We start from the raw sequence: 144,179 nt of genomic DNA on the forward strand, positions 1-144,179 counted from the left end.
ATTCGTAGCGTGCCTAGTAGAGCACTTTATGACCAGCAATACCAGCAGCAAGCCAATCAGCCAACTCTTCAAAACACACTGATTCATATACCGGCTCATGGCCACAACGACCCACTACTCGACAATTCGTCAGTCGCACCAATCGTCTCACTACACCGTTTAGACAACTGACAGTACAACTGCCGAACTAACCAATTGCGGAATACTGTCAGCTAGGCGAATGTACGTACACCCATAGCAGTACAACCCCCGCATCGCACCCAACGTCCTTGTTACCCATACAATGTTGACGCAACGATAGAAGCAATTTTCAAATTTACCGCCAAACAGCACTCGACTGAGCTGTGCGAACACTGTACTCATGGAACCCAAGCAAAATTTGTATGGAAATACTCAAGAAACCCTCTAGTCGCGTCGTTTCCGATTTGGATTTTGTTTGTGGAAATTTCAAATTAATTTCAAAAAATAAAAGACTTTTTTCTTGATATGGTGATATAACTTTCGAATAAATGGAAATAAGAGTTTTAGCGCGAAAAATCGCCAAAGTTATAGTAAGCATTTATACATGCATTATGCGGCCCCATCAATGGTGAACACATCAACTTTGCTGTGAAGCAGACGGTTTCAGTCGCAAACGGACGCTCAACGAGTACACATCTCGGTGGTTGAAAATACCCAGAAAACCAAACGTTCTTAATATTATATAGCAAAATAATATAGAAGCAGCAGCAGCAACAGCTAAAGTCACAGCTCACATCAACTACCTAAGCGCTTTTTCTGTTGAAAACTGCCAGCCATCCAGCCTGCCCGATTGATTGTATAGTTAACCGGCACAGCGTGCACATTTGTGTAGCAAACAAGAAAATAATAAAGTATCTATCATCTACTTACCTATAGCTAGCTAGTAGTGAGCCGCCTGCTTGCCTACCCGCTTTCGCATTAGAGCGATAGAGAAGACAAGCGTTATTCGCTATTTAGTTTATTGTCTTCGTCCTCGTTGTTGGACCGAAGTTTTTTTGGTCTCATCTGTACGCCTTCGGTCGGCTACGAATGGTTGGTTGGTGTTGTTGTGACCCACTGTAGATACAGATAGAGATACATTTACGTATAAAGTATCTGCGCAACAACCAACGAGCAACGAGCAGAACAACTAATAACTAACAACTCAGCACAGAACGAACATTGAAATAACATTCAGAAGTTAAATACACATCGCATTGGGCAGTCTGAAACAGTGTGTCTGTGTGGTTCGTAGTGAGAGGATCTTCATCGCTATTTGTGCGTGTCTCGTGTTAAAGCAAATTAAATAAATTTGTAAAATTACAATTAAAACAAAAGTACCGTGAACGCAGTTATATAATTTATAAAAAAAGTAAAATATATTTACTAATTTAACAAAATACAGAACAAATCAAATAAAATGTCAGCAGCCACAGAACAAAATAATGGCGATGTCGCCGTTGAGAAAGTTGCCGTTGATGCGGCAGCAGCCGTGAAGGAGGATCTCAAAAAGCCTGTCGTCGATGAAACAGTAGCGGCTGCTGATAATGGCACAGCGTCAAAGGGTGGTGCCGATGAGGAGGAATCTCCTGATGCCGCCAATGAAGCCGCCGCACCCGTCAAGGAGCATGTGAAAGGAACAAAACGGCCTGCCGAAGTAAGTATTATAAACATTAAAGCAAACTGTAGAAATCAATTAAGCAAGTTAGTTCACATTCAGGGTGCAAAAGGACAAAAATATTATAAGAGCAACGCAACACAACGCAAAAGTTACTTCTAGATTGAAATGCCTGCTTATTAGTAATATTTCCTCCAGAAAAAAAAAGAAGTGATTAGTGCTGAGGGGAAGCTGTATTTTTTTTTTACCGCGACAACGCGTCGTAAACTAGGCTATATATGTATGTAAGTGTGTGCGTCAGGTGCCGATAGACACATGTACAGAGATGTCAAAATGTTTAGTAGACAAGAAGTAAATGATAAGCGGGGTGTAGGGAGGGGGGGCGAGGAGAGAGAGTGAGAGAGGATTGCTCAGTTTTGACAAGACTTTGACAGTAGGGCTACAAATGCTTTTCGCGCCTGATTATTTCTTGTGCACTTTTTGTGGAGCAACCGCTACATAAACAAAACGATATTGAAACACAAACAGCCAGTAAATACTTCCATAGGTGACAAATTATTTGCAAAGTACGTTTTGTAGTACAGTCGTTACGCTAAAGTGTATATTCTCCTGTGAGAAAAAATATCGATTGTTATAAGGTTAAATATATTCATGTCTCCCACACTGTTTCACCGAACTCACATAAATTCGTTTAGGAAATATATTTTTCATTGATGGCCATCAGGAATTTTGGAAATATAAAGATTAACTAGACAAAAGCTTCCTTACAGCCAATATTACACAGAGTTTTTTCAGTCTCCCAATTTGTACGATTTACGTTCCGACGCTGTACTTTACCAACACTATTCTTGTGCGTTGTTAGTGGCTCATTCACTAAATATGGCATATTTTAAATATCAGTCTTTGAGATTTGCAATTAAGAAGCGAATATATTTATGCTAAACATACAACAGCAAAAACATCTCACTTAGCTTAATAAAGCACACTCATTTCAGTATTCACACTATGTATGTATGTGCGTAATGAGTTGCATAAAATGTTTCGAAAGAAGCTTCTGGAAATAAAGGCAAAAATGTGGAGAGGCAAAATATTGTCGTGTCAGGTGACGGTTATGCATATAGATTTTCGGTGGCTGAATGGTAAAAAAAAAATAAAATAAAATGGATGCAATCCTGGAACTACCTATATATGTATTTTCAGGCGCGCGCATTGTGGAAACAGTGCCATTCTCACACGCGTGGTTCGCGCTCCTCATTATATTACTGCTCTTCAATTCTATTTCCTCTCACTGCCAGTTGATTCTCTCGTCTATTGTCAATAGCACGCTTTGCGTATTTATACAACTGCTCCCTGCGTTCCTGTTTCGGTAGCGTTAAAATACTTGGGTGCTATGTTTTTTCGTCCACAAGCAGAACGATTTATGTGTTTTAGTTAGTTAGCGGTCGAACGATGGTCATTAGGGGGTTTGTTGTAGCCTTCGTTGGAGGAGGATCTGGAAACAGGGTATTAAATTTGTCGACATATAAATTCGGTTTAATTTTCTCAACAAGCGATCAATTATTTATTTAGCTCCAGAGAATAGGGGCAGCACTCTGTCCTTTTCAAAATATGCGTTCCAGAAAGTCCTTTTAGTTAATGGTGATTTGAGGCATCTCCAAACATGTATAGTATAATTACAATCAGTCATCAACGAAAATAAATGAAATCTTTTTCATGTAGTCAAACAAAGTAAATAGCACTATCGGAGCTACAAATGTTAACAAATGATTTGACTGCTTCTCGAATTTGTATTAGCCCATATACACATATGTAAATACGTAGTAGGCATTTCAGAAAAGAGAGAAGATAAGTTTTAACGTGAAGTCCAAAAAAATGGGCCTTATTGTTAAGCCTCTGATACTCATTTATTATTGCTTACGTACATACATATAAGGGCAAGTGTGTGTTATTTACTGTATAAAAGCAGTAACATCTCAAGAGTATTGGCGTGTGATAAGGCAGCAAGAAGAGATAGTGGCGCTTAGCTTAGCGCATGGTTTGCCCAAGCGAAAATCAATAATATCTTTATATTGACGAGCAGGTTGCAGAGCGCCCACCAAACCTCCACCAGCTCGTACATTCATATACTCACTCTTGTCTCTATTCACATGCACACAAACGCGCGCAAACGCAACATTTGGCACCCTTTTTACCCCACACATTTTTTTTTTTTGCTTGTTGCTTAAAATTTTTTTTCTTTCTTCTTCGTTTACACTGCTCAAATGATAGGTGCGGGCGCTTACGTTAGCCTAGATGGGATGCTCTTACAGCAATTAATCTACTTATGTATTAACATTCGTATGTGCATGAATTTATTTCCAGTGCAGTGCGTGTAGGTGTGGAGGCGGCGTGCAAGTAGGCTATATTTGACAGCAAAGCACTTAGTAAAGCTTACGCTTCTTAGGTGTTCTCTCACTTCGGTAAAAGAGCTCATGAAAATCTCTGCATTTACTTAAGTCACTAATTGAATGAACGTATTACTGATCAATCAAATGCAACACTGCATTTCTGGATATTTAAACCAATAGGTAGAGACACGTCGGTTGGCACAATGTCTTTTTATATGAGCTTTTATCGGCCTCGTGCTGAACAACTTGTTTTTCTATTAACTTCTGTAGCGTAGTAGTAGATGCTTTGCATTCTGAAGCTTGGCGTTCTCATGGGGATTGTATTGTGATCAGCAAAAAATGCGCGCGCAGCTTCTGTCACGTGCATCCGGATTCGCAATTATGTATTTGTATATTTCTATTTATTCTCTATTGTTGTAATATTTTCCACCTCTCTTCGATTTGGTTATTTTGTCGTATATGTATGTATCCTTTTGCCACACACTAAATTTATTTTGTAGTCAAAAATGTAGAAATTTGTATTGAATTGCAGCCAAATTTTTATAAAGCTTTAAATAATAATCAAATATAAGAATACTGTTTGGTTTGGCCGTTTTTTTCTTATTGATTTCTTAACCTTTATTACACTCTAAACACTTGCTTGTTTTGCGGAAAAGGTTTGTCAGCGTGGAAGCAAAAGATGGGGATGGTAGTGAATATTTTATTTGCCGCTGTCCGATTTTCGCCAGAATAAAATGATATATTTTTGAGTGGGATGTATTGAGAATGCAGAAGCTTTATTTCTTTTTCTCATAACAAACTGCTGAGGTTAATGAGAGAGTATTGGAAGTTTGCAGTGGAGTAATGGATTCTCATCACAGCTGTCTATGCTTATTCTTTAATTACTCTATCTAGGCCTTAAGTGCAACGGGTAATATTGCACGAGTGCCTGAAAATTCCGGCCATCCACAATTGCATTTAATTTCATACCACGTCATTCTTTATCGGTCTTGTCCCTTTCAGTAGCTTTAGAGGAACTGATGGAAAAAATGTAATTCATATATCTTATTCACCTAAAAACTCGAATATATATCATTACGAAGTGATTGCGTCCATAGTAATATAGTAAGCGACAAACCGTTTGAGAACCACTGTTCTTGTCAATGCGATTTTATGGAACCTGGTTAAACAGATACACTTAATGTGTATATGTGTGTGTGTGCATTAGTGCGGTTGTTTGCCGGCCGGTGAATCGCGGCGCGCGGAGTTTTACCGATTATGTCTCTTCTTACTTTCGTTGAAAATTTCAATATTGTCATTAAAACAGTTTTTGCGAACGATTTTAAAGTGTATTTTTTGAGACCCTTTATGCTTTTCGAGATTTCCAGAACATGGAATAAAATTATTTCATCCTATAGGTTTGCTTTTTTAGTTATAGATTATAGAAAAGTGAACCCACTCAACCTTTCTATGACATCGTCCCAATTTTTTTTTGATTTGCTTTTGATAAATATGATCTAGCTTTTTTTATACACTTAACCGTGCTTCCTTTTAAGTGCTCTTTTATTATTTGCTGAGTACATATGGCTTTGCTCTCTTGCTCTCTAGCTCTCTATTTGACCACACTTGTAAAGATACACTTGTTTACTAAAAGCCAAAAGCGAGTACATTCTTAAGCTGCTCGAGCGCGCGAGCGCGGAGAGACAGCAGCATTAAAAAATGTGGAAAATACAAACAAATGTAAGAAGATATACAAATGGCATTCCATTCAAAATAAAAACAAACCTGTTATATACAAAAGTCAAGTATTTACACTCTCCGTAAGTCAGTTGTCCTTTTCGCACATGCAAAAGATATTGTTTGTGTATGTTGTTGTCGTTGCTCCGTTTGAATAAATAGTACGCGTGCTTTTTTTTTGTTTTTTATTTTTATTTATTCACCTTTGGAGAGCTCGTCTGCTGCTGGCTGTGGTTGGTTGTTATTAACGCTTTGTGAACCTTTTGATTGTTGACTGGCAAGCTTTTGTACTTTTCTCTTTGTGTTACATTTTAATGCCAAAATGTCTTTCAACTGTAAAAATATTTTCCATATATGTACTATGTATGCTGCTGTTCGAGACGTAATCGTAAAAATGTGAGCATACCATCGATGGAAATGAACTAATGAATCATTAATTATTTTCGAACAATAAGCTGAAATTAGTCGTACACAAATAGCATAGGAAAATGATTATAGTGTAGATAGGAAAGTTATAGATACGATGTTAGGAACTTTATAAGTATAGGTAGTCGTGCTGGTGTATGCTTAATAAATATCGCAATTAACAAGTGATACATGGGGCTTACACGTATTATACTATAGTACTTAAATAAGTTCTAATGCTTTTCATTTATAACTTTCATAAATGGATCGTAACTTACATACTACATATATGTAGGTGAAATTAAAAGTACATATTCTACATAGAAATTATTGTGGATAACGATATACATATGTATATCAATAGCGCCTATAAATTTCACAGCTCAACAGCATTTTTATATAAATTTACATTCGAGTTATATTTATAGAAGACAATAAGCCAAACAAGCTTAGAATATAAGATTAATTCTAAAAAAATTACTAGTGACAGCGCATAATCTCTTTTTACCCGCCATAAACTCAACTTTACACATTCCTTCCTTTATTTTTTGCATGTATGTATGTGTGCACACACAGATTTTTGAAACTAGATTCCTACTTTTACCAACTCCATTGATAAAACGGAAACAGGTTTACGCGCTCTTTCAAGGTCATATTTCCATACTCTCTGTATTTTAATTGAGCAATTTTTGCTCCAGCAAAAATTTGTGCTAAAAAATATGTGACAAAATAATTCTAGAAATCAATGAAGACTAATTCATACCGCCAAAATCGAGTATGAAGTTATTGGATTCTAAAGGTCAAACGCGTACTCTTATGTAGTGTAGCTGCACTCGCTCACCTTTTCTCTTTCTCTCCCGGCTATATATAATATAAATATGTACTCTTAGCTCAACCAAACACGTATTTTTTAATTTGTGCTTGAGTAGACATTTTAGTAGCATTTGTACAGTTGGAAACCATCGTGATCGGCCCGTTTTTCTTACCATAATCAGCATTCACGTTTTTCCCCAACAACGAAAACAATGCTTGTAAGCTATTTCATAGCTTGTGTTTTCTTTCAATGGTATTTTGTAATTGTGCCAGCACTTTTACGACGTACTGTGCAATACAATTATCGCTATCATACATCTGTGTGCTCTAAACGCATGAAAAACATCGATTATGTACACCGGCATATAAAGCAAATTATAGCTTTTCTTCTCTTTCATTTTCCGCTAGCGCACTGTCGCCCCCTTTTTGGCTTCGTCCGGCTACCTTGCGACAATTTGCGTTCATTGTACTCGTCATTTTTTTTTATGTATGTCTTTAACAGTTTTTCAGTTGATACTTCCCTTTTTGTGGGTTATTCTACTTTTAGTTTATGTTATTTGGTTTTATTTTTCCTGCCGATTTCCCTTTGCTGAGAGAGCAACAACAACAGAATGTTTTCTCCCTCATAACTTTCGTGGTCCGAAGTGAAGCGAATTCGCTTGTATAATATTTTTGTGTGAGCTTCGTATTTCGCCGCCATTACTGGGTACCCACGCTGGTCTAATGTACACTGTACTAAAAACAAACTAATGTTGAAATGCATGGCTCCCAGAGAAAGATGTATCTGTTAGGTACAGCAATTGCGGCATATTCATACTTGCACACTCTCAACTTCTCTATTTCTCTTTTGAGGTCGGTAAATAACATGCAATAAATTTCAAAAGTAAGCAAGAATAACATGCTATCGTTACAAAGCAGCTGCTGCATATAACGAACATATGCATGCTTTTGAAATGGCATATCATACCGCTCGGTATGCTTACGTTTACCTTTGTTTGCTTCCATACTTCGTTATTTCCGAAGCTAGCAGATTGCCGCCTGCACTGTTGTATTGACGCTGTAGTTATAGCAGATGGCCGCCGCCGACACCGACACCACGGCTGCCGCTATCGCCTCACATCACGTCAAGTACAGTTTACTTCAGCAGCTGGCGGTCTGTTGTGAGCGATAGCGTAACTTTGCTTGCTGGCTTGCCGAACGCGTCCGTCAGCCGCATATGGCCTATGTGTGCGTGTCGGGTGCTTGTCGTTTGCCCGGTAACGTTCAAAACAAAAAGCGATCAATCCACAGTTGTATTTAGAAGTAAATATGTCGTCATCGGATGATGAAGTTTTATTACTTGCAACTATTGCAGTTTTGTTAAAAAAAAGAAAAAAAGAGATAAAAAAAAGTGTGGATGAAAAGCCTGTACGCAAAACCTAAAAAGTTTACTCATGAGCATCTTTTAAGTGAATTAAAATTATCATATAAAGACGAATATAAAAATTGTATACGAATGGACTCGGAAACATTTGAAGAGCTTTTGGGCATGTGTTATATTAAAAAATCGCAATAAGTCATGTTTTTAATTATAACTGATGTTTTTCGGGTTCATAACTTTATTATTATTAAATTACTTATGTATATCAGTTTTAGATAATTTCATTTACATATACATTTTTAAATTTTTTGCTTATTTATGTACATATTTCATACGGATTGTGCTTATTTTTAGTATATGTAGGTGTTTACGAGTAATATACTATGCTCAATGCTAAATACAACCCTGCTGTTTTGTCCATCAGACTCCGACACGATCAAAAAAGTAAGCGTCAAACGAAAATATCAAAAATTTTTGATTGTCATCAAGCATCGTACGTGTAGCCGACAACAAGTATGTGTGACACGACGACACCCGACTGCACTAACACACACAAAGCGCAGTCAAGCATGCTGGATGGTCACCAGGGGCTAATATAGTCAGCACATTTTTGCTTTCAATTCAGTTACTTATTCTGGAGGGGTGACGTTTTTCGTTCGTTTTGACGAGCCACCATTGCCGACTGCTTTCCTGCAGCTGCTCGAATGGGAACAGTTTACAATGGCGGCAGTGGTGACGGCTACGGTTGGGAATATTACTCAACTCATAACTCAAGAGTCCTCTACTATAGTGTCGCAGAGTTTGAGCGTGATCTGTCAATTAGCTTGTTTTTGGCATTTAATTATATCAGTCAACCGCAGGTGTGCTCTGCGAATTTCATTATGGATAAAAATATCGAACAAATTACATGACATTTACCATGATTACTTTATAATAAATCAGTAGAACCATCAATGCCTTTCAATTTGTAGAAGAAATTAAATAGATCACCTCTCCCTTGCATAAAAAAAAAACAAAAAATAAAAAATAATGGCGATATATTCGCCATATATAGTAATTTATATTTTAAGGCTATTTTTGAAAACATTCTAAGCAGAAAAAAGTTTTTCATCTATGTAGTTGTTTTCTAATTTTCGTTTTAATAAATCGCAGCTCTCGTCCTAATCTGTCTAATTATAATTTTCTTTGCCATATTTCTGTCTGCTATTATGCAGACGTGTTTTTTTTTTAATTAACTACTAAACTAAAAAATATACGTATATATATTTACAATAAAATATTAAATTTTTGCATTTTTTTTCTACTCTTAACAGGCAAAATCCGCCGAATCAAAGAAGGCCAAAAAAGAAAAGGCCGCTGATGCTGACTCAGAGGATGATGAAATTATAGAAGAGGTCATTGAGGGAGATAGCGATATTGATAGTGATGAATATGATCTCCCCTACGATGGATTCGAGGAGGAGGAACCCGAGTGTGACGGTATGTATTTAAAAAAATAATATAAATGTATTTAAAAGTATAAGGAAAAAATTATTTTTTCACACCTAAAACAAGGAGCTCAATTTCGCTCGATTCCTTTACATTTTAAAGTTACAACTAAAAATAGCATATTCTTGAGCAAAACAACAAATTAAGTTTTATTTGTAGAAGAAGTGTGTAAAAAAGGGAACAAAAAATTATCATTTGGAGCAACCCCCCACCTCTACAAGGTTATCGACATGTCCAATCCACAAAGTGTTTGCTTAAATGTTGTCTTTGCTCACAAGGTTTGAAATCGACCACATTTTCAAAGATAATTTTAATTTTTGTCACACAACTGTCAAAAAAGTCATTAGTCCACGATTAGTCCAAACTCTGTACAGTCTACTTAAGTCGTTAGTCGGGTTTTGACTTAAAATTCATTGCTGCTATTATTTGTTTCCTTTTTCCAATATTTTAAAGTTAAATTTTTAATAATTTTAATTTTAAAGTTAAATTTTCAATAATTTTAATTTAAAAGTTAAATTTTTAATAATTTTAATTCAAAAGTTAAATTTTCAATAATATTAATTTAAAAATTAAATTTTTAATAATTTTAATTTAAAAGTTAAATTTTTAATAATTTTAATTTTAAAGTTAAATTTTCAATAATTTTAATTTAAAAGTTAAATTTTCAATCATTTTAATTAAAAAGTTAAATTTTTAATAATTTTAATTTAAAAATTAAATTTTTAATAATTTTAATTAAAAAGTTAAATTTTTAATAATTTTAATTCAAAAGTTAAATTTTTAATGATTTTAATTTAAAAGTTAAATTTTTAATAACTCCTCTAAATATACATATTTTTAGATAAAATTTTTGAAATAGCTATAAGCTATTAATACTTTTGAATCTAAAAACTTCGTATGGTGACTTAACTGACCTTTGCATTCGTTTTTTATTAAAAAATTAATATATTGTGATAGAGGTGTATAGATTTTTCATAAAATTATATGAAAGTTCCAAGTTGTACGCACATCAAAACTTTATTCTGTTAATATAGAAAATTTTGCTATCTTTTCAACAAAGTTAAATTATTTCTTCTTTCCCTATCTATTGCAGATGATGACGACGATAACGACGATGGATCCGGCTCTGACGATCAGGCGTAATAATAATGTAGTAGTCAAAAACCATTTAAATTAAAAAAAAATCATAAAAATGCAAGAAAACTTAAAAACAGTAAAACAAACAAAAAATGTAATAACACAAAACAAACAAACATGATGAGAAGAAAAGAAGTATATAATTATTATGTTAAGAAATACTTTTTTATTTCTTATTTTATTTTAATTGTATTATGTGTAATTTTTTTTATAAAAAAATAAGAGATATGACGATGATCAACAAAAAGGCAAAAAACCCACAAACTGCATAATTTTTTCCTTTACTCTTAAGTCATACGTATATTATCATTTAAATATATATATACATACATATATAAATATATAAACAACTTAAGCGTAATGATGAAAAGATGAGTTAAATAAAAATTAAATAATAATACACAAATAATAAAATAACAATAATAATGAGATGAAAATGATGAACACAAATTACAACAATAGCAATTAGAAACGTTACAATTGAGTAAAAAATACAAAAACATGAAAAGTATTTAAATAAAAGAAAATTATGTGAAAAAATTTAAAAATTTTGAAGAAATTATTTTCTTGGCGCTTAATATTTTGTTTATCGAAAATTTGAGCACTGATTGGTAGAAGAAGGGTAGCATAGAAAATTAAAATGTTTCCAGCTGCGTAACAGCGATTGGGTCTTTGTATATGTATTGCTACAATGTTCTACTTTACATGAAGATTCGACAACAACAAAAATAACAATTGATTTATTAACTACACTTCTTGAGTTGTATATTATGCTCGCATCTTTATTCATACGAATTAAAATGGTTTTAAATTACTTTGAAAACAACTTGAAACAAAGTTACGATTTACAAAGTATTTGAAACCCATTTTAATCCTATTATGAATTTAGGGGTAAATTCAAAACTGGTAAGTGTTTAAGTAGCGTAGTATTTATAGCCTTCGGCCTTGCATTAATTGTTTTATAGAATTTTGATTCTATACTACTGTAATACTCAACAAACTGCATGCATGCAAACCTAGTTCAACCCAATCCAAAGAGCTTGTACTCGTATGATGGATCCTTGTAAGGTTGAAGTAATACAGCTCTTATTGACAAAAATGTGTAAATTTATTTTTACAATCATCAAGAGAAAATATACATATATATTTATTTATAATAAAAAAAATATATATATAAATTATGGAGCTAATTTTATATATTTTCCAATACATTTGCATGTACATATTGTATTCTATACCAAAGACTAAAAAGTTTATCGCATTCCTCTCAACACAGTATTATTTAAGTGATTTAAATGCCAAAAAATATAGCTGGGCTAAATGCATTTGAAACCAAAAGTATACAAAGATTTTTATGTACACCGAATATAACCATAAACGTTAGTAGAGGAGAAAAAACCTACATAAAATCCAGATATACACCTACATACATCTGTATGTATATATATGTTTACACATACATATGCATATGTTCATATATGTATATATGTATGTACATATGTATACATTAGCAAAAATCGAAGTTACTTAAGTTGAATTTATGTTATCAGAATGAGAAAATTAGCCGAAGGACTCGCGCACACACACATCTACTTTATGGGAATATTATGACCAATTTGCTAACCTGTAATAGCGCTAGTGTACGAACACTAGCATACAATACATTCATATTTATGCATTCAAGTAAATGCAAATTCTTTATAAAAGATATAATCCTGCATGCATCAATAAAGGGCAACGAGTATTGCTGCGTTTTCTATGAAAGTAAAAATAGTGGAAATAATGACGATTTAAAATAATACAACTTATTGTGAATACTTTGAGAACAAATCTTTCCTAATAAAATATTCGGAAACAATTCCGAATTTGTTTTTGTTACATATAAAAATTTATGTAAATGATTTGTTCACATGAAATTCGGGATAAGGTGGATATCCGTGGACGTCTGACAAAGCAACACTCAAGTCGACTTAGCAGAGTTCCAATGCGATTTTGAGCTATCTAACATTAAAAGAACAATAAAAGTTATGAAAGGGACAATTTTTTATATTGGTTGTATAATAAGCCACAAAAGTTTTTCTCATACTTCATAATATTTTTTTTACGGATTATATAGAGGCCTTCGAGCAAATGAACAAATTAACAATTCTGCCCTTTATGTTTTGTCATCATTTCAAAATTGTTTCGTATTTCGACGCTAATTCTCAATATGTGAAATGTAACGAAAAAAAAACCGACAATGTCAATAGTGTACACAAAAATAACATCTTATTGCTGACATGTTTTTTATTGAACAAGAATTAGAAATTAATAAAATAATAATTTCAGGGAAAAGGCAAAAGGAAAGGATATGTTTCTTGTTTTGAAGGTGGAATCGTGGATAAGAAACATTTGTCAGAAAACAAAATAACGTTATGTACTAAGAGATAAACCATGTAAACCACTGAAAAGTGTGCTTGCATACATTCATACCTACACCACATACTCACAACGAAAAGCATACCCCTATAAAAAAATTCGTTATATCAACCAATATTACATAAAAATATCTATGTACAAATACGTATGTATAACATTAAAATTATACCAATTTCAACTATGTATACTTCAGAGCAAACCTGTATTCGTATATATGTATATTTAAATATGCAATACATGCATACATGCGAAACGATATGGTAATATCTTGTACAGAACATAAATTTTAATGTCGCTTGGTAAAGCAAGTAAAATAATATATAAATCAAGCGAATAAACGCACGAAAGGAATGGAAGAACAAACAACCCTCGATTAACCGTAAGAACGTATGTAGGTGTATATGTAAACGAAAATACACAATCGTATTTGCATGTGTGGACAAGGGTGTGGTGTGGTAAATTACAAATAAAATTGTTAGTAAGATGTACCAATCCCACTCTCCCTACTCTCTCACCGCCCACTAGTCACACCAAACGGAAATGACAAAAATACAAACAAAACAAAAAATCACCAAACGATAGAAGTATATCGAAAATTTATGTCGACTAGCAATCGATATACACACAAGCTGAAATATGAAGTAAATACAACAATAAATACATGTATGTATTGAATGTGTGAGTATTTACATCCTTCTTATATTTGCATTGAAAGTATTTACTTTTTCAGACGTCTGTTAAATATTTTTATCGAAAGAGAGAACTAAATAGCATTCATTAAGAGAACAACTGCATTTCCAGAAGGTCTAAGTTTTACTTGTACGAATAAATGTTGTAAGCGAAGAATTAAAAACAAAACAACAAAAAAAAAAAAAAAACGTAGCACTAAGTACATGCATTTTAATCTGTTGAAAAAATATAAAAATATATGAAAAACAAAACGAGTATTAAAGACATTTGCATACTATTACTATGAAAGTTAATAAGCAAACAGTAACGAATTAATATTAGAAATAAAAGGAACCTTTTGAATTTTTTCTTCAATGAAAAATTCAACAGTTTTAAAAATAAAATATTTCATTGCAACAATTTTATAATCTAAGCATTTTTGTAATATACACGATGACTACGAAGTTATTTGTAAATAATGCAAAATATTGTAGACCAAGTTATATTTATGTATGTACATAAAGGTGCATATGCAAGTATATTCAGAAATGAGTATCTTACTTACCCAGCAAAAAGTTTTTAATAGAAATACAAATGAAATAAAATTTATTAATAAATTGGCATTACACATGCCGAATGGTGGTTTGTCTTACTAGGAACTGCAGCCGGTTGAGAGTAAAAAAAATGCAAATAAATTAAATTGGATTAAATGAGATGAAAAGAAATAAAGCTTGCAAATAAATTAAATTAAAACACATTACCTAATGTTATACTACTACATAAATATTCATGCCAAATATTGTGTGCTTCCTTCTCTTGTGAAATGAATACCAGTATTTGCAAACTAAAGGAGTGTCTAATCTCCGGCGGGACCAAACTTGTACACCCGAAACATATTTTGATAAAATCTTTTTGGGAGTGGGAGGTGTCAACTTCATATAAGAGTTGCCAACGTAGATACAAATCCCCATAACTAAAGAAATTCTAATTTATGCTGCATTACTTTTATGCAAATTTTTTGATGCCTATTAGTTGGTTAGTTAATGTCTGTTAGAATGTTAGTTATTAATATGATAAAACTAAGGTAGAACCGCTGAGAACGATTTTTAGCCTTTTTGACGTTTGCAAACCACTCTCTTTCCATTGCTTATTTTAGTTTTTTTTCTTACAAATAAATTTGAAGTCAAAAGTATTTTAAAAAAAATTTAATTCTTCCAAGGCGAATCTATTAAAGGAGGTATCGGTAAATCAGCTGACTGGTTTTTTTTTCGCCGTGTCCATGTGGCTGTCAACCCAGAATGAGACAAGGCGAATACATTCTTTGTTTTCTACTTTGACAATCAAACGTATGAAAATATTGTTGCTGGTCTCGTGCCACCACCTTTAATGAATGCCCCTTGAATTCTTCTATACCCGTAAAAGGGTGAAAAAATTCCAATAAAAGCATGCTTGTAGATATTTGGATTTTAGTACTTAAGTTTTAATTTAAAACGGGCATCTTTAATTGCATAAATAATTGAAAGCTTTCGTTTTCCTCACCTTTACTCCAAAGTATGGAGGTTCAAGGGAATCCAAGTGTAGTACAATGGACTTAATTAATGTCTGAGTGCTGCACTTGCTAATTGTCCAGAGACAAAAAAAAAAAAACGAAAAGATGGTGGATCAAATATTCACCGCGACAAAGAACCTAACCCGCGAATTACGGCAATAGAGCTTCTAAGCGCTTGCCTTTAAGTACCGTCAAATTCTTGGTCACTTCTTCACTCCTGTGCATTTATTTTAAAATTTATTTTTGTAAATGTCTGGAACATTTTATGAGATAATTTTTTTATTAGAATAGGTATTTGTGCATCCTTTATAATTGCAAGCCATTGTATTGTATTTTTTATTCTTTCGGGAATACCGTACATATAGTAGAATAGAATAGTTGAAGGCTTGTACTGTGGCCTGAAGACCTTTGTAGGGAGCACACAACGCTATTTGTTTAAACCCAGTTTCCTAAATAAGCCTAAGTTGGACTGGGAGTACGCTTCTTTCTTTTGCCCGTATGTCTATTCCTTCTTCTTGCTATGGCATTGCATTCGAGTTTCCGGAGATTGATCGTAAAACGACGGGATTTGGTGGACAGCAGCGTAATCTGAGGTGACCTGTGAGAATCGCACTGAGCATTCTCAGTTTGTCCTTAGAGAGGTTTGTGTGATGCCTGAATCTCTTTTGATTGTACCCTCCCTATAAGGATTTAGCCTGGCGTAGCCCCCTTGTTTGCTGCCAGCTTATATGACTTCGTTTTTAGGCTTGTCCGCGATGGTATATTGTCGCTTGCGAATAGTGAGTCAATAGCCTTTCTAGTCAGCCTCCTCATTTCCGGGTATTTCAAAATGTCCTGGGACCCATATAAACATGACGCGGTTATGAACTCCTAACTGGGCAGGCTTTCGATTCAGTTAGCTACTTCACGCTACTAGATGACATGCAGTCGAAACTCCCGCCGGGGCTGAAGGGGTGGTCCGCGAATTATATAAGTGGTCGGCAAACGTCATTTCGAAACCGAAACTCAAAACAGAGGAGGATAAAGCAAGGCGTTCCGCAGGGTGGTGTCTTATCACCTCCCCCAGCCACCAGAGGAAGTCTCCCTGGTCTTCTATGCTGACGATTGTTTGATAATGACGTCTGTGCTCCAAAGTAACCTCTCTAACCTTTCTCGCTTTTTCATTGAGAGGAATCTCAAGCTTTCCACCACTAACACCACGGAATCTCCAACTTTACACCACAAAATCCACGGCAACCCTCTTTACCACCTGGACAAAGGAGGTCAAACTACAGCTTAAGGTCAAAGTCGATGACACAGCAATAATGACAGTAAAGAACCCCAAAATTTTGGGAGTTACCTTCGATTGTTTGCTCTCTTTTTCTGCGCACACAACCGCAATTGCCACTTAAGTCCAAAATCGCAACAAGGTTCTCAAATCGCTTACCGGGAGTACTTGGGGCAAAGATGAAGAAATGTTGCTGACGACATTTAAAGCAATCGGCCGGCCGGTTCTGAACTATGCTGCGCCCTCCGGTCGCCTGGAAAGAGTTACTCGCACTGGATTAAGCTTCAGACATGCCAAAATACGCAATCAGGACAGCCACGGGATGCCTCCTGATGTCGCCCCTACAACATCTACACCATGAGACACAATAAAATGCTCAGCAAACATTTTCTGCTTGGGTGCTACAGAAGGTTTCACCCCCGTAGACACTGCTAGAACCTGGGCTGCCTCCCAGTCATGCCAGGAGGCAGCTCTTCAACTATTATTCAACTATAATGACGAGATCCAGGATATAAAGAACTTACAACTACTGGAGCGGACAGACGCTAAATGGCATTCATCACCACTTACCACATTCCTAAACTCCCGACCTCTAAATGCCGTCATCAGAGTCCAAATACCACATATTGCAGATGAAGAGCTTCAGCTACAAGGAGAGACCCGCGAAATTTTGACACAATTAGCAAACTAAACTCCTACCTACCACGAATCGACCCCGACACACGCAACATATGTCCCGCATGCGTAGGCACTCCGCACGATACTAACCACCATTTCACATATCCCATCAAACCTACTCACCGAATACCCCTCTCCCTCTGGACTCAACCTGCCGAAACAGCACGTTTCCTGAGCCTACCGTTAGATGAGCTAGACGAAGGCGGTCGGTAACTACATTGCATTATATAACAAAAACAACAGCAACCAGTTTGGACCTACGGTGTACAATTTTGGGGATGCGCTTGCCAAAAGCAAATCACCTCTATCCCACATCTCCAAAACAAAATCTTAATAAAAATTAAAAAATCTATAGAAGGTGATGATATGGTATAATCAAGTGTTTCCACGTATCTTTTGTAAACGTTGCAATATCAATGACCCCTCTTATCACATCTCTATTTCGCGCAATGAAATTAGGGTTTTTGGTGTAATCTTTGGTTCAAAGTTCACTTTCGTTAGTCATATTAATTTTATTATAACTAAGTTGCGTGCCAAGCTTCCTTTTGTTAGGCGTCACAGCTCAAATTTCACTGACGCTCAGTATTTTGTACATTGCATTCGTTCGTTTGAGGCTTAAATATGCTGTTGTTGTTGTTGTAGCAGTATCTTTGCCCTGTCAGTGTAGTGTAATCACCGGTCGTCTTCGTCTAGCTCATCTAACGGTAGGCCCAGGAAACTGGCTGTTTCGACGGGTTGGGTCCAGAGGGAGAGAGGTGTTAGATGAGTGGGTTTGATGGGGCATGTGTCTAGTATGTCGCGGTAAGCAAGGCACCCCGCTTAAATATGCTTATTTTATTGGGTGTGCCAAATACTAGGTTGTGCTGGTTATCTACATGAGAAGATTTTCATTAAAATTCCCACTAGATCCCTTCGATGCTCAGAGTTTTTCTACGTAGGGCTTTATAGGGCTCGTATACTCATAATGCTTCTACTACCAGAGCCATTGGTTTTGTCGCGATTGATTTTTCAGTTCCAAAAATCGCTTCACGGAGTTTCTCTAGTAAAGTAGTTTAGGTTAAGCTTTCTCTTACTTTCTCTTACTCTTACTAACATCTGAAATATGTACATACATACATACATCCTTGCTTATAAGAATTTTTTATATTTGATTCATTATATGTATATATATATAATTGGCGCGTACACGTTTTTGTGTGTTTGACCGAGCTTCTCCTCCTATTTGAGGCGTGCGTCCTGGTGTTGCTCCACAAATGGAGGGACCGACAGTTTCAAGTCGATTCCGAATGGTAGATATTTATTTTTGGGAGCTTTTTCATGGCTGAAATTCACTCGGAGGGTTGCCATTGCCTGCCGAGGGGCGACTGCTATTAGAAAAAACTTTCTTTATTTTGGTGTTTCACCCAGATTCGAATATTATTATATTCATTACTTTAGTAAATAAACAAAAAAAAAAAAAATGTACTTCTTTCGATGTTGTTATTGTAACCGTATAAAAATTTCTCACAAATATTTGCGGAATACTGCTAAAGTAACAGTTCTTGACCGGGCATAGTTAGATATAGAGATTTACCTTCCGACTTTAAGGCCTTTTACGCCATCTACTTTTCATAATACCTCATTCAGGCCCTATTGTGGGCTAAGCTGAGCGTATTACTCGCTTTTGGCTCGTTTTCACGGCAGTCGGTTCTACGTTACCGAAACGACCCGGATTTATATCCGGCCAAGGATTGCCACTCCAGCAGCATTCCCCGTATGTAAGAATGGGGAATGTTTATGCTGATACAACAACAACAACTCGCTTCTGGCTGGCTTATTTTAATCGATATGGCATCACACTCGAGAAATAAGTGTGATGTTGTTTCTGGGACCAAGTCGCAAATTCGACAAGAGTCGTTAGACCATCCACAGTTGACTACGTAGCATTCTCAGTTTGCCTATAGGCAGTTTATGAGATTGTTAAATATCCCATTTAAGAACTTTTGCTTCGCGTGGCCCCATAATTTGGTGCAGGCTTAAGTATTTGTTGTTATTATAGCTGCATAAGCATCCCCATTCCTGTTAGCTCGGTCTTAGCTCTTCACATTTGAGATATTTCTTGACCGTGTATTACTCAATAGGTGTCCCTCGGTGAAACACCAAAATTAAGAAAAACATTTTTCTAATAGCGGTCGCCCCTCGGCAGGCAATGGCAAACCTCCGATTGTATTTCGGCCATAAAAAAACTCCTCATAAAAATATCTGCCGTTCGGAGTCGGCTTGAAACTGTAGGTCCCTCCATTTGTGGAACAGCATCAAGACGCACGCCCCAAATAGGAGGAGGAGCTCGGACAAACACCCAAAAAGAGTGTACGCGGCAATTATATACATATATATGTATTACCCAATTTACAGGAAAGGCTTAGATCCTGTTGGTTTTGTTTTTCTCTAGCCAATGTATCACCTAATGGTGTTTCCATTAAGACTTTTTCAATTATACAAATGGTTGAAGTATTAAATAAATGTAATGTTTATTTTTTCCTTCTTTTTCATATTTATGGGAATGTCTTAGGCAATCTTAAATGTGTATATACGATAACGTTCAGTTTAAATAGAAAAATATATATACATACATGTATGTATGTAGTAACTTACTAAAATACTGCAGCTCTAACTCGACCAATCTATTCCTTACCAAATACCTTAAATTCGTTCAGTTCAAGTTGTTGTTTTTTCAATAAAATTTCTTCTCTTCGCAACTTCTCTATCTCATAATTATGCCTACGCTGTTCCTTAAGTTTATCATTAGTCGCCTCACTTAGTTTATTAATCGATTCACACATTTGCTTTAGACCCTCGCTTATTTCTTTCATAACACGCAAATTTTCCGCATGCAAATCGGCGTTTTCGTTAAGAAATTGGGATACTGTATTTATCACTGTTGTTTGCTGTTTTACCAAGTGAAATAATTTTTCAGTTCCCTCTGTTTCTGATGAACGTATATTACGTTTTTTAGCATCTGCACATCCTTCACTTTTTTCTGCTTCAACTTTCCTTTTACTTGCAGTTGATTGACATAGTGCAAATGAGCGCACACTTATGCGCTCAACCTCTGAGGGCTTTTCATTAGTTTGGTCCTTAAAAGTTTCAATCGCAACATGAGAGTCAATTGGATTTTCATCATTTTCCTCGTCGAGCATTAACTCTTCTTTGATTATATTCGCCACACCCTCAGAGGGTGTACTCAAATCTTCTTGCATATCTGAGCCTTTGTCAATGTCAGCATCATCATCGAAGAATCCACATATACGCGCGACATCATATTCAACAGGAGATAATGAAGTCTTTTTATAAGGTATTTCATCTTGTTCTGCAGCGTGAGCCTCATTCCTTTCATACATAATTTTTCTTTTTACGGCAGCGCGCCAATCGAACCAAACCTATAAAAGAGCAAACATGGAATCAATTTAACTAAATGAAAGCTTTCCAACTTTTTTCCAACGCTCAGGTGGTTTGCTTGGTGGTCCACGATTATTTAGTTTGTCCGCAAGCATCGCCCATAAAGCATTTCTCACGTCTTTGTTCTGTAATGTCCCGCGTGCAAGATCTAAATATTCTTTCATAAAATCTACCATAATGGCTTCTTGTGCCACATTTTTGTGCCGACCCCTTAAAAAGTAAATTTATAATTATCAAAATCATTAAATTAACTTAAAATATTAGAAATTACTTACATTTCACAATTATGTATTTCCAAACGAATGTAAATGTCAACAAAACAGAGTGGTTTAAAATCGCACAAATATGAATTTCTGTCGATTTCATTTCACTTTAATATTTCAGGTGGAAATGAAATTGAAAAATGAAAAGCTAAGAATAGTAATATTTCTTGTAAAATCAATAGTTAATATTTTTGGGTACTATTTTTAAGCACTATAGAATTTTATTTGGTTAAATAATGAATATGAGAAAATGTATGTGTATGTATTTTATGAACAGCCGATACGAAATTTGGAATTGCTTTCACTGTGAAATTATATCAAAGCGGTTTACTTTTTGTATACCACCCTGTAATTCCCAATTTCCATCACATTAATCAGTTCATAGTTGATATGGGAGTCAGAAAGATTTGTGGAAACATAAAAATTTGCTAAAATTTTTGTTTGAATTGAGCAATGGATAAAGACTCGGATAGCACTGTAACATCATTAGATGAGAATACAGAGAACTTCTGCACTAATCCTACCCGTGATATCTTAGCGGAAGGTATCGTTAACTTATTTAAACCCGCAGTGGAGAAATTAGACGAGCACATCCAAGCTACCCGCGCTTCTCAAATAGAATTAAAGAAGCAATTAGACGCACTCTCAGTTCAGTTGGTGGAAATAGAGAAGGCTCAGCATAATATTCCTGAATTTTCAAGCAAAGTTAAAGAGTTAATTAACGTGAAACATAAAGTCACTGTTATAACAAATATTCTCAGCACAAGTCAGGATCGTTTAACTGGCCTTTACCAGCTTATTGAGAAGGAACAGCGGCGGAGGCAAGCTCTGCTGGATTCAGCTATAAACACAAATATACCTTAGAAATTTGAGAATGGAAACTCCCTATACAAACCACCTAACAGCGGCCGATTACGAACAGATATATGAGCCAGCAGAAGACTCGTTTTTTTTGCTAGATGCCTTAGAAGCTGATCTATTATATATAGAACGGTTACAACCACGAGTTTGCTTGGAAATAGGTCCCGGTAGTGGTATAATTGTAACGGCACTGGCTAAAAAACTCAATAAAACACTTTGTTTGGCAACTGATATCAATTCGCATGCTTGTAGTACTACGATGAAAACGGCGCAGCGCAACACTACTCATGTTGATAGTATAAATTGTAATTTAGTGGATGCCGTGCGCGAAAAATCTGTAGATTTGCTTATATTCAATCCACCTTACGTGGTAACCTCAGACGAAGAATTGAATAGTAAATCATTTGACAATGCACAAATGCCAAACAATCTTGTATGCTCATGGGCAGGTGGTTTACATGGACGACGTGTTATCGATGAGTTGCTTAAACGTTTGGATGGCATTTTATCTGCTGACGGGGTTTTCTATTTACTAGTACTACGCGAAAATAAACCAGATGAGTTAATACGCGATTTCAATAAATTAGGTTTTGTTGCAATTAAGTTTATGGAAAGACGTATACCAGGGGAATACCTATATATTTTGAAGATCACGCGTAGATGAACTACTTTGGCTTTTAATATAAATAATAAATATATTTGTAATAAATGTCCAAAATATCATTATTATTTATAGGGGATATATGTATACAATATAACCTTCGGTGCTTGTTTAAATATATTTCTAACAAATATAAAATATATTTCTATATTTTGAATATCTACGTATGTATACCTTGATGTTTTCTAATACTATATTTCGCGTAGCCGAATGGGTTGTCTGTGACTACCTTACGATTGTACCCGGATTCGATGTTCGATGTGGGCATGAAACATTAACACGTAGAAAATAAGTCTCTTTAAACATCGGTTATTCGGTTATTCTTCTTCGTGTAGGAGCATAAACGCCATCGAACATGCCCCCCGAGTGCATTTATTTCCTCATAAAAACTATCTGCCGTTTGGGGGCGACATAAAACTATAGGGCTCTCAATTTTTGGTACAACATGAAGAAGCACGCCACAAATGGAAGGAGTTCGGCCAAACCTACCAAAAGATGAAACGCTATTTACATAGTGAACAAAAAAAAAACTTGTAGAACAAAGGTTTTTGCATTTATTTCCCTTAAATAAGAAGAGACCATTTATTTAAAAAAAAATCATTTTATTACCCAAAACTTAAAAAAAAAAAGAGAACTCCTTTTTCGAAGGCCGAAGGAAAAATTAAATTATTAAATAAAAATAATACAATAAGTGGTACTTTATGTGGCCACCCTTGGCGTCTAACCTTGTTGCAGTCCTCTTGCCATAGAAACTACTAAGTTTATTGTAACATCGAGCGCTATATTTTTCTATATTTCCTGAAGAGCGATCTCAACCTCATTTTACCTATTTACGTGGCTCTTGCTTAACTTGATTTTCATGCTAATTATTACGGCGGAATATTTTGGGTCGTCATTCTGCCCAAATTAATAATTACCACTAATATCCCATTTTTGAGCGGATGGAATATTCCAAAAGTCAATATCGCGGTGGACATATTTTCTGGCATATTGTAAATGTTTAGCAATATTTTCCGTACGCAGGGTATGCGCCCTAAAATCAAGAGAATGTAAAAATCTTCATAGTATGAGGAGTAATTTCTGTAAAGGCAACGTCTTTCAACTCTTTGTGATAATACAATGGAGTTTTCGAGTTCTTCTTAATACAACCAGCAAATTTTCTTGGGCCTTCCATATCCTCGCCTTTACCGTTTTTCTTGCACATGGCAATAATATACTGCTCCGCTGGTTTAGGTTTTTTAACAATTCCGCATATTTCACGATTGCCCTTGTTTTCTTGCCAATATTTAATAATCAATTCTTGTATGTTTTGAGGTTTATTTGCCTTTTTATATAAACATTTAAAAACCCCTCATGGTGTAAAAAAACTCGCGCACTTACGTATTAAACGCCCACAATGTCTTTTTCATTTAAGGAATTACGTAGTTAGGCCAGAGTTTATTCAATAATTTTTCATTATTTATACCTGTTTCTAAATTTATTCATTTTAAAATGATGTAATATTGCTTCGATATGTTGATTCAATTTATACGAAGTATTGCGGTTTTCGCATAGTAATGCCATGGTCTGCTAGAGCTGGTGTAAGATCTTCGACAGCTAAAGTATACCGACGATCTTTGTTTGGCTTCTTATCCTGAAAAAAAAAATGGTTAACAGATAGTTTTACATGCACTCAATACTTTTACTTGATTTGTCAGCTCTTACCTTGTTTGAACCATGCCCACCAGAGTGCTGGCTAATTGTGCGTGTCTTGCAATGCTGCAAAGCATCGTTGGCGATGTCTGATATAAATTTCTGGGCTGCCACCGAAATGATGCGGACGATTCGCGGATCCATACTTTCGAAACCGGACTGATTCAAATAACGTGCAGTAAGAGCATCTGGTACAGTTGGTATATAGTCTTCCACCTGTTCCAATAATTCGTCCAGCGCTGGAGGTGTTGGCAGTGGAGGCGAATCTTCCTGCTCTTCGGGTGGTGAAGCTGGTGAGGGTGAATTCTCTTCGTTGCCTATAACCATTTTAAATGTTGAAATTGTTGGACAAAATAAAAATTTTATTCGAGCTGCGAAAATGTTTTGTTTCCCACAAAGATTGAATGTGAATGTGATGTAGAAATAATTGATAATGATCTATGGCAGAAATGTGAAAACAGATGTTCAATGCATTTTTGTTGATTGCTTGTCGATTGTTAAAAAAATCGATTGCTTATGGCTGTAGGCAAGGCGAATTCAATACCATAGGTGGCGCCTTGCCAAAACAGTTACTTTATTTTTCGCGATTTTGACAATTCTGATGCCAGCTCAGTTCGCAATACAAAACAAATGAACAAAACAAACAAAAGTAGGAAAAATTACGTGTTTGTTGTAATTCAGTGAATGGCGTGGTCGTTTTGTGAGATGTTAGATTTAAATTAATCAAACTAATGAAAACGAAGCGCCATGTATTAAATTGTGAAAGCACAAATTAATATAAGTTCAGTTGGCAGGAAAGTACGTATGTGTGTATAATTTCTTTAGTTTGGTTGTTTCCATTGCTTTCGCCTACTCTTCTTCATCTTAAACAATTCCCCTTCCTTTTTTGTTTATTCATCCGCTATTATGAAACGGCGCAATGGGAAGGTGCAATCTGTTTCTCTATCATGCTTGAAGGCCAATTATGTTTAATATGAAGGCCTATTAAATACTGAAAGTGAGTTCTTCCCGAAACAGTTACAACATTATTCGCCATTTTGACAAGTCTGACTTCAGATCCCTACCAATACAAAACAAACGAACAAAGCACACAAAAGAAGAAAATAACATGTTTGTGGAAACTACATAAAATAATATATTCATGTGTGCTTTCACAATTTAACACGCGGCACTTGTTTTCATTCGTTTCTTTAGTGTATATCTCACAAATCATAACATTGTCAAGCCGTTCACTGAAGTTTAACAAATATGTAACTTCTCCCCCCCTTGTTTTGTATTGGTAAGGTACCTGACATCAGCTTTGTCAAAATGGCGAAAAATAAAGTAACAGTTTTGAAAAGACGCCAACTTTAGTATTCAATTCGCCATGGATACCACCTTCATAAATTCGCCTTGTTTTGCACAAGGTTTAATGCAATTCGCCTTTGAGAGAAAACATCGAGAACCATCGATGCAATCGACTAAAACCTTTCGGACTCGCCCATCACTACTTGAGACAACTCTCCACATTTGACAGTTATTAAAGTAAAATAAACAACTAGACAAAATAATACTAACAATAGAGTTCTATAGAATCGTAGAAAATTTACACAAATAACAATTGAAATGATTGGCACAAATTTCGGTATCTACCGTCCAAATTCTTCTAACTCAAATGCCGCAGGTGGGACTGCTGCGCCTGAGGAACGTGCAGCTGTTCAACAACTGAGTGACTTTATGTTGCAGTTGGAGGATTACGTCCCAACAGTACCAGACGCAGTAACGGCTTGCTACTTAAATTCTGCCGGTTTCGAATCAAATGATCCTCGTATCGTACGTTTGATATCGGTGGCCACGCAAAAATTTATTTCCGATGTTGCTAATGACGCACTACAACAATGCATAACTCGTTGCAACAGTCAAAACATTGGACCCGGGACTCATGCTCCGGTGAGAAGTGCTTTTGTATTATATATTTTATTACTATGAATTTTTCGTTTCTCATAGGGTCAGAAAGCAACAAAAGATCGCAAATACACGTTAACCATGGAGGACTTGGCGCCCGCCCTTGCAGATTACGGCATAACTGTGCGCAAAGCACAGTATTTTCCATAAGAATTAGATAGAAATAATTGCTATTGTTACATTACTTATTTTCTTTTTTATTATGTGTTAAAGCTTTCATTATTATGAATGTCGAAAATAAAAGAGTAGAATTAAAGATCTTACAATTAGCAGTTTGGTCTTAACTAGAGTTGGATTGCCTAATCTGCACTATAAGTTAATTGATTGCAATTATTTAGTCAATGCCAATAATATTTTTAAGCGCAGCAGTAGTTTCTATATTTGCCCTCCTTTCATTGACATTTAATAAATCGCATGAGTGAGTTCTTGCTTCCTCCAGCTACCTTAAATGCCAAAGCTGCTGTCGCTATCAATATAATGTATGTAGGTAATAATGTGGCTAGGTACATCTCTTTAGCATTGAGCAAGGTAATTAGCGATACAAAGAGATGAGTGGCGACAACGTAAACTATATGGAAATAATTATTAATATCAAACGCATTGAAAAATATAACGCTCCAGAAAGTGTGGAATAGGATCATAGCGAGTGCTTGAGTTGCCGAAGTTATTAGGAAAATTTCCGATCCACCTTTAAGTCCCATGGTGCCTGGACCCGACTGGAAAGCAGAAAAAAAAAAATAAATTAATAAAAAAAAAATACTTGTAAAATTTTTCAAAATTCACTCACCAAATCGGCAAGTACATTCACCAATGCAAACATGCCGGATATTATACCAAATCCAAGGCCTGAAACATAAGCTAAAATATGCTTGTTTTCGATGATCCGTGGATTCTCTGCTACCGCTTGAAGGCCTTGTTCAGTGCGTCTCAGAATACGATAGATAATATAGCGAAATACTTCTTGAAATAGCACTGAAAATGTTACACCAAACCACAAGTAATCCCGCATTGGGACAATTGCAAACCACAACAAGGCTGATGCCAAAAGTGACAGTAGCCAAAAGAAGGCGGCTGCGATAAGAATAATTATCCGTACTGAATCATTGGCTATTGTGAAAAAAAACATCGCGAACGGAGTCCCGAACGCGATAAAGGTACAACCAAAGAATTCCGGAAGCGTCATTTCCTTTATGATTAAGTTAAACTAATGATGATGGGCTGCCAAGTATAAAAGTGCACTTAAACATTAGTTTATCTGCAAATAAAATTGTGTTGTGAAAAAAGTGGTGCTGCCAAACAGAGCGAAGTCTACAATTTGTCTTTAGAGATGTATATCGATAACGATTAAAGTGGGTGTTTGCATGACTCTTTTAGGTTATTCATGTGATGGAGACAATAGCTCTGTTGTATAATCAGCGAAATAATAAGATGTTTTTTCGTGTTTATGGTATGTGCATCTAAGAACATATCCCACCGCAGTTTGATTAATTGATAATTGCATATATATATAGAGACCAGCTGGCAGCTCCAACTATTTCATATAACGTACGATCTTATTTAGTGTAGTGCTAGTTCATTCACAACTATCACCGCGGATTAACTTGTAATTATAAAAAGATAAGTCAAATACTAACAAACAGATAATATAAACAAAAGGACGCGGCCCGAAAAGAGAAATTAAAAGTAAGCGATTCCCCGGCATAATAATTGAAGTGAGAACACACGAAACGTTCCATCTGTTAGCAACTGAATAACAACAACACATTAAAGTAAAAGTACTAAAGTACTTACCTTATTATTCTTTTGATTTCAATTTTCTAAACTTCCTCCTTTATTGAGGAATGGCATATTAGTCATACTTGCATTAAAGCATAAAATAAAACATCGAAGACTTGGTTTATTTTAGGGCAGATGAATAATCTTTTGTTTTGTTTCAGGCAGAATTTGTTGTTGCACAATAACGCATTAGTGAAGTCTGCTAAGGAAGCGAAAAGCAAACAACCATTTTTATAATAAGCGGATAAGTCAACCGCGAGTAAGTTTCGAATGTACAGTAAAAGCAAATTTATATTTATGGGATATGGCTTGCAAGAGTGTTTGTGAATGTTATTTGAGAATTCTGTTGTAACAAAGAAACATTTCTAATTTAATTTTGTTGGAGTGTATTGGCTGCAATATATGCATTTGCATACTCGCATCGTTATATTACTTGCATTGAGTTAAGTGTTAAAAAATCCCTTTTGTACTTTGAAACAGATTTTTGGTATTTTTTAGTGCGCGCAGCCATGGCCAGAAGAACACAAGTGCACTCTGTAGATACACCTGATAACACCGAAGAGCTTGAAAGCCCAGAAACCATAGAGTCCGGTTCGTTAGCTATACAAGATGTCTCTTCAAAAACGGCACAAAAAGGTCAATTACAAAATATTTCAAATGTTTTTACTCGAATTGCTCATTTCTTTACTTTGAATTCAGATTTATGGGAACGTCCAGCATCTACAGTGGCACTCCATTTGCCTGATGATGGTTCCACTATATTACGCTTTGAAATCCAATTAGCTCGTATTATGCCACCTGACGGCGAAGATCTCAAGGTGAAACGTTATGTAGTCTACGAATTGTCAGTGCGTCAGGACTCTTCCATTATCGATCCGCAACCAGCAAGTATACAGCGTCGTTATACGGACTTTCGTAATCTCTACAATAGCTTTAAGAAAGATTTTCCAAATAAGATGTCTTCATTGTATTTTCCGAACAAGGTGCTTGTTGGAAATTTTTCGGCTGATTTAATTGCTGAACGTAGTGCTGCTTTTGAGTCATTTTTAACACATGTCGCAAGTAATAGTATATTACGTGATACACCTGAGTTTTTACACTTCCTGCAAGACAATGAACTATCCAAGGCTTGCCAACTCTTAGATGAGCGTCGCAATGAAATGGCGATACCATTGCTAGAAAATTGCTTTCGTTTACTAAATAAAATCTTCATGGATCGTTCACGACCGGTCCTATTAATATTGTGTCGCTTGGTTGCTGCGTGTACTATGTCGCCGGTACCACATCATTCCGCCGAACGTTGGGCAACTTTGGCGCTGAGTCGTTACGATACGCTGTGCGACATTGACCTCCTACAGTTGTACATTCCTCTGTTGCACACATGCACACATCTCTGGTGGGTAGTGGGAGATGATCTTCTAAATATAGCAATTAAAGTTATAAAGATTGTATGCTTTCAGGTGGCAGCGTGGTTTGGACCAGAAGCCAATAACTGATCGCCTTGAAGAAATGTCTAGAAAAGGAATTAATACAAAAAATGGTCCTACACTAATTCAGGCTATTCATAAGTTGGATCCTCGTACTGAGACTATATAATCTATATACGAAACAGCGAATATACACAACCATACATACATACATAGAAAGAGTGCTTGTTCGCTTTTAGTACTTGGTATTACTCATTTTTATTTACTAGTAGCTAAGAAAAAAAGTGCAATTGTTTACAAAATTACTGCGTTGTATACATGCAAAAATGCAAAAATGCGTGCGGCTAAATTATTGCAGTGTTTCGAAATTTTATTCGGAGGGATATATGCACGTATGTAATGTATATTTAAGCATAGTTATGGCAGATCAAGATAAATTTAAATAAAAATAAATTATACTTTTTTATTTTTATAACATTCACCATTGTCAATTGTTTTACACATGTTTAATATGCATGTATTTTAAACTAAAAAAATCATATTTTTTAGATGGAATACTAATTATACTTTTTTCATTGTAAAGAACATATCGTATTACAGTGTAGTTTTTTGTATAAAGAACATTTGAAAATAAATATAATATAATATTATCTTTTTCTCAATGAATTTAAGATTTCAGGAAAATACAATAGATCTGTAATCTGCTCGTGAGGCACCCAGGCCCCCAATTTTTCGGTAAATCCCATTGAATGATACTGATTGAGAATCGTTTTATGATCGCTGTTAATTTTTTCCGCCAATTCACGACTGGTTTAACTACTGTTCTCCTGTAAAAGTGATTTGAGACGTTCTTCAGCGAATTTAGAAGGTCTTACGCTGCGGGATGTGTCATCGTTGTCAAACTGGCTATTTTTGACCTTTGCAAACCATTTCCGTGCTGTGGACGCGCCATTGACAACTTCTCCATACACGTCGCAAATGACCCGGGCTGCTTCGGCAGCTTTTTGATCTTGATGAAAAACTAAGAAGAACAGGTGTCAAAAATGTTGATTTTTGCTTCCTGGGTATTCTATTTCTAATAAAAACTAATAAAAAAATTAAATAACGCATAAATACTATTAACATAGTTTTGTAGAGCAGAAAGAGTTGTATCGAATGAATACTTACTCTTTGCCAAACAACAAACAAATCATTGTAAAATAAAATAATATGTAAAAACGCTATGAACCATTCCCCAACCCTTGTTTTTTTTTTCAATAAATTTTAAGATATATGTATGTAGATCTGAATTTTATATTCGAATTTAAGTTTTTTTACGTATTAAAAATAATACATTTTTTTTATATTTACGTATTAAAAATAACTTATACTTGCCCTAGTAGCCAGTGTGCTAATTAAGTTAGGGTTATATTGTATATATCTTCTACAAATAATAATAATAATAATTTATAACTAATACGATTACATTGATGCTTTCTTTCGATTTTTTCTGAAATAAGCTACAGAGAACGTTAAATACATTAACGTTCTCTGTAAGCTATCTCGTTTCCGAACACTTTCAACGCGTTTGTTTTGATTTTGTCATTCTCGACCGGATCATTATTTTGTTTACATATTTGGCGGTAAAATTGCGTCGATCAGCTGCATTCTGCATTCCAATAGTAAAAGTGTATTTATTTAAATTACAATGGAGCCCAGTGTTATTGAATTTATTGGCGAGAAGTCAACCATAGGTATTGTGCCCAACTTTTCATTTGATCCTTTGCATTTGATATCGGGTAGCGTGGGACCATTCCGTGCTGGTCTCCCGGTGCACGTGCCACTCTGGCTCGGCATACATCTACGCAAACAACAAAAATGCCGTATTGTGCCACCTGAATGGATGGATATGGAGCTGTTGGAGGAAATCAAGGAAGCGGAAAAGAAATCAAAGTGAGTGAAAATTAGTTACTTAATAATCAAATGCTACACTCACATATTTGTTTTATTAGGTTCTTCACAAAGATGCCGAGTGAACATTATATGGTGGAGGCACAGCTGATTATGAGTACAGCACCCGACGATGTGCCACGATGTGAAGAGCTGCGAACGATTATCAAAGATATATTTGATATACGTGAATCTAAATTACGCACTTCCATTGACGCATTCATCAAAGGCGAAGGCACATATGCCAAGTTGGATAACTTAACACTGTTGGAAATACATACCGTACGTCCAATTCTGCCGCATTCATTGGATCATATTGCGCGTTACCAACGAACAGCAATGGCAACTCAACGCGATACGTCCTCACTAGGATTGAGTAATTCGATGAACACAAGTAATTTTATGCAATAAATTAAATTAAAACAAAACAAATGATTTCTTTGAACTTACAATATCCTTAATACATGTATTTCTAGTAATACTGTCGCGAAGGGACTTTTATTTGGGTTTAATTTTGGCTTAGCTTCGTTAATCAATCACGGTACTTTTCGGTCTGGCAGCCTTGCTACAAATGCAAATCAGCTGTTTCGTTCATCGGACTTTGATGACGTTTTGCGTTGATGCAATTTTCTTTATACACAATCATTGCTACTGTTTTCACAAATAAAATTAAGTAATTATTTAAAAACTTAGAAAATGGCTTCGAGCGGTGCTGAAGTGGAAACAGATAATGACGCTGCCATTAGACCGTCTGGTGGGAATAAAATTCATTTTACAAAAGACGTAAAGTCTGCAATTGATAAGGTATGTTTAACACCTGGCATAATAATAATCAATTGAGCCATTAATATGCATTTTACAATGCAGGTATTAAAAACTGACGACCCCATGGACTCGCCAGACTTCAACACTGTCGATTACATTAATCAACTCTTTCCGAACGAACAATCTTTGGTGAGCATTGATGAGACTATTCAGCGCATGCAATGCGAGGTGTCACTAATTGATGATAATATCCGCGCTGTGGTACGTGGACAGACAAATACGGGTCAAGATGGACAAATGGCCCTAACGGAAGCGCGAAAGGTTATATCAGCATTGTATGTGCATATTATAGATGTGAAAACGCGTGCCGAGAAAACGGAGGAAATGGTAAAGGAGATTACACGCGATATCAAGCAATTGGACTGCGCAAAACGAAATCTCACTTCGGCAATAACTACACTAAACCATCTCCATATGCTAGTAGGCGGAATTGAAAGTTTAAATAAATTGATTGAAAAGCGTTTATATGGTGAGATACTTAATCCATTACAAGCAATTACCGAAGTAAACCAACATTTTAAGCAATATTCTGACATTGAAGAAATAAAGGTAAAAATAAACAAAAACTTATTTAAATATTTTATGATAATATGTTCTATATTATGTTCTATATTAGAATCTCTCCCAAAATGTCGATAAGATCCAAGTAACATTGGCCAAACAAATTACGGACGATTTTAAAGATGCCTTTTCGCCCAAATCAAGTTCGGCAGCAAATGCTGGAAACAAGCAACGTTTGGGTTTAAATCAGTTGACAGACGCATGTAAAGTGATTTCTGTGTTAGATCCGAAGGTCAAAAAAGAGCTATTAAAGTGGTTTATTGGTACGTACGAACTATTGTGGCAGTCAATGATGATGTAATATTGATTTGCTTATTATATTTGCACAGCTCAACAACTGGAAGAATACTTGCAACTGTTTCACGAAAACCAAGATATAGCCTGGTTAGACAAAATCGATAAGCGTTATGCGTGGCTTAAGCGGCACCTACTTGACTTTGAGGATAAATTCGGCGCAGTCTTCCCGCTTGATTGGGAAGTATCTGAACGCATTACCGTCGAGTTTTGCCGTCTCACACACGAGCAACTCACTCAAATCATGGCAAAGCGCAGCAATGAAATAGATGTACGTCTTTTGCTCTTTGCCATCAATAAAACACAAGCTTTTGAGCAGTTGCTTTCCAAACGCTTCACTGGTATCACATTGGGCGCTGAAAAGCTAATTACACCAGCAGCTCTTAAGGTATTACCTGAAAGTGGTGTTGGCGATCCTAACGCGCCGCCTACAATTGGTTTATTTCACGATCAGATTGGTGGTTGCTTCAAATCACATCTGGGTATTTATATTAAAAGTATTGACCGTAATTTATCGGAGTTAATGGAAAAATTTGTCGAAATGGCCAAGGAGCCACTCAAAGTGTCTGAGTCAAAAACCACTGTATATCCAAGGTGAGTGACTGCGAATTTGACGTGATAATTTTTGTAATGTTTTTGGCCTTACAGTTCAGCAGACTTATTTGTATTCTACAAGAAGTGTATGGTGCAATGCAACCAGCTAAGCAATGAGCAGCCTATGTATGAACTAGCCTTGGTTTTCAAAAAATATCTGCGCGAGTATGCAAGCAAAGTATTAGAGTTCAGTATGCCGAAATTGATGACTACAACTGCGTCAATTGGTGAGTTTATTTTGTGTTTACGCATCCTTTTAGCTGCATGACTTGGACATTTTTTTTGTTATTAAACATGCAATTTTATTACTTATCTTTTCTGGTGGCAGGCAAAAGCATGTCTTTACTTACACGTGATATGCAGAATCTCTCCACAGCAGCCGGTCAAGTATTCCACAACTTTTTAAAGGAAGGAGAGACGCAACGTTTCACACGCGAAGATCTAATACAAATTTGTTGTGTCTTAACCACCGCCGAATACTGTTTGGAGACTGTACAGCAATTAGAGGATAAACTAAAGGAGAAAGTATCCGCAGCCTATGTAAACAAAATTGATATGTCAGAAGAAAAGGATGTGTTTCATCGGTTCGTTTCAAGTGCCTTTTCGCTTTTTTACTTAAATTCCTGATGCATTCTATTCGACCTGTATTTTTGTAGCATTATCTCGAACAGCATACAATTGCTTGTACAGGATTTAGAAGCAGGCTGTGAACCGTCTCTTCAGTCCATGGCCAAAGTGCAGTGGCAGAGTATTAGCAACGTTGGTGATCAAAGCTCCTTCATCAGCAGTATGTGTGCGAATTTCAAGCATACCGTTCCTGTTATTCGAGACAATCTGGCCACCTCACGAAAATATTTTACACAATTTTGCCATAAATTTGTCAATGCATTCATTCCAAAATTCATTAACGTTCTATACAAATGTAAGCTGACGCATTCTGATGGCTCCAACAATGTGTTGGGTTGTGAGCAACTTTTGCTCGATACGCACAGCCTAAAAACGGCACTGCTAGACATGCCCTCAATTGGTTCGAGTGTGAATCGCAAGGCCCCCACCAGCTACACCAAAGTTGTCGTGAAGGATATGACACGTGCCGAAATGATCATTAAAGTGGTCATGACTCCCGTACAACCGCCATCGCATTTCACTCAACAAGTACTTAAACTGCTGCCGGACATCACTATTGCTGAGTATCAAAAAATTCTGGATATGAAGGCCGTGAAGCGTGTGGATCAATTACAATTGATTGACCTATTTAAACACACTGCTTCACATGTATCTGTAGTTGGAGGCGATGCGCCGGAGGCATCGCCAACGACTGAAGATAGTGGCTTATCGGCACAGGCGGAATTGAATGCAAACATGAATTCAGATGCTATTTCGGTGGTGTCAAAGGAAGCCATTGACAGTGGTGATACTAATACAGCGGCACAATCTACAGCTACAGCCGGCACCACGTCCACGCCTAAACGTGCTTTTATTTTTAGTGTTGGTAGTTTTACTGGTGGCACAGAGAAGACCGCAGATGGCTCATCCAATGGTGGTGGAGATCGTGGGCGCATACGCAAACTGGAGAGCTTGCTGAAGAAGCGTTTACCGTAAGGCGATAATACATACACGAAAAAATTGAATGACTCGGGATTTTAAGTTTTAAATTGTTTGTTTATCCATTTCACTTCATTTTGGGTGAGTATTACATTCCATTTTTGATTTTTGAATTTTATCCGTTTTGAATCTGTATGTACGCATATGCACTTGATATATTCTGCAATATTGAAAAAATAAAAATATTTATGCAGTACATATATGTATGTAGATGCCACCTTTTTTCAATGTGACGGTTAGACTCTTTATATGCCGGACAACCCGGACTGACATCCGCCAAGGATCGTTACTCCAGCAGGATTCCTTGAAAAATTATGGGAGGGCGCTTATGCTGTTACAACAACAACAACCCCTTATTTATGTAGATGCCACTTTTCTTTGAAAAAGTAAGACCTCATTAATTGAGGTTCAGCGCACTAAATAGGGTTAGTTTGCTGTGACAGCAGCCCTTGGTTGGGGAAAACCCGAGCAGTTGCGGTCGGCTGCCTTAAGAATGGTAGAATCCTATCCAGAATCGGCACCGAAATACCCAGCATATGTCCGGCACGTGATGATACAGTACGACACGAACCACTATTCACTTGGCTCGATTAGACGAAACAGCGTGTTTTTGGATCTTCCATTAATGAGTTTCGGTTTATAAACTGCTACAATAGCAAAAACAACCCCTTTGAAGTGTTAATGATAAAGGGTGATCAATTTAGAGGTATTGGATTTTAAATGGAAATAAAACAACGAAAATTTAAATTGATTGGATAATTTTTTTTTTTTGTGTTCATGACATTTTTTAAAGATAATCTCATCAAATGTTGACCGCAACTGCGCCATAATTCGGCCATTCGTAAACACCAATTTTGAATGATTCGCTGGAGGACTTCGGTTGGTATGTCGTGAATACCTTTAGTAATATTTGCTTCCAATGCCTCAACCGAAACTGGTTTATCCATAAAACATTTTGACTTTACACACCCCCACAAATAAAAGTCCAAAGGTGTGATATCACATGATCTTCGTGGCCATTCCAAGACCGCGGTTCGAGATGAATTGCTCACCGAAACGACGACGTAGTAAATCCATTGTTTCACGGGCTGTATGGCAAGTAGCGCCGTCCTGTTGGAACCGAATGTTGTGGAGGTTACGGGCTTCAATTTCCGGTATCAAAAAGGCGTTTATTACGGCATGATAGCGATGATTTCTCTAGCCCATAGGCCGCACCAAACGGTTTTAAGTATGAATGTAATGGCTGCTCTTGAACGTCTTCGGGTTGCTCTTCAGCCCAAATACGGAAATTTTGCTTATTTACATAGCCGTTAAGCCAAAAATGGGGTTCGTCGCTGAACACCATAAGTGGGTCTGAGCGCGCGCGATGAAAACTTTTCACTGAGCGTCGATTTTCGCAATGCAACTGTACGATTTGTAAACGTTTCCAAGCAGGAAACGCCAATGAATACCGAAAAAATTGTGTAGATATTTAGTTTGACAGTAGTCATGCGTCACCCTATTGGAAAAAGTACCTCCAATCTGTTCACCCTTTATAAAAAATAGAACAAAACACAATTTTCATTTCTTTCGGTCACGTTTATTTAACATTAAAAATTTCAATATACATATATTCAAGTTAAAAATTAATTAATTTAACCGTTGAATTGTAAGTATGGTTTCTTTTTTTGATTTCCTTTCTACTAAAAATAAACTATAAGCATTACTTTCTAAGCCTTTTCACAATAAACGCACACTAACATTTTCTCTTTTATATTTCCAACCACACCGACGGCTTGGTTTTGTTTGGCTAAGTATGTATATGTACTACAAATTTTGCTTTATTATGTATAATTCAACTTTCTACGTTGGAATTGCCTTGTACTCATACATTGTCAGATTTTAGAACTAAAATCCATTGTTAGTTACATAAATGAACTAATTATTACATACCTCTGGAGTATGGTCAGTCGTTTCAAGTTGACTTGGTGAAAATTCCTGCTGTGCAATCATTGACATTTCCATTTTTTTGCAGTTTAACAAATTTTTCACTTTCGTTAAATACATCAAGTATGCAAAACAAAACATTTACTATATAAATTATAGTATGATTTGCGCATTATTGTTGTGTGTGTGTTTCTAAATTAGCGGTACAAGCGTGTGAAGTTCTTTAGCGCCATGGTTATCGTTTTGGGAGTGTCAGCGCTGTGAAACAGAAAATTTTATTAAATAAGGAATAAACATCAATTAATATTTGTTCTACATAACAAGTGTGTAATTGAAATTCTGGGTTTTTGGAGTTTCTTCTACATACCCTAGCAATGCGGCAGTGAAATCATCCAATTGCTGTTGCGTCGCCGTCACATATCCGCCACTATTTCGCTTTGGCAACGCATCCAGTGCTGTCTTCACGTACGTCTGCATTTGCTCCTGTGTCACAACCGATTTCAATTCGAACATTACATCTGCCACATCGGACAACATGTAAGAGTGCAAACAATAGACTGAGGCATGTATGAGATTCATAATCAATGCTTCGCCGTTTTGTTGCGCAATCTCCTTCACCAATGGACGACATTCTGGTTGACGTTGATTCGAATTTCGTCCCCATTTCAAAAGGTTACAAAAGAATTTCATCACCGATGAATTGGCTTCCCGATGATCGAGTGTGCAGGCTAACAGAGCACATTGGAAGATTGGTGTGACGAGTGCGCTTTGTAGGAACGGTACGGGGCAGCATTCGATAAAGCGCGAGCAAAGCCGAAAGAAGTCGTCAACGGTATCCGGATTATTTTTGAGACCATTTTCCACTTGCAACATGCTGAAGGTGGGTTCAATAAATGCTTTCAGCATTTCCAGTAGACCTATTGAAAAGCAAGGGAATATTTAAATATTTATTGAAAAAAAGAGTCTGCCATTTCGTTTTCAGTATACAGATTTTCATGTTCATGTTGTTATTTTTAATCTTTGTGGTACCACAAAAGTTCAGTTCATGAATTATTAAATGATTAAATTAAATGAAATGAGTCTGTCAAGATAAGCCATTTTACGCACCTGGTATACATTCGCCAGCCTTGGCGAATTCGTCGACTAGTACCGATCCGAGATACAAAAAGCAACTATGGTGATGTAACGCATAGATGGATATCATTTGCTTGACCAATGGTTCAACCAAAAGTGAAGCTTGCTTCCGTACCATGCGTACACCGTAACGTATGAGCCTGCAAGTACGCTCCATGATACGTACTTCAGTCTGATATTTATCCATAACTTGTGTTAACAATGGCCAGGCATCGGTGAGTATCTGCAAAGTTGGATGCAGTTCACTATCGGCAATGTCAGGATTTGTGTGACGTATAACTGCACAAGCACGATCAATCCAATAAGCTGGATCGGTGCGTTCGCCCTTCTGCATCGTTGCCATGGTGGCTGGTGACATTTCAACCATTTGTGCCAACGGTTGTAATTGAAAGGAGATGATTTCACGCATTGCGCTTTCCAGTTGCGTGCGATGCAGGCGTGATAGTATCAATGAAATGCCTTTAAGGAGACCGATGGCCAAGTCGTTGTTGATTTCAAAACTGTCCAGACTACGAGCAATCTCCACGAGACCACTAATGTGACAAATCATATTTTGCCGGCAAGCCGAACATATCGAGGTGAGCGCTATCGCTGCGGCGGCAGCTAAACCATTCTTCTGTTGTAGCGAATAAAGCAGGAAATTTAGCACTGCCTCCAGTGATGCTGGATGATTTTCGATCCAATCGCACAGCTCTCCCAACAACATAATAGAGGTATAGCGTACTGCAATGTGGGTATTATCGGGCAGGTTAAGTATGGCTTCCACTACTTTAGGTATGACTTCATTCTCATCACTAAAAGAAAGTGAAAATAAGAGATTTTTTAATTAGGAAATATGATTAGTTGAATTCATAACACTTACGGTATTATATTTTTGGCAACATTTTGCATTATAAACAATGCAGACTCTGTCGACTCCCAAGTGGTATTTGGTGCTTGTAAAAGGAGGAACATTTGCTTGAAACATGCGCCTGAACCAACGATAAAAGCCACATCCTTAATTAGATCAGACACTTTGCGTCTGAATTCCTGAAACAACAGGGGGAAAATAGAGGTTTACAAATAAATTCTTTACTTACATCTTCATACTTACATTAAAAGTATCGTTTTCTTCAATTAGCCCATCATGATCGGCGTCCATTTGCGCATGACGATAAAGTGCACCCAAAAGGCGCTCAATGTGTGGTTTAAAATGCGTTGTCAATTTGTCATTATAACGTTGAAAAAGATCCTCACTTAGCCTATACCACAAATTGAATGTAATTTCCGCCACCTCGTAATCAAAGTGACCCACGCACATCAGCACCAGATCCAGTCCTTTAATAGAATAATGTGGTATATCCTCCTGAGAAAGCATTTCGTAAAAGAAAGCCTCACATAACACCGTAAATATACGGCAATAGTTCATAGTTTTGTCTATGTCTTCGTGTGCCACACTAATATGATACGCCGTCTCCAGTGAACAAACTGCATTAAAAATTTTTGTTTCCATTGCCGGTTGTAGGCTAAATCGGCTAGTATTTGCCTCAATACAGCTAAGCAAAGCGCATAAACACTCGGTGCACGTGTCATGCAATTTCCGTGATGTTTCTCCGCTGTTGAGTAGTTGAAAAACTTGTTGCCCCACTGGGTTCTCTGTGAAGTGCTGGATGGGTATTGCTTGCACTGCTACCCAGGAGCTGAAACACCGGAGCGTGCAATTTATGAGAAGTTCTTGACTGCAATCTTGACGTTGTAAACACACACATAGAAACTCAAGCACTTTTGGTGCTGCAGCATCTAATTGCTTATGTATCTCTTCACGTCGATTGGAGCCCAAACGTAAATATCGTGAGTCTATCTCCTCTGGTATCAGTGTGAGTATCTCCAGCAAAGGCCAAACAGCTTGTGGTTGTGGTGACAACAAGTCTAACAAATCGATAATAGGTTGCTTCCAAGCTGCCATGAGTAATGCCAAGTCAGCAACAGCTAGACTCAGCTGAGTTACAATTACTGCATCGGTTTCATTGGTGATTTGCCCGATGTGGGCAATTAATGAATCTCGCAGAGATTCATGTGATGCAGGTGGGAGTTCGTTGAACGAGTTTTGTATTTTATTTCGCATCGTCTGCGCTGCAAAATAACACGAGTGCAAATCGCGTTTCTGCTGTAGTAGCTCGTCCGCAATAGTCCATGAATATATCTGAAAATGAGCGATATATATTATTAATAGATGTTCAAATACAAAGCTGAATTTTCCACTCTATCATATTTAATTGATAACTCACCGACTTTTGGAAATCTTCCAACCATTTGTTGGCTTTTTCTTTTTCTTTTGGGTTGCTGTTATGAAAAAGGGTGCAGATGCCCTGATACACAAGTTCAGCGGTTGGCGCTGTCTCCATTTCTAACTGAACACTTAAACGTACTCACTAAATAATTTGCTTCTATTAACGAAATTTGGCTTGAAACTAAAAAATAACTTAAAAATTTACTGCCTTTATACTTGTCATTCGCAACTCCTTCTGTAACAAGCAATAGTCGTGTACTCCATAATTCGCTTGCTCTGTGGAATCACTGGAATTGAACACAGGGTGGTATTGTTGCAAAGAAACAAATTTACTAATTGCAGGGAGAACTTTTTATAAGAAAACTATTTCTTATATAAATTTTACGGCATTGAATTTAAACAGGGAATGTTGATTTGATAGAGAAAATTCAGTCTTGACCCATTCCTAATTTTGGGGAGGAACAGAACCTATCTATGGCATATTCCTCTGAATTTTTTGTTAAATGTTCTCCACAATTTAACAGCAAGGCATAGAAAAAAGATATTTTTTCATGCTTAACTCGCAATCTGTAATTAAAAAGCGAGATTGCCAATACAAAATTTCTCTCCCGAAATTTAATAATACATTCACATATAAGTAGATGATCTACTTTTTCGCGCTTAGCTCAAAATCCGTAATTAAAAAGCGCGAATTCCCATCCAAAATTTCTCCCCCAAAATCTGAGATTATAAAATAATCCTAGATAATAACGATACTTCTTGACATACAACCCTGTATTTTCTGTGTTATCGATAATTATTATTACGAATGCAAGGAGAAACATCAAAATAAAAACTAAACGAAATGGATACAGGCAAAGAAAACAAGTCTGTAAACACGATTTTAATATTTTTTTTGTTAAATATTATTAATTGTGGAATCATTTTACAGAAAAAAACGTGTGCCCATAAACGTTTTGTCCTCTTATTACTTATTATAAAATGTAATATAGAATATCCCATGCGCATTGCTGCCATAATTTTTTGCAAACTCAGTAAACGTCGCATACGGATTTCCTCCAACTGTTTATTATTAGCAGCCAATTTTCTTCATATCGTTAATAATAATTAAAGAAACCAAAAACACCGAAATATTCCACCAAAATAATTTCTATGAAGAAAAACCTCTCAAAGCAGTATTGACAGCTGATTGTCAATTTTGCAGGTAATCTGCCATAGAACGGGTAGATTAATTTGGTGGATTTATAGGTAATTAATGCATATGTGAAAGCATTATTCGATTATAAAATAATCCTAGATTATTACCATACTTTTTCAAATACAACCCTGTGTTATGGATAATTATTTTTTGGAAACATGGAACTTCCTTAACTGTGACAGCGCCACACCCTCATCCTATGATTCGGCCTGCCTCAGCTTCCTAAAACACAAAGCAGCCAACACAATAAAAATCCAAGGTCGCTACACCGTACGAGAAGCATGGGAGATATGTAACAGTAACCCTTCCGCATACCAAATCGAGCTTTTCACAAAGCGAACAACAAAACCAACAATGGCACAAATAGTTAAAAACACCAAACCTAATATAACAAAAAACCCAAACAATAGTCCGCAAAAAATTAACAGCACACAAAAGAAGATTGATTTAAACAAAGAAACTAAGGTAACAAATGGAGACACTATCAGATACACACAAACAGAAAATCCAGCAAAACAAAATACACAAAAAAACAATATGATCACCACACATAGAAGATACTAATATGGAAAAAACCCCAAGTAGGGAACTATACTACCTGAGCTAAACGACATCACACCTAATACACACAAAAAGATCGTAAATGGATTTTGGTTTAAACCTCTCAATAATACAATGGAATATTCAAGGATTTATTAATAATACATTTGGACTGGAATCCTTAACTTCCACACATAATCCAGATATCGTATTATTACAGGAAACTCTTATAATAAACAAAAACCAACAATTACTTCACTTACCGAGCTATCAAATTCTTCACCACAACAAACATTTAACGTATGCAAAGTCAGGAATAGTAATATTAGTTAAAAATACAATAAACGCTTGAAATCATAAGGCATCCACTAACCAACTTTAACACCAAACCATAACCATAGACGGACTAAAAGACTTACATATTACAAATATCTACAAAGAAACACTTACTTCAGTAGATGTATCTATGGCTTCAAGTGATTTGGCAGGTTGGTTGTCCTGGAAGATTTCCCATACAAAATTTCTCTCCCAAAATCTGAGATTATAAAATAATCCTAGATGACAACCATACTTTTTGACACACAACCCTGTATTTTCTGTTTAATATATCCTTATTTTCATGCGTGGAAAGAAAAACGTCAAAGTAAAAACTAAATAAAATGGATGCTGGCAAAGAAAACAGGTTTGTAGACATAATTCTAATAAAATGTATGTTAGGTTTTGTTAACCATAAACGTGTGTCTTCTTATTACTTATTATAAAATATAATATGGAATTTCGAGTGCCTCCTCCAACTGTTTATTACTAATAGCCAATTGCGCAACAAAATTAGCTATTCCTTCTCCTTGTCTTTTCTTCATAACGTTAGTAATAATTAAAGAAACCAAAAACACCGAAATATTCCACCAAAATAATTTCTATGAAGAAAAACCTTTCGCAACAGCTGATTGTCAATTTTGTAGGTAATCTGCCATATGTGAACGGGTAGATTAATTTGGTGGATTTATAGGTGATTAATGCATATGTGAACGTATTATTAGCTCGTTATAGGCAACAAAGTGTTAAGTTGGACGTGTGAACGTGTAAAGTGATTTAGTAGTGAATTTAAAAAACAAAAAACAGGCAAATTTTTTGCCTTTAATATATGAGATTTTATTTAACAATCCAGTGATCGAACTCGATGAATTATAGAGAGATGTTCTATTTGAAAAAATTATAACAATATTTTTTTTTGGGCTTAATAGCTGTTTGCGATATATTTTTGATAAATGATTATTTGGAGAGGATATACTATAGATTGAGATGGAATTACGAATGGCGCCGTTGTGGAAATATGTTATAATGTTGATACCATTTCAGTTCATTTCATTTCCATTTCATTTCTATTTCATTTCTAAAGTAAATACTGCAAGCGAAAATGTTCGCTGGTGTATTAGAATGTGTCATCTGGCTTAGGAACGGTTGTAAATTAAAAATAGTCAACAAAACTCAACATGCAAAGCAACAACAAAGCAAGTCAATAATTTGATGTTGATCTGAAAAACACTATAATCACACTCAGTAACCTGCTGTTAAAAAAACTATAAAAATCATCCAAAATTTTTAAGTAAAATAGTAAAATAAAAACTGTCTAATAATGATGCAATGCGAAGAACTGAAGGACGATGAAGGTCCCTCGAATACGTTGGAACAATTCACGGAATTGGAGCAAGTACTCGAAATGATCGATACAATGAAGGACTGTGATGCGCCGGGCTTTGAAAAAGAATACGAGCAGTACACAGAAGTTTTGTCGAGGTAAGAATGTAATGCAATTGAAATAACGGCAAGCGACTATAGACCGCTGTTCATACCTTAGATACCAGGAGCAGCCACATTTGCTCGATCCTCATTTGAACGTGTTGTTGGAGCGGCTTTTGGCGAGAGTTCGCAATCGGGCATTGCCAGAAGGAACTGTACATGCCGCCTTCAAATATTTGTATATTATTAGTAAAGTACGTACTTATAAGGTGTTGGTGAAGTTTTTGCCACATGAGCTGACTGACTTGGAATTCGCATTAGATCTGCTCGAGCGTCAAAATCCAAATGAATATAATCATTGGGAGACGCGTTATGTGCTGTTGCTTTGGATGTCGATATTGGTATTGAATCCTTTTCATATGTCACGTTTGGATGCATACACCACATCCAAAAGCGAGTCAAACACAGCTGGTAACTGTGTTGGCTCCACAAAAATGTTGAATCATACGCAGAACAAATCGAAAATGGAACGTATTTTTGATCTCTGTCAACTATATTCCGCCACAAACGACACGTGTAGCAATATTGCTGCTTATTTAGCAGCAAAGTATTTAGTGCGCGCAGATATCAAAGATGTCTACTTGGAGCGTTATTTGGATTGGGTGATGGACCAACATCAATCGGAGTCTAGTGATGCAAAATTCGGTGAATTAGCTGCAGTTGCAGACATTTTAAAGCACGGTAAACGCGAAGATTTGCTGCCCTACGCCGACAAATTGCTCCATTGGATCGTTAGCTTACAGTATAAGGAGAGCAATGACTTTTTAAAATACAAAAGCTACATAAAGATTGTACAGCGCATAGGTTTGGTATACTTAAAGCCGAGATTGGCTGGTTGGCGCTACAAGCGGGGTAAATGAAAATCATTCAAATACGAATTTTTGAAAAACTCTCATATATGATCACTTCTAGGTACTCGTTCGTTGGCAATGAATCTGAATAAGAATACCAACACCGCCACTGAGGAAAATGCTGGCGGAAATGACAATGATCCTGAGAGTGAAAAAGATGATGGGGAAGAAATCGTGGTGCCCGATGCTATTGAGGAGGTCATTGAGGAATTGTTGCAGGCACTACGTAGCGGTGGCAGTGATATTCGTTGGAGCGCTGCTAAAGGTATAGGGCGTGTCACCAACCGTCTCAGCAAGGAGCTAGCTGACGAAGTAATTGGCTCAGTCATTGACATACTAAATCCACTAGAGCCGCACGAGGCATGGCATGGTGCTTGTTTAGCGTTGGCTGAGTTGGCAAAGCGCGGACTGCTTTTGCCACATCGCTTGCGTACGCTGGTGCCACTGTTGATGCAAGCACTATTTTACGATGAAATGAAGGGGTATATGTCGGTAGGCCAGCATATACGCGACGCTGCATGCTATATGTGCTGGGCATTTGCGCGCTCATACAATCCAGAGGATTTTCAACCTTTCGTAGAACAAATATCTTCTGGTCTGTTGACAGTAGCTGTTTTCGATCGTGAAATAAATTGCCGAAGAGCCGCTGCAGCTGCATTCCAAGAAAGTGTCGGACGTCTAGGCAATTTTCCACATGGTATAGAAATTTCGACAGAAACTGATTTCTTTTCAGTAGGTTTGCGACAAAATGCTTACCTGAATGTAGCTGATTTTATTTCACAATTTGAAGAGTACCAAAAACCGTTGATCGATCATTTGATAGAAAGAAAAGTGAATCATTGGGACACAACAATACGCGAATTGACTGCGAAGGCTTTGCACAAACTGACATTCCGAGCGCCCGAGTTCATGTCCACCGTAGTTTTGGGACAACTTTTTAGCAAGTCAGATTCTATTGATATCAATATGCGACATGGCACTGTCTTGGCCATTGGTGAGATCACGTTGGCGTTGAGCAAGATCGAAAAGGAAGAGCAGGAGATGGCAAGCAAAAAATTACTCTCGAATCAGCTGTTAACCGATCTCAATGAGTTGTTACCCAAGTATGTTCTACGCGACTCGTTTCGCGGTATGAGCGGCGAAATAATGAAGCACTGTTGCAACGATTTTATAAAGAACTGCAGCATGGCGCGCATTGAAACATCAATCACTTGTCTGGGTAAGTAATTGATACCAAATTACAAAATAATGCAATATTACAAAAAAAAAACAAAAAAAATAATAATAATTATTTCCGAATTCTCAGAATCTTGGCAGTATATAGTGGACAAATGTTTGCTAAATAAAGCTGCAGCCATACGCGAGGGCGCTACAGCTGCGTTCGCCGAGCTTTGTCGATCCTATTATAAGGGTGAACATCGTGCAGCTGGGAACGCTGATATTATACGTGGATATCTAAGGGGCGTTGACAATAGCTTGGAAGAGCACATACGTATGGGATATATAAGCGCTTTGGGGGTGTTGCCTGATTTTATGATTGTACCACATTTAAATGATATACTTGAAAGTCTGATCAAATACTCACTCACTCCAACACAAGCGACTATTGCGACTGGCGAGATGTTAAACCAACACGAAACCCTGGCAACGGGCACTTGGAGTGAGGCGAGGCGTGATAGTGTCAAGGCACTCAGCACTGTGGTGCAGACATTGGGTTTCGGTAGAGAGAGCACGGGTGAGGACAACCTCAAATATTTTGGCATATTTTGTTAAAAATTTCAGTTCTGAAATTAATATAAGGAAAAAAAGTCATATTGGATCCGTAAATACGTACTAACCAATTCTGTAGATAATTAACATTTGTTTTTATTTTTTAAGTTTCATTTGGCAATCCGCAGTACTTTAACAAAGTCGTGAACTGCCTGCTGAAGGCCTTGGATGAATACACATTAGATAATCGTGGTGATATTGGCGCTTGGGTGCGTGAAGCCGCAATGAATGGTGTGCAAACTGAAATAAATTGCTTTTTAGCCAATAAGCAATCACAATTATTTTTCAGCGCTCTTCCAAATAATCACAACATGCCCAAAGGAATTACTGCAGCCGGAGCAAGTGCATCAAATTATACTTGGCTTCACGCAACAAGCTGTTGAGAAAATAGATCGTACACGCGGCCTCGCCGGACGGCTACTCTCTCGTATAATTACCACTACTCCTCCTATACCACACATTCGCCAACATGAACGCTTGCTGGAAGTGTTCCCTGAAGATTTTAATAGCGTGTTGTGGCTCTTTGCTGATCAGACATTCCCGCTGTTTTGTTCCCTACTTGAGTTGCCCGACTACTCTCGCAGAGTGCTGCTCGGGTTGAGCGCAAGCATTGGACAGTTGACTGAATCCTTGGTAAGTAAAGCGTGATTTTTTTGAATAACAGTGAAGTCGCAGATTTTATAGGTGTTCATTATTTTTTCTCGTGGTTTTTAGATAAAATACTCTTCGGTAGCATTATTTGAATTCCTACGCACACATCCTGCAGAAGTGCCACGTTTGTGTAAGGAAGTTGTCATCAATTTCCAAGAGAATGTCTTGAATGAGCGTGTCACCTACCCTATGCTAAACTTCTTAGATATATTAATAAGCTCAGGTAAGTATTAAACGCATACACTCAAATGTATCCCATTAAAAAAAAAATTATCTTATTAATAGGCACCATAAACGATGTGTTATTGGATGACTCAAATACGTTTGGTGAAGATATCTACCGCTTGCTGAACCTCGAAATTAAAGGCCACAAAAAACTCTACAAATTAGTATCGAGCATAAGTGTCTATAGCCAGCTGGTGCAAGTGCCGAATCTTTGCAAGCGTATACTGTCTAAAATGTCCATATTCCTCGGCCTCACGCATGTGCATGTGCGCAAAACGAGTGCCACTAAATTGTACGAAGCGCTAGCGCTGCATGGTGACGCTTGTGACATTCCCGAAGAGAATATGGATGAGATATTGAATTTATTATCTGAGACAGATTGGGGCTTGCCTCTGATTACAGTGCGTCCCATACGTAATAAGTTATGTGCACTGATGGGGATAAAACCGCCAGTGAGTGGTGTTGCGAGCGCAAACACTGAACAGATTGTTGTTATTCCTGAAGTGAATGCAGGTCTAAATGCTACGGTGCGCATTTTAAATTAAACGTTTCCTTATAAAAAAACTAACCCTGTTTGCAAAGTATTTTAACATTTAACACATAACATAAACCGAGTGAAGTTTTATTAATGGACTGCACAATAAGCTATCGAATTCTGCTTATTGTTCGAAATTGATTTGAATGCGTTGCTTTGGAATAATTATGAGCTGCCGATTCTTTTTTTTTGGCAGATTACACAAACACAATACACGCAAATATATATCAATAAATATAATTTATTAAAAACTGAGTATTTTTTAAGTGAAGATATGAAAAAGTATTGATGTTAGAAAGCTGCTTACAATATTGCAAAAACTTTATTTCTCTTTTATTTTTTGATCATCGAGCATTACTAAAACTACTGAGACTCTGTAATTACATTTCACAAGTGTGAGGACGTTTCTCATTTGCTGTATATTCAATCTGATCGTTGCTTTTTTTGAAGGTCTTTCATATGCCTTTTATAGGCATTTCCAAAGTGATCGTTTTTTGGCAAATCTATCATTAGTTTAAATGCTTTATCGAAAAAAGAGTGTAAAAGTGAAATAAAGTTGGTTAAAAAAATCTTTGGGTAATTATAAATAAGTTGCTCTCATCAAATTCAATATTAAGAAATTAAATTTCTATTGTTTCAGTAATTCAATCGTACACTAAATACACGACTGGCGATATATTTCTCATGCGGAAGTTATTGACACTCGTTTATTCCAATTCCATTCGTGCCATTAGTCCAACTGACACTGACTATTGAAAGTTATCGTTTCCGGAGCATTTCTTTGAGCAGGCAACGTTTATTATGCAAATGCGTAAACGCTTTTAAAAAACTGTTAACATTTTATGATAAGAGCGCATATTACACGAATTTGTACTTAAAAAAGTAGCCTATCAATTGAATTTAACATTTGGGTCTATAGGGAGACTTTATAAATGGAAGCTTATACTTGTCCGGAATTTTATGTACTCATAATATCAGTAGAAATCCATAATCTTGATTGTGCGATAATTTGTTAGGTTTGGATGTCAAATAACATGGTGCGCTTACGTTCATTTATTAACATTCGGTTTCCACTTCTGAGAGTCGTGCTAAGGTTAAGGTTAATATCTTGCGGTCATCAGTTTCTCGGGTGCTATTTATAACTGCACTGAATATCTTCATGAAAAAGAGGTTGTCTGTAAAGTCGGTTTACTGAAGATAGTTTAACGTGACAACGTCATAAGAAAATACTTGGGTACATTCAGAAACGCAAATGCGTTCAGAAATGCAAATATGGGAGTACTGCAAATGCATCGCGTTCCAAAACGCCATTTTTGTATCAAACGTCACGCATTATTTGCAGGGAAAATTTTAATACTGCCGCTGATTACGCTAATATGATGTCTGATGAAAAGTGAGTATAAAACTAATTTTTTTAGCTTTTAATGCAAAGATATATTAAATATACATTAAAACAATATTTTATTACATTTTTCTTGATTTTAGCGATTATCTAAGTACATCGGAAGTAAAGTTGCTTCTCAGAGTCCGACTGAGCATGGAAAGTGAATTTGCTTCAGGGAGGAGGAAAAAGAGTGTTTTGTGAAATAAGGTGGCGGAAGAAATAAAAAAAGTGAATAAAGATTTGAAAATAGACGGGCAAATCGCGCAGCGAAAATTTTCTAATTGTTTCAAAAAAAGATTTTTTTTTTTTTTTTGAAAATTGGAAAAGTAATGAATTACAATCACAATAAATTAAAAAGCATTAGCGACTAGGAAAAAAAAGATTTATTTTTGGGAATTTTTCGTTTTAATGAACATCTTTCTATATGTGATCTTCTTTTTAGCTTTACACGTCTTTTTTTCTTAAATTTAGCAAATAACTATCACTTTTTACTTCAAATATATCGTCAACAACTAAACTCAATAATACTTCCATTTTAGTGTAAAACGCGTTCATAAATGCAACAAATCTTTTTGCAGATCGTTAACAAATCTATCAATTGCATCACTTGTCACATTGGCAGTGTTGCCAGCGCTGCACTTACTGCGCATTTATAATGCGTTTCTGAATATACCCCTTATGTAATGGTTGCAATTTTCAAAACAAAATTTTAATCGTATTTGTTTGATAGATATTTTGTATGGATATAGAGAAGGAGGTAAATGTTATCGCAATGGAATTGATCAAGTTACATTTATACAAACGTGAAAAATGACGAAACATTTATCAAATTCATGAAAGATATGTTCAATTTCGATTGTGCATCAGACGTTAATAAGTCAACAACACGAAGAGGCACCATCATCGATTTGACTCTTTCAAGAAACATTACACTCGAAACACTTCCTTTCATATTTCCTACTTTTCCTCTCATCGTCCTATTCTCAACAGAGAAATGATTCATTACCATGCACACAGGAAGAAGGCATTTGCAAATACAAATATGTGAATTTATATACATATGCGTATATACACACATATATATAATATATGTATGCTCACTCAAGTAGGAGAGAACCAGATGTCGAACGTTGCCGAACGCGGAGGCCTATTGTGCTCTTTGTCGTTCGTTCCGCGCTCTCGCTTGCAGTTTAAACAAGGTAACGACGAATGAGCAAGATAACGACACATTTTTTCGTGCGTACAGCCGGCTAAATCGAATTATAAGACGTTATCACTTCAAAATATATTATTGTATATGAATTTGTGATCAGCGCAGCTGAAAAGAAGTGTGCTGGCTGATGTGCTTAGAACCATGATGCAAAGAATAATGGCGCCCATCGTGGTCCCGTTACTTTGCGCTCAGCGAATTTGACAACTAGTTACGTGATTTTTGCTCCAGTATGGCCAGATTACCATTTTCGTAACTTGATTTATCATTTTTTTTTGTTATTTTTATTATTTTTTGTCTCGGAGTTTTAGTTCATTCCACATGACATGTTTCTAGCCTATTCTAATTAAAAGTAATGTTTATAATTTTGTAAAATATACATTTTTTAATAATTAGTTAAATAATTCACTCAGTTTTATTTAGCTTTACTTTTTTTTAACATCTGGTGGCATTGCCCGCGATTGCCGGTGTTGTTGGTGTTCTTCTGCTTTCGGCAGTCAAATCTCTCTCTCGCTACTGCAGAGTTGCCTAGCTTTGGATATAAAAACGCACTAAATGCCCATTTAAAGAAAATAAAACACGAAATTTTTATTGAATTACTCAAAGAACTTTGTATGCGTGACAAATTGTCTGTAGAATGTGCGTTTTTTTAAATAAATGTGTTATGCTTATGTACAATTTAATTTATGAGTTTTTTTTGTTAAGCGAGACTCTTTTATTAAGGGAACAACTTTTTTGCTATATTTGAAGTTATGTAACTAGATAAGGTACTTTTTTTGTAAAAATGTCAGTATGGTTTCTTTAGTATTTTCTAGTATTTTGTTGCTTATTTTTACTATGAATACACCTCACTAAGCATTGATGACCGGAAGAAACGATTACACTTCTATGGTTTTAATTCGCATTCAATAAATTCAAAGGCTTTTTAAAATGTGTAAAAAGGTTTTCAATCTTAAGAAAAGTTGAGAGAGGGGCATTTAATATTTTTGCATAGCCTTAAATGGAGCCAAAAATTAAATTTGCACTTTCAAATTATCAAATTTTATAGGAGTAAAAAAATTTTCATTAGCACTAAAATCTTCTCAGAGTGGCCTTTTTTAAACTTCTTTTGTATAATAATACAGTTTTTTTTTAACCTAAAGTTTCGCTAGCCATTTTCGGTATAAAAAAGCACTAAATTTATTGCGAAGAGCAAATGGTTAGCAATACTGCACAACTCAGCAAACGTGACGTCACGTACGCTCTGATGGGCGCAATCTTGTTTCTATCATTCTTGGCTTAGAACCGATGAGCTATAAACCGATGAGATTACTTGGTGTTAACTTCGGGAAGGTAGCAAAGAATTGCACATATTTCATGTCTTTTTAGGCAATACTAAGGAGGTAGTCGTAGTCATTGAGTAACAGTCCTTGGTAAATGGAGCAAAAGTATTTTTCTTCTTCGCAGTTTGATACTGTGAGCGCAGTGCAATCCGTTGCGTCAAGAGTACCTACAGGGGGTAAAAGCAATAGTGCTTGGCAAAGTGAGGGCATGCATTTGGTACAAAAATTAAATTGTTGAAGTTACCTTTTGTTTATGTATATGCATTTGTTTTGGACTTAGCAAACAAAGCCCCAGCTCTCGATTGATGTCGGTATCCTATGCGGGTGTGCATGCGGTGATGCGGTAATGCCAAATTTACCTTGAGTGCCTTTTGTGGCAGATGCGCGGAAGTTGAAGTGGAAATATTTTAGTCCCTTCACTTCAGCTGTTCCGTTTTCGCGCGACTAAGGCTTAGGCCTCAGAAATTCGGAGGTTTGGATATCACCCGCTTGCTAAATTTTATCAGCAGCACAAAGCGTAAATAGCTAAATCGTTCGGTGTTTTACCCCATTACCTAAGTCTCTTTCTTTCAGCCCCTTTCCCCTTATAATTGTGGGCATGTTCGTCACACTCAATAATTAGAGCGACTCAATATTGCGCCTCTGCTACTTTTTTGATGGCCTGTTGCTGTTAGTCAGCTGATTTGTCGCGACAATATGGCAGAAAGTATTTCGCGTTAAACGTTTTGTATAAAAATATGAAAATTTGTACCAATAACTTCTTTTCATTTGAAATTAATTTTGTGCTAAAAACAATACTAAACTTCAACGTTCCCACGACAGTCGGTTCTACGTACGCGACCCGGATTTATATCCGGCCGAGGACTGTTACCTCAGCAGCATTACCCGTATACATATGTATGGGGAATATTTATGTTGCTACAACAACAACAAATAAACTTCAAATTAGTATTTATTTAATTAATTTTCCTCTTCATTTCAGTTCCACAGCGAAAACTTTTCTAATACGCTTGATTAGCTAGTGACAGAAAGTAATGCTATCTCATAAAAAGTAACACTGCCACAATTATTACTGCCCGAGCACACTCGGTATCGCAATGTATGAATTTATTTCTCTTTCAAGTGCGTTCTCTTATCCTTCAGGGCAATCACATATCCTAACCTAATCTATGCTTTGGGCTTTTCCATTAAATAATATATTAGGTCTGTTCATGTAAAAATTATCTAGTAAATTGCCAGTAACTGTAATTTCCGACAATTCTCTATCAAAGAGAAAAATATCAAAAAGAAAAAAGTACATGAACGTAAAACCAGTAACAAATTGCAAGTTTTACGAGCAGCTGATTAAATTATTGGCGGGAAAAATCACCAAAGTAAACAAATTTTCAGTTGAGCTATCGCGCATTAAATTAAAAAGAAATAAAGCGAATATTATATCAATTATATATATATATTGTATATATATATATATAAAGCGAATAAAATGCAAAATACCGAGCTTAACATCACATGATTTTATTTTGTCCACTATAATTAGTTCCATTTCATCATCGCTGTCAGATGAAGAACATTTCATTAGCAATTGGTTTGTTGTGGCAATCACAGCTTGCTGTATATTTTCCTTGCTTCACAAACACAAAATATACCTCCTTCAATGCTGTCGATTTGTATTTCGGAAACTGCAGTAAAAGTATATACACATCATTGCCCGATTCCTGTTTAATACATGGTAGGTAGGTAGATAGGTTAGATGGCAAGAGTACCCAGGTACACTTTAAGCAGCACTTACGTGCCGTTTTGATACCATAATGCGAAAAATTTTAGGGAGCCATCCAGTGCTATTGATGTAGCGGAGGAGAGAAAAAAATCTAGGCTGGAGAATTTCCTCAAACCATCCCCAAAGGGCACGCTCAGGAATATCAAGTGCCTAGCCGCCAGAGCCAGACATTTAATACATGACTTGAAATAAACTTTATAAATTTTAACTGAAAAATATTTACTTAGATTCTTCATTTTAATCACCATTTTTATTTGAAACTAGCAAACCCGGCCCCCTTCGCTGGGCACACTAAAATATAATAGATATGGTTTAGAACAGAAAATATATGATTTTCATATTATTTATTTCTTTATTCTTTATTCAAGCGCTTTGGCATAAACAATATTTTTTGTTTTTCTATTTGTTTTTGAGTAAATATAAAATATAAATTGAAAATCAGGAAAAAAGAAGATTGTTTTTAAATTTCAAATCAACGCATATGAATAACTAAGAAACAATCGTCTTTTTTCCTGATCATCCATGAATTTTTTGTTTCAATTTATATGTTTTATTAAGCATTGGAGCTTTTTTAACCATTATCCATTTATATTTTTCAAAAAAAAAAAAATGAAAAAAAAAAATTTTTTCCACGAACACATAATTTCATTCGGATTTCACATTAAATTCTCAAATTTCGTAAGAAATTATTCACTGTTTCCAAATTCACTCCAAAAAGATTCACAAACAATTTTTACATATTGCACTTACGTTTTTTCCTTATGGCATCCAAATCAGAAAGAAATATTGACACATTGTAACTCACACTGTCAATTTGACAGTTCAGTTCCGCCCCAAGCGTTAAAAAAGTAAGCGACATTATGGCTGGTTCAAAAGAACGCTGTACCCGTTGCCAGTGCTCCGAATTACAACCAAACTTTACGAAATCCATTTTCAATACTTACTTAACAATGTGCTTATGAACAGCTTTCATTTGATACCCATATTGTACATACACAACCAAAGGTTACCCGGGTCCACGTTTTGACCTATATCTCGAGACCCTATCTACTAATAGGTATTCAAACTATACGGAAATCATCTTCAATACCTACTTAACAATGTGTGTAAGTTTGGTTTAATTCGGTTCAAAGACACGGCGGGTCCACGTTTTGGCATATATTTCGAGACCCTAGTCATCAATAGGTATGAAAATTACCCCGTATTAAAGCACTTATCAACAGCTTTCATTTGATACCCATATTGTACATACACAACCAAAGGTTACCCACAGGTCCACGTTTTGACCTTTATCTCGAGACCCCAGTCACAGAGCGGCATGAAAAATGCTCTGTACTAAAGCATTCACCAACAGCTTCAATTTGATATCCATATTGTACTAACACATTCTAGGGTCCACGTTTTGGTCTCTATCTCGAGACCCTAGTCACGGAGCGGCATGAAAAATACTCTGGACTAAAGCATTCACCAACAGCTTCCATTTGATACCCATATTGTACATACACATCCGAAGGTTACCCGGGTCCACGTTTTGACCTATATCTCGAGCCCTATTTCCAAAATAAAATATAATCCATGTTACTCGTGGATGATGTAGGTTTCGAATGGTGAAAGAATTTTTAAAATCGGTCCAGTAGTTTTTGAGCCTATTCATTACAAACAAACAAAGTTTTCCTCTTTATAATATTAGTATAGATATAGATTAGAATTTTGACTCAATTCGCAAATTTTAACTCGTGTTTATTTTTACTTTGCGATCAGCTGTTTTTTCACTTGCAAATTATTACAAGTAAAAATTTATCCAGTACAAACTTGCAACTTTCGCTCAAAATTAAAAGCCATTTTAGTCTCTCACCTTCCCCTACTTTGCAAGTTTTTTTGGGAATTTGCAATTATTACAAATTATTTGCTTCATGACAGACCTATTGTCTCGGATTCCGGACAATAGTTTCTGTTATTATTGTATTCTAATTTGATTAAATAAAACACACAATTTTTTGTTTAAGTTTTTGGCCTTATATAGCGTTTAATTTTCAAATAATATTTTTTTAATGTATTTTTAAAGATGATTAAACACTTTTTGAGTTTAATAACCATTAGTATGTATGTTGTAGAAATGAAATAAATGTGTACACACACGCATATATGTATGTATGTATGACATTGTATGCATACTCTTAGAAACTACTCAGACACAACTGAACTTAATAACTAATGACTAATGCTGTTTGTGAAAATGTATTTGCCATTGTAATCATTTTCAACACTTAAGAAAAACGAAATTTTTGTTCCTCCAAATGTCTTCTCATGTAGTAATCTTGACTTTCAAACAGTATTTAACTGTCGCGTAATGAATATTTACACAAATGGTGCACCACTTTAGGAGTTGCACCAAAAATAAAAAATTAAGGACAAAACAAAAAAATAAAGAAAAAAAAACAAATTATAAATTTCTCTCTTCGCGTGCTTAAAACTAACCTAAAAAGAGTTCATATTTAAACCAATGAAGATCTTTTGAAAGTGTTTTCATTAAAATGAATGAATTTCATCAATCGGAAATTTTATTTCTTAGTTGTAACAAAAGAATTAAGACACGAACTTTTCTATGCCAAATTTTGCATTCAACATGAAGTGGTCTTCCGCTTACATTCCTAATTAAAAATAGTTTTTCTTGCTCTTTTTTCGTTTGTATTAACTTTACTTTGGTCTGATTTCGTTGTTTTTGAAAATTGCGCAATTTTTTCAGCGGTGCGTTTAAAAATTGCTACTCAATTCAACTTAAATATGTTTTTAAAATATGGTATTTGTGTGTATAAAACTGACTTTCATTGTCTTCTTTACGAAATTAAAATCTTTACTGCACTGTAAGATCTTTCCTTTCAATTTTTGTTTTTCGTTGTTGCTGTTTTTGCCAAACTTAGCCTATGCTTGCGCGCAGTGTAGCTGTCTTGTCTACGCTCGCGAAGCTGCTTTGACTGCTGACTTTTTGTTTCATGTATCTTGAGACGACATTTTCTTGTCTTTTACACTCTCTTACATAGCTAATTACTACTTTAAATACACAGTATTTATTTAAATGTTAATAAAAACATATGAACATATGAGAACGTATTTCGCCAATTGCTAAGATATGTACTCCAAACCGCATATTGACCCAATGCGGCCTCCGCACTTAGACCGACACAATTTTACTGGGGTCAACCTTCACACGCAAAAATACCGTGTCATCTTTGATGAAAGGCCGTCTGTGCAGCATCTCATGCGAAATGAAACGCGGAAATCCGAAACCCAACTGATCCGGTTCGTTCGATGGCCGTTGGAAATTCTCCCATGTTGGATCGGGCACAAACGACTCAGCCACACCGCCTTGCCCGCTTTGGGCGCCCTGCTCGAAGAGGGTGAATGTGATGGAATGTGCGAATGGCCACTTCAAAAGCGCATCGTATTCGCCTGGCAGCACTTTAATATACACCGACACGTGCGTGTTCTCACCGGGACCATTGCCATTGAGAAACATTGAAGCCTGCAATTTGTAGCCATATTGCGAGGTATAGAATGGCGGCGATACCAATTCGAGTCCATCTTTGCTGCGCGCTTCTGTCATTTTCGCCGACCAATCGGTGATCTTCCACAACAATGTGCCGGTGTAGTTGATCGATAGTTTTGAGATTGCGGTCTTAAGCATTTGTATTTGTTGTCCCTGACGCGACGACAGCGCCACCATCAATGACAAATGCGAAGCTGCATTCGCTTCCAAGTGCGCCTCGAGCATGTGACGTGGCCCCTTGAAACGACAACCAGCTTCTTTGAAACTACAAGCGATCGCTAGAGCTTTGCATTCATCACGCAAATGTGCCTCCATATCGCCGCGCGCTATAGCACCTGCATCACAGCGCTGTGGGCAAGTCATTGGAGCTCGTGGGCATTGGGCCACATGCAGTGGTAGCGTATCGCAGGAGAATTCACGTGTGCAGTGTATACAACGACGCAACCGTTTGGCACAATCCTTTGACTTGTGTAGTGTCATGCGGCCGCGTAGTACACGTTGACCACACTTGGCCTCACAGTAGATGGGCTCCTGGCCGCATGTGCCGGCATGCTCTTCAAGGCCAGCACCAGAAAATTCACTGTGACAGAACTCGCATTTGGTGCGCCGCATATTGCAGGTGAACTGTAGGTGATCGGTCATCATGATTCGAGGTATTTGAGCGCCACACTTATTCGGACACTGGGTGGCGTCATGTTTGCACACGTTCAAGTGGCCCTGGAATGAGAAAATATTTATAGAGATTTATGTATAGAGTGGGAATGAATTATATTGAAATGAAATTGTTATTGTTATTGTTATTTTTATAATATGTGAATCCCTATTTAAAGAAGTTCCAAGTTTGGGGGTAAAAGAAATCCATTATTTTTGTGTAAAACGTTTGCGATAATGGTTTATGGTCGATCTTTAGCCCCTGAGCGATTCTACAACTACTAACATGCCGGTCAAATTCGATTATTACTGTGATTTTATCGACATTTTCTTTAACATAAAAAATGACTGAACGGAATCGACGAAACTACATAAAATTGCACGTAATTAGCTGTTACAGTATCGGCACCGTAAGTAGCGTTCGCAATTTCAGATGGATTTACGCATTTATCAAAGAAAAACTGTAAAATGTACGAACCTTGTCAACGAGCATAAATTTTAAATTTTTTTATCGATACTTTACGAGATTTCGATCACTACACCCATCTACCGCGAAAATAATGGATTTCTTCTCGCCATAAGTCGAACTCTTCATTGGGTAATGCTGAGTCGAGTTTTAGAAGATATATATATTAAAATTTCCTACCTTTTATTCAGCCAATTAAGTCAATTCAGCCCTTTCAATATTAGTGTGCAAGTTTTAAGTGGCTCAAAAATCTCTTTGATTTGTTGAGAATATTTTTCCTAATTTTTCAACAGCGACTTCAAACATAAAAAGAAATACAAATACAAAAAAAAAAAAAATAAAACTTGGTAGTTCCTCGCGCTCCTATTATTTTGAACTCAGGTGTCTGTGGAGATGCTTACAACCTTTTGTTCTTCATTTCATTTCTACTTTTAATCACCAGAAAATAAAAAAAAATTAATTGCGACACCTTAAGTATTCAGCTAAAATATTTTTAGTAACATCACTTAGCAAGGCTGATATATTATATCACTCACGAATTTTCAACTCAACAATAACTTCAACTTGATTTCGTTTTATTCTTTATGTCACCCTGTTGACCTCAGTTTCATTCACTACCTAGAATTCCTGTTAATGCTTCTTATGAATGAACACAAAAATGGAAAACATCAAAATAACCACTGGCTGTTTATGACCACATTAGAAGTCTAATACAACAAAACGGTCATTCTAATATTTTTTATAAGTACTTTTCAAAGCACACTAATAAAGAAGTATTTGCTTAATGAATGAAATCTCAGTTACTATGTAGCTATTTTGCTCGACGCTATGAACTTGTTAGTTAATTAATTAGTTTTATACTTTTTTATACTGAGAAATTATGTGTAATAACAAAAAACTTGTGCATAAGTTTGGTTGTTAAATTTTTTTTGGCTTTCTGTACACACCTTTAGTTTCCTCAACTCATCGGACCATTTACAGCCCTGCTTGTGATGTATGCAGAAGACGAGCGAGCCCATGATGGCTTGTTTAGGATCAGGACCGGGGTAGATCTGAAAGAATAAAAAAAGAAATAGTTGCTTTAATTAGTTATTTGGAATTAAAAAAACATGTTAATATAATATATGCTCATATAATAAAATTTGACAGTGTGAACATGAATAGTGCCAGAGTAAATAAGTTTAAGTCTAAGAAAGGTTTAAAGATAAGGTAATGCTCCAAAGTAATAAAAACGTAAAAATACGGTAGGAAACAAACTCGTATCAGATATTTAGCTTCTCTTCCTGATTGTAATACCAAATGTGTGCTAACTTTTGATTAGAATTTTTTATTATTTTAACTGTTTTACTCGTAGTGACGTACAAATAATTAGTTTTCGTAATTTTAGTTTCTGAGCTCTAAACCGCTTTAGTAATAAAACAACAAAGTAAATTATTTACTTTATTTATTTGTCGTTAACTCAATCCAAATTAGAAGTCCTCTTCAGCATTTCTTGACTGAGCCTGGTCGACCAGGCACTAAACTTCTGATGTCACCCTGTTGGCTCTCAAAAGTCACCTGTTATTAAAAAAAAAACTGTTTCCAAAATTGTTTACAACCTCTTATCGTTGTACCAAATATTTACACTTTAAAATACTTGAGAGTCGTTTACTTAGCCAGCTTCCAATGTTAACGCTCACTCAAAAGCTGGGATCGATATGTTTTATTATTAGTTGATACCAAGGCACCTCAGGCCAAGATGTGCTAAAGAGTGCAGGAGGTCGGTCTCGCTTATCCAACAATACAACACCACACTTTATTGGGCTCCCTGGCATTCTGGAGTGGAGGGAAACGAAAGAGAGGATGAGTGTGCAAGGAAGCGAGTGGTGGAGGACCTAAGCATTCTTCTAAACGATCTATATAGTGCGATTGACTTGAGTGTAATCGCGGAAACCAATAGAATGCTGTCTTTCGACTACTAACTACAGGATCTCCAAAGTGCTCTGGGCAAAACTGAATCTTAGAAGAACAAAATGTCTGCTTCGATTCAACAGATCAACTACCAGTGTCCTTAGAGGTGTTATAACGGGTCACTGCGCTATTATCATCCTAGCCAGTAGAATGGGTGTGCCTCACAATGGCTTCTGTAGGAGCTGTGAAGAATATGAATGCCCTACACTTTAAAGAAGTCGTGTCAAATGGCGATTATTTCTTTGAAGACCTAGGAAATTCGCAAAATATTGTATCTCACTGGAGGGACTAGTATCTTCTTAAAAAGATCAAAGTGGTTTGAGCAAATTAGTTAGGTGATAGAAATCAAATAAGGGTATCACAATGGGCCTTCGGGCCACCGAGTGTCTTGTCTTAGACAAGCAACCTGGCTAACATAACCTAACCTAAAGCAGATTGAATGCGTTGTATTAGTAAGGCGGTAGATTTAATTTTTTTTCTATTTATTTGGGCTCTAAATTGTAAAATTTTTTCAAATCTAAACTTTTAATCTCTGCTTACAGGTTTTAACATTTTGGGGACCAAAAGCAAATACAAAATACATTGAACTTGTTCTTGTTGTTGTTGTATCAGCATAAACATTCCTCACATACATACATATATGCGGGTTGTTCCAGTTACGTGGAGCCGACTGTCGTGGGAACGAATATTATTATTATTTTTGTATTGAAAAAACATTGCATTTATAGTTTTTTCTTTAATTCTAACAACTGTTCAATGTGCTTTGGTTGATACCCTTTAGAATTTCTAGATGGAACTAAAGTAAAGTGAAATTAATTAAGGTTTTGCTGACCGCCTTACGAATCTTGAAAATAGTTGAAAAAAAATAAAGGAATCAGACAGTGGAAAAAAACGAAAGAGTTAAAGGACGTTTTAGGAATAGTTTAACGGCTCGATTAGTAAAAATCACTTTTAATATATTAGTAAATGAAATAACGGCACCCCAAACCCAACTATGAATACATCACACAGTTTTCTGACTGAGTACTCGTATAAAACTTTTAATTCTCATAAACACATAACACAATTTCTATTTTATCTAAAAGATTGATGTGATTTCTCAATTGGGAAGTGATTTTTGTTTTAATTAGTTAACTTAATTTTTTTTCTTTTTTTTCCAATCCCAAATACCAACCTGATCTTCAGCATTTTTGCCGTAAATATTTTTGAAACAGTTCATCAAGATTTTATTATTATATGCACTCTGCCCACAACACTTTAAATACTCAGACTGTCATAAATTTCGAATATAATTTGACATTTTTACTCTGCCCGTTATTTGGTAGATTCAAGTGTGCGTGAAGAGACATTTATCATAGATAGGCCGGCGACCTGACAATATTGATGAGGGACGCTGATATTTCTAGATATGCACTATTAACTGCACACGGCAGGGAGCGACCTCTCTTATCAGTAATTCCATTACGTTTAAAAATATTTGCTTTTATTATCCAAAAAGCAAAAGCAAAGTCCATTAAATATCTAACTGGAAATATATTCAACAGGAAAACCAAGTTATCTCAGCAAGAAAAAAAAACAAACCAATTGATAAACTTATCCTACTCGAAGGCATTGAAATAACATTTGGCTATTTGATGTGTGTGAAAATAATTATTTTTGTGTTTAAACCTTATTCTCCTAGTTTTATTGGCACTCGACATGGTGTCAAATTATGCTTAGGAAGTCGATAAAAATTGTTTTCGATGTGTGACTTGTTAGTCCTCATTTACACAGGGAACATTTGGAAGGGAAGTATTTTGTTCGTGGGAGAAGGACAGACGGGGAAGAGAGAGGGCATTATGTTTCCTGTACTGACGTCACGCCTTATCTGTATTGCCAAACTTAAAGAAGTAAACGTCAAAAAAAAACGAATGTTGCTGAAAACAATTTTGCTCGTGAGACCACGCATGAAACATCAAAAGATAATTTCCAATGTCTCCCTGCCAGATGTCTTTGTATGTGAATAGGGACTTTACAAGGAATTATTTTTACTTTTAAATTTAAAACTTGCTAGCACAATTTAAAGCCAGATCATATTTTGTACCATTTGACTTATCAAATTGAGATTTTTATTAATTCTCAAGAAATTATTTGTTTATAGGTTTATCTTTATTTCTTAATTTTATTTAATTAATCTGCATTTAAATTTTTATTATTTTGATTTTCTTTCATTTATACGTTCGTATATTTTTATTCCGATTTTGTTTAATTTAATTCCACCGTATTTTATTTTATTTAGCTTTACATTCATTTTTTTAATTCTAATTTATTTTATTCTATGTTTTTTCATTGAATTTTTTTTGTAATAGTACAAAACTTTAAGCGCAAAAACTGCAAATATATTTTTTTTGTACCAAAACCGTTGAATTAAATACTTTTGTACGTGTCGTCATAAATGTTTTGAGTTTGTATGAATATATCGATTTACACACTTACATATGTTAATCAAATGTAAATTGCCCACTTGCTGTTGTAAACGAAATGCCCACAATGGCATACAAGCCGCTTACAACAACTACCAGTGCCCAGCTGCTGACGCTCCCCTACAGTCGACCAGCATAATTGTATGTTGCTATAACATTTCAGTTAAGTTTATTAAAAAATATGCAAACACCAAGCAGCAGAGAGAAGTGTGCAAAATGCAGAAATAGGGGGCAAGAATTAAGTAAATATTACCAAAGTAAAATGCAAGCTCATGATTTTATGTGTCATTTTGAAAGGGACAGATAAGTGTTGGAAAGTTGAGTTGCTGAGTGAGTAGCAGAGGGTGGACGACAATGTTGTATGTTACTATACAGTGCAGCGTACATATGTATGTAGAGTTTTGCAATGCAATGTAATGGGGATCTGCCGCTGTTCACAATGTAAGGCAGTGCAACGCCACATCCGGTTGATTATGTGGAACACAATGATATGAAATTAAAATGCAGAAATAAAGAAATGCGCAAAACTACAAAAAATCGCAATGAACACGCGAATAACGAGTATTTACAAAAACATAAAACACTGTCGGCCGGCCAGCTGTTTAATGGATAAATGTAGAAAAAATGCGGCTGCCTTCTGACTGCAATCCGCTGCGTTTTTTTGCGCTGATAATAAAAAGTACGTTGCAATTTTTCTGCTGTCGGCAAAAAGTGATAATTGTATAAAGTAAAAGTAAAAAGTATTATAATATAGTAAAAGTAATGGAAAATCGCTAAAAAGCATGCGTACAAGCATAAACACATCCGTAGACGCAGACTTTAAAGAATAAAATATTAATGATATATAAATGTAATTCGTATTCGAAATTAATACACAATTATTGTTGACATTTTTCCAAAGTTTAAATATTATCAAATAATGTTTTTGTTTCTTTTGTACTTTCAATGTCACCTCTGAAATGTGTACTTACTGTTTTACTTAAAAGAAAAAAAAGTAAATCAAGTCGAAACAATTAAAAGAGCGAATAAAATGAAGTCCTGTCATGGAAAATTAAAACACCAACGATTCACTTGCCCTTTAAGAGTATGTTACATGCCATTTTTGTTGTTATTGCTTTTGTAGTTGTGAGCTGTTGCCGCCAGCGAGTGACAAACATTTCCGGTTGACTTTTTTTAATTGACCTTATCTCTGCTAAAGCATAGAGCCATAAGAAATTGTCTTTGAAGCAGCTCCTTTAGCAGTAAGCAGACAAGCTAGACAAAAAGCAGCATTGGGACGGCAGGCAGGCAACGTTTTGATAAATTGCGCCGTCGCATGACAACAGCAAAGTCAATGGAGCCAAGCAAGCAGACAGGCAGCGCCCGTCGCATTTACAATTAAACAAACTGAGGCTGTGATAGATGTTGTTGTGTGTTGTTGCTTAAGAAATATTAGTACAAACATATAAACATACACACAGACGTACATTTAATTCCTCCACTGCAACTTTAATTAACACATTTGACAAGACGAGTATCCACAAACACAAGCGTGAAATAGAAAAACAAAAAATAAATAAGGAATAAACCAAAACTGCTCTTAATGTGGATGTGTAGTGAGCGAATCAAATAAAAACTTGTTTAATGTTTTTAGTGCTCTGCTAAAGTCAAAGCTGTCGCCCATCTGCAGTGCAGCCGAGCTAACACGATACATACATACATACGCATACACACGTACAGTATTGTTGTTGCAAATATATTGCAATGACGAGATTATTGTCAATGATTGCTTAGATTCTTTAACTCAGCAAGGAAATTCAAATAGAAATGAACTTCCGGTTGACAGTGACAGCAGTGCAAAAGAAATGGACAGTGGAAAAATAATGGAAATGAGAATAATTTAATAGAAATAAGTAGTTTGTTAAGTGCGACAGATTAACGTTGAGAAATGGGTAATGCGCAGCATTGCAAATGAAGGAAGAAGTAAAATTGATGTCATGCTGCTATGATATTTTTTAAGTTAAATGAAAGCGCAAAATAAACGCTGTTAGATGTTAAACAATTACTGGAACTCTTCTTCGATGCGCTTAAACTTGCTTTTATCGTAATTCGTGTAGTTGAGTGGCGTTTATCAAAGAATTTCTCTTTCAACTGTTCAGTAATTATTATTAAAGACTTGTCACAACAAACATCTTTATAAAAATGTTACAAATGAGTAGTTACATTTTCTACTCCATTTTATTTTTCTAATTTTTTTCAATGTAATTGTAAGTTGATTGTAGAATTACAATGCAACTAAACTATCGAATGAGGCTCTATGTTCCATACAGGAATAAAATAACCAAAACGCCGATCAAACTAACGAGTTGCCATTAAATTTAACCCATAAAAGGTTATCATTTTGAACAACTAAAATGTTTTCCGTAAAATATATTTTTCTTTAGAATCTATTTTGCTAAAAAGAGTTAATTATGCACAAATTCACTGTATGTAAGTTGGTGTAGAAACAGACGAATACAGTGCTGAGAGGAACGATCTTATCAATTTGTCCAGTCGAGATAATTAAAAAAAAAATTGTGCATGTGTGCATACATATGTATACATTTAGTTTGTTGTTGGTTATTTCTTTTACAGGTATAACATTGAAAAATGTAAGCCAGCAACATAGCATTCCATAGTTCTCCGGCTCTCATCTTCCGAATGCGACCGTTGCTCAATTCTCAACCTTAAAGTAGAGACAGATAAACTGATTCGTTGGTGTTAAAAAATTCTCAGCTCTCACTAAACTGTTTTCATATTAGTTTGGGGGAAAAAGAAATCCATTATTTTTGGGTACAAGTTTTGCGCAAATGGTTTAAAACTGTTTTATGGTCGATTTATAGCTCCTATGCAAAATTGTACGTAAATTAGCTGTTACAGCATCGGCACCATAAACACCGTTCGCAATTTCAGCGACCTGGCTTGCATTTTCGCCTTTATCAAAGAACAACTGTAAAATGTGCCGATTTTCTCTTTGTTGACTTCCATTGTTAACACCCTGTAACTCACAACCTAATGGAACAAACAAAAATCAGCAAACGAATATTTTTACTGTGAAATGTCACCTTGTTTACGAGCATAAATTTTAAATTTCCTCGATCGATATTTTACGAGATATCGATCACTACATCCATCTACCGAGAAAATAATGAATTTTTTTCCCCCAAACAATATTACTTTTTTAAAAATTCATAACATTCTGCACAATTCTTACTCTATTGCGAATACAATACTGAAGTTTGTTGAGGAAATTAAAGACCTTGTGTTTATATTTGATTACAGTTTTCCTTTTAATAGCTACATCAATTTTATTATTTCTAAATCTTACTCGACTTTAGGCTTTGTTCGTCGAAACAGCGCCAATTTTGAGGACCCTTATACTCTAAAACAACTTTTTTCATCTTTTGTGCGATCTAGATTGGAGTATGCAACGTTTATTTTGAGACCTTATTCTCAGTTTTCTACAGACAGACTTGAACGTGTGCAAAATGTGTTCTTGAAATTTGCTCTATCTTCTTTAAATTTTGCTGATCAATTCTTGTTTGTTTCTTACATATGAGTCTCCAACTTCTTGAAACGAAGAGAAATATTCTGTCGCTTTCTTTCGTTTATAATGTAATTAATGGGACTGTCGACTGATGTTGTTGTTGTAGCAGTATAAACATTCTCTATACATATACGGGGAATGCAGCTGAAGTGGCAGTCCTTGGCCGGATATAAATCCGGGTCATTCCGGTTACGTAGAACCGACTGTCGTGGGAACTGTCCACTGGTCGTCTTTGTTGCAAAAAATCAATTTTCTTGTACCACCGAGAACTCTACGCCATTTCAATTCCTCCTATTCAGATAAAGTCACGACTAATTATGCAATGATTACCTCCTTATTGCTTGCACTCTTCGAATTCAACGAGATCTCGAATTCTGCTTGCCTTGATTTCTCTTTATCTACAGAATAATTTCCTCCTTTTGTTATATTCTGCTTTTAAATATAATTATTTTTTTGTCTGCTAATTTATTATAGATAATTTTTTTCACAATCGACTGATTGATCGAATTTATTATAAATTCTAGCTCAAAGTTGAGTACTCAGTAAGACAAAAACCACAACAACAACCAAGTGGATAATCGCATAGAATAGCCTACCTAGTAACTGTTTCAGGTTTCAGGGAGGCGAATTCGGCTTCATGAATTTTTTCATAAGCTAACGGTACTGTGGAGAACAATACTTTAATTTAGATGCTTGTTGTGTTGTTCATTTTTCTATTTAATCAACCGTTTTATTCTAAATATGCATGTGGCTTGTTCTTCACTTTTTTATTATACTTTTAATTGCCACTGCGACTTAAGTGCACATTTTTCCCATTAATTTGTGGCAAGTTCATTTATGATTTAAAAAGTCAACGTTAAAAAACAACACTAATATTTCTATAAGCTAACAAACATGAAGTCAGAAGACATTAAAGTTGAAATAAAAAAGTTTGGAATAAAATTTCATTTGAAATAAAGACACACATACCACACTTTACATACATACATATGTATGTACTATATATGTGCATACAACTATACTTAGCTAACACATGAAAAAATTACCCACTCAAAGAATTAAGACAAAAGTTAAAGAGACAGCCAGCCAGTCAGCCAGTTAACCAGTCAACCAGCTTTGCATGGGTCCCCCGGGCGTAATTTGAAGCGCTGATATATGCGACTAATCATCCGCGATCACCAAAGCGCATTCTCAAGAGTTTATTGTGTTGTTATTGTTGTTGTAATGTACATATGTGCACTCATAAGTGCATATACCATACATACAGACTCAAGTGTATATTTATAAACATAGATTCCAACAATAAATTCGAGTGGCTGTTACAATTAAAAGGGTGCAACATTTTAAGTGGCACTTCCAAAGCAGGGAAGTGAGCAGCAGTAGGAGATACGAATATGATATGATAGGAATACAATTTTCGAAACAAATTAAAAGCCACAAAAGCTCTCAAACTAAAATTAGGTGCAAATGGCCCCAGCAGCGTTCTTTTGGGATTTGTGGCATTTACGCTTTGATTTTAAATTTACTTATTTATTGCCGATAGTCAAAGAATCTTATTGTTTCGATTTGATTTCCGCTGCATTGCTCAACGAAAAAAATGAAAAAAATTTGAAAAGCAAATAAATTAACATAAATTCAAATTTCTTCGACGCAATTCGAATGCTATCATTCAGGTCGTTGGCGTGTGTATGTGTGTGGGGTGCGTGTGCTTTTTGAAAGATAACACTAATAAAGTTAGCAAACAAATGTGTCGTTTATATAAATAAATAAATAAATAGATAGGTGGCATTTTCGGTGGAGACAAAAAAAAAAAAACCGAAAAAAGCTTAGCGGGGAGGAAGACAGCTCGCCTCTATTTTTGTTTGAATTTTTTTTGTTTTCTTTCTTTGCGGCGGAAGTACAGACTACTTAAAGAATCTCTCGGAAAGAAAAAATAAAAACACAAATATGTACATTTTTTTGAATCTGATTTGCTACGTAAATTGAAAATCAAATAAAATATTTAGCCAACAAAGTCAATAAGTGTCGAAGTGCAGCTGCCGAATGCAAAGAAATACGAGTTGGAGTACGGAATTGTGAAATACTCCGGAACATGATTTGGATTTTATTGCTAGCGGATATTGTTAGAATTTTCTGTATGCAGATGATATGAATATAGGTCTGTATGTTTTATTTAAAACGACATATAAAGTTTTGCATAAGAATTTAAGTTTTTTTTTTTGAAATAAGATATTAATTGAACGATCGTCTTCACTCTAATATAAAACTTCCTCTTGAAACAAACGCGATATCAAACCATTTCTAGTTTTCCAATGATGCTAGCCAACCAAGGCTGCCAGGACCACGAAACTGAGACTAGAGATTTGTTTACGCAGTAATTCAAGCATTCACTCCTGCAGAATTTCCCCTAATTGTATGGGGAAGGTTTATAATGCTACCACAACAACAACAACATTAGTATTAGCCACCACAGCAAAATCAAATAAACAAGTTTTAGAAACCATATTTGCTAACAAAGTTACAACTAAAAAACCAAATCAGTTTATAGTCAGAGTTTTTTAGGATTTCATTAGTAGTTCCATTAAAAAATCATAAAAATTTCGCATTTAAAAGAGGGGTAGGTGCAATAGCATACTTGTCAAAGAAAAGTCTCCACGAAAATGTATATTGAGAGATCTGGAAAATTGGATAGATTTTTCAACAAAAGAAAGCACAGCTCAGATTAAAGTTCGCGATCTAGGACAAACATTTCAGCAATGCTTTAGAAAATAAGTTTATTATGAATATAAATTTTGAGCCAGAAATTGTTGTGGAACGAGATATCTATAAAAATCTTGTGAAAGTATGAATTCTAAAGAATAACTTGAAAGATATTGGAGATATTTTCTAACATATATGTAATCAAAAAAGGTTCATTTACCCTAAAGACAGTTATTAAGAGTCTAGAAACACCCTCCCGAATTTGAAAATTTACCTACTTCATTCTGCGAGACTCGATAACGTTTTGCTTTCTACTACCTTTTCATTATCTTAAACTTTCTGTTTGCCATCTTTTCAATTTCTCTTAGCGTTAATAAAAAAGTAAATACTCTGTATTAATCCATTAACAAATTTTAGCGCACTATGCGGTTTTGAGGACGTGCCAACAAATAAAAGTCCACACGAATGATTTTTCATGCACAGCCACCGATTGTAGTCTTCGTCATGTGTGTCATGCGTCATTTCTTCTTTGTTCTGCTTTGACTGAGCAGCGTTTGTAGATTTAGAAAATTTGTGTCTATTATTTAACCAACTTTTTGGGCAACGAGCCCATGTTTTGTGCAAGGTTGCCTAAATTAGAGAAATGTGTTTGCAAGTAAACAAGTGAAGTCAGCTGGTTGTTATGTATGCATGGGTTTAATTATTTCACAGTATCTTAATATTCAAATGATCTTCGTGGGGTCGTTATTTTTTCATGTATTTATAAATATTTTTAGTACGCTTTTATTTTGTATTTACTTTTTTTTTTGGTTAAAGCTGCATATGTTAATTACCACAAGCGTGCTAGCTTCTTGCCATATGGCGTTGACCAGTTAGTGGTAATTTAATTTACCCAAACATTCTACCTGTTTTTATTGTGTTTCTGCTGACTTGTAACTTGTTTTGTTTACTCTGTCGAAAATCTTCCCACACTCTGATTTCTATGAAATCTCGTTAAAATGTTTGGGTTAAATGCTTGCTAGTAGTTATTAGCGCTTTCAAGGCATTGGACAAATAAACAGTTACATGTGTGCATGTACGTGCGTGTTAAAAATGCTTCTTTTTTGTAGATCAAAAATTTTAGTAAATTCTTAATCTTTTAAATTAAGTCAATTAAGTGGAATATCGTTTCCGGCGGAAGCGGGAGATGTGAATTATTTTAACTCTTTCCGTTTAAGAGGTAATAAAACTTTATTTAAATTTGAGAGTAAAATTTCATCACCGCCCGCCATCATTTTCTTTTAATTTCAAATGTTTTGCTAAAATTATTTGGTTGAAGTTCTGCCAATATGTACATATACATGGCCGGAATTGGATGGTTTTGATCTGGACAAGGTTTATTTTCAACAAGACGGCGCTACGTGTCACACAAGCAACGAAACCATTGATCTTTTACGGGAAAAGTTTCCGGACCGTGTTATCTCTGGAACAGATGATCACAATTGGCCACCGAGATCTTGTGACCATTTTTTTGGGGCCACGTAAAAGAGAAGGTCTACGCCAACAGCCCAGGGTCGATTGAAGACCTCAAAGACGGAGTTCTTGAGGCTATCGAGGACATAGAGCAGCCACTTTGCAATTCGGTTATGGAAAATTTCCTGAAAAGTATATTGTCCTGTAAGCGTGGTCGTGGTGGTCATTTGCCTGATGTTATTTGCTACTATTAACGGCATACCTTCCTCTTTATAATGAAATAAACATCCGATCATTTATATTAAAAAATATCATTTTGCTTTGATTATCAAAATAACACCTCTTATTAGAAAACCCTTTAGAAGTATTTATAATTTCATTTAAATTCAATTCAATATTAAAAAAAAAAAAAAATTTACTCATGGCCTTGCATTTTTGTTTTTGTATTGCATTCCATCCTGATGATAGGTGCATTTTACATATTTTTGAATTGCTAAAAAATTTGCTGCAACAACTATTTCTGATATTGTGCCATTTTATTCTTTGCCGTTTATTTTTTGCCGAAACTAACCTGCCACAACTACATGCAATTTTTACGCCTCAATTATGTCTCACAACCTGAAAAGTATGTCAGTAAGCAATTGTTTTGCGTAGCTGGCAGTCAACCTTGGAAAACTCACGGCAAAATGCATATGCAGCGCCAGGAAAAAATTAAACACAGATAATATAAAAAAGGTCTATGCGAAATGTGTGGAAGAAAAACTTATAGATTTACGTTAATTTTTTTAATCGAAAGAAACCGTAAAAGAAATTATAAAAAAAACGTATATAATTTTATTTTTTACATGTATTACAAAAATTTACTAGTATTAAACAGAAATTAATTAAAAAAACTTCAAAAACACTTTACTTTGTTTAGAATTTTTTCATTAATGAACGACTACGTAGTGAATATAGTAAAGCTTTACAAATATTCAATAGTTACAAAATTAGTAAAATGTCAGCAAAATTATCAGTATTATTTCATTACAGATTCCTTAATTATAAATTGCCGAAATATAGTTTACATAAAAAGCCGTTCAGAAATATGATCTTCAGCATCATACAAAATCTTTTCGTTTCAACTCGCATTACATTGTGCAGCGAAATTCTCATGAATCTTTTTCGTACAGTTCAAAAGCAAACGTTTTTGCTTTTTCATTGCAAATAAAATTGAACAGCATATCAGCTTATTACACTGCCTGCTTCTTCTTGATTTTTCTCACACATTCATTTCTGCAGCGTCAGCATAATTGCAATTGAGCACAGTAATCAACAAGCAGCAAAGGAAGCCCCTGCAGCTGTGCATTGCACCGCTGCTGCTGTAGTCAGTTCTGTTGCTGCACTATCGCTGTCGGTCGCTCTCTGTTACTGCAGCAATTTATATTTAACATGTTTGACAATTTCATTTGTTCGTGCTGCTTGCACATACATACATATGTATGTATGTACATACAAAATGTATGATGTCGATTTTGTTGGTGTGCTAATAAGCAGGTGAGCGAAGTCAGTGGCAGCAGCAGCAGCTGGCTACTACCTGAATGAAGTACAAGCACACAGCAACACCAAAGTGGTAGTAAGGAAAATGTAGTTTGCAGTTCCAGCTGCTTTTTTATCAACAACAACACTAACCAATGCAATACAGTATTTTTGCTCAATGCTCTCACAGCATGTAATAACAAAATAATAATATCAATAACAGCCAACATGTTTCGACATGCTACAACACTAAATTTAACTATTACAATAGCAAAAAAAACTTGTATGCAGTGCATAGTTGTAAAGGTGAGTTGCTATTGCAGTTGGAGCATGAGAAAAATTGTACGCACCGGCAGATCTACCACTACCTACTAGCAGCGGTAGATAGGTTGGTTTGGCATTTATGAAAAAAAAACAATATAGTAGCAAAAAATTATAAATATTACCCACTAGTTAGTTAGTTGGCTAGCTGCAAGCAGTATCAACCATACAAAACAACCCACTAGTTAGTTAGTTGGCTAGCTGCAAGCAGTATCAACCATACAAAACAACAACAGTCACTCATATTGGTATTGAAATAATAGTAATCTCGTATAAGAAAATTTGTGGCACACTTGCCATTATGGCAGTAGTGCTGCTGCGGCTCCACCGCTGCTGCTACTGCCACTGAGAATATATGTAAGTATATGAAGCTTGTTGAGTACGTCGCGCATTCATATTCATCCCATGCATATTTTATTTGCTTTTGCATTCTCATTGCTTCATTTTTAATCCAAACGCCAAGTTCAGTTAGGCGGCAGTTATACGGTCAGCGCTTACCTTAATTTTAACTGCCTTAAATCTGCTCTTTCTTCTCTTACTACATATGTACATATATAGCTACCGGCTCTCTGGCTCTGCTAAGTGTGCATTTATGATCAGCTGCTATTGCACCACCACCACCAATTCGGCAACTCAGCTGCTTCAATTTGACTCTTGTTAACTTTGCCTTTGTTTCGTTTGATTCGTTTGTGCCAGTTTCTGCCTTTGCCTTACTGCCCACTACTGCATTGACGGGATGGTCATTTGTTGTTTTTATTATTTTTTTATTTATTGCTTTTTTTGTGTTTGGGCGAAACTTGTTTATGCCGCTATTTTTTCGTTGATTTCTGCTCGTTCATGCTTTTGATATGTTGCTAAATTTGATTTGGTTTATTTTTCTGTTTTTTTTTACGATTTTTTATTTTGTTGCGCTGCTTCTACTCAATTTTTTTATTGTGATGTTTTAATGCGATTTCGCTGTAGATCTCTTATTTCTTGACTGTGTGAATATTTTTCTGCTTCATAAGCCTTTAGATCAAGTCATTTAATCAGGTTTGCAGAGTTGCAGCCGTATTTTGTTGTTGGCCATCAGCTGTTCGATTCCTCATTGTAAGCGGATGTTGGCGTTTTTCTTGTATATAGATATATATAATATTTTTGATTTTTCTATTTTGCTCCCATACTACCATTAACCGACGGGAAGAACTGTATCACTGCCACAATTGGAGGTATATAAATTCATATGTACATACACATATGTGCACACATGCTTATCTATACAGTTTAAATAACATTTAAAGGGATCCAATCGAAATTTCCACTATATAAGTTCACTGTTTACGGTTTACAATAAGCCTGCTTCTTCTACATATATGAATGTTGGTTTTTTAGATCAATATCTAGGGAAATGGGTGTGCCCTAAACCTTTGTGATTGAATGTAAAAATCCCTTTCTGGCGACAATTGTACAACTTGTAACGGTGCCGAGATGGCAATCAGGAGGTTGCTACTATGGATGCAGTTGACTATGGCTACACCTGGCAATGATATTTCATAATTATAAATAGTTGTCGCAGGGTACCATTTTCTATGGTTACTGTTCGGGATAACGCTTCGAAATTTTGGAAACTTTTCCCCGGTGTATGCTAAGTAGTCAAAACTGTACGCTTATTGAAAACATTTTTTCAAGACGTGTATTTTAGTGGTTATGTTAACACAAGAACTGCCGCATTCGGAGGCAGGAAAATCGCCTCGTCGTCATGGAGAAGCTGATACAGCTACAATTGTTTGATTCGGATTTCGGCCGGGATACTTGAAGGAAATTGTGTTCCATTTTTAATGGTAAAATAAAATCATGCGTCTTTTATTTATAGCGAATTAAATTTCAAAAGCTTGTGGACCATACAGGGTGGTAAGAATAAAAAAATGTATTTCCATCCAAAGTTAGCCTTCTTTGCTTGTTATACTGCGTACAAAACATTTTCAGCACATTTTCCACTATTTCTCCCTTGATTCTTTCCATAAAAACCGACATTCCTGCGTGTAGTAGACGCTCTATGATCTTCAATACTTGTAATTTGAAATAATTTCAACATATCTACTTATAATGAGTGGCGCCAGCAATAGTTCTTGAGTCAGTACGTCAGCCTCAACACAAGTTAAAAGTATTGAAACTTGTTTAAAAATTACGTACAAAGGTAGCCATTAATGCTTAGCAAAGTGAACAAGACTAACTACCTACATGTGTACATACTCGTACACACATACAAGTAAATATACAAGAGTAGCAAAAAAGTAGTTTCGAAGAGTGGAAGGCAATTGCAATAACAAACGACACGAATGACACGACGAGTAGGCGCTTGGAATGCGGCATAGCAGTACCTGACTGCGTGAAATGAATGGATATCCCTTTAAAATCATCAATTCGAAAATAACAATAATAAAATACATATGATTGAGAGAGCATATGGTTGAATGCAATAGAGGAAGTACAAAAGTGTTGTTGTAATTATAACTGTGGTGAAACGGAAATGACATTAGTGCGTGTTCTAACCGAAAAGGGCAAATATGTATGTATGTATGTATAAGCATATTTTTCTCCCTAACACTTTAGTCTACTAAATACTCATACGGGCCGAATAGTTAAACAATACGCCAATCAATATTTTAAAGTAAGAAATGGAAAGAATTAATAAAAACTGGGAAGAAGAGAAATAGGAAATAAAACAAAATAATCAACAAATTATGTAAATAAAAATGTAATTGAAAATTCTTCGAAGGTGCGTCGGCTACAGCTGCCCTTTTGCAGTTATTTTCCTAACACACAGTTGTATGCTGCTTGGTTTTGCTTTTTTCCTCACAATCCGCATACTACATATGCATACCAAATGCATTCTTCTTCAGTTCGTTCACTGCAGCGTAACATACAATCAGCTGAAGTTAATGGCCTAGTATTGCCTATGCATTGCCTTCGCTCCTGCTGCTTCTCCACTCGTCTTTGATTTGGTTGATTGGTTTGGAAGGGAAAAATACACATAAAATATATTTACATGCTGTTTTCTCTAAGCAAAAGCAACAGCTACTGTTGTTGTTGTCGATTGTTATGGGTAATCTGTTAGGTAGTTTAATTTTTTTGCTTGCTTTTTGTTTTTATTAGTTAATTGACTGTCAGACAGCACTGAGCTGTGTTATGTGTCTAGGCCATTAACATTTCATTTGGAGAATTTTTACACACATCGTTGATTGGCTAGAATTTTTTATTTCCTTGGCCGCCTTATTTATGTTTACTTATTTAATTTAATTTAATTATTAAATAATAATATAATAATAATATAAAAATGTAAATTTGAGGCTGAAAGAGAGTCAATAAGAAAATACTGGCATAAAAGGTTGATAGATTTAAAGGGCTTGGCCAATAACTATAGTGAAAAAGAAAATTGTGAGAGAAACTTCGGCTGTCACGTAACTGGGGATTCAGCAGCCGAATTTTGCACGATCATTTTACATGTATTCACACACTCGTATATTTTTTCGTAAGCAAACCGCTTCCTGCCTCTTTACGTCAGCTTGATTACCAGCCAGTTGCGTCAGATGATTCTGACAAATTCGCTGAGACCCGAATAAAGGTCTGTTATTGGCCATACCTTCTCAGACATACAGCTTTTTTTTGTAATGTTTACTTTTTTTAGCTCAACATAAAAGTATAGTTAATTATCTGACAAACAGGGTATACATTTAAGCAACAAACTTAAAAAAACTCGAAAAATTCGAAAATCGAAAAAAATTTCGCAAAAGCTTCATAAATCTTAATAGATTTTGGAATTTGTTTAGAGTAGTTTTGCAGTTTTTTTTAGATCAATACTGCCTTTTGACGAGCTGCTGCATATTCAGGCTGTTTGGATTTGAAACCCTTCCATTTTTTCATTCGTTTCATTGAAGAAATTATGTATTTCCATTTATTTTTATCTCTTAATAAAATGAATTTCCCAGCAGTTGATAATTAAAAAGTGGAAGAGTGCATAAATGGAAAACATCAAATTGGAATGTGAAAAAAAGAGCAACATTGCATGCAGTCAAAGAGAAAAGAAAAAGTGGAACTTGTTTGCCTTTGCAAGGATGAACCACCAACAAATGCACTTGCGACATTAATACTCGACGTTGTTGCTTTTCGCATATTTTGCTTTTTTCCTTTTTGGTTTTTTGCCCACAGCTGTTCACGGTACTGTTGTTCGACAACTTTTCTTCTTGAAAACTTGTTGCTGCTATTGTTGTTATGTCTGCGCCTATTGGCGGCATTTGAATGTTGTTTGACTATCTCTTAGTTGCCGCCACTAAAGAATGTGCAATGCGGGCCAAACTTGTTTCCCAAGCTACTTGCTTCGTATGAGGCACTCAGCAGTTTGGCTCAGTGCATCGTGCAACATTGCATAATCTAACTATGTATGTAGGTACTATCTAACTATGTATATATGTATGTACGTACATATATATGTATTAATGCGAGTAAGTTTGCATTGGTGCAGCAACTAGCAACATGTGACTAACTAACTGACGCCACAAGCAGCGAATTTCTTGCCACATAACTGTGACCGGTAACTGACGCTGGCAGTTTGGCGATTTAGTGTGGTGGTGCCGCATGGCTTGTGGCTGCTGGCTGCGAGCTAGTATGCTAACATTCCAAAGCATCTATAAACTTTGGCATTTCGGGTGCATCGTGTGCGAACGACCTACACAAGCCTAGGCATAGATAGATGGGAGTAGATAAGCCTTATAGGAAAATTCACTGGCTGGCCTCCAATTTGGGTGCTACTTGGTGATTGTGCACAATGAAATGTTAACACTGCGAAATAAATAAATGAGAATTAACAACTTTACTGATTTTTTATTGTGGAACTTAAGTGATTATTAACTTATCACAAATTAGACGCGCAAAAAAAAAAATAGCAATAAGTTTTTAATCTTAAAAATTAATTTGCAACAAAATTTTAAAATTATTTAATATTTATATTTAATTCTCAACAAAAATAAATATAATTATTGTGAATACTTCTATACATGTCACCACACCCATTCTAACTCTGGCATGGCTTAACTTTTTAATGGTTCATAAGTTGTGGATTTCCCACTTTAATATACCTAGATTTTATTTCCCTCGATTTTATTATTTTCTTTAGATTTTATTTCACACTGCAATATTTTGTTATAGCGAGACGGTCGCACGATAGCTTCTAACAAACACCATTTACAGTAGGGAGACAGTATAATCCCTGTAGGGGTAAGTCTGCTAAGATTAGCAGTAGGGTGGCGACTGCCCCGCTGCTGTTATTCTGACGGCGCCCATTTCCAAGATCCTAGCAGCTACGCTTCCACAATAGTTGGTTCTACGGCCAAATACTGTTAGTCCACTAGCACTTCTGTAAAATTTGTGAAGAGTGTCAACATAATCTCGCTTTATTTTTTTCTAGATTATATCTACAGTACATTCACCTAAGTGACCAGACTGATACACATTTACGAAGGCACTAGAAATACACCTAATTAGTTTTCTCAGTTTTTCCTACAGGTTAGCTTCATATGCATGTGTATGCATGTATATGTAGATGCGAGTGTGATTTATGTTATGGCGACAGCGTCGCTATTCTTGCGAAATTGGCACCTTGATTAAGATTTTTAGAATGGCTGGCTTGTGGGTTTGGCATCTGACACTTGTTGGTTGTGCAGATAATTTTTTAAATTTCCAAAACTATTATTTGCTTATTCAAATGTTTTTATTAGATAATGCTCCAAGCGGCTAGCTCTAATACAATTGTCTATTCTTTTATTACTCCATTGCATTTTTGAATTTTTTCAAAAGATATTAAGCAATTTTTTATTATTGATGTCAAGTACAAATGCACCGCCGACAAAAACTCAAAGTTAACGCGCACAGTCATTAAATGAAGAAAAAATTGCTATCTAACTGTAAACAACATAACTTCCGCTGACATTTGTATGTACATATGAATTTATGCATGCCTCAACTGTTAAGTGTTTGCAGTGATGTGTAAAAGTTGAAGTAGAAGAAAAATTCAAGTAGAAAAAACTTGAAATACCAACAGACCTCAAAGAAAGTCTGCGCCTTCTGCTGACATTGGCCAAGGATTGCTGCGCCGCACATGTGAGAGATGAAAAGCATATTTGTTGTTGTGATTTTTTTCTCAATGCTCAACCGGAAACTTGGAAGATCGCATTGCTACACATGTACAATCAAATTCCAGCGAAGAAAAAATTAAAAAAAAGCAAAAAAATAGTAATAGTAATAACAATGGCAATACCGCCTGCAAATGCGTATGCTGTCCCCTCACATCACACTTGCCTACCATATCAATTGAGCGACGACATCCTGCAACAACACATTGCTTGCTCCTCCACGCTGTTGACAAACACATACTTATGTACATGTGCAGTAGATAGTATAAGTATTGTATTTGCCCCTCCCTCTACTACATTTTCACAATTGATTCTAAATGCTTGTCATGCTTGCAACAGCAACAGTTAGTACAGATACAGTGGCAAAAGGGTATGCTGGGTAGAGTAACGAACAACTACTTGCACAAGTGAGGAGTCGTGACGAGCATGCAGACAGCCAATCGACACATGTGTCGCCAAGATGGTGTGAAAAATATGACAAAAGTGTGTGAATAGTTGCAGGTTTTCGGGGACCCGTTTATTTCATTGGTTTTGTACAGCATTTTCCATTTCGTATGGGTCAGTAAAAATGTGAGATCAAAGTTTTTTCTAAGCCTATATATATATTACGAAAGGGTCTCAAGTGCTTCCTACTTGAACAACTACAACTAAATCCTTTCTCCGCATGCGGTCTTCCGACACGAGGTGGTTTATATGCATTGGACATGTGTATAAAAAGTTATGTGATGTTGTCAATTTGAATAGGGCGAATTATTTGAGTTCTTCTAATATTTAGCGAGATGTAGTAGGGTATTGTTATCGTAACTGAAAGCTTAGAAATCCAGAATTAAAGAAAAGTTCGAAAGGAAGGAGTTTTTAATGCTATGCTAAACGTACCAAAAGCGGAAGTGCAAGGAAGAATATGTAAAATTTTGGGAAAAGAAATAAAACTCATACGTTACAGAAAAATTAAACTGTTTTTGTCATCAAACGAGCTTTAAACTGAGCTAAATTTCCAAGCTCCAAGGCTGACAGTTCGATACCCAGAAGAGTACCATTGTTGTAAATGTAAATCAAAACAAAAATACATACTTCCATTTGCCAGAAAACACCTCTTCCGTCGAAAATGGAAAAATGTACTATTAAATAAAAACCTATAATATTTTTGGATCTGACGGAAAACAATATGTTCGTCGGCCCACAAGTATAGCATTTGACTCCAGATATAGGAAAAAAACTGTAAAGCACGTTGGTAAATTAAAATGGTGAGGGGATGCTTGTCGGAGGAAGGAGTAGAGTATGAGAAATGTGTGCGGTGGACTGTGTGAGAATATTGGATACGGTTATGTTTACCCATGCAAGAGAACAAATGCCTCTAAAGTGGGAGTTTATGCAGGAAAACGGTGACAAATATTCATTGAAATTAGCAAAGGAGTGAAGAAAAAGTGAATGTTTTAGAGTGACCGTCGAGGTCTTCTGACTTAAACCCAATTGTGACAGACCCTTTGGGCAGAACTGAGAGAGATAATCGCGCCATTCAAAGACAAAAATAGGGAAGATATGTGGAACCACATTTATCTCCGGATAAATGTGTAAAATTAGTAAATTCAATGTATCAAGGATGTGAGGAAGTCATAAAACAAGCAAGAGTTGACAAACGTTTCTTGAACTAAAAAAGAACTAAAAAAGAGGTTTTTTATTTTCTTAATTTGCATTAATTGTTTGAATTTGTGCATAATTCTTACTGCTAAGTTAACAAATATCAGTTTAAAACTAATATTGAGAGTCAAAATGTAAATTGTTGTTGTTGTTATGTATCAAAGAGAAATATATTGGTTCAGATAACGTCATTAAAGAAAATATCAGTTAGTAAAGGAGCAAATTAAGAAACGTGAAGAAGAGATGTGAGAATATAAGTAGGAGAGGTAAGGAGAGAACGAGTAAGGAATTGTGTGCTGTTGGTAGCGGGAGCATGGGTATGTGACTATATGTAAATGTACATAATTTGAGGTTAACTAGATCAGAGCCTTGCTGTTTTCTGATTTGTGTTTTTGCTGTGATTTTGACTATTTGAATCATTAAAGCAATTTTTTGTCTTGCCTTTAACCTTTGTCACATTTTAATTGCACTGCAAACACTTCAAATTGCAATATTTTATTTTAATCTCACTTTTTTATAACAATAATTGTAATAAAAATCAAATGCTTGACATTGAGTGCAGTGAGTGAGTTAAGTACTTGTCATTTTCTTGCTCTTTACACTTTGCTAATTGACTTTATTAATGGTACATTAGCATGTGTGTGTATGTATGTACACATGCAAAAGCAGACATGAATTTTCTTGTACATGAAGGCGAATTCAAGGCAAAATCGTTTAAGTGTAATTTTACTTAATAGTTCATTTAATTCTTTTGTAAAAGTCTATGCATCTGCATTTAATTTATGAACTACTAAAGGCCACAGAATTGTTAGAAAAAATGTAAGCAGAAATTAGCTTCGATTTATACCTTTGGGGGGTAATTTACAAGCATTGTACGTGAAAATATAAAACAAAGTAAACTCTCTCTTAATTTATGTGAGCGCTCGTTTGAGAACTCGGGTAAGTACTTGGCCGCACTGCCAATCTCTGAGCTGATGAACAGCTGATAGACGAAATAGCTGGTACCAGAAATAATGCGCGAAAAGTAGCTGTCGAAAACAGATTTTATGTTAATGCCGCGATATACATATTTTGCAAGAATTTATATTCAAATAAGAGAAAAAATAAACAAAAATAAAGAAGGCATATATTAAAGTTAGTGCGAGGTTGATGTTTTAAGCTAGTAAATTATATTGGAATTCTGTTTTTTAGCTAGAGTTTGAAAATTCATCGGGTGGCAATGAGATTTCAACTTGCCAAGTCAGGAGAAGGAGATTGTGAGTTGTGACCTCTTTAATTTGTGATATTTTACAAAATTATGTTCTTTTCTAAGCTATAAAAAATTAAAAGCTAACTTTGTTAATTTCTTTGTTTTTGTCTTTCCAGGTTTGATAATTTCATTTAAATCGCAAGAATGATAGAAAGTTGTGAGAGTTGTGTAGTATTGCCAACCATTTGCTCTTCGCAATAAATTTAGTGCTCTTTTATACCAAAAATGCGAAAATATTGAAGTTTCGTGTTTGTTTCTTTTTTTTTTAATTCAAAGCTACCGAAACTTTAAGTAAAAAAAAAACTGTATTATTATATAAAAGAAGGTTAAAAAAGGTCACTTTGAGAAGATTTTAGTGTTAATGAAAATTAGTTGGTTCCTATAAAATTTGATATTTTGAAAGTGTGAATTTAAGTTTTTGCTCCTTTTAAGGGTATGCAGGAATATTAAATGTACCTCTCTCAACTCTTCTTAAAATGGAAAACCTTTTTACACATTTTAAAAGGCGTTTGAATTTACCGAATGCAGATTAAAACCATAGAGGTGTAATCGTTTCTTCCGGCCATCACTGCTTAGTGAGGTGTATTCATTGTAAAAATAAGCCACAAAATACCGAAAAATACTAAAGAAACCATACTAACATTTTTACAAAAAAAGTACCTTATCTAGTTACATAACCTCAAATATAGCAAATAAGTCGTTCGCTTAACAAAAAAAAAACTCATAAATTAAATTAACATAAGCATAACACATTTATTTAAAAAAAACGCTCATTCTAAAGACAATTTGTCACGCTTACAAAGTTCTTTAAGTGATTCATAAAAATTTGGTGTTTTATTTTCTTTAAATAGGCATTTTAGCGCGTTTTTATATCCAAAGCTAGGCAACACTGCAGTAGCGAGAGAGAGATTTGACTGCCGAAAGCAGAAGAACACCAACAACACCTGCAATCGCGGGCAATGCCACCAGATGTTAAAAAAAGTAAAGCTAAATAAAACTGAGTGAATTATTTAACTAATTATTAAAAAATGTATATTTTACAAAATTATAAACATTACATTTTAATTAGAACAGGCTAAAAAATGTCATGAAGAAAGAACTAAAACTTCGATACTAAATAACAAAAAAAAAGTTCTAAATCAAGTTACGAAAATGGTAATCTGACCATACTGGTGCTAAAATCACGTAACTCGTTGTCAAATTCGCTGAGAGCAAAGTAATGGGACCACGATAGGCGCCATCGCATTATTCTTTCCATCATGGGCTGTCATCTAACACCTGATTGGACGAGTGTGTGCATGCGTGTGAAATGAGCGAGCACAATTCTCCTACCGAATCCCCTATGACATGACAACTGAAGTTACTCTCACTTGCACACTACTGCCTCGGGTGATTGGTGCAGCGAAAGCAGTTCATTTTATATACGTACGTATATTTGAAGGTAAAACTAAAAACAAATTTACTAAAATTCATAGAGTTTTTTACCTTTTATAGCTAAATAAATATCTCAACTTATTGCCGCGATTCACAAGCCTTTATTTGTGTTTTGAACAAATTCTTTTAAATTAAAACCAAAAATTTCTTGTACAAATATTTAATGTGCAAAAGATATTAGCTACCTACAGTAGTTAAAAAAATGATAAATTAAAAAACAAAAACCAACACTACTGGCTTTATTTACACTAATACTTTGTTTGTTTGTTTGACTTTAGATTTGGAATTTGTGCATGTGGAATTTTCACGTCTTCAAGAACTTGACTGTGCGTCCGGCATCGGCAATAACGAATTTCATTGCTCTTTTTGTTTAGATAAAGTGCATTTATGTATTTGGTTGTTTATTTTTTCGAGCCTATGGACACCAATGCATCTTTAATATAAACCGATTTATTTATAACTCAATGCAAATACAAATTGAAGAGCGATAAAGTAAAAAAAAAAAATTTAAAAATATAAAACGTGGGTCGCCTATTTCACGGTTGGAAAATACTGTAAACTATTTGATTTGTACACAAATGTATGTGTGTACGATATACGATATGCTAAGCTATGTCCATATGCGCAACTGCTTGAATAGATATTTGTTTGTGGAATGCATTTTTTAGGCTTTTTTTGTGAACAGTAGCACCAAATCCAATTAGCCTACACACATATGGCCGTTAAATTTTTATTGACTTTGAATTGTAGATTGTTGTTGTGATTGAGAAGATTTGTACAAAGCTAAATAGATTTTGCTTCATAACTGACATTGCAATATTTATTAAATTTATTGAAATGTATTGATGGAGGGTAACTCTTTTCGTAACATATTGCGTATGTTTTATTATGACATCGAAAAAAGATTAGTGCGGCTGATTTGCTTATGACAGATTTCCTTTTTTTATTAATAATTAATAAATAAATACATTTTAGTTTTAGTAAATGACGGCAAAGATGTTAACCACGGCCTAAACTATTCAGATGCCTGTATGGTTTGTACTGCTGTATCACTCGGGTGCCCTGATTGCTTTCGATTGACATTTTTGTATGCGACTCAGTTTTTACCACCAACTCACTAATTTATCACTGCTTTGCGTTGAAAATCAGTATCACAAGTATTGACCCGTGGTGTTAAATGAATCTTCTTCTTTTCATGTTAAATCGAATAAACGTTTCACCTCACCTGGTTATTGCTAAGAGCGGAGCAGAAATTCTCCAAGTACTAAAAGAGAAAACTCACAAGAAAACCGCACGCTAAATATGTACTCCTTTTGTGTATTTCTGTCCGAACCGCAAATTTTAATATCAAACATTTTTATTACTAGGAAAGAAGCGAATGGAAGCGAATATCAAATTCAAGTGTTTTTGATTCTCAACCTTAACCTTTGCTCATTGGAATCAAATGAAAATACGTACGGGAGTAAAAAATTTGCAAGTACCCCTCCTTAAAATTAAATACAAATGGATTATTGTAAATGTCTCTTCCGCTGTGGTCAATTGCACTTCTAACTAAATTACATAAGTATATGCTTTCGTTTACTACAGATTCGTGAAAAATATAATACACAGAAATGTACACATATACATACTTATATGTGTAGTTGGTGCTCACACCCTTTTCGGGTGTTTGACCGAACTCCTCCCCCTATTTTTGGTGTGTGTCTTGGTGTTGTTGCACAAATTGAGGGACCTACAGTTTTAAGCCGACTTCGAAGGGCAAATATTTTTTATGAGCAGTAAAAATACACTCGGAGGTTGGCCTGCCGAGGGGCAACCGTTATTAGAAAAAACTTATACACAAATAGTTTGGAATTTTTTCATTAAGAATATATTATATGTATGCAAAAGTAGGCCATTTTTTACCACCCTCGCCCATCTTCATATTTTACTAATATCTACTCACATTCAAATACATAAACATATGCACAAATATTTATGCGTGTCTAGATACTATACAAGTCTCCTCATTCCCCTATTCACATTTATTAATTAGGCCATACGAAATGCCGTTGTTTACCTTAGCTTATCTGCGGCGTTATTATGCTTTTGCCGGTCAAAATGAAATAAAATAAATACGAGCATACATATGTATATGTGTATGTATGTGTATATGTATGGATAGGTGCATGTGTTTGTGTGAATATATTTTATCGTTAATTGACAGCTGCCCTCAATTTGCATAGTAGCTGGGTAATTCGAAACTTAGTCGGATATCAACAGCTGTTTTGCCATTGGTATTAGTGTCGTCGCCGAATTCCAAAAGTGAATTTAGTGAAGAAAAAAAACGACCCATGTGAAATGCCCTAAAACAATTTACATCCGGTTTTTTGCATTCCATTATTATTTTTATTTCATTATGCAATATGTATGCACTTTTTAATTAGGCTTTTAATAGGTGCTGGATTAATTTTTCGAGATTTTGATAACATAATTCGTTTTTTTTTCGGTGTTTGATTTTGAAATTTTCGCTTTATAATAAGTTGGCATAACCTTTTTTTTGTTTTCAGTTCTATTTCCGTATTTGTACTCATTTTAATTTTTATGTTGGATTTGATTTGTTGAACTTCTGTTTTTTGCTTAATTAATTTTATTTCAAAAATAATTTGCATTTTTTACATATTTTGTATTTACAAGTGTTTTTACTTGAATTTTCATTTAGTTTTAATTTTTACTATAATAATGTTAGGATTTGTTTTAATTTTATAGTTTAAAATAAGGTTTCGTTTTAGTTTTTTTTTTTTTTGATTTTTTTATTTTAGTATTATTTTTAGTTTTTGTTTTAATTTTTGTATAAATTTTTTTTGGTGCAGGTGCTGGGTAGGTAGGTAGGTTGGGTGGTTGTCGTAAAGACACACTTAGACCTTTCCCAGGTCCATTGTGATACCACTGGAGCTTATCCTTACCCTACGTGTTCCTTTTCAAACCATCCGGTAACTTTAATAAACGAGCAGAGCTTTGCTAGTTTTAGATGGGCTATGTCCGCTACATCGGTTAAAAATGCTGTATTAAGAATGCGCAGTCTTCTCATAGCTAAGCTTTCACACTCACATAAAAGGTTTCTGACTGTTTCCTCTTCTTCTGTATTAAGACAGCTTCTACAGAAATCGAAGTAAGGGAGTCCTAACCTTCTCGCGTGGCTGCATATTAAACAATGACCAGTTAATGCCCCTATCATTTTCCTTAAAGCTTCTCTGTTAAATCTTAACAAGATCTTCGGGCGACCGCTGTTCCAGTTCGGCCATGTCTGTCTGCTTAGTTCGCATGTTGTGAGCATGTTTGCCAGCTTGTATTTACCTTTTTGATGGTTTCCCTGTCTATAAGTAATTTACATGTGGCTATAGGCATGGGTATCAGCGCCTTATCCGGTTGGAGATCGAGCGTTGTACCGGTTCGAGCAAGTTCATCCGCCTTGCAGTTTTCTGCTGTATTTCTGTGGTCTGGTACCCAGATACGGTGCACTTTGCAGCACTTAGATGCGTCATTTAGAAGTTTAAAACATTCTACAACTGTTTTTGACGAGTGTGTTTCAGATTCAAGCGCTTTTATTGCCGCTTGACTGTCCGAGTAAATGAAGACTTCATTTGTGGGTAAAACTCTCGTTTTTATTTCTTTAAGTCCCTCTTTTATGGCAGTGACTTTCGCCTGAAATACACTGCTATGATCAGGTAGGCGAAATGATTGGCATATTCCGAGTTTATCGGAGTAAACCCCTCCACCTACTTTCTTGTCTAGTTTTGAGCCATCTGTGTAGATGTTTATATCAGTTTTCTTAACAATAAGATCGTTATCCCATTCCTCTTTGGAAGGAAATAGTGTGACAAAGGATTTATTTAAGTTGATATCCTTGGTCTTACAAAAATCCGTTGTGCCAGGAATGCAGGGGAATTTTTCTAGAATTGAAGAGTGTTTGGTGCAGGTGCTAAATTTTTTTTATTTTATTTTTAGTTATGTACAAACTTTCATTTTTTTTAAATTTATATTCAAAATGACGGACTTCTTTTATTTTAATTATTTATTAATTTTTATTTTAATTAAACATTTTTTTGGGTTTAATTTTTTATTTGTTTTATAGATTTTTAGTTGTGTTTTAATTTTTGTAATTTTTTTTTTGTGGTGCAATGAACATTTTTGTTGATTGATTCTAGTTCTGTTTGAATTTTTATTTTTTTAAATTTATATTTAAAATTAAGTATTTTATTTTATTTTTTTTTTAAATTTAATTAAGGAGTTTTTTTCATTTTAACTATTTTTTTGTTTTATTAATTTTTATTTAATTAAGAAGCGTTTTCTGTTTAAACTTTTACTTTTACTTTTACTTTTATTTTAATTTTAATTCTTTTTTACTTTAGTGCCATAATTTTTATTGTTTTTGTTTTTCCTCTAATTTTTATTTTCGCTGTATTCGCTTTTTTTGTTTATTTTTTTATTTTAGTGTTTGTTTTATTGATTTTTAGTTGTGTTTAATTTTTGCCTTTCATTTTTTTTTTTAATTTTTTGTGGTGCAATTAAACATTTTTTTAGTGACTTCTATTTCTGTTTGAATTTGTACTTTTTTTTTAATTTATATTTAAAATTAAGGATTTTATTTTTTTATTGGAATTTAATTAAGGAGTTTTTTCACTTTAACTATTTTTTTTGTTTTAAAATCAAGGATTTTCTTTTTTAATTTTATTTTATTTTAGCTTTATTCGCTTTTATTGTTTAATTTTTTTATTTTAGTATTTTTTTATGGATTTTTAGTTTTGCTTTAATTTATGTGTAAATTGGTGAATTGTTTCTTATTGAATTTATTATCAAATTTCCATTTTAAATTTGAATCTAAAATTAAGGCGTTTTTATTTTTTAATTTTTTTATTTTGTATTTATTTTAGTTTTTACTTTAATTAGGATTTTTTTTCGTTTTAACTTTTATTTTTGTTTTAATTTTAATTCGTGCTTTATTATCATGATTTTTATTGTTTTTCTTTCTTTTTTGTATTTGTGATTTAGCTGTTACCATTTTAAGTTTTGCTTGAATTTTTCGTTCTATTTTCATTTTTTTATTTTCCCTTTTTTGTTCGAGTTTTTGTATTTTAGTAATTGTTTTATTGATTTTTAGTTTTGTTTTGAGTATTGTATAAATTGTGGCGCAATTGCAAATTTTTCTACGCATTTCTATTTATGCTAGAGTTCTAATTTTTTATTTGGATCTAAAATTAAGGGGTTTGTAGTTTTGTCTTAATTTTTTTATTTTTTTTACTTGATCTTTATTTTAATTAAAAAGTTTTTTCCGTTGCAAATTTTATTTTTATTTTAATTCGCATCTTATTATTGAAGTGTCATAAATTTTTTGTCTTTGTTTTTCTTTTAAGTTTTATTTTCGTTTTATTTTTTGTAATTGCAGTAATTTTAACTGTACTCATTTGAAATTTTCTTTTAATTTTTACTTCTATTTTAATTTTTCTTTTTATTCTCATAATCTTCAATGTACTTCACACATTTTGTTGGTTTCAAAGGTTTTTTTTTAATGTTTGTTGTTATTGTCTTTTGATTTTGCTTTAATTTCATACAGGGAATATTTTTTTTAATTTTGTTTACATTTTTGCTTAAATATTAATTTTTGCTTTGATTTTTCGTTTTCGTTCTGATTTCAGTTTTACTTTTTTTATTTTTTCATTTGATTTCTATTTCTGCTCTTATTAATTAATTAACTTTTTAAACTTACAAATTTTTACAAGGTGGTGCAAAATTAATCACCCTACCGAAAGATTTATAATTTTTCAAATGGCGTCTCTTGTATTTGACACTTGTGAACTGGAGAGCTTCACCAGACAGCAAACAGGCAAGCAATGGATCGCAAGAAGGTCACAATGAAGATTTACATCACTCAAAATCATTTTTTTATTTTGTTAAAAAGTTATTCAACAAAATAGGATGATTAATTTTGCACCACATTGAACGGTATACATTCTACCTGTTCTAATTTCATTTTAATTTGACGTTGAATAAAAATGTCACCTAAGCATGACTATTCCTATTGAACACAAATTGCATTAAATTATCTCCGGTTAGGAGATGTGTAGCTTTGTGACCTTTTTGCACCCATCAAAGTCCAAAAACCGCTAGCTTTGTGAGTCAACGCGTTTGAATGCGGTGAAATTTCTATTTTGCTTTTGTAATGAAGTTACACTTCATTTCATAAATATGCGAACGTTTTTCTGGCAACTCATGCACAACAATACCGCAATGGGACAGACATACTCGTACACACATACATACATGGAAACAGAGAAACTGACACACTCAATGCCGCGGATTTACAGCAATCACAATGAGAAGATGGTGGAACTAATTGGCGACCGTTGAGCTTGCAGCTCGTTTCATTCTTAAAACAAAAAAAAAAAAATAAAAATAAACGAAATTGAATGCATTCTTGGCACCATCTCCTCGGTTCCCATCTCAACCCATTGATGGAATGCATGAGAATTGGACGCTCGAATTCTTGACCTGCTACGTAACATTCTTTTAAGCCAACAGGCATTGAACTACATACATACGTTTTAGCTTGCATGAACCTCACTTATTTTATTTTCATATATTTTTTTCTAAGTACTGTAATTCGTTTATTACTTACAATTTGCTCTAGTTCCGTGATGGGCAAATTATGTTTGTTGTTGTTGCCATTGCAATTATTATTGTTATTGGCACTGTTGTTGCCCATGGTTGTGGGTGATGGAGAAGTGTTTGTCGTTGAAGTGGAATGTGAAGATGACACTGTCGACGAGGAGGAGCGCGATGTTGAACAGTTGTTGCTGGTTTTGGTTTTATTCCTTGGCGGTGTGGGTGGTGGCACAGGACTAGTGGCGTTCAAATTGGTGCAATCTTTTGAGTTGCGATTTGGCGAGAGGCGTGAAGGAAAACTTAGGGTTTTCGTCCACTGCGCCAGACTGCGTACCATTTTAGAGAGGCGATAAAAATTTGGTAGAGTTTCAATTAAGTTTGTTCTGCTGATTTTATTGAGTAAATTTGACTTTTCTCGAATAAATATATGTAAATATATTTTTTTTTATTTCGGCGTAAATAAATGTTTCACTGAGTTTTGGAAATAGTACACAGAATTTTCGGTATTATTTTATATAATTTTTACTCTAGTCGCTTGAGAGTTTTTACACATATTTCGCACACACACAAAAGTGAAAATTTTGGTCAGCTCTTTTATCGAACATACAACTATTATTATTTTTGTAATATAATTTTGGTCAATTTGAAATATAATATTTTTCACATACACGTTAAGTCAATTTCATGTTTGCACGAAATCACACTTTAACATTTTCGCATCCGCACCAATTTTTCGTACCAACCGAACAAGTCACTTTTTAAAAACGGAATGAAGTGAAGAATTGCAGCAAAACTACAAGCAGGCCATCAGACAACTGTAGCTTTGAATTATGGCAGATGGTTGAAAAACAGGAAGCCGTGAGCAAAGAGTGCGACGATTTTCCAACAACAATACCAGCAAAAGCGACAGCAGCGCCCATTAACAGTGGTGCAGTAACAGTAGCAGAGAGTGAAGAACCACACAGCAACACATGGCATTGGCCCTCCTCTCACGCTGCTAATGTTTATTGCTCTCCTATGTATTTATAGTTAACATATAATACGGTCTGCTCGGCTTTGTCATTTGCGTGAGGGTGAATGAGTACACTATAGGTGTAGTGAAGCTTTGCATTGCGCGTGATCACATGCCATTCAACTTTTGTTAATCAACGGTGGTTTGTTTATTGTTTGTTGCTTGTTGGCAGAGAGAAAATGTGTGAAAAATGTTGTTTCTCAAGTCGTTCGATCGATTGATCAGCTGTGTCTTGGTCAATTGGAGACACTGGCTTAAAAATGTTGACTTCCCATCGTGGTTGGAAATTCTTTTTCGCAGCTGTTTTGTTGACTACTAATTTTGTGAGTGTTTGACCGGCTTTTTATTTGTTCTTTCGGCTTTTAGGGTGCATTTTAACTGGGGGATCTCAGTTGTATTGGAACATAATGGCTTCAGTATTTAATCATTGAGTATATTAAAAATATGATTATAGAGTATAATTTAATTCACACATTTTCGTGAAATACGCGTGCTTGCATACATATGTATGTGTGTATGTAGATTTGATAATAAAAGACTTCGTGTTAGAGAATGAAATATTAAATTTGGTGGGCTGGAGGTGCTCAGCTGACTTGAATTTTGAAAAATTGATTCTTTTTTCGCTTACTTACTTTCATTCTAGAATGTATTTGATTGCTTTCTGTTATTTCTTAACACTTACGTATGTGTAAATATTAAATCCTCTTCATAATTACTTAGCCCAAACTCGATTAAACGAATTTTACCATCCAACTGTTTTTTCCATCTGCTTTTAAGGCGTTGATAAAATCTTAACAAAGACCTTAAGTGTTGGAAACATTGAGATGGTGTCTAATAATGTCTCCTCATGTGGCGTGCAATAGAAGGTGGCATTCTATGCCTACTACTTTGGTCTTGTCATTAACAACCAAATCTGATACTGGAAGACTACTGGACTAGCTGTTAATGCACATAAGATCTCTTTTCCATGTTTATTACGAAGACTGCCTTTTATATTTAGCGCCTCTGCAACAGTACGTGTGATGATTTCTAATTCGATATTTTTATCAAACAGTTGGGTATTTGTGGCATAAAATTACATATAATTTTTTCACTCACGAGCTTTATTCGTTCCTTTTGCAATAGGTGAAAAAAACATAACCGCTTAGGTGATTATGGTCGAGTTTAACAAAGCACGCCAGTCGCATCAGGATGGTTCCATATGTAGAAGTCAACGCAAGTGTATCGCCATTCAGTTGGGAGTGGCCAGGACGATTATTCTGCATAGGTTTCAAGCAGCTTACAATTTGGGACTTCGCCGAAATATCCTCTGTCCTCTTCCGAACAACCGTTGCGGAATATGCCAAGGCAACCCTCACAAAAACGTTTATTATTAAATTATAATTTCGTGCAAACCAACTTGCACACATAACTCGGTGGCCTCGTATTATTGCAATGTTGAATGTTGTGGGATCCTTCTCAATGTAATTTTATGCAAGAAGGTTATCAAACTGCTTTGCCGTGTGTTTGAATTCCAAAGATACATCTTTTTGGATTTCTCCTACTCCATTGGAAATGTCTTAAGTAAATGTCAAATATCTTAACCGTTGAAATGCGGGGAATGAGCTGAACCGACTGGCTATAGATTTCGTACACCTTACGGATAATAACCGATTATCACGACTGTGGATTTCAGTCAAATTGGAATGGTCCTCACGCCTAACATTGGTTGTTGTTGCAGCAGAAAACATTTCCCATACATGTACGGGGAATGCTGCTGGACTAAATCCGGGTCGCTCCACTAAAGTAGAACGGACTGTCGGGGGAACGGACATTGGTCGTTTGGTACTTTATTATCTTATATACATAGATATCTGGACAACAGCGAACCTCGGAACCATTCATAAGATAATTTTTGTGCCGATATTTCAACTCTGAAAGAAAAGTTTCAGTGAGAAGTAGTTTGTTTGTAACGGTTTTACAGCCGAAAATCTACCAACTCTGCTCACAGAAGTGACTTTCAGATTTATATTGCGACGATTAATGTAGCAGCGCACTAGCCCTTTAGCAATGCGATTTCAAGTAAACAAGTAAATATTATATACATATGTGTGTATGGATGTGTAAAAGTAGGAAGTGCAACTATCAAAGGCTTATAATTTCCCCAGCCTTTTCTTTATTAATTACCGCACTTATTCTGCAATAGGAGAAATATCGAATTATTGCTCCAATAATAAAGCTCTCTCTTTACGCTCAAAGAGTCGTAAAGACAGTCCGAAACCATAATAAATACATTTCGATGAAATGCAAATAACCGTTCGCTCAAGAGAAGGATTCTACGCAGATTAATGGCTTCTTGCTAGTTGGTTTCAGTAATTCTCTGAGCTGGAAAGAAAAAGTGGAGAGAGCTTGACTGAACGTGGTTTTCTAATTGGCGTTAAATTGCATGTGAAAAAAGTAGACTAACATTTGTTCCTTTGTTTCCTTCGTTCCTTCCAGTCCATTCGATGATGGCGCCCATCGCTCATCCAATGCATTGTTTTAGCTTTCTACCAAAATTACGTTGCCCCCATTTAATTAAATTAACATAAACCCCAATTCTAATTTTCGCTTTAATTGAGAGCTTAATTAAAAATTTGGCTATCACCAGCTGCTGAAGCATAACATAAAGCTTTGCCTCCTTATATCATTTGCGGTCATTTGCAGTGAGTGCTCCAATTGCCAAGCGAGTCACTAAAGCCAATTATATTTTTGAAAGTAATACTTTTGCTTTTATGATTCTATGTATGCAAATATGTGTAGCTTTAAAAGTGAATGAAAGTAAAGCCAAATAAATAAAAATAAAATAATTAAGTATCAGTCTCAGATTGGCTTAAATGTCTGTTGGCTTTTGAGAGGGTCGCACTTCCGTTCAACATTCCACGAAATTTTATTTTACAGCGTTTCATTTATTTTTCTTATTTTGTTTTTGATTTTTTTTTCTGCGTACGAACGGCCTAAATACCCGCCACGATCAACCCAGCTCGATCTCAACGGCCGACCAGCAGCTGTTTACCGCATTGAGATGTTCTCTTTACACTGCTCTGGTGTGGTGCTGAAAGTCGAAATCGAAAAATTCGAGATAGGCAGGCAACAAAAACAACAGCTCAATAAATAACGCCTTAAAAGTTTGAAAAAAGTGGATGCCAGAATAAAAAACAAAACAAGTACCAGCAAGCAACAACTAAATACTATACATACATACATACTTGGCAAACATCTTGCCATGCTAACCCGGCTAAAACACGCCGAAAAAACCTGGTCTCAACGGCCTTGCCAAGGTTGAGTGCACAAGCAAAGGCAAAGAAGAAAGGAAAGATGTTTATGAGCGAATGCCACAAAACTCCACACATTGCCAGTAGAAGCCGGCGTGTACGAGTGCGAGTATGTGAAACGGGCTCATTTGGAGTGTAAGAAAAGCAACAACAACGTCAACTCGTATAAGTACATAAATAACAAGAATATCCAGCAGTTGGTTGGTGACTTTTCTTTACGCAAACTCAGCTGCTGCTAAGAAATTTGAACGCTCTGTGACTGTTTGACTGTTATTACTCTATACTCGACTTACTGCTGTTGCTTGTTTTGTTGTTACTGTTGTTGTGATAGCTTTTACCGGGTTTTCATGTGAATGCTGTCATGCTTGTTTTTGTTGTTATTGAAATTATAGCATTGTTGGATTTGTTGTTGCCCTGCGGTACGTGTTTGGCATGTCGAGTGCTGCCAATTATGGCAGCTACGGTGGCGGCGGCGGCACAAACAACAGCAGCAACAACAACAACAACGCTTACGCCAACATCACGATCATTAACAAGAAATTCATGGTTTAAATAATTAAAAGCGGCTTACATTGGACGAAGCGAATGAATGTGTTTCTTCTGTGCACACACACACATACACATACACATACACAAGTCCATATACATATTTAATATTATTATATGTTTGCTTGTAATTTAGGGGAATTGTAAATAATTCTCCAAAATGAGATCATTAGCGGAAGTTTCTTTGCCAGCTCGGGAGTTATTTTAATACAAAAATTTGATTAAAATTAAATGAAGCGGGGGAAATGAGGGGATCAATATTATAGAGATGAATTGGAGACACATACTTAGAATATATTAAAAAGTGTGAAATGTTACAAATCGAATTAAAGAGAATTAGATTAAGGCCCATCTTTGGCAAATCAAACGCAGAATTTTCAATTTGTTGAAATGAATTAAAATTTTTTTTGTTAAAGCGAATATTTGCCATTAAAAATAATTTCCAATATCATAAATTGCTGCGACTGTTAGAAAATTAAAATTGAAATAAAGGGTGGTTAAATTTCAAGGGCCGATGTTGAATGTGAACCACACCTAAACGTTAAGTTTTTTTCTGTATTTCATTTGACATTTTTCAATTTCAGACTAACTCAATTGGAACCATGGAGAGATACATAATCGAGCAACGCGTTAAAGGCTTATTATGAAAACGGGAGTTCAAATCAAAATGCATATCGCGCACTTCGTGGCCTCACATTTTCACCTCAGTGGATTCGTCAATAAGCAGAATTGCCGCATTTAGGCGAATGATAATCCAAGAGTGATTGCCGAAAAATCAATGCACCCACAAAGAGTGACTGTTTGGTGCGGTTTATGGGCCTGCTGCATCATTGGGCCGTATTTTTTCCAAAATCAGGCCGGTCAGGCAGTTACTGTGAATAGTGTTCGCTATCGTGAGATGAACGAACTTTCTATGGCCCGAATTGGAAGATATGGATGTGGACGATATGTGGTTTCAACAGGACGGTGCCACTTGTCACACAGCTAACGAAACAATGGCTCTTTTACGCGAAAAATCTGATGGCCGAATAATCTCACGTCGCGGCGATGTCAATTGGCCGCCAAGATCATGTGATTTCACACCGTTGGACGTCTTTTTTTGGAGTTATTTCAAAGAAAAGGTGTACGTCGATAAGCCAGCAACAATTCAAGAGCTAAAGGATGAGATAATTCGGCACATTAACGGCATAGACCCTCAATTATGCCTCAGCGTCACCGAAAATTTAGACCATCGGATTGAGGTGTGCCGCCGAGGCCGCGGCGGCTATTTGGTCGATATTTTGTTTCATATGTAATTGAGCCATACCAATATTATCATAATAAAGAGAAATAATAAAAATTTCTTTAAAAAAACTATATTTTATTCAAAATCAACACCGGCCCTTAAAACTTAACCACCCTTTAGAAAAATAATGCGATTAAGCATTTGCAACTGCGTTGCCTTTGACCAATAAACTATTTTTGAAAAGTCCATAAGTACACAAGGAAGTCCATAAGTGCAAGGAAGGCATCATTGGTCCAACACTCATTGAAATACGAATGGCTTCGGAGTTGAAGGGGTTGGACAAATATTTCGTTATATCTATGGTTTAGTTATATTTATAGAGTAACAAAATTTACATGCAACGAAAGATGCAAAAATTAATAAAAAAGTGTTCCAAGTATAGTTTAGTTTCTTGTATTTTTCTGGTTTTTATTTTTCGATTAAGTAATAAAGAAAACATACATAGAGAGCAGGAGTTAAAGCCACTAGATTCTTGCGCAGAGGGACGCCGCAGGGCGATATTTCGCCTCTCCTTTGGTTAGTTGCTATTGACGAAGTTTTGATAATGCTAAATAAGGGTGGAGTTAAGGTAGCAGCATACGCTGAGATTGTGGAAACGTCACAGCCGCTGGGCTGCCAGGTGCGGCCCCAGAGTCAACTCTAACAAAACGGAGCTGGTGATATTTACTAGAAAGTACAAACCGCCACACTTTAAACTTTCCAAATTAAACAACCACATTCTCCCGCTTTCATCGGAAGTTATGTATGAGTGATACTTAACTCCGAACTCCATTGGAAGCTGCACCGATTGAAAATCAGTTAAACTGGTTTTGCCAATTTTAACATATGGATGCCTGATTTGGAGGGAAGCTCTTCGGAAGGGGAAGGTGCAAAGGACTGTTGTATTGGCATCACTGGAGCATGTAGAACTTGCCCCAGTGCTGCCCTGAATGTCGTATTGCACTTACTTCTTATCGAGTTTTATGTTATTTCCAACGCTGCTCAAAGTGAAATCAGATTAAACGAGGTTGGCCTGGAGGCAGCCCCTCAAGGGACGTGGGCAGTTAACACCGTATTTCTTTGTACTTCGTGCAGTCCTATCTATCCGCAAACTTGTGTTTGAGGTTCGTGCCAGGGCAATCTTTCCAAGTAGGCAGGACTGGAACGAGGGAAAAATCTGCGCCGAAGCTGGTACCCCTGTCTTCACCGTCGGTTCCCAGATGGAATCGGTAGTCCGAGTAGGGGTTTTCTCGAAAGTAGTCTATTTATTTATTTCCTTAAAACTGCCGAATACTCTTAGTGTTTTTCAGGCGGAAGTTTTTGCAACTCTGTAGGAATGCAAAATGCTTAGGGAACGTGGGAGTGAAGGAGATATTAACTTTTTTTCCGATAGTCAAGACTCTGACTACGCCATGGTGCAGATACAAAGAAGTCAGCTCCTGTAAGGAGGAGATCAAATCTCGTGGGTGTGCAAGTAAAATTTATTTGCTCTGGGTTCCAGGACATAGGAACATAGAGGGAAATGAAATTGCTGATGAGCTTGCGAGGAAAGGGGTCTGAATTAGTATCAGAGAAAGCGCTGAAAGGATGGAGCTTTATTTCTTCATGTCCTAGTTTGAATCAGAAATTCATGGGGACTCCACGCCATTCAATTTCCTAAGTCGTCATTGGACGATCGGCACATAGAGACAAAAGCTGGGTTTACCATTTAACCCCCATTGCAGAAGCTGTGGGCGCCATTCAGGGAAGGAAACTGTTGGGACTTTCTCTGTAAATGTCTGGGATTGGCAGCTAGATAAATAAGGCCACTAGGTGATCGATAAATATATCTGCCGTTCGGAGTCGGCTTGAAACTGTAGATCTTTCTATTTGTGGAACAACATCAAAACGCACACCACAAATAGGAGAAGGAGCTCGGCCAAACACCCAAAAAGAGTGTACGCGCAAATTATATGTATATACATATATAGGTGATCGTTTCTTCGTCAGCCTGTTGCAGTGCGCCAACCTAAATCCCCCAGTCCTCTCCATTACATCAACAGCTCTGGCTGTCTGTAGATATCTGCTTATTGGAGGTCTCATAATGGTATAAAAACATCGCTTTAGTGCTACTTGGGGAGTGCCAGAGTGCTCGGAATTTCTGAAAAAATTTAAAGTATACAATTTTATACCTCAATAAATTCTAAAATAGCAAAGCGCAAGTTTCAAGTAGCTCAAAAATTACTCTGCTCTTTGAGAATCTTTTTCGGTCGCGGTCTTGTGCATTTTCTCCATTTAATGTCTAGATACTCAACATTTTTTTATATGGAATACAATACCCAACTCTGACACCAGAAAAAATTGCTAAAAATCAATCACTTGAAACTTTTCCTTTATTATACCAAGTAAAAAGAGTAAAGAGTTTGAAATTTTAATGAACGAATTTTTACAAATTTTATTTTAAATTCGAAGCTTTGCTTAATATGGTTCTTGCTGTAGCTTGAATTATATTTTTATAAAAAATGAATTTAGAAAATAAATAAATAAATAGTCAAACCTTATCAATATGTGGTATACATTTTTTTTGACGAATAGCTGTTGTTTGACCGAGATAAGCTAAATGCAATAAATCATGGGGTGATAGACAAAATTCATGCTCTAGGTGGCTTAAATATTCGCAGGATTCCAACAAATTTGTCGCGCTTGCAAGAACAAAATGCATGTAAATTTTTTTTTTTGTACTACTGCTATCAGAGAGTCTCAAACAACAACCTAATAAGGTTCTCAAACTGCACACACTGGATATAGTCATGCTGTAAATAACCGTTAAACAAGTTGGTAACGAGGATGTGGCAACAAAATGGTGCGGAAGCACTAGTTGGATTCTGGAAGAATCATCACTTTAACCAACCAACTGCTATCAACTTACTTAAATACGCCTTGTATATAACTGCAAGCCTTCAATATTTGCTGTCATTAAAGGTGGGGAAACCTTCTCCTCCATAGTTCAAGTAACGAGTGGAGAAAAGCACTACTTCAGTTCTGGTTGGTTTGGGCAAGAAAAAAATCGACTGCTGTTGAACTTGGCATAAACGCTTGAGCGATTTTCGTGACTATCAGGAATGAATTGAAAACCTTCAGTCAAAATATGGCAATTTAAAAAAAAATGTATGCTTTGTCATTTGCGCGTATGCCCGATTTGATACAATGGAATGACTTTCTTTTAATAAAATATCACAATTTTCCACCCCAATAGTGACAATTTTTTTTTACATTTCGTTCAACTACCACAGTATCGTAGAATCTAATTGTGTTCGGGTGTCAGTTCATTTGTTGAGTAAAATCAGTTTTTTGCAGCGCTTTTCATTTTCTTTTTCCTCCTTTCTTTTGTTTTCTACTTTTGAAAAGAGACATTGTTATAAAAATTTATCGTCACATACCTTTTGTGATTTAGCAATTTGGATTTTCAGCTTGTATTTGAAACGGAAACAGCTGTTTTTTCTACACCAGTAATAATAGTTTTCATGCTTTTTTGCGAATTTTTGGATTAGAAAATGCAATGCCCATTGACTACCCGATTGCACCAAAGAAAGAGAGATTTGAAAAGCGACAATATGATAAATATGTATGTGACAGAAAGAGAGCTATTTTCGAGAAGAGAGAATATGTATTTCGATTCAGGGCAGGAAAAATTGATTTCTACAAATAACCCCATTCATAATAACATTTTTATATAAGTTAACAAAAAAAAAAAAAAAAATAAAAAATAAATAAAAAAATTCTTTGCCGGTGAGTACCGTACGCTTTATAATCCGTATGTTCTAGAATCACACATTGACCTACATACATGGGATGGCGTTCTCTCTCACCCATTACAGCGTCTTTCAGATGAACCTGATGATAGTAGCGATTTTTAGCGATGACCTTAATGGCCTCGTCACAAACTTAAAAAGAAAAAACTACTCCATAAGAATTTTGCAGTCCTTACTCGACATTAATACTGATTTATTTAAATGTAGAACCATAAAAATATATTTTATGTAAAACTAATACGCATTCAAATAGCTTTTAGTAATTTTTCATTACTTTCGACCTGTGCAATTTGGCATTCTCTGCCCTCGTTAAAAATTTTCTCATTGAAGTATGGGTGGGAAATAATTTGAGTAATGAGTTTGTTTCACAGCCTCACAGCTTTTACTGACCCGACCTCTGCACATTCGTACGCTCACGCACGCACTCACATATTCAAGATTTCAAAGAGATCACGTTTAGCATTCATTCAGTGATTGCTGCGCTGAATTGCGCTCTTTAAACTGGTATCCAACAAGAAAATCTAATTCAACTTTCAACTGGCTGAAGATACAGGGTGAACCATAACTTTTTTGTGTGAAATTAGTTTTTATTGATATCAAAGAGAAAATTTTTCAAAAATGATTACAGTTTTAACATATATTCACTTTAGCTCGATATGACCACCTTTTGCCTTGGCTATAGCCTTCAAATGGCCAAAAAATGAGTTGCATACTGCACGAATCTGATCTTGAGGTATTTTGGCCCATTCTCGTATAATCGCTTTTTTCAGCGCATCTATACTGGCATATTTTTTAGTCCTCACTTTGCTCCCCAAAATGGACCAGATGGAATAGTCCATCGGATTTGCGTCTGGCGAATTCTAAAGTCATTGTGTGGACGAAATGAAGTGTGAAACATGATTTTTTAACCATTCTGGGTTCACACGAGCTTTATGAGACGGTGCCGAGTCCTGTTGGAACGTCCATGGTCTACGACCAAATGTTTGCGTGTCCACGGTTCTAAAGCAGCTTCTAAAACATTTTCCCGATAATAAGTCGCATTCACTTTGACACCAAGCTCGATAAAAACGATGGACGCTCTCCCATCAGGGGTCACTGCGGCCCAAGCCATTACTTGCGATGGGAAATTGCTTCGAGTGGCTATACGTAGGCTGAAATTCTCGTATGAGCGTTCGGTCAAGTAAACATGATTGTTTTGAGTGTTTATGAACTGCTCAATTGGGAATTTTTTTCATCAGAAAACACAATGTTAGGAAATTCTCCACGTTCGTGCAAGCGCAACAACTCCTTTGCTCTTTCGCACCGAACTTTTTTTTGCTGAAGTGAAAGATCGTGTGCTTTTTGGAACTTGTAAGCCTTGTGTTGCGATATTTTCAGTTCTTTGGCCATTTTTCTTCCACTTCGACGTGGATTTCGCTCAAGTCGAGCCTTCACTTTCCGAACCATTTCTGGCGTTGTTGCGATTTTTTTTGGTCCACCTCCATAGCGTTTTGCAATGCTACCAGTATGATTGTAACGTTTTATAGTGCGATACACAAACATTTGTTCACTTTGAGGTGGCTGAGCTCAGGAACAATGGCTGGTTGTGATTTTCCAGCCAAATATAACGCAATCAGTCTATTACGTTTGAATTCCATCACAGAAAAAAATTCTACAAAACTGAGACGCAAATGCTTTTGATGGCTTATAAACAATATACTGAACTGTCATTAGAACAATTTTGACGTTGATGTCATGAGTTGTTTTACAGATACAAGCAGTGCGAAGTTGCTAACACTTCATATCGTTCACCCTGTACATACATATGCACGTACACAAATCTATAAATCTGGTTCATTGGTCACTTTCTCACTCGTAGAAAATTCATGCTTGTATGTGCATACAAATTTCATTGCCATTGTGGGAAAATTAATATTTAGAGCGGATTATTTGGATCATTTCGCAAATAATTTTTTACAAAGAGAGCAGAAAAGTAATAAAATTGTATATTTGAGAAATAATAGTTTCTTAAAATATATTTTAACAAATATATTTAATTATTTTTAGCTAAATTCAATACTAATTACATCACAGAAATTGCACAAAAAAGGAACATGAAGCAATAATAATCATTCCCCTTGATCTTCAAGTTCAATCCATTGCCGCTCAGAGCGTTATTAGGTTGAAGGAGGTTGGCCTCTGCAGGCGTTCTCCAGTAGAACATGGTAGCATTTTGAGACAGATTTCTCCTCCCTTCTTTGTATTTCGTACAGATCTCTCCATCTGCAAACTGGCGTTTGAGGGTTGTGGTAGGGCTATCTTTTTAAGGAGGCTGGATCGGAAGGAGGGGAGAGTTTGCACGGATATACGTACCTCCGTTTTTACCGACGGATTCCAGATGGCATCTGGAGTTGGAGCGGTGGTTTTCTCCAGATCATCCAATATTTAGGTCTCTTTTAAATTGCTGAAAACTAATAGTGTTTTTCAAGCAGAGGTCTTGGCGATCCTGCAGGCTTGCAAAATGCTTAGGGATCGCTGCGATCAAGGTCCTATCTTTGCCATGTTGCAGCTCTCTTCGGTTCAACTCCTGCAGTAAACATTTCTCTTGCCTGGGTTCTAGGGCTTAGAACATAGAACGAAATGGAATTGTCCACGAGCTTACCAGGAAAGGGTCGACAGAACCAGTCTAAGTTGTCCCCATTTCAGACATCGCTGCCTCCTTGACTGTTGTTAAAGGGAAACTGCACAATTTCTTTATTACAAAATCGCAAGACAGATGGAGTTCCATCTTACACCGTGAACTCAGTACGACAGAAGCAGGACGCTTAATGTGCTGGGGATCCCAAGCCACTCAATTTTCAAACTCATAGAGCTGGTCACACTTCTTTACAACCCCCAATGCAGAAGCTGTGGAGATCCGGCAGAGAAAGAGACTGTTAAACATTTTCTTTGCAAATGTCCGGGTCTGGTGGCTAAGCGCTTGGGGTTCCTTAGTATGCTTTTCGGGGAAATTCTGCGGCAGTTCTTCAGCCTAGATCCCGTTTCTCTCCTCCATAATCCAATTGAATAATCTTGTAGTATGGGAATATATGAATATACATACATATGTATAATAAATCCTATTGATCCGCGGGTGAGTATAGGGCAGGCCACAACAAGTTTTCTCCATTTATTTCTGTCAACCGCCAACATCTTGATTTCACCCCACCTAATGCCTGTTCTAGTTGCCTGTCTGCTTCCAGGTATCTGCCCCTTCGCAGAGTATTAGCTTAAGCCCCCCACAAAGAACTATTGTTGAACTATTAAAAGTAAGTAGCAAACTAATCAAGTAAAACGCCACTTCCAAAATGCGTTGAGGAATCACAGAAACAAAACAATGCAGATAGAGTAGAAAAGCAAACGAGACATGCTTTAAAAAAAATATAAATATTTTAACAATGCTTGCTGTTGAATTCTTGAATATTGATAAGATTTTTATCAATTGTTTAACACTCCCAGGCACGGTTTGAATTCAAGCAAATAAATATTCGAAAAACATACAAATGTTGCCATAACAACACCCATGAGTATGTATATATGTAGGTATGTAAGTGTGTGCATACTTGATAATTAAAAACTGTCTCTGCTTACTCAAAAGTCCAGTCGAGCATTTGGGTACTGTGTGGACATTATGATAAATAAATGCATTGACCCTTCGACTGTGAATTTACATTACTTTTATATAACATAAGTAGGTATGCACGAGTACATGTATGCGTGCATATGTACATATTTATTGTGGGAATGACTTGTCAGTTTGGCTTCGCAGAAAGCGATTAGGTTGTGCTTAGAAAAGTGTGTGTGATTTTGTCTTGGTCAATTCTTTTTATTTTTTTTTTCGAATGGGAAATTCAGCTAAACTCACCAGAAATTCCAAAAAGTCCAAGACGCGCCGAGGTTGTAGAGTTGCCCTTTGCCCGTATAGGGCAACTTGCTTCCTTAAAATTTTGTTGTTAAAGTATTACAAAGAATATTCAATATTCGCGAAATTGATACGAGGTTTTCTATCTATCTTAGGTGAGAGAGTAGAATTTCACTAAGGGACCTCGAGCATAAATGTGTCCATTTCACAAAAGTTATGTATATAGGGCAACTTACGTACGTACTACGATGGAGAATCTGCCATAAACGTTTGCCTACATCAGTATAAAAAGGCCGCAACTAGTCCTGAAGTTTACAGAGCTCTATTTCGCGAACAATCTGAAAAGTATACTCAAGACAACTGGAGCTTCATCTACACAGATGGATCTAAAACCAATAATGTTGCCAAATTCGCCGTAGTTTCCAACACTGGTTTAATCACATCAGGTGGTTGGCTTTTCGGTGGAACCTCAGTCTTCACACCCGAAGCACTGGCAATCAAAATTGCTATTGAATATGCGACAAAACTGAAGGGGAATTTCGTAATATGCACAAACAGTTTATCATGCTTGAGTTGACTCCAAAGCGTAAACACCTCCAGTAGTCTAATTCAAAATATTAAAGCAGCACTAAATACTCATCATAAAAAGATCAACTTATTATAAGTCCCAGGTCATGCTGGGATCTCAGGTAATGAGGCAGCAGATACGGCCGCCAAACAAATCTATCTCCAACCCTGCCTTACTTTTGTAACATTTGAAAAACTCGATTCGATTAGGACCGTTGCAGCATATATTCAAAGTGAGAAAGATAAGAATTGGAAAGAATTTTCATCCTGGTACAGCAAAGTTAACCCATCAGGACAAAACCCCCACTTTCCAAATAATAACACTCGGAGCCAAACCACTACCTTTATACGGTTACGCACTGGGCACATCCTCTTGACACACGAACACCTCCTCACAGGGAAACCCAAAAATACATGTGGATCACTTTCCACGGTTGATCACTTACTAGAGGAATCTCCCAATCTCTTCTTGAAAAACCTTCTTCTGAAAACATTCACAAAATATATAACTTTCTGAAACAATGTAAGTCAGTAAAGATTATTTAAACTCCATAATTAGAACTAAATCAAGACAGGTATTATATACTTAAAGAAAGAGTCGTAAGCCCTGGCAGGTAGTACTTCTCTATATTTAGATATAAGCATTTTGATATATCTAATAAATAATAATAATAATAATACGATGGAGAGTTATTCTCTTTTAAGGTGGCGCCGATCGTGGTACCGCTATTTTTCTCTCAGCGAATTTGCCAGAGTCGCTGTATTTCTTAATCATATTTGTGCAATTTATTTGTGTTTATGTAATTTCTTCTTCTTCTTGCATTTTTGTTCGAATTTCCACATTTCTCTCGTGCAACTGAACCAGTGTGCCGTAGCGCCTCTCTGAAGGGTGCAATTTTGTATTCTATCATTCTTACGTACTTACAATCACGATGTACAGGATAAAGAGGTGTGACCAACATCATACCGTTAACTGACGCTCACCAATTTTGAAGTTTTCAACTGATTGGCTGACGTTGCTGGGGTTATGACAACGGTTTGTTTGTAAAAAAACTGAGATTGTGTTGGCGATATACGAAAAAAATCAACCAATGAGACTTCGTGGCCGTCTGCGGAACAACCGATTGGGCGAGTGTGTGAATGCATGTGAAATGATCGTGCAGAATTCAGCTGCTGAATCCCCAAGTGGCGTGGCAGCCGAAGTTATTCTCACCATTTTGCTTCGGATGGTCAAACCTGGTAATCTGTTATTCTTGAGACAGCATCTCTACCTTGAAAGTACCCTCAGTATTAATTTAAGGGGTAAGCATAAATCAGTTTAATTTTTTTAAAAGAAGTACTTTATTTAGTTCGTTTTAGCGAAACCTAGTTTTTATACAACACAAAAAATATAAAGGGTGGTTAAGTTTCAAGGGCCGGTTTTGATTTTGAATAAAATACATTTTTTTTGTGAAATTGTTGCCATTTCTCTTTATTATGATAATGGTATGGCTCAATTACGTATGTAACAAAATATCGGCCAAATGGCCGCCGCGGACTCGGCGGCACACCATCCGATGGTCCAAATTTTCGATGACGCTGAGGCATAATTGAGGTTCTATGCCGTTAATGTGTCGAATAATCTCATCCTTTAGCTCTTGAATTGTTGCTGGCTTATCGACGTACACCTTTTTTTCAAATAACCCTAAAGAAAGAAGTCTAACGGTGTCGTTGACGTTTAGGTGTGGTTCACATTCAACATCGGCCCTTGAAATTTAACCACCCTTTATAACTTAAAGTCTTAAAATTTGTTCTTAAAAGTTTCAAACTTTTTAATAGGAATCTTTAGAACATTTTTGAGTATGCAGTTCTGTAGAAAATCGAGATTTGGTATAATAAAGTGCAAGTTTGAAAAAAAAATTGTTTGCTGGCGTCTTCGAGTATTTTCTCACTCTGACGTAGCACAATAAAAAATTCAATGGCCTACAAAACTTCAAACTTACTTAGAATTTTTCTAAAAATTTTGATAAGAAGTTTGAAATTTTGATGAATATTTTTTGTATTTTGAGTTATCTGGTTTTTGTTGTAGTTTGAAATATATTTTTATAAAAGTATAAAAAAAATGTACTAAAAAATTTTAAAACCACAAAAAATAAATTTAAAATTATGAAACTATAAAAAATTTAATTAAAAAATTATAAAGTTATACCCGTTAATTATAAAACTAATATATAAAAAAATTAATTAATTAAAAAAATAATAAAAATATAAAAAATTATAAAACTATACGAAAGCGGAATTAAAATATTATCAAACTCTAAAAAAAATAATGAAAAATTATGAAATTACAAAAAACTTTATTTAAAAATTATAAGACTATAAAAAAATAATTTAAAAATTATAAAACTATAAAAAAATTATTTAAGAAATTATAAAAACAAAATTAATTAAAAAACTATTAAACTATACAAAAAATTAATAATGAAAATATTATAAAAGTATGAAAAATTAATTAAAAAATTTGTAAACTACAGGGTGAACGATATGAAGTGTTAGCAACTTCACACTGCTTGTATCTGTAAAACAGCTCATGACATCAACATCAAAATTGTTCTAATGACAGTTCAATATATTGTTTATAAGCCATCAAAAGCATTTGCGTCTCAGTTTTGTTGATTTTTTTTCTGTGATGGAATTCAAACGTAATAGTGTGATTGCGTTATATTTGGCTGGAAAATCACAACCAGCCATTGTTCGTGAGCTCAGTCACCTCAAAGTGAATAAAATGTTTGTGTATCGCACTATAAAACGTTACAATCATACTGGTAGCATTAGAAAACGCTATGGAGGTGGACCAAAGAAAACCGTAACAACGCCAGAAATGGTTCGGAAAGTGAAGGCTCGACTTGAACGAAATCCACGTCGAAGTGGAAGAAAAATGGCCAAAGAACTGAAAATATCGCAAGACAGCATTCGACGCATATTGAAAAATGAGCTCAGGGTCAAGGCTTACAAGTTCCAAAAAGCACACGATCTTTCACTCCAGCAAAAAAGAGTTCGGTGCGAAAGAGCAAAGGAGTTGTTGCGCTTGCACGAACGTGGAGAATTTCCTAACATTGTGTTTTCTGATGAAAAAAATTCCCAATTGAGCAGTTCATAAACACTCAAAACAATCATGTTTACTTGACCGAACGCTCATACGAGAATTTGAGTCTACGTATAGCCACTCGAAGCAATTTCCCATCGCAATAATGGTTTGGACCGCAGTGACCGCTGATGGACGCTCTCCAATCGTTTTTATCGAGCCTGGTGTCAAAGTGCGACTTATTATCGGGAAAATGTTTTAGAAGCTGCTTTAGAGCCATGGACACGCAAACATTTCGGTCGTAGACCATAGACGTTCCAACAGGACTCGGCACCGTCTCATAAAGCTCGTGTGAACCCAGAATGGTTAAAAAATCATGTTCCACACTTCATTTCGTCCACACAATGGCTTTCGAATTCGCCAGACGCAAATCCGATGGACTACTCCATCTGGTCCATTTTGGGGAGCAAGGTGAGGACTAAAAAATATGCTAATATGGATGCGCTGAAAAAAGCGATTATACGAGAATGGGCCAAAATACCTCAAGATCAGATTCGTGCAGTATGCAACTCATTTTTTGACCGTTCGAAGGCTGTAGTCAATGCAAAAGGTGGTCATATCGAGCTAAAGTGAATATATGTTAAAACTGTAATCATTTTTGAAAAAATTTGTCTTTGAAATCAATAAAAACTAATAGGTAGCACTTCATATCGTTCACCCTGTATAAAAAAATTAATAATAAAACTAAAAAATAATAATTAAAATATTATAAAACTATGAAGAATGTATTAAAAATTTAATTAATAAATAGTCAAAACTTTTCAATATGTCGCACTGCTATTATTGTGAAGACAGTCGTATATGCACATGTATGTATATACGTACATATATATAGTATGTATATGTATATAATGACCATGAAATAAAATTAAATATTGGCATATTATGATGGAATTATATAAAAATTGTGTTGTTGTGTTGACACAGTAATTGCAAATGACACGATGCCAGGCAGACTGTGAATTTTCCCAATTTTTTACGAATTAACATACGTATACATATGTATTTACATACATACATCCATATACACACTTTGGTCTATGAAGTCGATAGCAATCACTTCAATACAATTTAAACTCATTCATAAAATACTCAAATCTATTACCTTCATTTCGTCTAATTAAAAATTCATTTAGAAATCAAAAATCGTCAAAGCGCAAATCATACGTATGTATGTATGTCTGTGCATACATACATACATACATATATTTTCTAGCACATAAACATAATGAAAGTGAATTACGCCCCTGCAGCAACGCATGCTGGCGGCAGGCATCAGGCATCTGGTATCTGATATCAGTGAACTCGCATGGCGCAGAGAAAAGCGGTCACTGCGCCACAATGGCACCAACAAAACGCTGCAACAGACACCGCATGAGCTGCGTAGAACAGCCACAACTAAGCATTCAAATTTATAGTAGCTGACAGCTCAAAGTAGTTAAGCTCGCGAAATCATTGGCACGCAGAATCACCACTTAAACTGAAGTGATGGTGAAAACTAGAAACATGCATACACACACATATACATTTATAAGTATTGATGTAGTGTTGAGCTGAGGCTGTCAAGTCGTTTGTGGGTTTCGATATCCATTTCGCGTTTTTATTTCTGTTCTACTATAATACAAAATATTTTATGACGCTCCAACCGACAACTAAGCGATTGGACTATTTGAAAAGAAGAGAAAGTTTTGTAGTTAAAAAACGGAAATACGTATATAAAAAGTGTAAATGCGCCAGGGAAATAGAACAGAATGTAATGAAATTTTGCGTATACTTTGCGATAAAGGGAAAAAGGGAATTAATTAATGTTTGATCTTTTAAAAATGATAATCACTAAAATAAATAATTAACCCTTTGAGGATGTCATGAATAAAAACTGTGCTTTACAACTTGATTTTCAGATATCGTCAAATGGTACTCAAAATAGTAAATAGTTAATTGTACTTCAGAATCTGTTGCAAGAAGTTCCAGAAAGTCTCAGATGGGAAAAGGTTACTCCCAAGGAAAATATTAAAATATTTTATAATTTTCTAGGTAGATGTGAGATCTCGTTTCTACACCAAGAAAAAGTGTTTCATTCTAAAATCTAGTCTGACTGTTATTAAATGTCACCTCTTTCTGAATGTTTCGATATTAGCGTCATTTGAACATTGAAGGCAACTATTGGGCGGATATGTTATCTAATAGCCACCCTCGACACCACCGTAATAAGAGGACTGCAGTTCCCTAAAAAAAACTTGTGGTATGCTTCTAGAACATATAAAGTCACAAGCTCCTTTTGACCAAAGGTAGATAGAGGGAACTCGAACGAACTTCTACGGCTAACAAAGCTGCAGCTCTCTCTCTTCTCTTTCGGACATTGCTCATTAGGTACTGACTTGGCTTTGCTTTGAGTCCTTTCTACAGCGGCTGTCTGGAGAATGAGGTGAAATCCTCTCAGCACTTTTTCCTCACTTGTACTGTCTTGCAGGGCTGAGGTTCAGACTTTTAGGTTCTTACTTTTTCGCTACGCCTGTCGATGCAGCAGGGATAGATGTCGCACAAAAGTACTCTAAAAAATATATCCATCAAATGTATGAAACGATTAACATAACTGCAAGTAGTCATCGTCCAGTCTTCTCTGTAACTCTTAATCATAACGCAAGCCATTCGTATTATTTCTTTCCTGTCTTTCACCTTTTATCCTCTCAATGGTATTACAACGAACGAAATTTATGTTTGTCGTCCAAGTGGGCCCTTGCATGGGTAACCGAGTATCCTAACCTAACTGGCCTGACAGGCATTTGGATGGAAACTTCAGATCTCTTATGCCAATGGTCTGTCGTTGCTCTAAAGGCTCATGAATTTACTCGTACATCCTCAAAATTATCCAGGAGTGTAAGTTGAGTCTGAATTTTTTTCGTGGTATGGGTGGCCGCTGTAGCCGAATAGGTTGGTGAGTGACTACCATTCGGAGTTCACAGAGAGAACGTAGGTTCGAATCTCGGTGAAACACCAAAATGCAGGAAAATTTTTTTCTAATAGCGGTCGCCCCTCGGCAGGGAATGGCAAACCTCCGAGTGTATTTCTGCCTTGAAAAAGCTCCTCATAAAAATATCTGCCGTTCGGAGTCGGCTTGAAACTGTAGGTCCCTCCATTTGTGGAACAACATCAAGACGCACACCACAAATAGGAGAAGGAGCTCGGCATAACACCCAAAAAGGATGTACGCGCCAATTATATATATATATATATATGGAATAAGCTTTGACTAATGTGGGCACAAGAGCAATGTGGTGTTCAGAGAAGCGAAATGACTGGTCGCCTGGTACTAATGATTCACATGGAGAAAGCTAAAAACCTTTTAGAATGCTGCCATCATCACCTGTTGTCTTCCTTAATACATTTCCACGGTGAGACCACTATGCTCCCGGTTAAGAAGCACAATAAGCAATAAGCCTCCTCCTTGAACAGGAAGCCAGATAGTATACCTACAGACAGACATTGACGGCATTCATCGTGAGCCTCTTACCAACTTCTTAAGCTCCCGCCCATCCCAGGCGAAGAGTTTCAGCTTATTCGCGAGTCCCGTGTTATCTTGGGAGAATCGCGTTCAGGATGTTCTAGTAAGTTCAACTCATACCTATCCAGAATCAACCCCAAAATACTGAACATAATCCCGGCATGTGAAGGTAGTTCACATTACACTAACCATCTATGTATTCACTTGCCCCCTGCACCCACTCACCTTACACCAGTGAGAGCCCAACCCGTCGATATAGCATGTTTCTTGGGCCTACCGTTAAATGAGATAGACGATGACGACCGATGACTCAACCATACTGGCAGTGCTTGATGAATTGGTACAATAACAACAACGACATCGAATGGGCAAATTACAGACCTGTAGTTTACAAAATTGTATCATATCAGAAGCCTGTAGAACAAGATTAGTGATGAGTATTAGAGATAAACTCATTACGTATACCAAAAGGGTGCTAGGTCATCCAGGGAGGTAGCGAAATTCCTTATCAAACTGAAACATTTTAAACCGTAGTAGGAATAATCTTCTTCTAAATTGGTACGATAACCGCTTATGGGATTTTGGCCGAGTTTAAAAACGCGCCAGTCATTTATTTCTCGAGCTAATCGGCGCCAGTTCGACACACCAAGTGAGACCAAGTACTTCTCCACCTGATTTTTCAAAGCAGAAGAGGCCTTCCTCTTTTTCTTCTACCCCCAGCTGGTACCGCATCGAATACTTTCACAGCCGGAGCATTTGTATCCATTCGGGCGACATGATCCAGCCAACGTAGCTGTTGGATCTTCATTCGCTGCGCTATGTCTATGTCGTTGTAAAGCTCATACAGCTTATCGTTCCATCGCCTGCGATACTCGCCATCACCAAAGTATAAAGGTCCAAAAATCTTTGCGGAATCTTCCTCTCAAAATGTCTCATCGGATGTTGTCATCGTCCACGCTTCTGTGCCATACGTTAGGACGGGCATGATGAGAGTTGTAGAGTGTTAGTTTTGTTCGTCGAGAGAGGACTTTACTACTCAATTGCCTACTTAGTCCAAAGTAGCACTTGTTGGCAAGAGAGATTCAGCGTTAGATTTCCCGGTTGACGTTGTTATCAATGTTAATGCTGGCTCCTAAATACACGAAGTCTTTTACAACGTCAAAGTCATAACTATCAACAGTTACGTGGGTGCCGATACGCGAAGCACAATCAGCAATTTCTGCGCCGACTGTTTGTTTGATAATAGGAGGTACTTCGTTTTGTCCTCGTTCACCACCAGACCCATTCGCTTTGTCTCTTTATCCAGTTTGGAAAAGTCAGAACGAACAGCGCGGTTGCTAAGGCCGATGATGTCAATATCATCGGTTTACGCCAACAATTGTACGCTTTTATAAAAAATTGTGCCTGAGGGATTAAGTTCTGGGCGTCGTACGATCCTCTCCAACATCAGGTTAAAGAAGTCACACGACAGCGAGTCACCTTGTCTGAAACCTCGTTTGGTATCAAATGGCTCGAGCAGGTCCTTCCCAATTTTGAGGTGTGGAGCAACGTTATCTTGCTTAGCCGTATGAGTTTTGCGGGATACTAAATTCAGACATCGCGGCATATGGGAAACTCCTTTTCGTACTGTCGAATGCAGCTATGAAATCGACGAAAAGATGGTGTGTGTCGATTGTCCTTTCTTGGGCATTTTCCAAGACTTGGCGTATTGTGAATATCCACACTGATAAAGTTCATTCCATTGGTTGATGGTGGGCTTCAGTCGTTCACACAATACGCTCGCTAGAACCTTATAGACGATATTTAGAAGACTAATTCCGCGATAATTGGCACAGATTGCAGGATTACCCTTCTTATGGATTGGGTGGCGCATATTTAAATTCAAATCGACTATTCACTAGAGCATAATCCGACAAGTCTGTATGTGCCTCCTGTTGACTTTCAGTCATAGGGAGAATGACACGGCTAAATCCTCTATCCATCGACAAATTTCCAACCCTACATCTACACCTTCTACTAAATGTGTTCTAACATCTTTCACATTTTTGTTTTTATTTTGTCTCATTTACTCTTGTGGGAACTCGCCTAACTCAACATTTCATTTTCAAAATGGCATCAAGCAAATCGAATTGCGGTTTTCGCACATGCAAATGGCGCGGCAGAATTAAAATGGGGTTGTGAATCCGCGAAATGAGAGCGGATATGAAGACAGTGATTCGGTAAAACAGATGCCTTTTAACAGTGAAATTCGCCGTCTCCACTTGACATTTCTGTTAGCAAAACTTTCTTTAACAAAATCTATAGAAGGAGTAGATGTGTGCAGTTACGCATCTTCCATCTCCTTTACTCCATATTATTGTATCCTTATTCAGACCTTAAGTAGGGCAAGTGAATATCCCATGTTTTCCAGCTCACTTAATGTGAAGTAAGTTAGTCCATGTATTGGCACTTGAGTGTCTGAAGTCGTAATCGGAATTAACCATTTTCCACATTTTCTGAATTTTTTTATGGATTTTCTTATAATTCTAGTTTATATACATATTTGAGCAACGCTTTCTGTGCCAATTCTGCGAAACTCCTTACGAGCGTTTATCAACAAAATTGCTCACCACAAAAGCAATTCAAAATTTCCTGCAATCTTCAACAAAGTTCAACTTTCTTCACGCTAAAAACACTTACATCCTTTGTTTATGTTGTTTGTGCTGGCGATTCGGCGGCGTCCTAGGCGTAAATATTTGAAGGCAAACACCGACAGAAGAGAATGTGCACCTACATAGAAAATCTATACCGCTTAGCAAATCATAAATCGAAAGGACGCACGCCGCCCTGTACACGACTGGCAGAAAAATCATGCAACGGAAGCAGGTGCCACACCAAGCGACAGCAACATGACTTGACAAGTACATGCATGTGTACATATACATATATATGTATGTATGTATTTACTCATACAACACAAGCACATTGATGAAGCGTAGTAGAGGAGGAGGGGAAAAAGAACTCACGACAAGTTGAATTTTGTGGAAAATGAGAGTTTGTTGACCAACAGCGAAACAAGAACTGCCAGTGTACACACACACAAATAAATGTGCCTACCTGCACACATACATTCATATGTTCCAAGTAGATCGGGATATGCATTAGATATGCATGAGGTGTGACTCCGTGTTTATTCAGTTAGCAATAACAACAAGAAATCGCATGTAATACACGTCAGACAGATGTACAAGAATATTCTTGTTTGCTGTAAGAATGCGGTTACACTGGACATGATTGCTCTGACAAGGGCAGCCACCGCATACCAGACCCATGAATAATTTGACCGAAGTGCGAGGCGTTCGTTGGCGCAGAATTGCCGAAAGTAGCACATTTCGGAGTAGTGCAGGGGTTTGGCGGATATTTGCTTAGTTATTGACATTTATTGCACTCGATAGCTGAGTCATATTAAAATTTTGTTTGTGGAATGAGAAAAAATGTGGGCAAAAATATTGATTTAGTAAAATATTTATTTATTTAAAAGACTTATAATCTAGAAAATAAAAGTTGGTTATGATACACCTGAGAGAAGAATTCAAGTTATTTAAAAAATTTATTTAATAATAATTTAAATCAATTTTAATCTTTTTACTAATAATTTAATAATAAATTTTTTGGTAAATACATAAGAATCAAGTTCAGTGAAATTCAAGACTTCGTCATATTTTTTCAAGGTTCAAATTAGGAAATTTATATACTAGGTCGGCAATAAGTTTTGCGGTTCGTTAAGAAAAACACAATTTTATGGTTTGATGTATAGTGAACCAAAAAGAAACTGGGCCACTGATTCCTGTAATGACAGGTAACATCAGTTTAGTCCATCTGTAGCCTCTCTCAGCCTTCCAAGCTCGCTTGTGGGTTGTAGTAACCCATTTGCTAACCGGGGCTTTGATGGCTGCAGAAGGAGTGGCAGAACGGGCTCTGGGCTAAAGAAGTAGGCCTCAGAGCCCATCCTAGGTAAGGAGTCAGAGGTCTCGTTACCCATGATACCCACGAGTTCCAGGACCCATGTTAGCATCAGACTATTATGCCTACCGACATAGTTCAGCCTGGATTTACAGGACTCGACTACCCCTGATACGGTTGGGGGGCTGCCTAAGATGATAAACGCAGCTTGGCTGTTGTTGCAGACACATATAGATCTGCCTCTGCATCTGTTTTCCACAACAAAGTTCATCGCTTCTTGAACAGCATACACCTCCGCTCGAAACACTGATGCATGCATTCCAACAGCAAAGTGCAGTTTTGTCCTGCTGGATACCACGTAGACCCCAAAACCGGAACCGCGCTCGTCCTGGAGCCATTCGTGAAAATGCGAAAACAGTATTTGCCTAGCTCATTGGCCATCACCTCATGAGTTTGACCACAGCTGAGCCTCAGGCAGCACCACATTGTATCTCTTTTCAAGTACGACTCTTGATGACATGGAGTCAAGGGGCATGGAGAGAATCGTTGGATCGAAGTCCATGCCTTCTCTGTTTTCCAATGCCGTACCAGTTCCCATTGTGTTTCAGCCTGCAGATGGCCTTGAAGGCCTCTTCTTGGATGAAAGTATCAAGTGGTGGTAGACCAATCAGAGCATCTAATGTCGGGCCTGAAGTAGTCGGGAAAGCTCCGGTGCAACAGATGGCCACAGTTGTAGTCTCGATAAGGTTGCTTAACAATGTAAAAAAAGTATTGAATCATCCTCCTCAGAACCCAGATTTCAATCGCATTGTGCACTTGTGGGCCACATTGAGAGATAATTGCGTAAGCGTCAGATTAGTGGTAAAAATGATCTAAAATCAGCCATTGAAGAAATATGGGCAAATATTCTAAGAGATGTCAGCAAAACTCTAGTAGACTCTAGGAGACTATGAAGCAATAACTTCTTACAGAGTAATTCCCAAATATACTTAAACTCGAAATTTTTTTATTTTTAATTTTAATAGCGATCACCCCTCGGCAGGCAATGGCAAACCATCGAAATCGTTCCTAAATTCATCAAAAATTAACTGAAATCATCGTTGAAATTCATGGAATCGGAGTTGAATATCTCCTAAACATCGATTTATCACATTTAGAAAAATTTGTGCACGTTTCATGCCGCACAAGTTAACTGAGGACTAAAAATTGTTCAGAATTCAACATTCGAAAGATCTCATTAAAGAGGCGAGAAAAGACGAGAACTTCCTTCACAACATTGTAACTGATGATGGAAGGTGGTGTTTCAAACATGAACCAGAAACTTAGCGTCAAAGTGCCGAATGGAAGGCCCCAGACGAGGCACCACCCAAAAAATCGCGTTTGGAGAAGTCAAAAATTAAGTCGATGCTCATTTGTTTTTACGATGCCAACGCAATTATCCACAACGAGTTCGGGCCAAACCGTTTGGCGTTTGGTCTATTGCATTCGTCAAATTCGCCCTGAATACCGCGAAGGACGAAGCTGGCGCTTATTGCATGATAATGCACCATCTCACCGATCCACTCTTGTGACTAATTTTTTGACTAGAAATCGCATTTTAACCATCAAGCACTCACTGTATTCGCCTGATATGGCGCCCTGTGACATCTATTTATTTGGACAATTGCATTTGAACATGAAAGCAAACGTTTTGCGTCTGTAGAGGCCATCCAAAAGGCTTGTACCGACATCCTCATGGGCATTCTGGTCAATCACCTGAATCACTCTTACGAAAAGGTTGTATATCGCGCAAAACAGTGTATTGAGGCCAGAGGGGACTATTTTGAATAAATAAACTCGAAGTTGTCAGATCAAAGGACTTATCGTTTCTATTTTAGCTCAGTTTTGTTTATTTTGGACTTCACCTTGCATATATAGAGAATATTAGTAAACTTTGTTTTAGGCAAAGAAAAATCAAGATCGATAGATGTTCAGATTTGGTTAAAATCTCAAATAGGCCTTCCAATTATCTGCATAGAAAGGCACCAAAACGTGAAGATACCTCCGCGGAACTTTGAAATTTATTCTTTCCAAAAGTGAAAGATATACTGTCATTATCGACCACCGCACTCTAGGAAATGCTAATATATAAAATCTGCAAAGTCTAAGGCACCGTATGCATTTCGTCAAAAATGGTTCTCTGCTTTCGTTTAGCTTCAAAGGCTATCTTTTCTGGATGTATTAGTGGAGAATATAACCTTGGGTTCTATTGATATTGTGGACTTTATCTTAAAATAAAGGGTTTTCCAATAAGAGGTGTTATTTTGATAAACTAGCAATAGTTTCTTTGATTGTGTGGCACGTAGCGTCGTCTTGTTGAAAATAAACGTTGTCCAGATCAATACCATCCAATTCCGGCCGTAAAAAATCATTAATCATCTCTCGATAACGCAATCCATTCACCGCAACTGTTGCTCCAGCTTCATTTTCGAAAAAGTAAGGTCCAATGACTCCGCCGGACCATAAACCACACCAAACATTCATACGTTGAGGATAGAGAGGCTTTTCAACAATAACTCTTGAATTTTCTGAGCCCCAGATCCGACAATTTTGCTTGTTGATGAAGCTACCGAGGTGGAAATTTGCCTCAACACTCAAGATGAGATTTCCATGGAATTCCGGATAATTTTCATGCATTTCAACGACGCAATCAGTAAAGGCACGATGTTGTTGATGATCGGCCTGCTTGAGTTCTTGTGTTAACTGGACTTTATAAACGGTAAGACCCAAATCTTTATAAAAATACGGTGTAATGACGTTTGTGGAATGCCTAACTCCAAAGAACGGCGAGGAATGGACAAACCTGGGTTTTCTTCAACACTTTCGGCTACAACAGCAATATTTTCGGCTGTTCTAGAGCGACGTGCACGGGATTTATTCTTCACATCACTAACTTGTCCCAACAGCTCGAATTTTTTCACCAATTTCTGTATTGCGGTCCGACAAGGTGCTTCGCGATGACCCAAAAATGTTCGAGTTTAACGAACCGTCTCATTTTTATAGTGAATTTTAATAGTTTCTCTGCGACTGTTTTAGTGTGTATCGTTCCATTTTTATTAATGGTGTAGTTTCTACTCGTCAAATATCAAAAAATGACAGCCTCAAAAGTTACATCTACCGAAATAGCGGACAATTCAAAATAACATCTGTTATTGGAAAACCCTTTCTTAGTACTAATTCAAAACTTCCCAAATGAATCTTCGAGAATCACTTCATCGCAGATGGTTTTTATAAGAAATTATGTGTTTTCCTCTCTCTTCTTGACGGTATGCTCATCTTAAAGAGGCTGTCGAAGGTTTAATTTAAGAATAGAGTAGTTCATTTCTTGTTTGTTGACTAGTTGACCTCACTTAATTGCTAATTGCCCAGCGGAGATATCTCATCGAAGGGTCTATTGCTAAAATATTAATTACATTTTTGGGCTGAAATCCCCCCCCATATCATCTATCGATTTACATATTTCACATTAAAGAGTTGACGTTCAACAGTGTATGTATGTATGCGCATGGTTCATAAGGACACTTTTGATGTGCTGAAGACTTGATATTGTCGCACTAACTTAACTTGACTCTACAAAATACCTTCAACCTTTGTTCGAACTCAAACAGTTGTGACTAATTCCGTTCAGGTGTGACCGATTGCTTAGTAAGAAGTTCCTGCTGTCAGAAAGCAAATTAACAGCTTCTAATGCGGCTATAGAATTTATGGTGCTTGCCACAGTATCGGTCAAACATTAGCTAAATAGAAAATACTTATGTATGTGTGTTGCTAATAATATTTGTGGCAAAGCCAGTTGGTAGCGCTCATGGGGTTTTCCAAAAACCAAAACACAAAAAAAAAAACGGCGGCAAATAAACCTGTCACGAGTGGACACGCTTCAGGACAAAGCGGAGTAAATTTGCAATAGCAGTAAGTCTATGGAAATTCGTTTGAACTGGTATTTAAAAATCCAGATTTGAAAGGAGAAAAATGGAATAGAAAAATAAAAAAAGTGGAAGGTCGTTTGTAGGTGTTAAAAACAAACGATGTTGTTGAATGGTGCGGAGTTGCTGCCTGCATTGGATGCTGACAGGTTTTTAATGGAAAAAAACTGTGTGACTTCAATGTAGGTAAATATTTGGTAAAGATAAGAAAATGAATTGGGAATCGTTATGAGATAAATAGTTTACCTACAGCAGCGTTTCGGTGGACAAAACCCGCATAGTTGCACGCCATGGGAGAGGTAAGGAATAAAAGGCAACAATTATATTAGAAACATTTATTTACATACTTTTAACCATTACCCACTTCCCAATTAGTAGAGAATTATAGGGAGAATTAGTAATTTTCTCACTGTTGTCATTTTCTTGAAATAATAGTGTATCAAAATACCTTTCATGGCTTTATTAAAGACACCTCTTTTTTGATTATTTATGTGATATTTTTTGTAATAAATTTATTTATTTTTTTCCTCTGCTCTGTGCCTCAAAAACTTGCATTTGCGTTTTGTGAGAGTTCTAGTCCAACAGTACGTGCGCTCATTTAACGGTAATTAATAAGCTAATACCATATTTTTGGATGTAAGAAATGTAAGAAATGTAATTTCGTTGACATAAACGCAAATAACGTGACTTTTTGGTAGCGTGACAAGCTAAAACCAGAAATTTTGTGAAAAGCTAGTAGACAATGCCATGAGATACAGTGGTGGACATAGAAATGTTGGCACACAAACGATTCTTAATTTTTACATCCAAGTTTTAGAGCAAATCGTTTCAGAAAAAAATGTTTCAGATGATTTAACAAAACTAGTAGATTAGAAGTAAAAATAGAGGAATCAAAGCTTGAGCAAATCCGAATTTATATACCAATTTTAAGTTCCCGTAAACCATATTTCTTTATTTACTGGAGTAGAAGTCGTCAGCGTCTCCTCTCTATTCGTAGCGTATTCCTCTCTTAGCGGCTGCCGTCGTTGAATGGGTTGTGACATGGCTGCCATTCGGTAGTGCTCCAAAACTCGGGAGATGAAACACCAAAATTATGAAATGAACAGTTTTTCTACACAATTGATTAAATTGTCTTTGAAAAACTTGTTTGACACATCAGAAGTGTACATCGGATCATTGTATTGTTGAAATTTCCAAATCATCGGCAAATTCGCTTCAGAATAAAGCAGCATTACATTTTGAAGTATCTGAAGATACTTGACCGCATCCATATAATCTTAAATACGTTGAATTGACCCGACACCGTTTCACGAAAAGCAACCCCCCACCATTATTGAGCCTTCCACGGGCTTTATGAGTGGTAAAACGAAATTGGGGTCGAGCGTGTTCGCCGCCGCACGTACTTCCTACCATCTGAACCAACTCTATTTATATTCGTTTCATTCCAAAATGAAATATAATGCCACTAATTTTATTCTGTTGTTTTTGCCAACTGTTCTTTTCGTTATTGGGAGCCTATTTTGACAATATAACGATCATCTTATTAATCTGGCTAGTAGTCTTTCGCACTTCCTTTTTTTCTGGAAACATTTTCTGCTGTTAATACTCAGTAAAATATTTTAAAACATTAGGTTTGGTTAGTTTAACCATCTTGCTTGTCTAAAACCAGAAACTCGGTGGTGGCCCTAAGGCCCATTGTGATATCTGCATTTGATTTCCACCTCCTAACTACGTTGCTTAAACCACTTAGATCTTTTTAAGAGGGTAACTGAGATATTTTGCAAATTTCGCAGGCCTTCAAAGAAATAATGGGCAAGATATTTGGCACGGCTTGTTTGAAGTGCAGGGCATCCACAAGTGTTGAACCGACTCAATTTCTTCTTCATCTCCACAACTCCTGCAGAAGTCATTCTGAGGAATACCCATTCTACTGTCTAGGGTGCCAATAGTGCAGTGACCCGCTATTTTACCTGTGAGGACACTGGTAGTTGATCTGTTGAATCCGAGCAGACATTTTGTTTATTTAAGATTCAGTTTTGCCCAGAGCACTTTTGAGATCCTGCTGTTAGTAGTCGAAAGACAGCCTTCTATTGGTTTCCGCGATTACGCTTAAGTCAATCGCATTGTATAGTTCGTTTATAGTAATGTTTATGTCCTCTACCACTCGCTGAAGGTCAAACTCAGAGCCTTTCTTGCACATGCATACGCTCTTTCGTTTCCCTCCACCTCAAAGTGGCCGGTACCCAACAAATTGTGGTTGGATAAGTGAAAGCGACCTCCTACATTCTTTAACACATCTTGAGTTGATGCACGCTGAGGTCAGTGCCTTGATCGCTGCTTGACTATCAACAAAAATGGTAAGGTTTTTCGGAGGTAAGTCCATCAGTCTTATCGTTTTTGCTACTTGGTCTATAGCGTAGATCTCAGCTTGGAAGACACTACACCGGTTTGAGAGTCCAAAGGAGCAATTTAAGAATAATTTCAAAGCGTTAAAACCATCGTTTTTGAAACTTTTAATTGTGTTGAAAGAGCACTGTAGAATAATCTGGTCTATGGCTGTTTTTCGTAGAGCTGGGGGTTAAATTTTTCTCTTTCGACATTTTTGAATCGTTTCAACTAAAGTAAAGTGCTGTAATATTCCTCCAGATACTTTGTTTTTTACTTGCCTATGAGTTATATTACAATATAAAAAAGAAAACAACTCATAAAATTTTGAACAAAGACTGAATCGTTCTTAAGTATATTCCTCACAAAAATATCAGTGCTGCTACTAAAACGCAAAAAATCAATGCGAACTCTTCAAGAAGAATAGATAAAAGAAAACATTTCAATGATCACTGCAAATATATTCAAGCGCAAAAAGTACTGTTACGGCGTACGATGCCAAGGCATCGTTTTTAAGTATTTTACAATGGCTGTATGTATGCATGTATAGGTAGCGCAGATAAACGAGTACTCCATGTACACATGCGCTCATGAAATATAAAGAATTATGTGTGGAAAAGTTGTTCCGAAAGTTAGTGCTGCATTCGTTAGCGATTCAACAAAATGCTGTGGAACATTATTTTATAGAGCCTCCGGAAAATCAGTGATTATTGGTATGAAGGATAATTGGAATGAGTGCTTTGACGTTGAGTGAGGCTGTATTGAGATTCATTAACTAATTTACATTTAATTTTTTCTTTCTCACTTTTGAACTAACCTGTATGCACTTAAATCCCTTGAAATGGAACTTTATTTACTTTCACCACAAAACACCAAAAAAAAAAAACTTTTAAAGTGCATCTGTTTAAGCAAACTGAATATAACTTTATAATTTTTGTACAATGTCACCCTTCGTGGCACGTTTTCTTACTGTGCTTATTTCTCTGCCTGCCAGTGTACGAGAAAATGTTTATAAAATCAAAAGTTTTTACACTAATTCTACGAAAAATTGTGGTACCATTTAATTGCGGCGATTATAAGCAGAAAAGCAGCCCGACAAACATGACCGATTTGAAGCTAAAAACCAAAGCGAAGAAAAATTTAAAAGTTACAAAAACCAAGAAAAAAATAAAAAAAGGTGCCTAGTGATATTCAAACTAATATTCCCACTTTGATATGTGGGAAAATACTTTTTTATACGTAATGTCAGTATGCACAATATACTCTGAACCCAAGCGACGATAAAATGGGCCGCGGTCTAGGTTGGGCGTAATTAGTATTCCACGCACAGTCTATGTAATTTTGGTAACAATTGTCAATAAAAACACTGAAAGTAGCGGCGACCTTTTGCTTGACACGCAGTAATAGTAAATTGTTTTTTATTTTTTATTTTTATTTCTCATGAACAAAAAATATTTTCGAACAACAGCGAAAAATGTGAAGCGTTGAAATTGAAATACAGTGAAAAGTTGACTTTCCGTTTTTAAATGGCTACGAGCACATTTTCATAAAATATTTTAAGTTTTACATGTGCAACACAAAGCAATAACAAGAAAAAGCTTAAATTACATGAAAATCCCACGCTTCTTTATGCAAATCTCGTTTCTGTATAACCAACGCTTCACATTAGAATAAATCTTTTGCTGTCTGAATGGCTTTTTATAATTTTATTCGAAGTAAATATTTGAAACTTGAATAAGAAAAGGGCCAAATAGTGTATATATCGATATTAAAAGGGTATATTTCATTACAAAAATGGTTAATGCCAGTTCACTCCGAAGTTAAAAAGTTCAGTTGTACTCGAAGTCTTTGAGTTCATAGAAAAGTATTAAATATTTTTAGTGAAAAGTGGGGATTAAAGTTCACTTACTACGTAACACTAAAATGATTTTTGTTAAAGTAAAGGGGTTCACAGCCAAATATTCGTTTTGCCGTTCATTCCATGGCTGGGGGGGAAATATTTCATGAGTGTTAAATATCTTATGTAGAAAATTCACGAATTCTTGAGACTGTCTGAAAGTAGTTTGAGTGAATCTAAACCGAATATTTTTCGGTGGAGGACGAGACTTCTGAAGGTCGAGCGAAGGCTTGGTGTGACTTTTGTAAAGTTTAAAACTGACAAAGATTCAAAGTTGACGTGGTGTATGATTTCTGAGGTGCTGGGCTTAGAGGCACTTCTCTTTATTGATCAATTTCGATACATGAAGAGATCAGAACGATGGCTTATTTGAATTTAAGCTGATGCGCAAAAAGCGGCTTGGATTTGCGGAAGTCACAGATGGAAGAATAAAGTTTTACGTGTTTCCAGAAGGTATGCACCGCTTTGATATGATCAAATCTAACTATAAAACTTTCAGAGATTAATGAGTATAGTCGCAGCTATTAATGGAAAAAATCAAAATTTGGAGAGATTTTTCTTCAAAAATGACAAAAAACTATTAATTTTATTTTTCTATATTATAAAAGTTTTTAAGGCATATTTTATTCTTAAAAATTAAAAAAAAAATGAAAATATCAGAAAGAACCCAAAATATTTTAATCTTTTAAAAATTCTATTTTATTTTAAAAAACTAAAGAAAATTTAAGGATTCCAGAAAGAACCTGAAATATTCCACTTTTTTAAAAACTGAATTTTATACTAAAAACTAAAAAAAAAAATTATAAAAGTGCCACAACGAACCCAAAATTTCTTACTTTTTTAAAAATGGTATTTTATCCTAAAAAATTAAAAAAAAAATATATAAAAATTTCAGAAAGAAACCAAAATATTACACTTTTTTTTAAATTGTATTTTACCCTAAAAAATGAAAAAAAATCTATAAATGTCAGAAAGAACCTAAAATATTTCACTTTTCTGAAAACTGAATTTTATATCAATTATTAAAAAAAAAATTATAAAAGTGCCACAAAGAACCCAAAATTTCTAATTTTTCTAAAAATTGTATTTTATTCTAAAAAATTAAAAAAAAAATATATATATAAAAAATTCAGAAAGAACCCAAAATATTTCACTTTTTTTTAAATTGTATTTTATCGTAAAAAATTAAAAAAAAAATCTACAAATGTCAGAAAAAACCTAAAATATTTCACTTTTCTAAAAACTGAATTTTATATTAAAAATTAAAAAAAAAATATAAAAGTGCCACAAAGAACCTAAAATTTCTAATTTTTCTAAAAATTGTATTTTATCCTAAAAAATTAAAAAAATATAATTCAAATTTCAGAAAGAAACCAAAGCATTTAATTTTTTTTTAATTGTATTTGACCCTGAAATATTAAAAAAAATCTACAAATGTCAGAAAGAACCTAAAATATTTCACTTTTTTGAAAACTGAATTTTATACTAAAAACTTAAAAAAAAATAATAAAAGTGCCACAAAGAACCCAAAACTTTTAAAAAAATTCTAAAAATTGTATTTTATCTTAAAAAATTAAAAAAATTATACAAATGCCAGAAAGAACATACAATTTTTCACTTTTTTATTTGTATTTTATCCGACAAATTATAGAAATGTCAAAACGAATTAAAATATTTCACATTTTTAATTGTATTTTTAAAATTAAAAAAAAAAAATTTTAAATATAAGAGGGAACCTTATATATTTCACTTATTTAAACCTAAAATACCTATTTATCCTAAAAACTTGAAAAAATAAAATATTACAAAAATGTCTGAAACAACCTAAAATTGTAAAAATTTAAATTGTTAAAAATTATATATTATCCTAAGAAACTAAATTTTTTTGTATGAAATTGACAGAAAGAACCTAAACTAATTGACAGAAAAGATACTAACTGAAAAAACTGAATTTTATCCTGAAAAACAATAATTTTTTTTTATGTGAGATGGAACTTAAAATATTTCACTTTTTTAAAAATTGTACAATATTTTATTCTAAAAAATTAAAGAAAAAAAATTATAAAAAAGTCAAAAAGAACCTAAAATATTTCACTTTTCTTAATTGTATTTTATTCTAAAAAAATAAAAAAAAGTTATAAAAATTTCAGAAAGAGCCCAAAATATTTCATTTTTAAAAAGTGTATTGTACCCTAAAAAATTAGTTCCTTCGGTTAGTTCCTGTTTGTCTTATAATTGAATGAATAAATATGTATTACGAAGAAATACATTTATTAGTGTAACTGGTAACATTTGGAAAACATTTTTATGTTTGTTTCATTGACAGGACTGAGTAGATTTTATAAATTAAGGATCCCTATCGAATTTGCCGCGGCTCGAGCTATTGCACATTGACTTGTGAGGTGGTTGACTGACATGTTGTTATTATTGCACAGCGTGCGGGGAGGTTTTTCTAGTTGCTTCAAATAAGCATTTCATAAGTGTGACCGATTCGGAATCTCGTCAAAACGACGCCTCCCGATGTGGTATAGACGTTGGATTGAGAGGAGGAGTTTTATTGCGGTTAATGTGTTTGTAAAAATGGGTGTAAGTATTCCAATTTTGTGTGCTAATGTTGGCTACCATCGGGTTGGCAGCTGTTTTGATGTCTTTATTGTTGAAGAATGGCGCAGTGATGAGTGGCGCTTTGGTGCAAACTTGGCTAATTCATCTGCTTTCTCATTACCACAAATGCCAAAATGAATTGGTATCCAGAGTAACTTAAGCGTTTTGTTGTTGTTGTTCATCGTAGGATCCGTGTGAATAATGCTTTCATAGCTAAGACTACAGATAGAAAATCAGAAAAAATACAATTTTTTTTTATGTTTCTGTGCATACAATCATTCCCAGACAACTGATTCCATTTCGGCTGCGAAGGCAGATGTGTGGTTTGTGAGAATGGAAATTTTTAGAATGTCACAATTTTCTTAATGTCCAAAATACACGGAATCGCTCATATGTAAGAGCAGTTTCAAGGAATTTCGCTCAATTAGCTCCATTTTGCACTTTTGGCTGGTGTCTTTCATGGTAACCTTACGGTAGAAATGCCTGAGGCCGTACTTAGTAAAATCTTATTCTCCATAGGCGCTTGACCGAACAGTACAGTGCTGAAAAATGAATTCTATGGTGTCGTTTTCCTTCAAAAGGCTGAATGTAAGTCTCTCAAGCAACGTCCAGTAAGGAGTCCGAAAGTAAATCTAATGTCTTGTTGATTGAGTTATTACTTCATACGTCGGCTAATGATTCAGATTAATTCGGTTCGTGGATTCTACGTTCTCCGGCTTTATTCCAAATTGTGGTGAATTATGTAATTCACAGTCTGGTATTTCTTTTAAGGAAACCTCAATCCAACATGAGCAAGTTTTCCAATTTCACAATTACCCTACCATATCGTAGTGCCTTGAAAGCCAAGAGCTCAGTAATTTTGTTAGGTGTTGGTGGAATTGAGCAACTGCTTTTATGGTGACGGTTAATCAACGGGTTTGACAGCTGCTTCGCTTTCCTGGTGTGTGATCTCAAAAATTCATCTTATTAAATATTGTTAATAGATATTGCCACGAATTTTATACACGGCATAAGGGAAGCGCCCGTGGTAATTTCAGCATACTTATCTGGATTTTATTTATTCAGTTTTTGCTTTTGACGCTCTAAAAGTACATGAGCGAAATGTTGAGGTATGCTAGCAAACCTCTCTCTTTGGAAGATTTAAATAAGCAATAGCTAAAGGTTTTCCCTTCAGTGCGATCAACTTTTGTAATCTTCCCTCTAGAGTATCAACTAAATAAGGGAAGTAATTCGAGTTTGAGAAGGCACCTCAATTAAATAACAGAAAAAATTAAATTAATTCAATTTGAAATTTTTCATTAGCGGAAACTTAAATACCACTCCACCAGCAACATGAATTACGCTAAATAAAACAAATTTGCATAAATGTCGTTTTCGTAACTTCAATGTACCTCTTTAAACATAAATACTCACACTATCTCATACAAACTTGTGTGTGTACTTCTAATGCAAGCATTCGCCTTAGAAAAAAAGTGAACGATCACTTCAACATCGTCATCAGCGCCGTCATCGGCTTTGCTCTTTATTGAACATTCACTCAGTTCACTTCGCATTTCAAGTGAACGAACGACCTCTGTCAAGGCGACCTCATTTGGTCGGGTGATGATGTTAAAACATTGGTAAGCCGGTGCTCTGAATTTATGTACTTATACATAGGTATGTATATACGTATTTAACAGCAGCGTTCAATTATGTGGCGGCGAATGGTAAGCCGCTTAAATGTTTGTTTAGTTGTGTGAAGACAAATAATTGTTTGTATCATAGTTTGAAATTGTGGGCGCTTATTTTTAATGGCAAGTGCGAAGTTGACAAATTTTTAATAGGTTTCTGTAGAGCCATTAAAATTTAAAAACTAGTTAATTTTAAAAGATGCAAAAATAAGTAACATCAATTTAAGGAAATGGAGCTGAATAACAATGAGGAATCCCATCAACTGGTCCAATTGAAAACCTCGCGCGGTACTAAGATCTTTTATTGGTTGTTCTCTGCAAGGGTTTAGTGAATGTTAAGCCTGCTGAGAATAGGAAATTTGTGTGTATGGCGAATGAAATAATAGTCACAAGCTGCTTAATGCTTGACATTTGTATACTTTTCTGAGTTGATATTATATAAAATAAAATAATGTATACGACTTATAATGAGATATGTATGTACCGTTTGAAATATACTGCAGAAAGAACAATAACAAAAACAAAACTGGCTGAAAAAATATAGAAACAGATAGTTTTCTCATCAAAATATGCTCACAGCTTAAATGATGCAGTGTATTTTATATTTTCTCTGAGAATGCAATAACATAGAAATGTATTTTTTCTCTGTTTATCTTAGCGTCTTAAGTCATTCCCAAAAAATTTTTGGAAAGAAAAATTGAAAAAATTTAAATTTTTTGAAATGGAAAAACGGGCCTCACGTGAAAAAAGGGAAGACGTTATTCGTCAACGAAAAATTGCAGAAACTGTTGCTATTAGTTTCTCAACTGTCCAGCACAATATTACAAGGGAAAATAGGATAGAAGCTAAGGACAGATCTGCGCCAAATATTTGATGATACAGATAAGAGGTGGATTATTCGCAAAGTTAAAGAAAACTCCGATTTAAGCGCTCCAAAATTAACGAACGAAGTCGAAAAATACTTAGGCAAGATCTGTAACCCTGAAACTGTTCGTAGGACTGCTGAAAGGACTGCCCGAAATAAGCCGTGGATCAATGCTCGTAATAGAAAACAAAGAATAGAGTTTTGCAGACAACATTTGAACAAAAACATTTCGTTCTGGAAGTCTGTTGTTTTTGCGGATGAAAAGAAATTTAACCTTTTTAGGTCTGATGGGAAGTCCTGTGTTTGGAGAAAATCAAACACCATGCTTCAACCATGTAATTTGCGTGCTACAGTTAAACACGGCGGTGGCAGTGTGATGGTAAGGGGATGCATGTCCTATTCAGGTGTCGGAAATTTTACATTTGTCGAAGGAAACATGAATACACAGATGTAGCTGGATCTGCTAAAAGATAATTTAGTAGAGAGCGCGTATAAAATGGGTATTAGGGTTTAGGTTCTACCAAGACAACGATCCCAAGCATACGTGTGGTATTGTAAAAACTTGGATTATCTGGAACTACCCACATGTAGTACAGACACCTGCATAGAGTCCATATCTCAACGTTATTGAGAAATTGTGGTCAGTGCTGGAAAACAAAATAAGAAACCACAATATTTGTAATGCTTTTGATCTGAAACAAGCACTGCAGGAAGAATGTGATAAAATTAGTTCCGATTATACAGCAAAACCTGTAGAATCTATGAATTCTCGATTAAAAGCTGTTCTGAATCAAAAGGGATATCCTCACAAAGTATTAGCCGTAATGATGAAATCGAAATATTTATGTGTTTATGTTTTTTGAATACTTTTAATTTACCATGGTGCATCATTTAAGCTGTGACCTCGAAACTGTATCTTATTGAACTATTTTGATTTGCCATGAAGGAACATTATGAAGAAAAATTTTTTGTTATTGAATAAAACATGTTATTTAACAATACAAAATATACAAAATATGTAATGGAAATACCATAAAATATATTTGATATTTGAATAATTTTTTTTGGATGTATCAAATAAGCTGTGAGTCACTGTATATAAAAAAAATTAAAATATGTACAATACCTTAAAAAATATGTGCAAAAAAAAAAATATATATTCATTATGCTTCACATTTTTCACACAAAAAGAAGCGACGTTATCAAATCGACACAAGAAACTTGAGTTGCATTTAGTAGTCAATTAAATTAAAAACTATCTTTCTGATGATTAAGTAATTATGAAGGACTTCACATTTTGGAGCGCGCTACCATTTTTCAACCAGCTACGATAGGGAGAAAAGTTGGATAGTCTCCACTGATATTGAATATACTGCAGACAATCATTATGTTACCAATGACAAAGCTAAAAAAAATTACTCCACGTGCTTTTTAGCTCAAATAAATAAAATTGATAATGAGTTCGCCCTAAAAGTTAGGTAATCCTTCCGCTTTCATTTCAATTCGCCATTTTCATTCGGTCTAGAATTCTCACCAAGTTAATCAGTTTCAGAGCCGTCCATTCGGACGACATGACTCAGCCAACGTAACCGCTGGATCTTTATTCGCTGCGCTATGTCTATGTCGCCGTAAAGCTCATACAGCTCATCGTTCCATCGTCTGCGATACATGCCATCGCCAACATGCAAAGGCCCAAAAATCTTCCGCAGAATCTTTTTCTCAAACGCTCCAAGTGACGACGCCTCATCGGATGTTGTCATCGTCCAACCTTCTGCGCCATACGTTAGAATAGGAAGGATGATACAAGGCTCTCATCAGTGTAAGATTTGATCGTCGAAAGAGGACTTTACTACGCAATTGCCTACATAGTCTAAAGTAGCACTTGTTGGCAAGAGGGATTCTCCATTTTAAGGGAGATATTATTATTATAGTTTGCTGAAGCGCCGATTATATGGCCAATAGTCATAAAAAATCATCAACAAGTTCAAAATCGCAAGACTGCATTCTCTATTGAGTTTTGTGTGCCATAAAAATAAATAAATAAATGGCGCGTACACTTCTGTTAGGTGTTGGGCCGAGCTCCTTCTCCTATTTGTGGCGTGCGTTTTGTTGTTGTTACACAAATTTAGGGACCCACAGTTTTAAGTCGACTCCGTATGGAAAATGGTTTTGTAAGAGGAGTTTTTTGATGAAAGAAATACACTCAGAATAATAGTCACGCACCAACCCAATCGGCTACGGTGGCTTCCATACAAAATCGAATTTTTTATAAAAAAACGCAGGTGAACATTGCCTCAAATTTCAAAATATGGTACGCCAATTTAATTGTACACCCTTTACTTTACACCAACGGGATGACTTGGAATTTTATCATGCAGATGACTGGCACTGGTGTAGCATTCCACAAAAGTGCATAAGGAAAGTTTTATGCTGTTATAACAACAATAAGCTACCTTCTTTACAGCTGTAATTTGGCTGAGTGTAAAGAAACTGAAAACGCATTGCAACAAATCAGCGCGCTAATTTTTTTTTCCTCTCTCACTATCTCTCTCTTTTTCTCTTTTCAATCTGTCGACCGAACTAGTTAAAATGTAAAATTATTACTGATGCCAGGGAGTATCAATGATACTCACGCGAAAGAAATCGATAAGATGCTTAAACGAAGCCAATCAAACCCACTAACCAGCCGGCTCGCCAACTCCGGCTTTCTTTCCTGTGCTTTACTCGATTCTAGCAATCCGGAAAAATTCAAACTATTCTGCAGACTACTAAGTACTTTTGTGGAACAAATATTTAAATTATAGTATCATTAACCAAAATAGTGGGCATCAACCACGTCGCCCTACGATTCCAAGGAATCGCCAACCAGTACAAGTGTGTGCGCCAAATCAAGAGCAACGTCCAAGATCAACAGCCAGAGCCAGTGGAAAATTCTACTACACCACCACCACCACCACAAAAGGCCACCAGAGACATCTGATATGTTTAATAGGAAAAAAGCAAATGCAGCTGTACGTGCAAATGTCTGCTATGTGCGTATGTGTGTATGTGTGTTCTACAACTAACAAATAGGGAGGGTGACAAAGAATTGTAGAATAGACAAGCAAACATCACAATAAGACAACAAGCGTGGCGAAGCGAGATAAATGCCAAAAGCAGACAGCAGCAGGAGCAACAATAACAACAACATCAGGCGAGGTGCAACAAGGCGAGGTGATTGGCGGTTGCGCAGTCGTGGCATCGAAATGTAAACCTGCCTTTATGTGCACTAAAATGGAATAGATTACATGTAGGTAGGTATTTATGCGTGCAAAAACAACAATTATAATTTATTTGAAACTGAAAACCATAGAAGCAGATGATGCTGATGACCACAAACTCGCCAACGAGCTAGAGACCAGCAAACGCAGCTTGCCCCGGTCGGTTTTTGTGGCAAGTGCTTAGCCTATACTTAGAAGTTAATGTGGCATCGGCGAGCGTTGAACGCTTGCAATGTGGTATGTTGCAGTCATTCGTCTGGTTATAAATCAAACATCTGCCTTTTCTTTACGCCAAGTTTGTCGGTCGGTTTGTCGTTTTGTTTTAAATGCATAAAATTGCGCATAATTTCGCATTGCGTAGCTAGAATGCATCACTTTCTGTTTTTGCGTTTTCTTTCACCCTCTTCTTCTTTGAAGCACATTGTTGCCACACGACATGTCTTTTTGTGCAACTCATCAGCTATGGAGTCACTCGGCTGTTGGCTGCTTGCTGCTTTTCCACTCTCCTCCACAGTGGCATGCGTGCGTGCTGGCTGACTGCTTGGCGGGCCGGCATAATGGGGTGCCAGCGTTGAAGATGCCACATGCAACAGCTAAATAGCCAACTGTAATAGAATATTAACAACAACATATTATGTTGCATTTGATGCACGCACACACGCACGCGCGCTCGCACAAGCCTTCAATGTTGTGGCTATAAGTGCGTCATTTTCATTTTAATCTGCGTTTCATTTTGTTTGAAACTCGAAAATGTGCACATAAAATGTTTTATTACTCTTTTAATTAGACGCAATTGGTAATAAAAAATATTAAATTCCGAAAGAAATTCCTTTTTCGCTTACTGCAGAGGCAGAAAAGTTGAATTTCAAAGATTTATCGGATTTGATAAACTAAATATTTCAAAGGGTGATCCCATTATTTTATCTATACAAAAAGTGAGACATCTGCCTCGGCTGTCTTCGCTGTAGCGTGTCTGCTAAATCGAATTTTCTGAGATTTAGTTGCCAGTTTCTGGTTCAGATGATACTCGTCTTGAGAGTTTGAACTGTTTACAGGATTGTATACTTATATAGTTCGGTTCACTTGATTAGAGGCAATAATTTTTATGGAAGAAAATGGTTATTAAAGCAACCGTATTTGATCCAGTAGTCCAGGGATTTCTGATAACTCAAGTGAATACTGCATTTTGCTCGAAAATAAACGTACATTAAAATATTATTCCATCTAACTGTATATCGCAGCAGTAAGACTTCAGCAGGATGGTTCCATGTGTAGAAGTCCAGGCGTAAGCGGTTATCGCGCCAATTTAGAAGAAGAAGAAGACTTTAGCAGTTATAATAAAGGGTTTTCCAATAAGAGGTGTTATTTTGATAAAAGATCAATGGTTTCGTTGCTTTTGTGGCACGTAGCGCCGCCTTGTTGAAAAGAAACGTTGCCCAAATCAATACCATCCAATTCTTCCTCTTCTTAACTGGCGCGATAACCGCTTACGCGATTTTGTCTGAGTTTAACAAAGTGTGCCAGTCGTTTCTTTCTCGTGCTAACCGGCGCCAATCGGACACACCAAGTGAAGCCAAGTCCTTCTCCACCTGATCTTTCCAACGCAGAGGAGGCCGCCCTCTTCCTCTGCTACCACCAGCTGGTACCACATCGAATACTTTCAAAGCCGGAGCATTTGTATCCATTCGGGCGACATGATCCAGCCAACGTAGCCGCTGGATCTTTATTCGCTGCGCTATGTCTATGTCGTTGTAAAGCTCATACAGCTTATCGTTCCATCGCCTGCGATACTCGCCATCACCAAAGTATAAAGGTCCAAAAATCTTCGCCGAATCTTTCTCTCAAACACTCCAACGGATGCCTCATCGGATGTTGTCATCGTCCACGCTTCTATGCCATATGTTTGGACGGGCATAATGAGAGCCTTGTAGAGCGCTAGTTTTGTTCGTCGAGAGAGGACTTTACTACTCAATTGCCTACTTTGTCCAAAGTAGCACTTTTTGGCAAGAGAGATTCTGCGTTAGATTTCCAGGCTGACGCTGTTATCGATGTTAATGCTGGCTCCTAAATAAACGAAGTCTTTTACAACCTCAAAGTCATAACTACCAACAGTTACGTGGGTGCCAATACGCGAGTGCGCCGACTGTTTGTTTGAAGACAGGAGGTACTTCGTTTTGTCCTCGTTCACCACCAGACCCATTCACTTTGCTTCTTTAACCAGTTTGGAAAAGTCAGAACTAACAGCGCGGTTGTTAAGGCCGATGATGTCAATATCATCGGCATACGCCAACAATTGTACGCTCTTATAAAAATTCTGCCTGAGGGATTAAGTTCTGCGGGTCGTACGATCCTCTCCAACACCGGGTTAAAGAAGTCACACGACAGCGAGTCACCCTGTCTGAAACCTCGTTTGGTATCAAACGGCTCGGAGAGGTCCCTCGCAATTCCCCACAGCGCTGCTGGTGTTGAGCAACGTCATACACTGATAAGGCTCAATTCCGGCCGTAAAAAATCGTTAATTATCTCTCGATAGCGCAATCGATTCACCGTAACTGTTGCTGCAGCTTCATTTTCGAAAAAGTAAGGTCCAATGACTCCACCGGACCATAAACCACACCAAACAGTATCACGTTGAGGATAGCGAGACTTTTCAACAATAACTCTTGGATTATCTGAACCCCAGGTTCGACAATTTTGCTTGTTGACGAAGCTACCGAGGTGGAAATGGCCCTCATCACTCAAGATGATTTTTCGATGGAGTTTCGGATCGTTTTCATGCATTTGAACGACCCAATCAGCAAAGACACGACGTTGTTGATGATCGGCCGGCTTGAGTTTTTGCGTTAACTGGACTTTACAGGCCTTAAAACCCAAATCTTTATGCAAAATACGGTGTAATGACGTTTGTGGAATGCCTAATTCCAAAGAACGACGAGGAATGCACTCCTCGACACTTTTAGCTGTTCTTGAGTGACGTGCACGGGTTTTATTCTTCAAATCACTAACTTGTCCCGACAGCTCGAATTTTTTCACCAATTTCTGTATTGCGGTCCGACAAGGTGCTTCACGATCACCCAAATATGTTCGAGTTTTCCGAACCATCTCTGCCAAATTTTCACCATTTTTATAGTGAAGTTTAATAATTTCAATGCGACTGTTTAAGCGTGTATCGTTCCATTTTCCTCTTTTATTATTCTGCTTGTCAAATATCAAAAAATGCCAACTTCAAAAGTGACCGAAATAGCGGGCTATTCAAAATAACACCTGTTATTGCTTAATTTATGGATTCACTGAAATAGAGCTGTGAAAAACGATCATTTTGTTGAGCATTCATTGTGTTTGGTCGAAAACTTCTTAATTGTGATAATCGCGAAAAAGGACAAATCGATATATTGACCTTAAATCGCCAAATTGTCAAAAATATTGGTTCAAATCCAAATGTTTTGAATCTTCACGTGAAATAAGGTGCCTCCTATGGTAAGAATTACAAGGCAGAACTGTGATGTCTTCAACACCGAAGAAAACACTTGAAATCCCTAGGATTTCATCAAATTCCTCCTTTCGACAGCAAAAATATAAAAAATTGGAAATGTTGCAACCAGCAAATCTACTGTTCGAAGGGCTATTCTAAAAGCGCTACATCTGAAGCATAAAAAATGACAAAAAAAGCACCTTTGAATAAATTTCGCAAAGAATGCCGGCTCCATTTTGCAGGAGATCCAATGGCTTGGAGCTTTGCTTCAAATAACGTTCCCGGTGAATGAAAAAAATCAGTATTTAGTAACGAAAAGAAGTTCAATCTGGGTGGGCCGTTTGGGAACAATTACTATTTCCATGTCTTAAGAAAGGGGTAAGGATACTTGAGTCGACATCACAGCCGAGAAGGTGGTGTTATGGTATGAGGAGCAATATCGTACTATGGCGTGAAAGCAATAAAGCTCTAATTGAATAATCTTTTCCCGAGATTCGTGAAACATTTGGACCTAATAATTGGATCTTTTAAAAGGAAAATACACTTGTACATACTTCCTGTGGTCAAAACTTGCATCCCAAAATATTCAAACTTTAGCATGGCCACCGCGTTGCCCAGCGGATTAAACTGAGAAATTAACTATCATGAGAAGGAAGCAGGAAGGAATGCCTATAAAGAATGAAGAAATAGAAGAGGAGGATACTTCAGACTGTGTTCTGTATCTCTCTTCTTGTTCTCTCTTCTGTGTTCTCTTCTTCTTAATTGGCGCGATGTCCGCTTACGCGATTTTGGCCGAATTTAACAAAGCGCGCCAGTCCTTTCTTTCGCGTGCTAATCGGCACCAGTTGGATACACCAAGTTCAGGCAAGTTCTTCTCCCCTGATCTTTGCAACCCAGATGAGGCCTTCCTCTTCCTCTGCTACCACCTCTCAGCTGGTACCGCATCGCATACTTTCAGAGTCGGAGTCTTTGTATCCATTAGGACAACTTGACCCATATCAGAAACCATGGAAAGCTACATATGTACATATGTATGTATGTACGTTTTGTTGAACTCTAACGTCTTCTTTGAATTGAAAACATAAAAATTAATTATAATTACATAAACATAATAATTCTGCGAAAATCCATTTCTGTATTCGACCGCGGCATGGCGATAAGCGCCAAAAACTTCCTAATCGGCCAGATGGAATGTGTTAATGCGGCATGATGCTGAGGTATGTACGAGTATGAGGTACATTCATACATATGTACATGTATGCATGCATGTAGGAACAATCTTACAATCGAACTGACCTGAATTGGATTGATGAAGAGCAGATGAACCATAGCAAGACAGATGTTTTCTAACCGAAAGGTACGGGCAGAAGTAGTTAGGTATTTGTGGCACTTGAAAAATTCCTCAATGCACACAGACGCACATACATACGGCGATAAACACCAAATGCATTTCTTCATCCACACATTTTTTTCCCTTTTTCTTCGACGCCTGCTAAATGATGAATCGTGCATTAAAAGGTTCGCTTCTACAATCGGCGCATACCAATTTGTGCGCCAAAGACAAAGAGTGGAAGGGGGAAGAGCAGAAAAATATGTATGTATATGGAGGAGAGATCGATAAAATAAGGAAGACTGGATATAAACAAGAGCAGCCACAATTATCTACGCTTGTCTCCATTTTTGGAGTCACCAGAGCAGATGTGCAACGACAGCTAAGTGTCCATGCCACACAGGCGCGCGTATACACAACTCGTGGGCACACGGAAATATGCAGCATTCTTACTCGCATGCAACCCTGCAGGGAAATTTGCTATTACTGAGCTGCAGCTATTCTTGTGAACTCGGAGCAGTTAGTAGTTTGTATTTCTTCGCTTTTTATGTATCGGCTGGCGAATTCTGCTTAGCATTGCGATTGGGAAGATAAATAATTGAATTATGTTTTTTTCAGAAACTTTGTGGTATTTGAAAATCTTGCCGTTCGCTGTAAGTTCGTTCCAAGGCTCTAAACAAGGTCGACTCGAACTATTTAGCTCATTGTTATGGTGAGGTGCATGCCATAAGCATAGAGCTTGAATACCTATCGGCTCCGCATTGCACACTGGGAAATTTGCATTTTGACCCTTTTCTGAATTATAAATTCGTACCACTTTTAAGCGATTTCATGTCAAGTAATCCAAGTATTTTGGTAATTTCAGTAAATTTTCTTGAAAATTGGTTCATTAGTAGGCTTGCGTATAATGAGAATTAATCTGAAAAAATTTTGAAAAAATAAGAATTTTGAGATTTTGTTTAAAAGGGTTTTTAAACTGCAGATATCTGCAGTTCTTTTTAACATGTAAACATTTTTTTATTTAATTTTTTTAAAATAAAGTATAATCTTTGAAAAAAAAAATTTTTTTTTGGAAAATTATACTTTTTTGTTCCAAACTTTTGGGACATTTTTTTGTAATTTTTTAATGTAGGGACATAGCGACGGTTTGATATATTTGCGAACGGAGTATGATAGCGCTTCTCCGTATATTTAGCAGTATTTTGCACTGATTTTCCACAGGCTCACGTATTTGAAGAAAAATATGAAAAAACAAAAAAAAATTTTTTGAAATTTTTGAAATTTTTTTTAGTGTACATTTTATATTCCCGAAATTTTTTTCCGAAAAATTTTTTGGAGTAAATACTAATACACTAGAGTTTATACCAAAAAACATAAAAACAAGAAAATTTTTTTGGAGTAAATTTTATCTCAGAAAACAAAAGAAACAAAATAAAAAAGCAACATAAATATTAAAAAAGAAAAAAAATGTCCCGAAATTTTTTTCCAAAAATTTGTTTAGGGTAAATTTTATCCCAAAAAACATAAAAAGGAAATTTATTTTAATGTTAAAAAACCGAACGAATTCTATAGTAAAAATTTCGCCATTGAATAAATCCAAAAATTATTAATTTTTCGCATTTTTTCAATATTACAAATTTCCAACATTGAATAAAAAATTAAAATTCTTTTTTTCCGAAATTTTTTTTGAGTAAATTTTATTTCAAAAAAATAATATCCAAAAAAAACCAAATTAATTCTATACCAAAAATCTTGACATTTAATAAATCCTAAAATTATTATTTTTTCGCATTTTTCCAACATTACAAATTTCCAACATTAAATAAAAGATTAAAATATATTTTTTCCAAATTTTTTTTTTGAGTAAATTTAAAACAAAAATACGAGTTTGTTTGATGTTCAAAAAAAAAAAAATCAAACAAATTGTATACCAAAAATTTCGATTTTGAATAAATCCTAAAATTATTATTTTTTTCGCATTTTTTCAACATTACCAATTTCCAACATTGAATAAAAAATTAAATATTTTTTTCCAAAAATGATTTTTTTTAGTAAATTTTATCTCTGAAAGCCAAAAAAAGTTTGTTTAGTGTTAAAAAATGGCAAATTTCTAAGTAAAAGTAAAAAATTAAAATATTTTATTTATCCGAAAATAATTTTTTTTTGAGCAAATTTTATTAAAAGAAAAAAGTTTGTTTAATGCTAAGAAAACCCGAACAAACTCTATACGAAAATGTCCAACACAGAATAAATCCCAAAATTCTTATATTTTTGAGTAAATTTTATGCAAACAAAAAATTATTTAATGTTGAAAAAAAAAGACGAAGAAATTCTACACAAAAACTTTCAACGTTGAATAAACCCCAAAATTAATTATTTCTTTTGGCATATTTTCAAAATTGAATATATCTTATTAATTTTGGTGTAACATTTTTCCCCAAATTTGTTTCGCAAATTTTTTTTAGAGTAAATTTTATCCTAAGAAACAAAAGAAGCGAAAAATTCCAAATTTTTTTTATTTCCAAAATTTCCTAAAAAAATTTTTTTAGAGTAAATGTTAAAAAAATCGAACGAACTCTATATCAAAAATCCCGACATTGAATAAATCCCCAAGTTATTATTATTTCTTTAGCATTTTTTCAACATTATAAATTTTCCAACATTGAATAAAAAATTAAATTCTTTTTTTTGAGTAAGTTTTATAAAAGAAAAAAAAATTATTTAATGTTCAAAAAATATGAAAAAACTCTATACTAAAATTTTCAACATTGAATAAATACCAAAATTAATAATTTTTTTTTTGGATGTTTTCAAAATCGCAAATTTCCAACACTGAATATATCTCAAAGTTATTAATTTTTGTATAACATTTGACGTGGAATCGCTGACAATTTTGAAATTTTTCCCCACCGGGTATATATGAAAACATTTACTCATACTTATAAACATATTAACAGCTCCGTTAGTGGCGGATCATTTGATGAAATTCAATGCTGAAAGGTTCAATGACAGGGGAAAGAATCAAGAAAAAAATTTATAAACAATGCAAAGATATTGAAAATTGGAAATGTCTTCCATTTGGGGGTAGTTCAGCTGCCGAATATACTTGTGGAGGGAAAAGCATTAAACAGAAGTAATCTCAAGGAGCTGCCGCACAGATGAGCAGCTGTTGGTATGTACATACATACATACATGAGTGGGAAAAAGGACGATGGCGCACAGGCGCAGAGCCTTTCAGACAGGAAAGTATATCAATTGACACTCTGCAAGTTCGCACATATATACATACGCATGTGTTTGTTTAACTTCAAGGCGTACACACATACATATATGTAAGTAAATGAAGTGAATCTCTTGATGTGTTTGCAGTGAGCCCTAAAGTACGCCTGTGCACGGAGATTCTTTTCTAGTTTTTTTTGCAAACTCAAATTGCGTTGTACGTATATCTGTATGTATGTATGCAAGTACATCGTTTGGATTTTTATTTTTCTTATACACACATATATGTATGTATATGTATGTATGTATGCACCTTAAAATTTTCATGCCGAATGTAAAACTCGTTGCTGCTTGCATAGAATTTACAGCAAACAAAACAAAAAAAAATAATAGAAAGAAAAATTTCGAACGTTATGAAATTCGATGCGTTTTGCGCAATACAAATACGAACAACTCTGTAGTGAATTCTATCTACAAAAGAAAGTTTCTTCATGGTTGCGACACATACATATGTAAATGTAAGCGTTCATACTTGCATACATACATATGTATATACATACAGCTGAGTTCGCAATAATAGCAGCGCGACATATTGCAAAGTTTAAATCGTCAAAACTATTATTAAAATATTATAAAATTATTTTTTATTTTATTTTTTTATAGTTTTTTTAATTTATTTATTTATTATTTTTTTATAGCTTTATGAAAATATATTTTAAACTACAATAAAAATCACATAATTCACAGTTTTAAACTTTGCATAAAAAAACTCAACAAATTTTCATCAAAATTTCAAACTTTTTAAACGAGTTCTTAGAAAAATTTCGAGTAGCCAATTGAATTTTCATATAATATTGAGCAAGCTTGAAGTGACTCAAATATCGCATTGATTTTTATTTATGGAAGAAAATACATTAGTTTGGGGAAAAAGAAATTCATTATTTTTGCATATATTTTTTTTGGCTAATCACCTACCCTGTCAGAAATCAGAAATAGATTAACGAAACCCACGGAAGACTGAGTCTTCTCAAGGCCCTATGCTCTCGAGAGGAGTGAACAAGGAAAAACAAACAATATTTTTTTGGCTTTTAACTGCTTTATGGTCGATCTTTAGCTCCTGGGTGATGCTACGACTACCAACTTGCCGGTCAACTTCGATTGTTCCTGTGATTTTATCGAAATTTTCGATAATATCGACATTTCCTTTAACATCAGAAAAATAAGCTTAACATCAACAAAAAATAATTATTAAAAATCAAGGCCACTTTAAAATGGCACACAAAATTTATTTGCTTACAAAACTGCATACTTGGAATTTTTCAAAAGGCTCGTATTAAAAGGATTGGAATTTTGATGAAAATTTGTTAATTTTTTTAATTTAATATAAGTTTGAAACTTTGAATAAATTATTAAAATAATATAGTATAAATTATATTTTTATAAAATTATAAAACTAAAAAAAATATAATAAAAAATAAATAACTCGTCAAAACTTTGCAATGTGTCACGCTGCTATTATTGCGAACACAGCTGTATAAATAATCTTCGGTTGCTTTCCCTTTCTGAATTTCTGATATGAATTCACGTGTGAAATATCTTTGAAATAGCTTGAACAATAAAATGCATTTTAATTAATCTAATTGTTTGCCGAAAATAAAGAAAATATTGTATTACAAAAGCAAAAGTTACAGAAATGTGAAAGAGTTTTTTTTTGCGTTCTTAACATTTCTAAAAGAAAGCAACTCGAAAGGGTTGATAATATGAACTGTAACTTGCTAGGAAGAGCTTAATACTACTTTATCATACTCATACATACATAAATACATATCAACATACATACACACATATATACATATCTATATCGCTGCATGCGGCACCAATCCACACAAGTATGTACGTCAAGGTGCGACATTTAATTTATAAATTTTGTTTTTTTTATAGAGAGAAAATTTAAAACAGAAAATATTTTCCCAACGATCATTAACTTGATTAGATTAGGTCAAGCGATAGTTTATAAATATGCCAATGTAGTCACCTTTGAGCTCTCCGAGATATTACAAGATATTTCTCGTACACATTCTGATTGCTGCTGCGGAAATCTTGCTTAAGAATACTAAATCTGGCCACGTGTAAGCCTTCTTAGTAAGTAATGAAAGAATCCTTCGAGGCAACGGTGCAAGCGACATCCGCAGATCGTTACCTCCCTCTGAGTGAATTTGACTGAATCAGCTGACTTGCTGATATAATATTATAACATTTTTATTAAAATCATTGTTGTAATGCTTTTCATTTATATTTGTTCTATATTTGTTCCCTTTCTTATTTGCTTACTTCTTATATCTCACGGATATCACAAGCTTGTATCAGGTCAGTCCATAAGTTCGTGCGTTTTTAAAGGTGGTTTTAAAATTAATAAAAAAGATGTATAGTATTTATTAATCAATAATATATTTTCCTTCATTATTTACAATGTCTTCCCAACGTTTAGGCCAATTTTTACTTCCCTGCTCAAAACATTGTTTGTCCTTGGAGCCAAAATACGCTTCGATATCCCTTCTTATAGCTTCTTTTGAGGAATAGTTCTTGTTACTCATATGGGAGTCCACGAAAAAGGTGATAAAACAAGGTGCAATATCCGGAGTGTATGGTGGATGCGGCATTAGCTCCCATTCGAGCTCGTTCAGCTAGCCTAATGTTTGCCTTGCGGTATGAAGTCTTGCGTTGTCATCTTTATTTAACCATTGGCGTTTGCGAACAGGATTATTGTAAGGACCCATTTTTCATTACCAGTAACGCTACGGTTCAAAAAACTTTCATTTTCAAGCCATTGTAGCAGCTGAGAACACACATTCACTCTCTGCTGAAGGTTGGCGACGGAAAGTCAATGCGGAACCCATTTTCCTAGGTTTGAAACCTTTCCCAACTGAATCAGGTGCCTGTGAACTGTTCCAGGCGAAGAATTTAACCTCAGAGCTATCATATCGACTGTCAAATTTGGCTCAGCTTTCACGAGTTCGAGCAAGGCGTCGAAGTTAAAGACTTCAGGACGACCAGGGCGCGGGGCATCCTCCACGTCACAGTTACCACTTCGGAATTTTGAAAACCACTTTTGCGCAGTCCTTACACTCACGGTATCCTCTCCGTGAACAGTGTTTATTTCTGCAGCAGCCGTTGTTGCATTTCTAACATATCTAATATATTTTTCAAAAAGTAATTTCAGCGGAGGATATCTGATGGTGTGGAGAGCTGTAAGTACACTTGGAAAGATCACCACTTCTCATCAATTTTACGCATGAATTTCGAAGAGTGCATAAACTTACTTTCGAATAAACTGCTGCAATTTCTCAATGTGGATTCTGGCGAAAATTTTGTTCTCCAGCAAGATAATGGGGCCTGTCGTTCATCTCATCGCACTTTGAGTTGGTTTGCTGAACAATTTATCCCCTTTCTTGAGCGAATAACCATTTTTCAAGATCTCATTATCATGGAAAACGTGTGGGTGAATTGTTTGTCGAGCAGTTTATGGAAGAAATAAGCAGTCCTCTATAAGGGAAGAGTTGAAATATCCTATTTTTCATTCATGGGACTCCCTTAGCACGCAATTAGTGCAAAAGTTATTTGATTCAATGCCAAAAAAGATATTTGAAGTTATTGGAAAATAATGGAAATACCACACATTACCGGGAAGAGCAAAAAAAAAAAATAGATTAAATTCAAAATAATTCGCAAAGTGCGTTTATAATTTTGCAAGAGTTAACATACATTTGTATGTATATTTGTCTACTCTCTTCATGTTTATAATAAACTAGCAAACCCGGCCCCCTTCGCTGGGCACACTAAAATAGAATAGATATGGTTTAGAACAGAAAATATATGATTTTCATATTATTTATTTCTTTATTCTTTATTCAAGCGCTTTGGCATAAACAATATTTTTTGTTTTTCTATTTGTCTTTGAGTAAATATAAAATATAAATTGAAAATCAGGAAAAAAGAAGATTGTTTTTAAATTTCAAATCAACGCATATGAATAAACAATCGTCTTTTTTCCTGATCATCCATGAATTTTTCGTTTCAATTTATATGTTTTATTAAGCATTGGAGCTTTTTTAACCATTATCCATTTATATTTTTCAAAAAAAAAAACGAAAAAAATTGTTTTTTCCACGAACACATAATTTCATTTCAACATTCGGATTTCACATTAAATTCTCAAATTTCGTAAGAAATTATTCACTGTTCCAAAATCCACTCCAAAAAAATTCACAAACAATTTTTACATGTTGCACTTACGTTTTTTCCTTATGGCATCCAAATCAGAAAGAAATATTGACACATTGTAACTCACACTGTCAATTTGACAGTTCAGTTCCGCCCCAAGCGTTAAAAAAGTAAGCGACATAATGGAGGATGGTTCCATGTGTAGAAGTCCACGCAAGTGGGGAAAGTTACTGATCGCCATTCACTTGGGAGTGGCCAGGACGATTCTTCTACATATGGTCCAAGCAGCTCACAACGTCCGGGATTAGCCCACGTATCCTCTGGTTAGCTTCCGAACACCCGTTCGGGAGTGAGCTAACGTGAGAAGGCGAAACATTCCAGGATAGCTGGTTGTGCGCTGGGTTTAGGACCCGCCACTTAAAAATCCCCCCCAATGAAAAGATTAAAAAAGCCTGGGATGAGAACTGCCTTTACTGATGACGACCCCTGCAAACGAAATAAGAAATATGATTTGAGGGCATGCACCTGGAATGTCCGGTCCCTTAATGGGGAAGGTGCCTCTGCCCGGCTGGTTGATGTCCTCGTGAGAGTAAAGGCTGACACCACTGCCATCCAAGAGATGCGATGGACGGGGCAAGGAAAGA

At 35.7% G+C, this 144,179-nt stretch overlaps 13 protein-coding genes across 19 annotated transcripts; 8 read left to right on the plus strand and 5 right to left on the minus strand.

The window, feature by feature from the left end:
• The first annotated feature begins 612 nt into the window (after positions 1-612).
• Positions 613-11,472, plus strand: LOC129249384 (bacchus). The gene is made up of 3 exons (XM_054889173.1): positions 613-1,657; positions 9,613-9,778; positions 10,881-11,472. Exons 1-3 carry the CDS (start codon positions 1,421-1,423, stop codon positions 10,928-10,930), a joined length of 453 nt encoding a protein of 150 aa, XP_054745148.1. The 5' UTR covers positions 613-1,420; the 3' UTR covers positions 10,931-11,472.
• An 8,542-nt stretch (positions 11,473-20,014) lies between these two features.
• On the minus strand, positions 20,015-21,258 carry LOC129247643 (uncharacterized). Its single transcript, XM_054886858.1, has 3 exons — positions 21,219-21,258; positions 20,976-21,153; positions 20,015-20,924 (listed from the first exon to the last, which is right to left on the minus strand). Coding segments are annotated over exons 1-3 (936 nt in total). The 5' UTR covers positions 21,221-21,258; the 3' UTR covers positions 20,015-20,168.
• Positions 21,259-21,567: 309 nt separating this feature from the next.
• Positions 21,568-22,070, plus strand: LOC129249060 (SNAPIN protein homolog). Its single transcript, XM_054888683.1, has one exon. The coding sequence runs from the start codon at positions 21,660-21,662 to the stop codon at positions 22,068-22,070; it is 411 nt and encodes a 136-aa protein (XP_054744658.1). The 5' UTR covers positions 21,568-21,659.
• A 10-nt stretch (positions 22,071-22,080) lies between these two features.
• Positions 22,081-22,891, plus strand: LOC129249059 (methyltransferase N6AMT1). Its single transcript, XM_054888682.1, has one exon. It carries the CDS (start codon positions 22,081-22,083, stop codon positions 22,729-22,731), a length of 651 nt encoding a protein of 216 aa, XP_054744657.1. The 3' UTR covers positions 22,732-22,891.
• Positions 22,892-24,145: 1,254 nt separating this feature from the next.
• LOC129247586 (transcription initiation factor TFIID subunit 10) lies at positions 24,146-24,893 on the minus strand. The gene is made up of 2 exons (XM_054886765.1): positions 24,433-24,893; positions 24,146-24,361 (listed from the first exon to the last, which is right to left on the minus strand). Exons 1-2 carry the CDS (start codon positions 24,745-24,747, stop codon positions 24,254-24,256), a joined length of 423 nt encoding a protein of 140 aa, XP_054742740.1. The 5' UTR covers positions 24,748-24,893; the 3' UTR covers positions 24,146-24,253.
• A 1,012-nt stretch (positions 24,894-25,905) lies between these two features.
• On the plus strand, positions 25,906-26,633 carry LOC129247831 (transcription initiation factor TFIID subunit 10b). 2 transcript variants are annotated; one of them, XM_054887158.1, is made up of 2 exons: positions 25,906-26,349; positions 26,413-26,633. In XM_054887158.1, exons 1-2 carry the CDS (start codon positions 26,026-26,028, stop codon positions 26,512-26,514), a joined length of 426 nt encoding a protein of 141 aa, XP_054743133.1. In that variant the 5' UTR covers positions 25,906-26,025; the 3' UTR covers positions 26,515-26,633. The 2 variants fall into 2 exon arrangements, with proteins under 2 accessions (XP_054743133.1, XP_054743132.1); XM_054887157.1 differs by having other exon boundaries at positions 25,908-26,349; positions 26,407-26,633.
• Positions 26,538-27,836, minus strand: LOC129247830 (gamma-secretase subunit Aph-1). The gene is made up of 2 exons (XM_054887156.1): positions 27,152-27,836; positions 26,538-27,080 (listed from the first exon to the last, which is right to left on the minus strand). The coding sequence occupies exons 1-2, from the start codon at positions 27,545-27,547 to the stop codon at positions 26,757-26,759; spliced, it is 720 nt and encodes a 239-aa protein (XP_054743131.1). The 5' UTR covers positions 27,548-27,836; the 3' UTR covers positions 26,538-26,756.
• Positions 27,837-27,911: 75 nt separating this feature from the next.
• Positions 27,912-30,154, plus strand: LOC129247829 (sorting nexin-20). Of its 5 annotated transcripts, none has more exons than XM_054887155.1 (5): positions 27,912-28,047; positions 28,302-28,399; positions 28,621-28,776; positions 28,840-29,536; positions 29,601-30,152. In XM_054887155.1, the coding sequence occupies exons 3-5, from the start codon at positions 28,650-28,652 to the stop codon at positions 29,734-29,736; spliced, it is 960 nt and encodes a 319-aa protein (XP_054743130.1). In that variant the 5' UTR covers positions 27,912-28,047; positions 28,302-28,399; positions 28,621-28,649; the 3' UTR covers positions 29,737-30,152. The 5 variants fall into 5 exon arrangements, with proteins under 5 accessions (XP_054743130.1, XP_054743128.1, XP_054743127.1 ...); XM_054887153.1 differs by having other exon boundaries at positions 27,912-28,133; positions 28,639-28,776; positions 29,601-30,151; XM_054887152.1 differs by having other exon boundaries at positions 27,913-28,047; positions 28,639-28,776; positions 29,601-30,151.
• Positions 30,155-30,926: 772 nt separating this feature from the next.
• Positions 30,927-32,123, plus strand: LOC129247928 (probable DNA replication complex GINS protein PSF2). Of its 2 annotated transcripts, XM_054887305.1 has the most exons (3): positions 30,927-31,499; positions 31,559-31,890; positions 31,973-32,123. In XM_054887305.1, the coding sequence occupies exons 1-3, from the start codon at positions 31,255-31,257 to the stop codon at positions 32,017-32,019; spliced, it is 624 nt and encodes a 207-aa protein (XP_054743280.1). In that variant the 5' UTR covers positions 30,927-31,254; the 3' UTR covers positions 32,020-32,123. The 2 variants fall into 2 exon arrangements, with proteins under 2 accessions (XP_054743280.1, XP_054743281.1); XM_054887306.1 differs by lacking the exon at positions 31,973-32,123 and having other exon boundaries at positions 30,928-31,499; positions 31,559-31,928.
• On the plus strand, positions 32,087-35,587 carry LOC129247927 (vacuolar protein sorting-associated protein 53 homolog). Its single transcript, XM_054887304.1, has 7 exons — positions 32,087-32,300; positions 32,364-32,870; positions 32,938-33,145; positions 33,212-33,770; positions 33,825-33,997; positions 34,099-34,354; positions 34,427-35,587. Exons 1-7 carry the CDS (start codon positions 32,193-32,195, stop codon positions 35,370-35,372), a joined length of 2,757 nt encoding a protein of 918 aa, XP_054743279.1. The 5' UTR covers positions 32,087-32,192; the 3' UTR covers positions 35,373-35,587.
• Positions 35,588-36,932: 1,345 nt separating this feature from the next.
• Positions 36,933-40,956, minus strand: LOC129247988 (transportin-3). Its single transcript, XM_054887378.1, has 6 exons — positions 40,703-40,956; positions 39,529-40,617; positions 39,298-39,464; positions 38,409-39,229; positions 37,669-38,218; positions 36,933-37,559 (listed from the first exon to the last, which is right to left on the minus strand). The coding sequence occupies exons 1-6, from the start codon at positions 40,817-40,819 to the stop codon at positions 37,499-37,501; spliced, it is 2,805 nt and encodes a 934-aa protein (XP_054743353.1). The 5' UTR covers positions 40,820-40,956; the 3' UTR covers positions 36,933-37,498.
• Positions 40,957-43,909: 2,953 nt separating this feature from the next.
• On the plus strand, positions 43,910-48,516 carry LOC129247483 (tubulin-specific chaperone D). The gene is made up of 8 exons (XM_054886619.1): positions 43,910-44,239; positions 44,301-45,094; positions 45,155-46,312; positions 46,400-46,828; positions 46,972-47,094; positions 47,153-47,496; positions 47,578-47,737; positions 47,800-48,516. The coding sequence occupies exons 1-8, from the start codon at positions 44,079-44,081 to the stop codon at positions 48,282-48,284; spliced, it is 3,654 nt and encodes a 1,217-aa protein (XP_054742594.1). The 5' UTR covers positions 43,910-44,078; the 3' UTR covers positions 48,285-48,516.
• Positions 48,517-55,985: 7,469 nt separating this feature from the next.
• On the minus strand, positions 55,986-90,479 carry LOC129248248 (TNF receptor-associated factor 4). The gene is made up of 3 exons (XM_054887724.1): positions 89,743-90,479; positions 59,579-59,683; positions 55,986-58,231 (listed from the first exon to the last, which is right to left on the minus strand). Exons 1-3 carry the CDS (start codon positions 90,064-90,066, stop codon positions 57,140-57,142), a joined length of 1,521 nt encoding a protein of 506 aa, XP_054743699.1. The 5' UTR covers positions 90,067-90,479; the 3' UTR covers positions 55,986-57,139.
• Between the last annotated feature and the right edge of the window lie 53,700 nt (positions 90,480-144,179).

The sequence above is a fragment of the Anastrepha obliqua genome, chromosome 5 (genome assembly GCF_027943255.1).
Source record: "Anastrepha obliqua isolate idAnaObli1 chromosome 5, idAnaObli1_1.0, whole genome shotgun sequence".
Classification (NCBI taxonomy): domain Eukaryota; kingdom Metazoa; phylum Arthropoda; class Insecta; order Diptera; family Tephritidae; genus Anastrepha; species Anastrepha obliqua.

Coding starts and splice junctions, on each gene's coding strand:
- LOC129249384 (XM_054889173.1), top strand. CDS start 1,421: ATGTCAGCAGCCACAGAACAAAATAATGGCGATGTCGCCGTTGAGAAA. Junction 1,658..9,612: donor GAACAAAACGGCCTGCCGAA/GTAAGTATTATA, acceptor TACTCTTAACAG/GCAAAATCCGCCGAATCAAA. Junction 9,779..10,880: donor GGAGGAACCCGAGTGTGACG/GTATGTATTTAA, acceptor TATCTATTGCAG/ATGATGACGACGATAACGAC.
- LOC129247643 (XM_054886858.1), bottom strand. Junction 20,925..20,975: donor CACCTGAGCGTTGGAAAAAA/GTTGGAAAGCTT, acceptor GCTCTTTTATAG/GTTTGGTTCGATTGGCGCGC.
- LOC129249060 (XM_054888683.1), top strand. CDS start 21,660: ATGGATAAAGACTCGGATAGCACTGTAACATCATTAGATGAGAATACA.
- LOC129249059 (XM_054888682.1), top strand. CDS start 22,081: ATGGAAACTCCCTATACAAACCACCTAACAGCGGCCGATTACGAACAG.
- LOC129247586 (XM_054886765.1), bottom strand. CDS start 24,747: ATGGTTATAGGCAACGAAGAGAATTCACCCTCACCAGCTTCACCACCC. Junction 24,362..24,432: donor GTGGGCATGGTTCAAACAAG/GTAAGAGCTGAC, acceptor TTTTTTTTTCAG/GATAAGAAGCCAAACAAAGA.
- LOC129247831 (XM_054887157.1), top strand. CDS start 26,026: ATGATTGGCACAAATTTCGGTATCTACCGTCCAAATTCTTCTAACTCA. Junction 26,350..26,406: donor GACCCGGGACTCATGCTCCG/GTGAGAAGTGCT, acceptor CGTTTCTCATAG/GGTCAGAAAGCAACAAAAGA.
- LOC129247830 (XM_054887156.1), bottom strand. CDS start 27,547: ATGACGCTTCCGGAATTCTTTGGTTGTACCTTTATCGCGTTCGGGACT. Junction 27,081..27,151: donor TGAATGTACTTGCCGATTTG/GTGAGTGAATTT, acceptor TCTGCTTTCCAG/TCGGGTCCAGGCACCATGGG.
- LOC129247829 (XM_054887151.1), top strand. CDS start 28,543: ATGCATTTGCATACTCGCATCGTTATATTACTTGCATTGA. Junction 28,777..28,839: donor TTCAAAAACGGCACAAAAAG/GTCAATTACAAA, acceptor CTTTGAATTCAG/ATTTATGGGAACGTCCAGCA. Junction 29,537..29,600: donor CACACATGCACACATCTCTG/GTGGGTAGTGGG, acceptor GTATGCTTTCAG/GTGGCAGCGTGGTTTGGACC.
- LOC129247928 (XM_054887305.1), top strand. CDS start 31,255: ATGGAGCCCAGTGTTATTGAATTTATTGGCGAGAAGTCAACCATAGGT. Junction 31,500..31,558: donor GAAGCGGAAAAGAAATCAAA/GTGAGTGAAAAT, acceptor TTGTTTTATTAG/GTTCTTCACAAAGATGCCGA. Junction 31,891..31,972: donor GAGTAATTCGATGAACACAA/GTAATTTTATGC, acceptor ATGTATTTCTAG/TAATACTGTCGCGAAGGGAC.
- LOC129247927 (XM_054887304.1), top strand. CDS start 32,193: ATGGCTTCGAGCGGTGCTGAAGTGGAAACAGATAATGACGCTGCCATT. Junction 32,301..32,363: donor TAAAGTCTGCAATTGATAAG/GTATGTTTAACA, acceptor TTTACAATGCAG/GTATTAAAAACTGACGACCC. Junction 32,871..32,937: donor CTGACATTGAAGAAATAAAG/GTAAAAATAAAC, acceptor GTTCTATATTAG/AATCTCTCCCAAAATGTCGA.
- LOC129247988 (XM_054887378.1), bottom strand. CDS start 40,819: ATGGAGACAGCGCCAACCGCTGAACTTGTGTATCAGGGCATCTGCACC. Junction 39,230..39,297: donor GTTGCCAAAAATATAATACC/GTAAGTGTTATG, acceptor ACTTTCTTTTAG/TGATGAGAATGAAGTCATAC. Junction 37,560..37,668: donor TTCACTGCCGCATTGCTAGG/GTATGTAGAAGA, acceptor TCTGTTTCACAG/CGCTGACACTCCCAAAACGA.
- LOC129247483 (XM_054886619.1), top strand. CDS start 44,079: ATGATGCAATGCGAAGAACTGAAGGACGATGAAGGTCCCTCGAATACG. Junction 46,829..46,971: donor TTTCGGTAGAGAGAGCACGG/GTGAGGACAACC, acceptor TTATTTTTTAAG/TTTCATTTGGCAATCCGCAG. Junction 47,095..47,152: donor GCGTGAAGCCGCAATGAATG/GTGTGCAAACTG, acceptor ATTATTTTTCAG/CGCTCTTCCAAATAATCACA.
- LOC129248248 (XM_054887724.1), bottom strand. CDS start 90,066: ATGGTACGCAGTCTGGCGCAGTGGACGAAAACCCTAAGTTTTCCTTCA. Junction 59,684..89,742: donor TCACGGAACTAGAGCAAATT/GTAAGTAATAAA, acceptor TTATTCTTTCAG/ATCTACCCCGGTCCTGATCC. Junction 58,232..59,578: donor ATGAGTTGAGGAAACTAAAG/GTGTGTACAGAA, acceptor TTCTCATTCCAG/GGCCACTTGAACGTGTGCAA.